Below are 144,179 nucleotides of genomic sequence, written 5' to 3'. Positions count from 1 at the left end.
GCTTGACGAACCTTATTGAATTCTTTGAAGAAGTAACAGAAATGATTAGCAAGGGTAATGCAGTAGATGTAATATATTTGGATTTTCAAAAGGCTGTCAGTAAGGTACTGTATAGTAGACTCATGACTAAGGTCAGAACATGTGGGGTCAGAGGACAAGCAGCAGAATGGATAGCAAGCTGACTAAAAAACAGAAAACAGAGAGTAGGGGTTAAAGGTAGTTACTTAGACTGGCAAATGGTGGGAAGTGGTGTTCCACAAGGATCGGTGCGTGGACCACTGTTGTTCACCATTTACATAAACGATTTAGACTCAGGAATTGGAAATACAATTAAACATTTCTCGGACGACACCAAATTGGGGGTTATAGTATAGAGGAGGACTGTGACAAAATATAGGTAGACATGAATAAACTTGCAGAATGGGCGTGTAATTGGCAAATGAAATTCAATATAGATAAGTTGAGGTGGTACATTTTGGTAGGAAGAATAAGGAGGCCACAGGCCTTGGAAAATAAGTGTCTAAATAGGGTAGAGGAGCAGAGGGATCGGGGGGGGGTACAGTTACACAACTCACTAAAAGTAACGTCGCAGGTTAATAAGGCCATTAAAAAAAGCAAACAAAGCACTGGGGCTCATTTCTTGAGGTATAAAACTGAAAAGCAAGGAAGTTATGTTAAACTTGTATAGAATCTTGGTTAGAGAACACTTAGAGTACTGTGAACAGTTCTGGTCTCCATAGTATTAAAAGGATATAGAGGCACTGTTAGATTATGAAAGGGTTTGATAGGATAGACGTAGAGAAAATGTTTCCACTTGTGGGGGTGACCAGAACTAGGAGCTATAAATATAAGATAGTCACCAATAAATCCAATAGGGAATTCAAGAGAAACTTCTTTACCCAGAGAGTGGTTAAAATGTGGAACTCGCTACCATAAGGAATAGTTGAGGCGACGAGCATAGATGCATTTAAGGGGAAGTGACATAAACACATGAGGGAGAAAAGAATAGAAGGATATGTTGTGGTTAGATGAAGAAGGGTGGGAGGAGGCTCGTGTGGAGCATGAACACTGGCATGGACCTTTTGGGATGAATGGTCTGTTTCTGTGCTGTAAATGCTATGTACCTATGTAATACAATGTAATTCTTAAGTGGTCGCTAGGCAGCCACCACTGAACGGTAAGAGTTTAAAAAAAATACAAAATAAACATTGCTGTGGAGCCAGGAAGTGCGGGAGTGCTCCCCAACTCCACAGTATATCGATCGACCTCACGCACCCCACCCCACCACCCCTCCCCCCCCCCCCCCCCAGGGATTTACGGGGCACTAGGACTAGTTTTGGAATAAAAACAGTGAATGCTGGAAATACTCAGCAGATTGGGCAGCACCTGTGGAGAAAGGAAAGTAGGCGTTAATGTTGCCAGTCTATGACACTTTGTGGATTCTTCCAGCGAAGAGCCAGCACAAGCATAATGGGTCGAATGGCCTTGTTCTGTGCTGTAATCTTCTATGGTTCTATTAAATACTTAGTGGGGTAGAGGAAGTAAACACAAAACAATACTTTAGGTTCACCAAGCAGCAGGATAAGATAGCAGAAGTTCAGGGTTGTGAAAGGCAAATTTGGTACAGATGTTAAGAAGCATTTCTTTACACAGAAAGTAATTCATAACTAGAATGGGCTACCAGGAGTGGTAATTGAGGCTAGGCCACTGGACTTGTTTGAGAACCAGCTAGATCCTATAACGGGAGGATGGTAAGGCTAATTTCAGAAGGATAAAATCAATTGGGCTGAAGGGTCTCCTTCAACTGAATTGATCTTGTATGTCAGATGAATTCTTGAGAGTAAGGGAATTCAAGGGTCTTATCTTGAATTATTCCATTAATCAGAAACCACATAGTTACACAAAATGTGCCACATAATTGGTATAGATTTCAAGTCTGCCAACTATGAAGACATCTTCAGCTGAAAGGGAAAGTTTTGAAAATGTTTTGATAACGATTTTCAGAGCATGGTATATGTTTTTATGTATTCTTCTTAGGCAGTCCCTTGGGACTGAGGATGACTTGCTTCCACATTAAAAATGAGTTCTCAGGTGACTGATGAGTCTAATGTGGGACCTACAGTCTCGGACACAGGTGGGGCAGACGGTGGTTGAGCAGTATGGCGTTCTGGTCTGTCACTAATTTTATGTTTTAGGCAGTCTAACACAGTACAGTTGGAGACAACAGCAATAAAAATCAAAGTCACACAAAGTTGGCCTGGGTGGTACTTGTTGCAAGAACAAAATTGGAAAAATTGCACTAGGGTATTAAAGGTTAGCAGAGTTATTGACTAATGCATGCTCCAGCTTCTTGTTCATTAATTGATGGTTAACTCTCTGCTTAAATTTCTACATACAGAAAGCTGATGTTGCTGGCAGTGTGTTGGGAGAGAGTTCTACAGCTAAGACTAGTGGGTTGTGAAGCTTCATAGCTGGAATTATGCAAATGTTTTGGCTTGATACAGAATGTTAAGGTACAGCTGCAATAATTCTTGTGCTCGTGGCACAAATGTGGTGACCTGGCATAAGTACTTAGCAAATGTTGTAGCACTGTTTTATTTTAAAAATGACATATGGGCTAGCCACATTGTTGATGTTGTAGAGGGTAGCCTCTGAACTGAAACAGGCCAACATATCCCAGCCTACTGCTCTGCAGAACTAAATTTACTACAACTAACTATATAGAGGCCTTGTAAAACAGTGAAAATGTTGGTAATAAATAAGGTTAGATTTTCTTGAGAGTTGCTACTCTTCTGCAAATTTTGCAGACATCTCTATCTTCAGTGTGTACCAGAGTAGATCAGATATAATTACTAAGCCAATGAGCTGAATATTTGTAACTGGAGGGAGTTTTCAATCCTTATAGAAGTGGTTGGCAATGTCACAGTCAAATCAAACAGATGCTTTGGTTTTCTCCACAACACACAACTTGTCTGCTTATATTCTATTAGATCATTTTTGTTAGTAGGGCTTTACAATGCTTTTAGAGATATCTGTGCTAAGTATAAATAGCTCATTAATGAATGTTCTACTTGTAAAAAAAACTTCCTTCTAAGTCACTTACTGGTAAAAGAACGTTCATAATATGCTGTACAATATCTTCCATTAAATAGTGTACAGCTTCTAATATAGTATAACTTCAATATTCTGAGAGTAGATAGCAAAAAGAGAGTTTCATGTCTATTAATTAATCAATATATATTGAATGTTTTCAACACCAGCAATTAATGCAATGATGTTGATACGATGAAAAGTCTTCCTTCAGGTACTGTCAATGGCACAGATGGAAGACAGCTTCGCAAGTCTGCAAATTTATGTAAATGGTAGGTTACCATTAAAAAAAACACTTACCTGACTGAGCCAACATACAGACTGAGTCAGAGTCTAACATCTCTGCCTCCAGAAAGAATGAGACTGGGATTTCGTATCTGCCACCCAAGACTGTGAGGAGCTGTCAGACACAGGAAACCACAGCCATTGGCTTACCTCCAGCCCCATTCTACATTCACTGCAGCAGCCCCATGGAAGTGAACAATTGCCTCAATAAGGTGGCTTTTGTCACAAGGGTGCAGGAATGAGCAGATGGGATCTACAAATGTGTAGTCCAATCAACTACTGGAAGCTCCTTCCACAGAGAGGCCACACATAGCCTGCAGACTTCCTGCATAACTAAATAAATAATAGCAAAATGATGGTCTCCAGGAAATATCATATTGCAATTTTATGTAACCAGAGGAAAAAAAGTGCCGCAGTAGTTCACACTGATAAGTTACATAAAATTATCTTTACATAATATATTAAGAGATAAAAGCAGTAGTAAAAATAGTCTGGAATTGTTTTACACAGGCATGTGATTTGAACAATTTCAGCTAGTTTTTGTTAAAGTTTGAAAAATAATCCACCCCAATTTGGTGTTTCCTTCTGAGTAGAGCCCTGATGTCATTAAAAAAGCAAAAGAAAATCGCCTACTTTCAAATTTAAGTACTTGAATGCATAGCTACATGAAGAATATTGCTGAGATTTACTGATTCTATATAAAGATCAAAGATCAGTCTTTGAACAATGGCTGCATAAAAAGGCTTAAGCTTTGTAACCAGCACAAGATGGAACTACGCATTAGTTGAAACTTCAAACAAAAGAAACACAAGGCATTGTGGGACTATCTATGCTCAGGCAGCATTCACCTAAGTAGGATATGTCTTAACAGCCATTGTCCCCTCAAACCTGAAATCTGTCAAACATTTCTCATTAGCAGACTGGTATTTCACATTTATTACAATCAATCTCCTTCATGAAAGGTGTACCAAAAACGGTGCTTCAAAGTAGAAAACTTGAAATGATTAATGTACATTAATAGAACCTATTAAACAGATTTTGTTTTCATAAATTAAGTGATGTATATCATAATCTGGCAATGATACTAATTCTGGGCAATCCTATTTGTAAATAATTTATTCACATAGGTTTGATTGCATATCAGTGGGATTGGAACTGCATTTTCACTGCAATTGCTTTCAGCTAACATCTGGGTTCTTCAGTCTCTTGCCATCACACAAACATGCCAGGTTTTATTTTATTTTGCACATTAGCGTTAGATACTCAAGGCGCAGTTACATTTGGTGGTCACAAGCCAAGTGACAGAGTTGCATTGTTTTATTAGCTCTCGATGGTAATGTTTCAGTCCAATTCATACTATACCATTACAGCATTTTTTATTTTACAAACCATGCAAATCACTTGCTTCTGTGGCAACACACATTTATATGTAAAAGATAACAAGGCTGATCTAGTTAATATTTATAGTTTAGCAAATGTACACATTATCCTTAGCAATGGGGAAAACAATCTAGTAATATCTCTTGGATGTTTGAATGCAATGAGGAAGAACATGGTATGTTCTTTGTCTCATATTATAAACGTATAAAACTATAGAGTTGATTGCTTAAATAGCTACCAGTGATGTTATGGTATCGGTATGCTGGATCTTAAGATTCCAAGTTGTGCCAATGGTGAATAATTTTGTTTTTTTTAAATGTATATTTCTCCTCCCCCTGCGCAGCATCACTTACACTGATATTGTTATGCTACCCTTTCTACTGAGATAGAGCACTGTACATAATGAACCAGCTGGATCAAGTCATGGCTTTTTAAGCTTGGAGTCTTGGCAGACCTACCAAGCCACATCAATTTAGTATTTTTACTGGAAACCACAACGCAACAATATTCATGCACCTATATCTTTGACAATCCCTTTCACCAACATATACATGTCATCATCAATAACACTCATATCATAAAGTAGCATCTCCTCCCCCAGATGTTGTTTTGTCATTAATTTCTTTCTGCACTGTGTGCAGTGCCACCAAGGATATCAATATTTAATATCTCACATATCTCAGAACATTATTTCCAACCTTTGTAGAAAAGCATCTGACCGATTCTGTATATATGTCGAGGAAAGCTGGATATGCTGTCATTTATTAATACACAAGGAACTTAGTGGCCAGAATTTCTATTATTTCAAACACTAGGCAAAAGGTGTTTTTATTGTCATTAACAAACTGTTAACAAATCATGGGAATGCACCATTTAGAGATATGTGTTTTCGAGGAATACAATTTCGTTGGCAGTGGATTAGCAGCCAATCACAATGCACCTGCAATTATGATCCTCAAATGTTTTTTCAAACAGCTAATAATCAGTATTACTGACCCAAACTTTATTAATCCAAGTGTGAAAAACCACATTTTGTGATAGATGGCTCAAAGGAACTTGAAAAAATCCCAATTTGCAAAAGTTCCTGCATGTGCTGAGGTCCATAATGGTAGCTCTGGCTTTCCTCCGAATGAATAGTTGAAGTAGACCCTCCAAGCATCTTGAAACAGCTGTAATGTACTTAATGTAAATAATAACAAAATGAATAGGATGTAATAGGACTGGGACTGTGAGGAAGCCAAGTGGAGAGAGGAGTGTGAAAGGATTCGCAAATTTCATGTCTCCCCCGAGGATTTACTTTTGGTTTATTAAAGAAACCCTGATTGGACTGAGTTTAAAATCCAGGGCACAACAAGATGGCTGCGGTCAGCCTCATGGCTAAAGCCTGTAAGTTTCAGTTTGGACTGACAGCTTGTATTCTGATGACTGTGAGAAGGAACTTTCCAGAACTTGAATGCAGACAGACCTTCTGCATTTATGCATTAGAAGCAAACCCAGTGGCATTCAGGCCTCTGATTAAAAGCCATCAAGGTTGTTTGCACAAACAATCAAGAGCAGACAGGGCCTATTGAATATGTAGTGGGACAAGCTCAGCTGCATTCAGGCCTTCATTTAGAGAACGTCAACGTTGTTTACCTAAGTACTTCAAAACGATCAACGGGGCATTCAGACTGGAATGGCCCCATCACGAAACCAGTTGGACAAAGGGGAACACTTATGAGACCAGTAAAACCGATTACCGGCCATCCAGGTCGATGGGCCCAGATCGGTACCTTTTTTATGAGTATCAATACGTCCAGATTAGACAAAAGAAATGAGCTGATCTGGCGGGAGATAAGGGCTACCGGGAAGGGTATAACTAGTCCCTCGGGAGGCCATTTCTCTCTCTCTCTCTCCCACCCCGCCTCCGGTGCCCTGCCTTACCATCAACCCAGCAAGAGGATCGTCGACGAAGAGCCCATCCAGGGAAGTAGAATACCCGCAGTTACGTTTAAATTACTGGGGTATCTCTGCTTTGGGTGGTGAAAACCTAAGACATCGGCAGGCAACAAGGCATGGAGCAGGCGTTTCAACATCCTAGACTGGTGAGCATCAATTTTCTGGCCCATCACAAGATAATCTAGATAGGTGCAAAGGGTGGGAGTTAAGGGGAATTGCTAAAGTGTCATTTTAGTCATTTTCCCTCGATGTGTCCGTTTCTCCTCCCCCGTTAAGTGTAATTGTGCTGCATCCATAGTGATTTTCTCTGTATAGGAATTGTTCTCTATTTTAATAAACATTGGTTTTCTTTGCACCGACCCACTGGTCTCATTTGTCTATATCACTACTTGTAAATAAGTCCGGTGGTCAGAACCAAAGGGGAAGCGATTTGAACCGCATGGGGCTGGAGCAGCTCAGGCACACGACTGACTGACCAGACGCAAACCCCAAACCAAAACTCCCTACAGAAATGGCGACCGCGGTAGGACCATCGGCGACAGTATGCGATATGACAGACAGTGGTGCGGAGGGAGAAACCACAATGGAAGAGAGGTTGTCCACTTATGTGTGCAGAAAGGTCAATATCGCCAAGAAATGGGTGGGCGCTATGTTAAAAGGCCGAGCGTCCCATAGACGCCGCTGCCCAGTGGACGGCGAGTAAACAGCATAAGAGGGCAATTGAAAAGGCAGTCTGGTTAATATGTTACAAGAAACAAGTCCTAGTGCTGGACAGTGTTGTACCAGCACAGGCTGCCAAGTTCAAGAAATTGGCCCTAGAAATGCAGGATAAGGTTTTAGCGGAAGAGAAAGTGCTAGTGGCGCTTCAGGCATTAAGCCAAGAAAGAGCGCAGATGGCAAAGGAACACCAGGCAAAGGTAGAGCGCCTGGAGGCCCGGGCCGTCGAAGTGCAATGGGAACATCAGGCAAGGGTAGAGCGCCTGGAATACCAGGCCGCTGAAATTAAAGCCAGCGCTAGGCGCAAGATGGAGCCCTTGGAATACCAGGTCAGAGAGGCGAGGGGCAGCGAGATAAGGCTGCAGGACACAATTTGCGACCTCACCCAAGAATTAAAAGAGCAGGAGGAGAAAGTAAGGGAGTTAAAGGCAGCATACAAGCTAGCCTGCGACCGGGGGTTCGAGGAGGCAGATCACGGGCCCTGTAGGGAGGAGATAGAAAGTTTGGGCATGGCCTTATCGAGGGCGAAGGGCATGGTATGCCTCATCAGCCCGAAGGCGGGCCAGTCAGACTTTACCGGCAACCCAAACAGAACCGTCCCACAGGCAGCACCCAGAACAAAGCTGGCTAGGGAATCAGAGGTTCCACGGCCGCCACCCATAGCTCCGAGCTTTCAGGAGTTCTGGCAGCAAGGGGGGGTGGAGGATGAAGTGGTAGGGGAAGCACAGCGGGCCCCGCTAGATAGGCCGGGACCAGGACCGGTGTACCCCCTCCGACAATGGTGGTACGGCCCGCCCGTAGATGACGAGGACCCAGGGACCATCCAAAATCAGTTTGTGGTGCCGCATGGCACCCAACAGCTCAGGGCCATGGTTAGTCACATCCCCAAGCTCACCGAAAAGGGAGACCCCTCTCTGCACTTCAGGGAGATAGAACAGGCAGCGTGCGTTAATGACTGCGATGACGCAGAGCAAGCTGAGATGCTGCTGTTTTCTCTGGGGAGTGATCTCCTCCAGACCCAATCTGATGAATGTAAAAAGGGGCAGAAAGATTGAGGAACGAGATATTGGAGGCCATGGGACTCAATGACGGTAGTCCGTTCGCCCAGGCGGAAAAAACGGTACAGCTCCCAGGGGAGTCCCCACAGGCATTCTCAGACAGGCTGTGGCCAGTCTACCGGAGCGCATGCCCGGGAATGCCAGCGCGGACATTACTGAACCAAGTCCAATTGACCCACTGGCTCTGTTGATGACAAACTGCCTGCCCCAAATTCGAACTCAAGCTGCGGCCTGGTTTGACCCCCGAAGCCCCCAGACCACCGAAGAAACGGTGATCCGCCAGCTCACGGCAGCGTTTAGGAATATGAGGGGTATCGAGACGCCCCAACCCAAGGGAAAAGTCCATGAGGTTAAACCTGGGGGCCAGAATAAGAAAGAGTGGCACCAGGAGGGGAACCGTCCCTCCCAGACTAAGTTAAACTGTTACGGGTGCGGGAAGGATGGCCACTGGCGCAAGGATTGTAAAAATCCATGGAAAGACAATCAAGTAAAGAACTCCACAGCCCCAGCCCAGAAGGCAGAGATGGAAATTGCTCCCGCTGCGATCGAGTCATTTTTAGAGACCATGTGATCTCTTATGACCAGCCAGGGGAGAATAGCAGCCACCACCGGTGTGGTGGTTCCCTCGGCCCCCTCTGACGCCCCACAATGACTGGAGCCCGCACAGCCTGTCTACCTGTGTGCTCTCCGGTATGACGGATGGAAGAGACCGCTTGTGCAGATGGAGGTAGAGAAGGTTAAAGGGACTTATCTGCTGGATACGGGAGCATCATGCACCGTGATCCACGCAGCTAATCCCACCACCTCGCCTCTGTCTAGCGGGGTTCCATACGTTCTATTGGGGTTCACCAGTAAGGAACAGGCGGGAGCATTCTCCAAGCCGCTCTCAATCCGCCTGGGCACGCTCCGGACCAAGTGGACGTGCATTCTGGTGAGGTGGGAAGCGGAAGGAGGAAAGGGGATCCTAGGGGCCGACTTCATCGTGGGCCGCGGGATCCTCGTGGGTCTCCGCAATCATTGCCTTTGGGGAGCCAACATGGGTAAAGAGGGAGGTGTAGTAGTCATCCCGAGCAAGGAAGGGAAGGGGACCCTGTGTACTGTGAAGCCGAAAGAAGGTTACAACCTCGGGCTCATGGTCGACGGTGTCCCGGGGGAATTTCAGGCATTCATGCAGGCTAATCTAGCTGCGTTTGCCAAGCACAAACACGACTGCGGGAGGGTCACCGGGTTTGAGGTCAGAGTGGACGGGGACCCCATGGCCCGGCCCCAGAAGCAGTATAACTTCCCCAGAGAAGCAGAGCCCGACATGGAGGCAGCCATGTCCTCTTTAGTACAGCAGGGAGTGTTGAGGCCCATAGCCACCCATGTTAATTCTCCGCTTTGGCCGTCAGAAAACCGGACAATTCATGGAGAGCCACGGTGGACTATCGGGTGTTCAACAGCAATATCCCCGCGTGTGCCCCCACAGTGGCAGCAGTCGCCGACCTCATCGGGAGTATTCCAGCATCCGCGACCACGTTCACGGTGCTGGATATTTCAAATGGGTTTTGGTCCATCCCCTTGAGGAGGGAGGACCAGTATAAGTTCGCTTTTACTTTTAAAGGGCAACAGTACACTTGGAACTGCTTGCCACAAGGCTTTGATAACAGCCCCAGCATCTTCCACCAGTGTATGGCGGATAGCTTAAAGGAATTTAGTCAGCCCACCCAGTTGCTGCAGTATGTGTAGACCTGCTCTTGTTTACCGACTCAGTCGGGGAGCATGGCCCGCTACTGGCCGAACTGCTGGAGCTGCTACAGAGTAAGGGGTTCAAAGTCAACCCGAGAAAGGCGCAGATCGGCCAGCGGGAAGTTAAATTCCTGGGCCTAACCGTCCGCACAGGAGAGAGAGCCATGGACAAGGCTAGGAGGGAAGCGGTCCAAGAGTTGCCGGTCCCCAACACAGTGAGAGGTGTGAGGTCGTTCCTAGGGTTAACGGGGTACTGCAGGGACTTCATTGAAGACTATGCAGCCAGAGCAGCCCCTTTGCTCCGACTCCTACACAGAGGAGTGGAGTGGTCTTGGGATGAGGGTTGCCAGGCAGCATTTGTCAAACCCAAGGGAGACTTGCAGACCGCACCAGCCATAGGAGCTATAGATGGGGGGAAAGAGTTCTTTCTGGAGGCAGCGGCTAGTGGGGATAGCCTGAGTGCTGTGCTGCTCCAAGAGCGGCATGGTAGGATAAGGCCCGTGGTCTACTCCTCCAGAGTACTCACTGATGTGGAGAAGAGCTACTCAATTTGTGAACTGCACCTTTTGGCCACGTATTGGGCTGTGAAAAGATCCTTGATCTTCACAGGCACCTCTCCCGTCACCCTCCTCACACACCACACACCCACCCAGATGCTTCTGGACGGGAGGATTAAAGATGGGACAGTCAGCAGTATACGCATTGCGTGCTGGACCCTCCTCCTCTCGCAGATGGATCTGAAGCTGAGGGGCCTTTGCGAGCCAAAGCTCGCGGCCAATATGGTATATCCTGGAACAGCCCATCGGTGTTCCATAGAAGGGGTATGGGAGGTGAATGTAGGTTTACGGGCCGGGATACATCCCTCAGGCCGCGAAATCTATGTAGACAGTTCCAGCATGGTATCTGCTGGCGAACGACTCACGGGTTGTGGAGTTTATGACCCAATGGCAAACATTGCCCTGGCGATCAAGCTCCCCAGCACCATGAGCGCCCAACAGGCTGAACTGCCCGCGGTGGTGTATGTGGTTACCCACCCCGAAATCTTCCCCACCCCATACACAATTTGCTCGGACAGCATATTCACTTGCAACTCGTGTACGGAATACCTGGCCATCTGGTCCCGTCGCGGATATACCTCCGCTGACGGGAGGCCTTTAACAGTAAAGCCCCTGCTGGAGAAAATCCTGGCAGCCGTGGGGGAGGAAGGCGAGGTCTTCATCCATTAAGTGAAGGCCCATTCCTCCACAGAACACCACAGCCAGGGTAACCAGCAAGCCGACATGCTGGCCAAGGAGGGTGCATGCGCAGGCACTTTCTGGGACCCGTATGAGTCCGGGCCCGTGGCAGCAGTTAGAGGCAGGGATGGGACACAAGGGAGCATAGGAGTAGTGTTAGCCCCGGACCTTAAAATGGTCCAAGCCCAGGACCCTGTCCTGAAAACCGTCATTAGTGCAGTAGTGGAGGGCAGGAAGGTAGAAGGCCCTTATGGCGCAGCGGCCCTCTCCATAAGGGAAGGCACGCTGTTCAAAGAAGAACAGTGGGTAGTACCCCAGCAACACCGGAGGGAGTTCCTTCAACTGGCCCATGAGGGTCCGGGAGTGGGACACCCCGGGCCTGAGACCACCTGGCAACGGGTAGAACAGGCGGGATGGTGGCCAGGACTCCAGGAAGACGTCCGCGAGTTCTGTGCTAGCTGTCTTGTGTGTGCTGCAAACAACCCCGACCCCCACAGAAGGAAGGTACCCATGGGACACGTTAGGAGGGTAGAGGGACCATGGCAGTTGATCCAGATCGACTACATCGGGCCCCTGCCCACCGCCCAGGGAGGCTACAAATACTGTCTCGTCCTGGTAGACATGTTTTCCAAGTGGTGGAAGCCTTCCCCTGCAAAACGGCCACAGCATTGGGGACTGCAAGGACCTTGGTGCGAGAGGTGTTCTCGCGGTGGGGACTACCCCAGTTTGTGGAGTCCGACCAGGGAAGCCATTTCACCGACCAGGTCATGCAGAACACCCTTACGCTGCTCGGTATTCAGGGGAAGTGGCACGTAGCCCACAATCCACAGTCCTCAGGGATTGTGGAGCGCATGAACTGCACCGTTAAAGAAAAGTTGAGGAAGGAGACAGTGGGCTCGCCCCAAAAATGGGCGGAGGTCCTGCTTCTAGTCCTCATGGGGATCCGGGCCAGCCAGTCCAAGAGTACAGGGTATTCCCCGCACGAACTCATGACCGGTAGGGTTATGAGGACCCCCACCCATGTCCTAGCCCCAGTTCTTACTGAAGGGCAGCTTCGGGAGGTAAATCGGGATAAATTCGTCCGAACACTCCTCGAGCGCCTGAAACAGATTTACGAACAGGCAGCAGGTAGCATGGGGAAGCAGCATCAGAATAAGTGGTTGCTGCTCGAGCCTAGCAAGAGTCACCAGTGGGAGATAGGGGACCAAGTGATGGTTAGGAACTACGCCCGAGTGGGGTGTTTAGAGCCACTGTACATGGGACCCTATAACATAGTCGATAAAGCCAGCCCCATGGTTTACGCAGTAAAAATGCCCCGGTGCACAAAATGGTTCCATGTGAATCAATGTAAGTTGTTTAAGCCGGAAGCAGGGAAACAGGCAGCTGGGATTCAACCCAAGGTTAGAAATCCTCAGCCCGCAGCGGGTACGCGCACGCAGGCTGCACACGCAGGCGCAGTCGCGTGTGTCAAGGGAGAAATTCCCCAGCACTTTGTCCAGACCACTCCCCCTCTCTTATGGGATTCCGAGGAGGAGGAGCCCCAACCAGATGCCCCCGCCCCTGAACCGGGTTTTGAACCTGGAGGGGAAGGCCCTCAGCCACCGGCAGCCGGTGGCGAGGGATTGCCCGTCCCCAGTTCAGGTTTGGGAGGGGAGGTACCCGAGGGAGAAGGCCCCCAGCCAGCGAGGACTGTGACCCAAGCCAAGGGTCCGCTCGCCAGGGTAGCCCCACCAGTAGCACTCCCTAGGAGGTCTCCTCGGCCACCCCAGCCCAGAAAAGTATGGTCACCGGCTCTTCAGTTCAAAAGGGCGGCCTCCCGAGTCAGGGAGAAGCCGAAAGACAGAGGTCCCCAGCCAGCAGCCATAAGCTGCCAGGGACCAGAAGTGGAGATCAGTCCAGCTTCGCCGCAGGTAGTAGCCTGCAACAGTCCTAACAGAGATTAGGCTGGTCGCTCGGAGACGGGCAGCAGATGTAGATAGCTTTGTTTAAGTTTAGTAATGTGTGTAAGGTTAAGTTAGGGTGTTTTAATTTAATTCTATGTAAGGAACCGGTAGTCTATAAATTTTAAGTATGGAACCGTTCCAGAGTGCTGTCTACGTGAGCCAAGGTCGCGGGACCCGATCACACTTCCCCCGAGCCAGGGAGCCTCCAGGGAACCTAGCTAGATGCTTTTATGTCTTTTTCAGAATTTCGAAATGTGTGGAGGCATAATCCTGCTCGCCCTGTTCGGGCTGAGCCTTACAAGAAGGGGCGATGTCGAGGACCATCATATCTTCGGATGCTCGGGGAAGAGAGCGCCCCTAGCACACAATGGAAGTGGTCTACGGGAGGCGGATGAAATCACCTCGTATGTGCACGAGGGGAGCTGGCCAGGATGTCTGGGATCCAATTCGACCCAGTATTCTAGTGAGACCGGCTTCACGTATGGGGAGGCCTCCCTCCAGTGCCTGAGGATATGAATCGTCACCCCAAGGATTAGCGTCACCTTGGGCAAAAGAATATGTTTGATGTGTAAAGGGAATGTTCCCCTGGATAGGTGGTGGTGGCTCAGAAAGTTAAGCCATGACATGGGGAACCCCAGAGTGGGAAAGGTTAGGGAATGACACTCACAGGACCATTACAGGGACCCAGGGAGGGTTAAGTGTGTGCTGGGATAAATGGTGGGAACCGGATCAGGGGATCTACATCTGTATGTGGGGATCAGAGAAAGTCTGCCCCACAGGCATTTCCATCATTTTCCGCAGCCAGTGACAAAATAACGGGAGGGGGATGGACTGGGAGTCCCGCCTGGATGCATGCGCGATCCCGTACTCCCCAATCTCGGTTAATGCCACTGTACTAGTGACCCGCCCCGATGGCCCCTGCCCATGACCCCAACGTCATGGACAGTAGCAGAGGGATGCCCCGCCACCACCAAGGGACCAGGGAACGGCCTGGTGCTAGTACCCACAGACCAGGTGCTGTACCAAGGGGTGCATTACGCAGTGGCCTCGGTGATTTTAAACCTCACTGAGGTACACTTACCCACGTGGTGCCCCGCAGAGACTGCCAAATTGTATCAAGCCCTATTAACAGAGATGTTTCAAAAATTCCGTGAATTTGACTTTTCGGAGGTCGATAAGACCGAATTGTATACTCACCACGAGATTTGAGACAGGATTGGGAGGCAAAGAAGGGGTGTTTTTAATGATATTTTAACTGGTTTTAACATGGGGTCCTTGGTCATCAACAGTTTAGATGACATCGAGCTGCAGACCCAGATTAATGGTCTAAAAATGCAATTAAAGGGTATTTTAACTGATGAGAATAAGGTGGTAAGTTCTGAGTTGCATGAAGACCAGGCCATGACTCTCCATTTGAAGGAGATCATCGCGGAACTGGAAAAACATGCAAAGATGGTAAATGCTCTCATCAGGGAGGACAGAAACGCTTCTGACCAGGCTGCGCAGAACGAGGTGTGCGTGCTGTACAGGGCATGGTTGCTGGGCGAGGGCTGCAGTAATCTGGAGGATTTAAAACAAGGTTTAGTCCCCTCCTGGATTAGCAACAAACACCTCGCAGCCCTCCATCCTTTTGAGAATGCATTAAGCCCGTGCCAGCTCCGGCTAGCTTCTGAGGCCTACCCAGTCCCAGTGGACTGTGGGCGGTCCAACCACACCATCATGGGGATAGTTGTAAGAATGCTGGTCATGGGTGGGATGGCCTGACCCGCACGGGTATACAGGGTGGAGAACATTGGGGGTGCACACATTCATTTTACAGCGGTCCTGCCCTATGTCATAAAGTGGGAGCACGCGATGATGGGTACTGACCTCTCAGGGTGCTGTAGCCGGGGAGCACACATAATCCTGTGTCCCCAGCACTTGAATGCCTATTCAAAACCACACTGCGGGTTCAGAGCTGCTGACGCGAAACCTATAAATTGTACCATGGAAGCCATGGCACAAGGCCATGTTCCCCCACAGGTAGCACATATAGGAGGTGGGACATATTGCGTCACCACAGGAGCGTCTCACTACCAGCACGGACAGCACAGCTGGTGTGCGGTGAGTGACAGCAGTTTCTGCTTCAAACCCGAGGCAGAAGTTCAAGTGGCACAGATACAAATTGTCCCCATTCCTGAACTGTCCACTGTTCACCTCACTTTGGAGGATAGTTTTACCCACCTCCAGAAATATGTCGCCCACTTTGGTTACCCGATTCCCCCTCTCCCAGAGCACCTTACCAAATTATTAAAAGCCGTTCTAGTATCACAAAAGCACTTCTACACTTTGGAACAGAAGACTGTACAGATAGGGACTGACATTTTAGATATTCATACCCTGCCCTGGTGGGATGTTTTTGAAAGTATAGAGGTCCCCTCCTGGATTTGTATGGCATCCCACATCTTAGTAGTCCGTCAGCTAGGGATCGTCCTCTACCTGGTTTGTGTCCAGTGTAGGAGAAAGGGTCCCGGGGTAGAATTTAAAGCGAAAAGGTTGTGGAAGGACCGGTATGCCCGGGTGGAAGAAGAAACACCCATGTGAGCTTTGTGTCGTATCACTACCGAGGGATGGCAGATACATTTGTTATTTTTAATAAAGCTCGTTCCTTCCATTTGTTATTTTTAATAAATATGGTTTTGGCCTGATGTTAATTTTATTAAAGATTGTGTGTTGTAATAAAGTTTTATGATGTCCCAAGTAGTGCAGGGGTATTGGACCCCCTCCGTGCTTGGATTATTGTAACAGATCATATTTTCTTTAGCCTGCCGTGCACTGTGGTTTTCTCTAAGTAAGGGGAATGTATGTGTCGGGGGATCGTGGATAGATAAATATAGGGGAAGGTTGTTTGTGGGGGGTCAGAAATTTTGCTCACCTTGATTGGACACTTCAAGCAAGTTTCAGTATCCTAGGGGGGACTGAAAGGATTTGCAAATTTCATGTCTCCCCCGAGGATTTACTTTTGGTTTATTAAAGAAACCCTGGTTGGACTGAGTTTAAAATCCAGGGCACAACAAGATGGCTGCGGTCAGCCTCATGGCTAAAGCCTGTAAGTTTCAGTTTGGACTGACAGCTTGATGACTGTGAGAAGGAACTTTCCAGAACTTGAATGCAGACAGACCTTCTGCATTTATGCATTAGAAGCAAACCCAGTGGCAATCGGGCCTCTGATTAAAAGCCATCAAGGTTGTTTGCACAAACAATCAAGAGCAGACAGGGCCTATTGAATATGTAGTGGGACAAGCTCAGCTGCATTCAGGCCTTCATTTAGAGAACGTCAACATTGTTTACCTAAGTACTTCAAAACGATCAACGGGACATTCAGACTGGAATGGCCCCATCACAAAACCAGTTGGACAAAGGGGAACACTTATGAGACCAGTAAAACCAATTACTGGCCATCCAGGTCGATGGGCCAAGATTGGTACCTTTTGTATGAGTTTCAATACGTCCAGATTAGACAAAAGAAATGAGCTGATCTGGCGGGAGATAAGGGCGACTGGGAAGGGTATAACTAGTCCCTCGGAAGGCCATTTCTCTCTCTCTCTCCCGCCCCACCTCCGGTGCCCTGCCTTACCATCAACCCAGCAAGAGGATCGTCGATGAAGAGCCCATCCAGGGAAGTAGAATACCCGCAGTTACGTTTAAATTACTGGGGTATCTCTGCTTTGGACGGAGAAAACCTAAGACATCGGCAGGCAACAGGGCACGGAGCAGGTGTTTCAACATCCTAGACTGGTGAGCATCAATTTTCTGGCCCATCACAAGATAATCTAGATAGGTGTAAAGGGTGGGAATTAAGGGGAATTGCTAAAGTGTCATTTTAGTCATTTTCCCTCGATGTGTCCGTTTCTCCTCCCCCGTTATGTGTAATTGTGCTGCATCCATAGTGATTTTCTCTGTATAGTAATTGTTCTCTATTTTAATAAACATTGGTTTTCTTTGCACCGAACCACTGGTCTCGTTTGTCTATATCGCTACTTGTAAATAAGTCCGGTGGTCAGAACCAAAGGGGAAGCGATTCAAACCGCACGGGGCTGGAGCAGCTCAGACACACGACTGACTGACCAGGCACAAACCCCAAACCAAAACCCCCTACAAGTGTGAGACTGAGAAAGTGAGATAAAAAATTTAAAAACATAGTATGATAGTGATTGAACCTAACACAGTGACATGTAATTGTCTGTACATTAAACAGTATAACATGTTGACTGCAATAATGAGTTATTCAGCAAGAGTAAATAATTAACAATATAGTGCAATCTTCTTCTTAGGCAGTCCCTCGGAACCGAGGATGACTTGCTTCCACATTTAAAATGAGTTTGCATGTGACTGATGAGTCCAACGTGGGACCTACAGTCTCTGTCACAGGTGGGGCAGACGGTGGTTGAAGGGGCGGGTGGGTGGGGTGCTTGGATTGACGTGCGCTTCTTGCGCTGCCTGCACTTGGCTTCCGCTTGCTCCCGGCGAAGAGACGCGAGGTGTTCAGCGCTTTCCCGGATGCTTCTCCTCCACTTTGTGCGGTCTTGGGCCAGGGATTTCTAGGTGTCAGTGGGGATGTTACACTTTTTCAAGGAGGCTTTGAAGTGTTTCCTCTGCCCACCTGGGGCTCTCTTGCCGTGCTGGAGCTTGTTTTGGAATAGTGCAATAATGATAATTTGATCAGTGTAAATAATTACAAGAAAAAAATGTAAGAGACTATTATAAAGTGCAAGATAGGAGTGTAACATGGTAGTGTTGCACGTTGTATAATATAACTGTACAAATGTGATTATGCTAATAACCCAATACCATCAGACATACTAAAGTAATAAAACATTGTCGACCAGCCCATAGCTCCTCCAGTCCCAGTGGCTCTGTTTGGGTGTGGATCCTCTATCAGTACATGGCCAGTGAGGTGGTCCACACCCCTGGGGTCTACCTGCCTTTCTCCTGCCACATTCCTGGGCCACATGAGCATTCTCTGCTTTGTCAGATTTTCCATGCTTCCCTCTCCCTTTGCTATGCTACTGTCAGCTGTGGCTCAGTGGGTAGCACTCTCTAGGTGGGAGGGGCTAGGAGTGAGCCAGGTGTGACTGGTTGCCTAATTGCAGCTGGGTGTTGGAGGAAGTTTTGTAAAAAGTTGGTGGTGGGTTTTGGGGTGTTGTTTTCAGGTTTTAGAGCCTTTTTGGCCCACAAAAAACAGCCAGATGGCTGCTGAGGGGTCCGGAGTGCCGGGCCCCTCAGAGGACATTATTCCCGAGAGGAATTTTATTAGGGAAGAAACTGTGGTGGGAAGGGGGAAAAAAAGGCCCAAAGATTTGGGCCGGGACCTCAGGAGGTTTGGTAAAGAAAATACGGTGGTGGTGTAGTGTGAAGATAAGAAGATGCGAGCCTGGGATATAATCCAGCTGGTTCATGAGGACTGTGGTGAGGGAAGCTGTTTTGCCTGCCGACCAAAACCAAATGTGGGGTTTGAGGTGACGGTCAGTGGCCGTGAGGAGGTGGAAAAACTGCTGCTCAGTCTGAAAGTTGGGGAGAAATTTTTGGAGGTGATTCTGCTATATTCAGTGGAGGTGGTGGTTTCATTTTTGAACTTGCCTGTGTACATCGAGGACGAAGTGCTGAGCAAAAAGTTGGAGTCGTGGGACATTAAAATCTGTTCCGAAATAAAGAGGAGGTACTATCCGGGAACATGGGTAGCAGACGGAACCCGGTATGTAAAGGTGCGGTTCCCAGAGGGGGTGAGGTCTTTGCCGTACAGTATGAAGTTCGAGACATTGGAAAGAATACAGTACTTTTGTGTGCTGCACGATAACCAAGTAAAGGTGTGTTACTATTGTCTGGGACATGACCATCTCGTAAGAAACTGTCCTGATTTGTATTGTTACAATTGCGGTGAGTCGGGACATATCGCTCAGAGCTGCAAGGCGGAGAGCTGTGGGGTGTGTCGTAAAGGCCCCACCCGCTGTGAGTGTGTGGCAGAAGGGAGCGAAATGAGTGATGAGGAGATGGGAGAAGGAGCAGGAGAGGAGTGTGGAACGGCCGGAGGTGCGGTGCAGTCGGAGGACACAGCCGGTAAAATGAAGGAAAAAGGAGCACAGGAAGAGGCAGAGGTTGGCGGAGCGGAGACCGAGATGGAGATGGCGGAAAACACGGCGAGTGCTACGGAGGAGAATAAAGACAGCAGCGGGCAGCAAGGGTCGAGTGCAGACTCGAGCCTTAGTGCAGTTCGGCTCCCCCTGGGGAGTCTGGTGTCTGCGGGGGGAGAGGAGGCGGGAGCGGGGTGTGTGGTGGAAGTGAGTGCTCCAGGGAGAGGCGGGGAGTCGGATATTTTGGTGAGCGGGAGGGGGCAGGGCGGGGAGAGGGTGCAAGAGGCAGGAGCCTTAAAGGGACAGCAGAATGGGATCGGTGAGATAGAGGCATCAGAAGGGAACAATTTAGGTGCGCCATTGTCCCATGGAGTGAGGGAACAAGGTGCAAGGGTCAGAGGTAGAGACGTGGTCGAAGGGGGCGGCACAGTGGGAGAAACTGCAATAGCAGGAAGACTCTCTATGGGAGATGGAGTATCTGACGAGGAGCAGGATTATGTATCTGACGGGGAGCAGGCACAGGGGGTTGCAGAAGAGCTTGAGTGTGAGGAATTAGAGGGGGACAGAGACATGGAAGTCGGGGATGGGGTGGCATCATGTGGAAAGGGAAAGGTTAGTGAAGGGCAGGAGGAGGGAGAAAGGGCAGCTCATGGGTCCAAACTTAAGGCAAGGAAGAGGCTGAAACAGCAGGGAGGGGTCAAACAGGAGGGGAAAAAGAGCCGGAGGCTGCAGGAAAAAGCAACAGCTGCCCGAAAAGTTGAGAAGGAGCATGAGAGGAGGGAAGAGCCAGAGATTAAATGATGGGGAGATTATTGGGCATACTTCCCTTCTTTGGAGCCATGATTACATTGGTCTCGATCAATGTGAACGGACTGAGGGGTGAGAAGAAATTGCAGCAGTTGTTGCAGGGTTTTAAAGGCACGGACTTGTTGTGTCTGCAAGAAACCTTTTGGGATGAGGATATTCTAGAAAGAGTTCAGAAGGTTTGGAAGGGAGAGGTGTTTGCAAGTTGTGCAAACAATAACCGTAGAGGGGTGGCTGTTTTGGTGAGTCCGTCCATAGAAGAGAACGTTGCCTTGGTGGACAAGGACACTGAGGGGAGATTTTTATGGCTAAGGGTAAAATTGGAGGGATTTAATTGCGATCTTTTTAATATCTATGCACCGAACGACCATTGCAAGCGTCGTGAGTTTTTTCGGGGGTTATTCACTGAAGTGACAGAGGTGGAAAATCCTTGTATAGTGGGGGATTTTAATGTATTTTTATCTTGGATGGACATTTCAGCCCAGATGACCTTTAAAAAGGATAACTCCAGAGGGATGATTATAAAAATGATGGCAAATTTAAATTTGAGAGACTTATGGAGGGACTGGAACCTCATAAAAAGGGAGTTCTCCAGAGCAGGTTGGGTGGGTGATGTTTTAAAACAGAGCCGAATAGATTTTGTGCCTCAATAATTCCGAGACTCGATGTTAGCGAAACAAAACAAGGCTTTTATTAACTTAGAAGGTAACACGCAGTGGAGAGAGGTATCTTCCATCTGGAGGTCTGCAGTACTGGATATGAGGCCAGACTGAGCTTGCTTACATAGGGGCCAGGTATGGGCGAAGCCCTACACATAATACATTACAATATACAATACAATGGTGAGGAGGTGGAACTGAGGTAAGGGAACTGAAACCTGAAACCAACCACAGTCACAGGCAGTGATGAATGGGATATTTCATCACATTCACCCCTCCTATAGATTTAGTCTGCTCGGGGGTTTGATAGACCTCTGCGACCGACGTGGCTGTTGTGGTGTCGCGGGTGTCGGCTGGGTGTCCCCGGTGGCCTCCTGGGTCTCTGCCGGGGGTGCCGCCAGGGTTGTTGAAGGGGTAGTTGGTGGGGGTGCCGTTGGTCGATGTTCTTCCGGGGGTGATGAAAGAGTAGTGGGTGGGTAAGAGTTGCTGTGATCGTTGTTGTTGCTATTGCCGTGGTTGTTGTCGTTACCGGCTGGGGCGACGTCTTTTATGGACACGGTGTCCTCCCTTCCGTCGGCGTGCCGGACATACGCGTATTGGGGGTTGGCGTGGAGTAGGTGCACTGGCTCCATGAGATGGTCCGTCTTGTGGCCCCTCACATGCCTTCGCACGAATACCGGACCTGGGGTGGAGAGCCATGACGGCATGGATACGCCTGAGGTGGATTTCCGGGGAAAGACAAACATTCGTTCATGAGGCGTGGCATTAGTGGCAGTACACAATAGCAACCGTATCGAATGGAGCACACCTGAGAGGACTTCCTGCCAGCGGGAGATAGGGAGGCCCTTGGTCCTTAGAGCTAGAGTGACTGCTTTCCATACTGTCCCGTTCTCTCGCTCCACTTGACAGTTACCCCGGGGGTTGTAGCTGGTGGTACGGCTCGTGGCGATCCCCCTGGACAGCATGTACTGGCGTAGCTCTTCACTCATGAAGGACGCCCCCCTATCCGTATGGATGTAGCTCGACATACCGAACAGGCAGAACAGGCTGTTGAGGCATTTAATGACCGTGGCGCTGGTCATGTCTGGGCAGGGGAAGGCGAATGGGAAACGGGAGTATTCGTCCACAATGTTCAGGAAGTAAACATTGCGGTCGACTGACGGGAGGGGGCCCTTGAAATCTAAGCTGAGCCGCTCAAAGGGCCGTGTAGCTTTGATTAAGTGGGCTCTATCTGGGCGGTAGAACCGAGGCTTGCACTCAGCGCAAGTGCGGCAGTTCCTGGTCAGAGACCGAACTTCCTCAATCGAGTAGGGTAAGTTACGGGACTTTATGAAGTGGAACAGCCGCGTGACCCCTGGGTGGCAGAGGTCGTTGTGGAGGGTCTGTAGCCGATCCCCGGTGGCGCTGGCACACATCCCTCATGAGAGGGCGTCAGGGGATTCGTTAAGGGCCCCTGGCCGGTAAATGATGTCATACTCGAAGGTGGAGAGCTCGATCCGCCACCTAAGAATCTTATCATTTTTAATCTTCCCCCTCTGTTTATTATTGAACATAAACGCTACCGACCGCTGGTCGGTAAGTAGGGTGAAGCGTTTGCCGGCTAGGTAGTGGTGCCAGTGGTGCACTGCCTCCACGATGGCTTGGGCCTCCTTTTCTACGGAGGAGTGTCTGATCTCGGGCCCTTGGAGGGTCCTCGAGAAGAAAGCTACGGGCCGCCCCGCCTGGTTGAGGGTGGCCGCCAAGGCAAAGTCAGACGCATCACTTTCCACTTGAAAGGGAGTGTTCTCGTCCACTGCCTATAGCGTGGCCCGCTCAATATCCTGCTTAATGCTTTTGAAGACGGCATGGGCCTCAGCAGAGAGCGGAAAAGAGGATGCTTTCAAGAGGGGGCGGGCTTTGTCGGAGTAGTTGGGGACCCATTGGGAATAATAAGAAAATAACCCCAGGCACCTTTTCAGGGCTTTGGGAGTGTTGGGCAGGGGCAGCTCCCGTAGGGGGCGCAATCGGTCGGGGTCTGGTCCGATTTCCCCATTCTCCACCACGCTGCCTAGTATGCAGAGACGCGTGGTGTTGAAAACGCACTTGTCCTCGTTGTAGGTGAGGTTGAGTTTTTGTGCGGTTTTCAGGAACCTCTCGAGGTTCGAGTCGTGATCCTGCTGGTTGTGACCGCAGATGGTGACGTTGTCGAGGTAGGGGAAGGTTGCCTGCAAGTGGTGGTCATCGACCATGCGGTCCATCTCCCTCTGGAAGACCGAGACCCCATTCGTCACCCCAAAGGGGACTCTGAGGAATTGGTAGAGGCGTCCGTTCGCCTCGAAGGCGGTGTACGGGCGGTCCTCTGGTCTGATAGGGAGCTGGTGGTACGCTGACTTGAGGTCGATGGTGGAGAACACCCGGTATTGGGCGATTTGGTTCACCATTTCTGATATGCGGGGCAGCGGGTAGGCGTCTAGTAGGGTGTACCTGTTGATCGTTTGGCTATAGTCGATCACCATCCGTTTCTTCTCGCTACCCCTTACCACTACCACTTGGGCGCGCCACGGGCTGTTGCTGCGTTCAATAATGCGCTCTTTCAGGAGCCTGTCTACCTCGGTCGCGATAAACCGCCTGTCCTCCCAGCTGTACCTCCTGCTTTTGGTCGCTATTGGCCGGCAGTTAGGGGTAAGGTTCGCGAATAGCGAAGGCGGCTTTACCTTCAGGGTAGCCAGACTGCACACTGTGAGGGGCGGCTGGGACCCACCGTACTTGAGCGTGATGCTTTGGTGGTTGCACTGGAAATCCAGGCCCAAGATCACGCTCGCACATAGATTCTTCATGATTAATACTTTAAAATTATCGTATACAGTTCCGTTAACGGACAATTGTACCGTGCAGTAACCCAGAATGGTCGATGTCTGGGTTTTATCAGCCATAGAGATGGTACCCTGAGTAGGGACCACCTTTAGGGAGAGTTGTTGTGCCAGTTCAGGGTGGATAAAACTCTCCGTGCTTCCACTGTCAATTAAACATTTAACCCGGCACCCGTTTACCTCGATGTCCACCATTGATTTGGATAGCGGGTGCGGTCTGGTCCACTGTGACCGATGCCACTGTAGGGCCCTGATCGAGACAAGATGGCGTCCACGCTGTCTGCTCATGAGATGGCGGACCCCACGAGGTCGGGCAAGATGGCGTCCAAGATGGCCGCTCCCACGGCGCACACGCGGCGGTGGCGGGTTTTCCGGCGGGGTTCCCTCTGCACACCTTCCCGAAGTGCCCCTTCTTACCGCACTTAAAGCAGGTGGTGCCTTTCGCTGGGCACAGGTTTCTGGTGTGCTTTGGCTGCCCGCAGAAGTAGCAGTTGGGTCCCCGACGCGTCGCGGCTGTCGTAGGGCTTCTGGGGGGAGAGCGGTGCCCCGACGGTGTCGGGCTGCCGGGCGGGGAAGATGCCTTCCAAGATGGCGGCGCCCTTGGTGCACACGTGGCGGCGTGGACGGCGCGGGCTGAAGAGTAGGCGTCCGAGTTTCTCTGGGCCACATCCAGGGATCGCGCGGTGTCCGCAGCCTGTTTCAGGTCCAATCCCGTTTTTTCCAGCAGTCTCTGCCGGATGTAAGTGGAGCTGAGGCCTGTGATAAAGGCATCGCGAACAAGCTCGTCAGTGTACACTGCGGCTTTTACATCTTGGCACTTGCAGTCTTTGCCAAGCATTTTCAGGGTGCCTAGGAACTCCTCCACCGATTCCCCGGGTCGCTGTGCGTGAGTAGCGAGCAGATGCCTAGCATACACCTCATTCGTAGGCTGCTGGTAATGCACCTTTAAGATGTCGCAGGCGGCCAGGTACGTGTCGGTGTCTTGGATGAGGGGGTAAACCCGGTGGCTTACCCAATTCCGCAGAATTCCGAGTTTCATACTCGCAGCGTCCGTAGCGTCTTTGACGGCTGCGGAATTGTCCAGGAAGAATTCCATACACATAAACCAGTGTCCGAAGCGTGCCGATGCGTCCGAAGCATGCTGGTCCAAATCCAAACGTTCGGGTTTTAGGAGTTGATCCATTGTGTTGAAAAATAAGTTAATAAAATTGATGTGCCTCAATAATTCCGAGACTCGATGTTAGCGAAACAAAACAAGGCTTTTATTAACTTAGAAGGTAACATGCAGTGGAGAGAGGTATCTTCCATCTGGAGGTCTGCAGTACTGGATATGAGGCCAGACTGAGCTTGCTTACATAGGGGCCAGGTATGGGCGGAGCCCTACACACAATACATTACAATATACAATACAATGGTGAGGAGACGGAACTGAGGTAAGGGAACTGAAACCTGAAACCAACCACAGTCACAGGCAGTGATGAATGGAATATTTCATCACATTAATGCGGGAAGGGTTAAGTTCGGAGGTGATGGAGATTTATTATAAAAAAGTATTTTTTAGTGATCACTCGGCTTTGGTTCTTAGAATTAGGAACAGCAGAGTTAACATCGGTTCAGGGGTGTGGATTTTAAACAATCAATACCTGAAGGAAAGTGCTTATAAAGAAGGGATTATAAATATAATAAAGAATGCTCGGAAGGAACTTTTGTTCTTGAAAGAAAGAAGAGTTTGGTGGGACAATTTCAAATATGAGGTAAAAGTTTTTTCGGTACGTTATGGGAAAAAGAGGACGGCAGCTAACCGGCATCGAGAAGAGAATATAAACAAAAAGTTTACGGATGTCTGTAAAGCAGTTGACGGAGGGGATAAGGGAGCTGAGACTAAGTTCCGGGTGCTAAAGGAAGAGTGGGAATTATTGCAAGCTGAAAAATGCAAGGGGGCCATTCTCCGTGCAAAGGCTAGAGATGCATTGGAGGGCGAAAGATGCACTAGATATTTTCTAGAGCAAGAGAAGCTGCGACAGAGGTTATCGTTAATTGAGGAGTTGAAGGTTGGGGAGAAGATCATTCATGAAAGTGAGGAGATTTTGGAGGCGCTAGCAGCTTTTATCAAGAGCTATATACAAAAGAAGACATTTCCAATTTGGAGATGGAGAAGGTTACTGCTTTTATTGAAAAGGGTTTAAAGGAGGATGAGAGAAGCATGTGTGATAAAGAAGTAGGATTAGCGGAAATAAAAATAGCAATAAGTAGAATAAAGGGGGGGGAAAAGCCCAGGGTCCGATGGACTAAGTGCAGAATTTTATAAGGAATTTTTCGAGATTTTAAGTCCATTGCTCCTAGAAGTTTTTAAGGAAATTAAAATTGAGGGAAGCCTGGCCCCATCTATGAGGAGAGGGATCATAAGCTTAGCTTATATAAAAATAAAGGGGATAGGCGGGATCTGAAGAATTGGAGGCCCATCACATTATTAAATGTGGATTATAAGATCTTGGTGAGGGTTATGGCAAATCGTTTGAAGGAGGTGTTACCGCAGATAGTTTGGCCCTCTCAGTCCTATGGAGTCATAGGCCGGGACATCGCAGACTCTGTGGTCTCAATCCGAAATGCGATAGAGCTCATGGAAGAGAGTGGGAGGGAGGCTTATGTATTAAAGATAGATCAAGAGAAAGCCTTTGATAGGGTCTCTCATGAGTTTTTATTGAAGGTTTTGGAAGCATTTGGTTTCAAGGAAAATTTCATTCAGTGGATAAGCATTTTTTATTCAAACATATTTAGCTGTGTTAAATGTAATGGTTTTTTATCTAAGTATTTTCCAATACAGAGATCAGTGAGACAGGGTTGTCCCCTGTCCCCACTGCTGTACATATTGGTAGCAGAACCATTAGGTTACATGATGCGAAAGAAACAAGATGTAGTTGGGATTGTGGTACCCAGTTCCAGGCTGGTGTCGGTGATACATCAATATGCAGATGACACAACCTTAACATTGAGAAATGGGGAGTCAGTGAGGAAAGCTATGGAGGTAGTGGAGGAATATTGTAGAGCTTCAGGTGCCAGAGTGAATTATAGTAAGTCCCAATGCCTGGTTGCAGGGAGGGGTAGGGGGGAATGGTTGGGGGAATGTCCCTTTAAGGTGGTGGAGGTTTTGGAAGTTCTGGGGGTGCATATGGGGTGCAAGAAAGACAGGGAAGAAGTGGATCAATTAAATTGGGAACCGAAGGTTATGAAAATTTAAAAGATTTTGGGAAGATGGGAAAGAAGGTGGTTGAAAGTGCAAGGAAGAGCGACAGTGGTGTCTGCTCTCCTGCTATCTAAGCTATGGTACTTATTGACGGTGGAGGATATTCCTGAGTGGGCAGAAAAGTCCATCCGAGAGGCTTGTGTGAGGTTTTTATGGGAAGGGAAACCAGCCTTGGTGGCTTACAATACCATCATTGGACGGAGAAATCAGGGAGGACTCAACTTCCCAGATATTGATTTGAAGAAAAAATCCTTTAGAATCAAATAGGTGAAGAGATTTCTTCAGAAGTCAAATTCCAGTTTTTGGAAGAGTTGTTTTGAGCATTTTTTAAAACAAAGTGGGCTAGGAGGGCAGGGGATATTGTATATGGAATACAATAATATGTTTTTGAAATCGATCAAGCTTCTCCCTAGGTTTTATAAGGGGGTTGTAGAGACTTGGGCTCAATTTTTAAAAAGTGTGCAGTTTGTGCCCAAGGGGGCTGAGGAATTTTTAGAACAGCCTTTATTTTTGAACAGGTGGGTCAACATCGAAGGAGAGGTTTTATTTAATCAAGCTTTTATAAAAGCTGGGATTATATTGGTGAAAGATGTATTATACGAGGTGATTCCAGGTTGGTTGCCGGAAGCGATAGTGAGGGACATGGTGTGGGAGGAGGATCAGGAGGTAGAAGGAAAAGCAATAGGAATCATGTATGAGAAGATTGTGAGGGCAATGCCACAGGATTGGATGGAAGAAATAAATGCAGAACTCTCCAAAGGAAGTAAAATGCGTCCTGCTTTTCCAAGCTTTGTACTGGAAAAAGGGGGAGAGTTAGTCCAATTTGACAACTGTAATACTCGAGATTTCTATGAGGTATTCAGAGAATGGAGATTCAAGACACCTGCTGGTCAGGAGTTTTGGCAGAGTATACACCCACAGCTGGACTTCAACAGGATTTGGAAGGGAGTGTGGGCGAATTTTAAATGCCCAGAATGGATTGAACTGGATTTCAAATTGGCTCATAACTGGATTTTTACCATGACGGTCTTGTGTAAGATTAGACGAGTGGAAGCGGCAACTTGCCCAATGTGTAGGACACAGGATGAGACTCTGTCCCATTTACTGGTGTTATGTCCGCAGTTAAATGACTTTAAGTACTATGTTCGACAGTTGTGTGAAGCTTTTTTGCTGGGTGGGGACCGAACAGCGAGAATGGGAATCCCGTGGGACTCAATTTTGAGATGGGGATTGCAGGAGAGTCTGCCAGAGTCTAGCGGAGCGGCAATTAATTTAATGTTCAGTTTGGCTAGATTCGTGATTGTGCAAAGAAGGAATGCTCTGTTTTTTAAGGGGAGGAGAATCAATCTAAAAGAGTATTTTAAATATAAGCTAAAAGACCATTATAAGGCTCTGTGGATGTTTTATTCAGAAAGGAATTTAAGGACAGTATTTTACAACCAATTTTTAAAGTACAATCGATTAATATATGTTACAGGTGACAAATTAAACTTCAGGTTTTGATGTTAAAATGTGGTGGCGGAATGGCTGTGCAGGGCGGTGGAATTGATTTGTATCATACAATGAAATGATCTTGATGTTGTAAATGTTCTTAATGTTCAATAAAGTATTATAAAAAATTTAAAAAAAAAGTTGGTAGCACTCTCATCTCTGGATCAGAAGGATGTGGGTTCAAGTCCCACCCCAGGGACTTCAGCACAAAAATCTAGGCTGACACACCAGTGCAGTGCAGAGGGAGTGCTGCACATTTGGAGGTGCATCCTTTGAATGAGACATTAAACCGAGGCCCTGTCTGCCCTCTCAGATCCCATGGCACTATTTTGAAGAAGAACAGGGGAGTTATCCCTGGTGTCCTGGCCAATAATTATCCCTCAATCAACATCACTAAAACAAATTACCTGGTCATAATCACATTGCTGTTTGTGGGAGCTTGCTGTGCGCAAAATTGGCTGCTGCGTTTCCCACATTACAACAGTGATTACACTTCAAAAGTACTTAATTGGCTGTAAAGTGCTTTCAGATGTCCGGTGGTTGTGAATGGTGCTATATAAATGCAAGTCTTTCTTTTGTAACCAATTATGGAAAATTGCCCAGTTATGCCCTACCCACAAGAAACAGGACAAATCTAACCTAACCAATTACTGACCTTTAGGCTTGCTGCCAATCAACAGCAAATTGATGGAAGTCAATAGTCATCAAATGGCACTTGCTCGCCTGACACTGTTCAGGTGCCATCAGAACTATTTGGTTCCAGACCTTCTCACAGCCTTGATCCAGACACTGGCACAAGAGCTGAATGCTGGAGGAAAGGTGGAAGTTTCTGCCCTTAACATCAAGGCAACATTCCATTGAGTGCAGCACTAAGGATCCTTAGCAAAGCAGAGATCAATTGGGGTCAGGGGAAAGCTCTCTGGTGGTTGGAGTCATACCTGAAAATAGTCTTGGTTGTTACAGGCCGTGACATCACTGTAAGAGTTCTACAAGGAAAGTGTCTTTGCCCCATCCACCTTCAACTACTTTAATCAATTTCTGTGTCATAAGGTCAGGAGTGGGGCTGTTTGTTTAAAAATGGTGTTCAGCTTCATTCACAACACCAAAAAAGCAGGACGTGCCAGCCTATAGCAGACCCAGAAAACATGCAGGCTTGGATGGACAAGTGGCCAGTAATATTCTTGTCACACAAGAAGTGCCACGCATGATCATCTCCAACAAAAAACCACCACCTCGACCTTCAATGACACCATTGCCGAGTCTCCCACTATCAACTTCTTGTGAGGCCACCAGAAACTTACCTGGACCAGCTATAGCAATACACTGTGACTACAACGGGGCAGAAGGTAGGTACTCTGCAACAAATGATTCACCACACAACCCTAAAAACCTCTTTACCTTCTACAGGAGTGTGATGAGATACTCAGCATTCACCTGAATGCTGACACCATCCAGGACAGAGCAGTCTGCCTGATCAACACCCCTGTCTCTGGACTCAATATCTACCCCTTAATCACTGGCACATTGCAATATATACTATCGATAGGGTGCAATGCAACAACTCACCAAGCTTACTTTGACATCAGCTCCGAGCCCTGAGACCTCTACCACCCCGAGAAGCTCAAGAACAGTAAGATCATGAGAACGGCATCAACTGAAAGTTTCCCTCCAAGTCACTTACCATTCTGACTGGGGTAAAAATCCTGGAATTCCTCCCCCAACACTATCATGGAAGTAACCATGGCAGTGGGTGAATAAGGCGGTCCACTGCCCCTGCTCAGGGCAACTAGCGATGGGCAATATATACGGCCTATTCAGCGCCGCCATTCTCAAGAACCAATTAAAAAGCATCCTTAAACCTCTGGAGAAACTGAAGCATCAAACTTGGGTTGTAAACACTCAAAGCCAGCTCCTCTGTGGTAGAACTCAAGGAACAGAGGCAAGCAACAAAGATTATTGAATATCAAAAACTAGGTTATGAGGAAAAGTTTGAAAGTTGGATTTAATATAATCCCATGGCAGGTTCAGGCAACTATTTTGGAGCAGCTTTCTTGGTAAAATAGACTTCAAGATAACCTAATTGAAGTTTTTAAGATTGTGAAGCTGTTGATTCAACAAACTGCTTACTATGGCAAAGGCCTCAACTACCAGGGAACACAAGTTTAAAAATTAGGGTGTCAGGTAAAAACTTAACTAGAATGGAGTGGTGGAATGTTACCAAGGTAAGTGATTGCACCAGTGTACACTGGTTTGGAACAATTAAATGTGTTTCTGGAGTGCAGGAATTATAGAACGTGGGTGAGTTGAGGTTGATCTATCAAAAACTAGTCCAATGGCCTTCTGTGACAGCTCGTTATATGCATTACTCCTAGTCATGAGTGAGGGTAAACGCCTTGTGCATACTGTACAGTGCTGTAGGCTTAGGAGTGGAAAATGTTTTATATTAGCCTTATTTTATTGCTGAACCTCTGCAGTGATGGACACACAATGCAGAGCAGTAAGCAATTCACACATCAGACCACAAAGAAAATATACTTAAATCGTCTTTTGGTGCCTAAAACATGCTCATTTCAACCTATAAAGACAATTTACTCAATTGAATCTATATCGTTAGATCCAGTTGAAAACATCTAGAAGTTAATTGTATATTTGGACATATCTCAACAGCTTCCATTTGTTCAGCAATGTGATGTATGCAGCATCGAACATATAATGCAGCAGTTTCTTTAATAACTGAAATTTAAGAATATTTTTTAGTCTTAGCCTTTCCATATGCAACTTTAAAACTCAAATGCATTAATCCTGCTGTAGATTCAAATCCAAAAGCAAATGCAACATGTTAACTGTGATATCAACTTCACTAACAGTAGAGAATAAAACCCTTTCCTCTTCTGTATACATCTGCTAAAGAAGTCTTGTTGCTCCATACGCCAAGGGATAGAGCTGAGTTGGCCTGGTGGAACCCAAACTAAGCATGGGTGATTCGGTTATTGGTGAGTAAGTGCTGCTTGATAGCACTGTTGATGACTCCCATCACCACTTGACTGATGATTGGAAGTAGGCTGATGGGGTAATTGGCCAGGTTGGATTTGCGAAAGGTAAATTCACAGTTAAAGATACAAGAATTGAGACTGACAAAGCTCAGATTGCAGCAAATATTATGTCAAAGTTATGTTTAATTAACAAATCCCAGAAGCTTTCTCACAGCCTAGATTGCTACCATCATGGCCGTGGCGATTTGACGGATTTGTCTCTCCTTTTTTCTGACAAATTTCTTCCCTTGTCTTGTGAATACATTGCCTCCAGGCTGGGGTACCATTTCATCGATGTCCATTGTTGTTGTAATCATTCATATGTGAGGAACGAATCGGCAATCATTCTGGTCTGTAAGGCTCAGCTATTTGTACCGTAACCAGCTGAGCACTGGTAAATCTGTTTCTTTTGGTGTCAGCCTTGGCTCAGTGGTAGCTCTCCAGAGACTTAAAGAAAGACTTGCATTTATGTAGCATCTTTCATGACCACCGGACGACTCAAAGCGCTTTATGTTGTGTATGTACCTTTAAGAGAGAACTGATTTTATACTGTAGTACCGGCAGTGACCACACCTGTATATAAAGCTGTAGCAGGCTTCTGCACTCAGTTTCAGCATACCCTCTGTTCAGTAAACACCTGTTATTATTGTTCTCCTGCAGTCCGTGTGTTATTGATACGCGGACACTACACTTTACAGCCAATGAAGTACTTTTGGAGTGTAGACACTGTTGTAATGCACGGGCTCGATGGTCCGAATGGTCTTCTTCCATGCTGTAACCATTCTATGATTCGACATGGCAGCCAATTTGCACACAGCAAGCTCCCACAAACAGCAATGTGATAATGACCAGATAATGTTTTTGTTATGTTGACTGAGGGATAAATATTGGCCAGGACACCGTGGATAACTCCCCTGCTCTTCTTCAAAATAGTGCCATGGGATTTTTTACGTCCATCTGAAATAGCCCACATTCCAGGCTGCCACTCCAGTGTAGTACTAAAGGAGTTCTGTACTGTCGGAGGTGCCGTCTTTCAGATGAGATGTTAAACTGGGGTCCCGCCTGCCCTCTCAGATGGAAGTAAAAGATCCCATGGCACTATGTGAAGAAGAGCAAGGAAATTCTACAGGTGTCCTGACCAATATTTATCCCTCAATCAACATAACAAAAACAGATTATCTGCTAATGTATCACATTACTGTATGAGCTACCTTGCAGTATGCAAATCTTCTGCTGTGTTTCTCTACATTACAACAGTGACTACAAATGTGAATCTTTTCCTTTCCTTTGATATAGTATTGTATGTTTGATAGGTCATGGCAGGTCATTGGTGCATGCTGCCAGGGTTACTCTGTAAAGTACTGGTGGAATCTGCTCTTTAAAAAAAGACACACACAATGTGGAGGAGCGTGAAGCCAAACTTAAACATGGCACACCTCTTTGCTCCTCCCCCACATAAATTGGAAACCGAATATAACCTCCTCCAACCTACAACCCTCCGAGAACTTTGCGATCCTCAAACTCTGGCCTCTCCTGCATCCCCCACTCCCTTCGCCCCACTTTTGGCGGCCGTGCCTTCAGACATCTAGGCCATAAGCTCTGGAATTTCCTCTCTAAACTTTGTTGTCTCTCCACCTCCTTTAAGACCCTCCTTAAAATCTACCTATTTGACCAAGATTTTAGTCACCCTTCCTAATATCTCCTTTTTTGGCTTGGCGTCAATTTTTGTCCAATTCCCCCTCTCTGAAGCGCACTGGGACATTTGCCGAAATTAAAGGCACTATATAAATGCAAGTTGTTGTTGTAAAGCATAAATCTCCATTTTCTATTTGAAACTTTACAATAAATGATATGGATTAAAAATAATCCCATGGTAACTTCGTACAACAATTTATTAGAATTAGATACAAAGAACACAGTTTTAGCTCCAATAGTCCTGGATTTGGCACACAATGGCTCCACCTGCTGGTATTAAATGGATTTTAGTGTACTACATCCCATCTAAACATAACATTCCAATTATTAAATCAGGGAAAAATGTTCTTTTGTTGGATGACTTGCTGGATGCCCCTAGAGGCAGATCGATGAAATTCTAATTTCAAAGCTTCTGTTTAAAAATTGACAATCTTTGGAACTTTAGATTTTGCTTTATGAGTATTTGAAGTCACTGGGATTTCTTCGTAATCAGCACTCATTCCTTTTGTCCATCGGCCAACAGTTAAAACACAATTGCCTGAAGAATGAGAAACAGTACAGTTAAAAACACTATCTATCAATTAAAAAAATTAAATATTTCAATACTTGGATTAAAAAAGTACTACATTCTGTGTGTTGACAAGGGGTAGCTTGTGGAATAAAGTATATGGACGGAGCGCAATCCTATGACAGGGTCTGTTGTATTCAGGATTGAGAACGGTACAGAAGCAGAGTTTTTTTTTTGGTTTACTGGAATTAAATAGTTTAGTCTTCTCTGGTAGAGTGTTTGTGTGATTTACAAGACGACACTTTGGGACTGAAATCACCTGTGTGATATTAACTATGAACCTGTTGTATGAAATTCCTGACCACTATTTTAATAAATGTGTTAACTCATTTAGCCTTTGTTAAAGTATTGGATTTCTTTTTATTACTTCCATAGCATAATGCAATTTCAACTGTTAGTGCTGTCACTGCACTTCCTATGGGCTCTGTCAGTAAGTTTTTTTTTTAGCTACTGCAGCAATTGTCCAAGATAACCGGCATGACAGACAGCACTGAGCATAGAGATTTGGGGTTCTAATACATCGGGCTATACAACGTTGGGATGGTAGCTCAGTCCTCTCCATTCCACCTTTCGATCTCAGCCATGCTGATGTGGAAAGGCTCTGAGGAAAACTGAAGGGACATTTTTCTCCAGGCTGTCTCTTGCACTTTCCAGCAAACAGATCAAAAAACAGCATTGATAGGGGCCCGGAGGCAGTTGCTTTCTTGTCTTCTTGACTCCAATCAGTGTGTAGCTAGAGGAGACGAGGAGATATTTCATACTCTCAAAAAAACAGCAAACAGCCACAATACTGCAACCTTACTTGTGATTATCACTGGAGTGCTGTGCACAATAGCTGATATTTTTGTAGAATAGAATTTTTCTCTGTACTCTTGTTCCCAGATTCTATGCGCCTTCACAAGCCAGGACAATTAGGTGATGTCCACCAGTCACAGTCCTGCACTGGAATTTTCTTCCAGAATCCCTCTAACTTGTTACATCTGATGCACTTTCAAAGCCTTCACAAAATCTATTACTTCCCCTACTTTTGCTGTGTCCAATTAGCCCCTCTGTGAAGTCCCTTGGGACATTTTGCTGTATTGAAATGCAAGTAAATGTTGTTGCTGTTGATAATTGTCAACTTCAGAGATGCCATAAAGATAGCTGATATATGAAATGAAAAGAACAACATTGGTGCAGCACAGAATTCTCCTTTTCAGGTTGGAGCTAAGGTACAATGCTGAGAGCTTAACTTATCTTAGGGCAAGTGACTAGGTGGAGTAAATTATTTATCACTCAGATATCAGCTTTTTAACTGCCTCCGGGATATTGTAATGCAAAATTGTGGTACTCAGGTGAAAATCTCCCCATGAAGATGTGACTGGAAATCAGGCAGGGGGATTGTGATATACTTGAACAAATTAGTATTGAGAGGGAGGAAGTACTAGCGGTTTTAGCGGGCTTAAAAGTGGATAAATCCCCAGGCCCTGATGGGGTGTATCCCAGGCTGTTGTGTGAGGCAAGGGAGGAGATTGCAGGGGCTCGAACACAAATTTTCAGAACCTCTCTGGCCACAGGGGAGGTGCCAGAGGACTGGAGGACAGCTAACGTAGTACCATTATTCAAGAAGGGTAGTAGGGATAAACCAGGAAATTACAGGCCAGTGAGTCTAACATCAGTGGTAGGGAAATTATTGGAAAAAATTCTGAGGGACAGAATTAGTCTCCACTTGGAGAGGCAGGGATTAATCAGGGATAGTCAGCATGGCTTTGTCAGGGGGAGATCATGTTTGACTAATTTGATTGAATTTTTTGAGGGGGTGACTAGGTGTGTGGATGAGGGTAGTGCAGTTAATGTAGGCTACATGGACTTCAGTAAGGCTTTTGACAAAGTCCCACATGGGAGACTGGTCAAGAAAGTAAGAGCCCATGGGATCCAGGGTAATTTGGCACATTGGATCCAAAATTGGCTTAGTGGCAGGAGGCAGAGGGTGATGGTCGAAGGTTGTTTTTCTGACTGGACGCCTGTGTCCAGTGGTGTACCGCAGGGATTGGTGCTGGGTCCTTTGCTGTTTGTAGTGTACGTTAATGACTTAGATATGAATGTAGGAGGTATGATCAGTAAGTTCGATGGCACGAAAATTTGTGGAGTGGTAAATAGCGAGGAGGGTATTTTCTCAGGCTACAGGACGATATAGACGGGTTGGTTAGATGGGCAGAACAGTGGCAAATGGAATTTAACCCTGAAAAGTGTGAGGTGATGCATTTTGGGAGGACAAACAAGGCAAGGGAATACACAATAAATGGTGGGATCCTAGGAAGGACAGAGGATCAGAGGGACCTTGGTGTGCATATACATAGATCCCTGAAGACAGCAGGACAGGTAGATAAGATGGTTAAAAAGGCATATGGGATACTTATATTCTATGCCTCGGCTAATGAAGGTAAGAGCAGGGAGGTTATGATGGAGCTGTACAAAACGTTAGTTAGGCCACAGCTGGAATACTGTGTGCAGTTCTGGTCGCCACACTATAGGAGGGATGTGATTGCATTGGAGAGGGTGCAGAGGAGATTCACCAGGATGTTACCTGGGCTGGAGCGCTTCAGCTATGAAGAGAGACTGGACAGGCTGGGGTTGTTTTCCTTAGAGCAGAGAAGGCTGAGGGGGGACCTGATTGAGGTGTACAAAATTATGACGGGCATAGATAGGGTAGATAGAGAGGAACTTTTCCCCTTAGTAAAGGGGTCAATAACCAGGGGGCATAGTTTCAAGGTAAGGGGCAGGAGGTTTAGAGGGTATTTGAGGAAAAACTTTTTCACCCAGAGGGTGATTGGAATCTGGAACTCACTGCCTGAAAGGGTGGTAGAGGCAGGAACCCTCACAACATTCAAGAAGCATTTAGATGAGCACTTGAAACACCATAGCATACAAGGCTATGGACCAAGTGCTGGAGAATGGGATTAGAATAGACAGGGCTTGATGGCCGGTGCCGACACGATGGGCATAAGGGCCTCTTTCTGTGCTGCATAACTCTATACTAAGAAATTTACGGGCTGTTATGCCATGCAAATGACTTGCCCTAATCATGTTAATTGTAAGTATTCAGCTTGATACTCTATGCCAAACATGAAAGGGTGCTTCATTCTCCAGCAGTCATATCAAGTGATGAGCATGAAATTTCACTGAAAAAAGGCATTTGCAGTTTAATATTTTAGGAGCTGTTCTTGCAGTTCCACAAAGAGATAAGGAAAAGAACTACATCTCCCAAAATGCTTTACACAATGTCAGCAATGGGGTCCTCATTTCATGAAGGGCAGTTGTTTTTTTAATGTGCTAGTGACTGTGAAAGTTGCTTGAAGAATCATGTTTTTAATTACCATTTAAGGTACATACTATAATTGCATGTTATAAGAAAAATAACTTTTTCCAAGACCATCTGAACATAGTGTAGTAATGAAAAAGAATCACGAATTAGATGATTGTGCCTAGTTATACCATGCCCAATAAATCCCAAAATATGTAATCAAAAACTAAAATGATTACATAAATTCCATGAACTGTATTGCACAGTTCATGAGATAATTATTAAGGACTCCCATATACTCATTAAAAAAACACAGCATGCTCACTGCTCAAACTCTATGTTCTCTGAGTGCTATAGAAAACCACACACTGCACAAACCTTATCCCAGCAACCACACAGCCCCCAATTTAAACGACACTTAAACTCATTAAATCAAACCTTGCACTAATACCTAGAACAAATATCATTGTGTTGATGCTTTGAAAAGATGTGTCTTCTAGGTCACTGTGCACGATATACAGAAATAAGAATCTTAATGTCTTTGTTTTATTGTTAACAGCTGCAATTTCCTCCATGAGTTAGGCTACAAGGGTAATTTTTTTACATCGTGCTTTCGGCAGGGAAACCTCACCCACCTGCAACACAGACTGGAAATTTGGGAACACACTGCACACAATTTCCTAATGATTCACTTAAATGGCCAGAAAATCATACACAGCGCTGGGCTGAATTTCTGATATGCATTCTGGTGGCTGAGACCCATCGGCAGGAGCCCAAACGAGGAAAGTTATCCATTACATCCCATTCTTAGGGAGTTGGCTCTAGTGTGAGGTCATCAGATGCTGAGAGCTTGCAGAGATCCTAATTGGACAACGTATAAAAACAAACTTACTTTGCAATATCTGGCTACAACAGTTCATTTGGGTTCAAAGCTGAAAATGGCAATTCCACTTTCATTCTTTCCCATCTGATCCTGATCCTGTTTCCTTTATTCACAATGGTAACTAGTGCCTCAAAAATGTTACACATGGTCAGACAATACGCAGAATTATTTGTACAATTACCAACAAAAAAAGGTAAAATTAATAGTGTGTATTTGTGCTGTTACTTAACAATTATAGTTTATCAGTTCTGTAGAATCTATACATTGGGATTGTGCCCTTGTGGATTTTCTAGGCCATAGAATTTCTGAAAACCAAATGTAATTCATGCTGTATCATACTTACTCATGTGCTGATGGTCTGGGCAGTCCTTCTGAAAATGCTCCACTGAGCCACATAGCTTGCAACAACGTCCTGTAAAACAGAGCCGTTTAGTAGAGGAATTCTCAAGGGTAACTGAATGTCTTTTGCATTTGCAAAATATGAATGTTATATATAAATTAACTACAAATTTAATTTTTGCAGGTTTATAATTTTGAGACTCCACAGCAGAACTGGAAAACTGTAACTCGCTGTATTATTTCAACAAATAAAAATTGTAGATTTTAATGACCATCAATGATACTTTTCCACAAAGTCTAACTGGGAAAGAAAAGTGAAAATGGGATGAACTAAGCCAAGTCTCAATTCCCCTTCACTTTTCCTGGTCAAACAGTTTTACACCACCATATTTCAGTGGTCGATCAGAAAACAAACAAAACTCAACCAACCACATTAAATGGGCATGATCAACTTCATGATTCAGACACTAATGCTCAGCTAACAATTCAACTTCTTCAGCTATTCTTGCTTTTTAATTTTTCTTGCTTCATTCTTTAATAGTTCAAATTATATTTTACACTGAGATATCAGTAAACTGTTACAATGTCAAAACAAAGTACCAGATAACTTATCCTTGTATTACTGTCTTCATTAAATAATGATGTGGAGATGCTGGTGTTGGACTGGGGTGGACAAATGTGGGAAGTCACACAACACCAGGTTATAGTCCAACAGCTTTATTTGAAATCACAAGCTTTCGGAGCGCTGCTCCTTCTTCAGGTGAAGTGAAGAGATGCATATAGGCACAGCATATATAGTCAAAGAACACTGCCAGATGTTTACAGGTAATCTTTCTAACTGCCCTTTATCACACCTCGGCAGAGAAATAATCACAGGTGTGAATGGTGTCCAAACAGGTCAGTCAGGAAAACATTACATCAAAGAACAATGAGGTGGGGTCACAAGGGGTCAAATGTTGCAGATGCTGGGGTCTGTATGAAAAACAGAAAAAAACCCAAAATTTTTGCTGGAAATCACAGCAGGTCCGGCCGCATCTGTGCAGAGAACAAGCCAACGACGACTCGAGTCTGGATGACTCTACGTCAGGTGGGGTTACATGTAGCGTGACGTGAACCCAAGATCCCGGTTGAGGCCGTCCTCATGAGTGCGGAACTTAGCTATCAATTTCTGCTCGACGATTTTGCGTTGTCGTGTGTCTCGAAGGCCGCCTTGGAGAATGCTTACCCGAAGATCGGCGGCTGAATGTCCTTGACTGCTGAAGTGTTCCCCGACTGGGAGGGAACACTCCTGCCTGGCGATTGTTGTGCAGTGTCCGTTCATCCATTGTCGCAGTGTCTGCATGGTCTTGCCGATGTACCATGCTCCGGGGCATCCTTTCCTGCAACGTATGAGGCAGACAACGTTGGCCGAGTCACATGAGTATGTACCATGTACCTAGTGGGTGGTGTCCTCACGTGTGATGATGGTATCTGTGTTGATGATCACGCATGTCTTGCAGAGGTTGCCGTGGCAGGGTTGTGTGGTGGCGTGGTCGCTGTTCTCCTGAAAGCTGGGTAATTTGCTGCGATCGATGGTCTGTTTGAGGTTCGGCGGCTGTTTGAAGGCGAGTAGTGGAGGCGTGGGGATGGCCTTAGCTAAGGCCATCCCCATGCCTCCACTACTCGCCTTCAAACAGCCGCCGAACCTCAAACAGACCATCGATCGCAGCAAATTACCCAGCTTTCAGGAGAACAGCGACCACGCCACCACACAACCGTGCCACGGCAACCTCTGCAAGACATGCCAGATCATCAACACAGATACCATCATCACACGTGAGGACACCACCCACTAGGTACATGGTACATACTCATGTGACTCGGCCAACGTTGTCTGCCTCATACGTTGCAGGAAAGGATGCCCCGGAGCATGGTACATCGGCAAGACCATGCAGACACTGCGACAACGGATGAACGGACACTGCACAACAATCGCCAGGCAGGAGTGTTCCCTCCCAGTCGGGGAACACTTCAGCAGTCAAGGACATTCAGCCTCCGATCTTCGGGTAAGCATTCTCCAAGGCGGCCTTCGAGACACACGACAACGCAAAATCGTCGAGCAGAAACTGATAGCCAAGTTCCACACTCACGAGGACGGCCTCAACCGGCATCTTGGGTTCACGTCACGCTACATGTAACCCCACCTGACGTAGAGTCATCCAGACTCGAGTCGTCGTTGGCTTGTTCTCTGCACAGATGCGGCCGGACCTGCTGTGATTTCCAGCAACATTTTTTGTTTTTTTTCTGTTTTTCATACAGACCCCAGCATCTGCAACATTTGACCCCTTGTGACCCCACCTCGTTGTTCTTTGATGTAATGTTTTCCTGACTGACCTGTTTGGACACCATTCACACCTGTGATTGCTGTGATTATCTCTCTGCTGAGGTGTGATAAAGGGCAGTTAGAAAGATTACCTGTAAACATCTGGCAGTGTTCTCTGACTATATATGCTGTGCCTATATGCATCTCTCCACTTCACCTGACGAAGGAGCAGTGCTCCGAAAGCTTGTGATTTCAAATAAAGCTGTTGGACTATAACCTGGTGTTGTGTGACTTCCCACATTCATTAAATAAGTATTATTATGGTGTCTAACTGCCACCTCCAACATCAGAGACTTAAAGCTGGATTTAACTTGCAGTCATGCGCATTTACATTCTTGGTTTAAAAGCATCACAACCATAGGTTATACTATATGTGTTGCTGAACGATACTGATCAGGTAGGTCCCAGACCTGATCCTTGGTCTATGTCAGGTAAGCTTATCATGATTACAATAGCTATAATTGGCTACAGGCAGAGGAGGATGCAAAATCAATTGGCATAGGTTCCTGTTTCTCTGACTATTGTGTCAGTAACACATCAGGACAGAACTGGGCTCAGTTGTGATGGTGCTCACAGGGGAGGGTCTAAATTAATGTAGCAGGGTGCAAAGGTGAAACAGTAGACTACTTGGAAGGGAAAGTAACCTTTAGGTGCATAGGTTATAAGGTAGTAGGAAGGTTGAAAGAGGTCAAACAAGACAAGACAGTAAAAAATAAATCAGGATATGGAAAGTAAAAAAGAAACATTGCAGAGGTTTCAGTTATGAGGAGAGACTAGAGAAACTGGGGCCCATTTCATTAGAACAAAGGAGGTCAAGAGAAGATCAAATAGAGGAGTTCAAAGTATGAGGTTTTGAATTGGATATTCATGTCTTTCATATGTGCTTCAATCTCCCCAAAGGCAGAACGAGCAAAAGATTTGGTGAGATATGAATTGTTACGCTGTTGTATTTCACAATAAAGTGAATATGCAGAATAGGTGTTAAGATAGGACAACAACAACTTGCATTTATATTGCACCTTTAACGTAGTGTTATCCAAGGAGCATATCAAAGAAAATTTGACACTGAACAACATGAGATATTAGGACAGGTGACCAAAAGCTTGGTGAAAGACGTATATTTTAAAGGAGCATCTTAACATTGAGGTAATGAGGAGAGAGAAGTAGAGAGGACTTACTTAATTCAATACATACAACTTAACTTCACATACTAATGTAAATTAAGAACTTGCTACATTATTGCACATCAGTGTGTGATCTTACTTGTCTAAAACAAAATCGTTTCTAACTATTTCAACCTCTTTGCTTCAGCAAAGTCTTTGCAGCTTTCTGTTTAATAAACCTGACCACCTTTGTAGCATTCTTGTTTCAAAAATCCTCGCTGTCGATGTCTGTCTCTGTGTTTTATCTCTTGCTGTTCACAGCCAGAATGGGAAGGCTTACTAGACTCTCTGCCGAATGCCAGGGACCAGCGACTCTCCAACACAATGCATGTGAGTCAATTATCGATTACCAAGATAAGCTAACGAACTGCTCATTATCCAGTCCATGGAGAAACAATATCAAAGCTTGTTCATTAGCATCCTAACTAGCTACTGTCTGAGCCTTTTTTTTAAAACTTGCATGAATACACTATGCTTTAAAACACAACATTTAAAAGTAACTCTTTTCCCAAATCCTTTTGATGCAAAAATGGTCAAACAATCCAGAAATATGACAGCAGTATTTTTTTTTTTTAGAACTTTGGCACCAGCCAGTTGGATTACAATGGTCTTTTCCAGTCCTGTGCATTTCCATGTTCCTAAGTCTGGGCGTGCTCATGAAGAATAACCACATGGCTCCAGTACCAGAGGGCTGCTGGCGCCAAAGAACTCTATCCCAGCAATAGTCAATACCTTGGGAAGAGGCAAAGAAAATTGGGGGAAAAAAAGGCGTACTTAATTAGGCCACAGAACCATAGATGTATACAGCACAGTACAAGGCCATTTGGCCCATGATATCTGTGCCGACTCTTTAATTGAAGCTTTATGACCTTACTTATTCCAGTCGTCAAGGTTCAAGCAAAACCTACTGATACAGTTGTAACTTAATCTTGATTTCTATTTTTTTTTACAATAATAAGCTCCTCAACACAATTCTGTACAATTTTTAAGATATATGTCATTTTAAAGTCATAAAACATGAATGCCCTTTATTTAATTGGCTAATTGTCCCAGCCTTGGCTACATGCAAGAAAGATTAACTTTATACTGGGGAGGTAGGTAAGAGAGTTGATTAAGGAAATGAAGTGCTTGCATTAAAGGGTGATTTCGGACAGCTGAAATATCTGGATTGCTCAATGAGGTATCTTATCTATTCAACACAGATCAGTCAGGCTCCCTTTTGTGTAGCCCTAGCGAGCTCCTTTGAACCATACGTAAAACAGAATTGAGCTTGTGTTCTGAAACCTCACATGTTCAAATCCACTTATAGTGAAACTGCATTGAAAAGAGAAAACACCAATCTCCCAATTCATAGTACAGTACCACATGACTAAACAGAATCGTACTCCCATTACAAAATTACTTTAAGCTTATCCTGAAAATAAGCAGTAATCTTCCATTGTTGAGTCCATAAGGAGCAGTGGAATGGATCTCGTGGATCAATGCAAATCACTGCCCAATCGTGAAACATCTAATCTGATTATGTGGAATGACTGAATCTCTTAATCGCACTCTTTAAAAGTGTTCATTCCAGTTCACCTACTGCAAACAGTCAATCCTAGGATCATACTCTTTCTTTGCAAAGTTTATGGTCAGATTTAGATAAAGCTGAAAAACAGAGCACCTTCTTTAGAACTGTCTCTTTGAATGTGTGTGAAGAATCAGCAACTTCAAATAGAGCAAAGTGTTTACTATAATTAAACTTGCCCGGTCTCCATTTCATCAAACTGAACAGTATGACCATCAACTGACTCTTGATAGAGTGACACTTTTCAAAGATTTGCATCTTTGAAAACTATCATTTTCTTCATTTGTTTTTCAGGAGTTTCACAATTTTAAATGACTTAAAGGAAAACAAAGCAGATAAAAAATTTGAGCTCTGTAACTTTAAATCGAAGACTCGCTGGTGCTAAAAGTACAATTTGATATCTTCAGAACAGGGGATTCTGATTGTTCTTGCATGTCTAGTGAGTTGTAAGTGTTAAATCTACTGAATATATGGTTAGAATGCAGGTAGTGAAATTGCACTATTTTTGTATTAATATGTGCTGATAGTAGACCGACATAACCTTTTCCCAATACTTAGCAATAAGAAATCAAAAGTCTTCACATATCTGAAGTTTCACATAAGAGAATTACAGCTCTTAAAAGAAGTTAATATTGCTGCATGTAACTCCCACAAGCATATGAATAGGGAATGAAGGGCTGTTTTAATTGGTGTCTTTTGAACTCTCTTGAACCTAAAGATGGAAATTTTTCAATTACATGTAAATCATATTAAAAGATAATAGCAATAAAGCTTAAAACTGTTATATATTAAAACACATATTACCTTCATATAACTATTTAAGGCATTAATATCAATACAACTACTATAGTTGGAAGTGGTGGATCGAGGTCAGTGCTAGCTTCACTTTTCTTTTCAGTATACAGTACATAGATGATTTGGACTTGGATAGAGGGAACACAATCTCTAAATTTGTTTACAACACAAAAGTAGGGAATTTGGCACACAGCAAGGTGGGCTGTAAAATACTTCAGGAAGGCAGAGACAGGTTAGCAAATTGGGCACGGGTATCATAGGTAAGCTATATAGAGCATACAGGTTGATGTTAGGAATGGGAAAACTACAGTTATGAAGAAAGACTTGAGGTACTGGGACAATTTGCACTGGAACAGAGAATGTTAAGAGCAGATTGAATAGAGGTTTTTAACAAATAAAAGTCTTCACTTTATCAAAACCTATTGCCTCTGGTTGGGGACTTAGTGACAAAGGGTCATCAATGTAAATTATCTCTGAGGAGCAAAATTGGAAGAAATGTCTTTATGCAGAGGACTGATGGAGCATGAAATGCTTTGCTTCTGCTCCACTGTTGTCCACTATGAGGTGATTCAGAACAGCTCAGGGTGATTATCTCTCAGATTTTTCCTCTCTTCCTGTGACAAAGTGTTTAGTTTTTGCTCAGTAGTACATTTGAAATGAAGATTATACCATGTGTATAAATCTCAGGCACAAACCCCATGCTACTATTCTATGTACTTGAATTACATTCTTTTTATTTTTATCTTTATTATGTATTCCACAGCCACGAGCCAACTCCCTTGTTTAGCTTGGGTGGTGAATTATTCTGGGCTGTCAGTGCTGATTTTTTATTTATTTATTTTTTATAAAGAATTGTTAGCACTGCAAACCATAATTTTAGTCATTAGGAGGAACTGAGTATCTCAGAGGGTTACAACTTCATCCTTTCACTCTTGGGAGCTGACCTTAAATGTAATCCAGACTGATGGGATACAATCTCCTCTCACTTCGAGCTGTAACGGCCCCAAGTGAAATGAGTTTGGCTAACCTCGCCATAGCCCCTAGAGAAATTTCTCACAGCAGGCAGGACCTTTCTTTCTTTGATTTAACATCTCATCTTGTCCACGAGAGCCACCTCCTGCTCCCTCGACTCTATTCCCTCCAAGCTACTGACCACCCACCTTCCCTTCCTGGCTGATGTTGTTAACGGTTCCCTCTCCTCAGGTACTGTTCCCCTCCCATTCAAATCTGCTGTCATTACCCCACCACCTCAAAAAAAACACCTTGACCCTTCTCTCCGTGCAAACTACTGCCCCATCTCCAACCTCCCTTTCCTCTCAAGTCCTTGAATGTGTTGTCATCTCCCAAATCCGTGCCCATTTTGAAGCCTTCCAATCTGGGTTTCTGCCCCTGCCACAGCACTGAAACAGCCCTCATCAAAGTCAGAAATAATATTCTATGTGACTGTGGTAAACTATCCCTCCTTGTGCTTCTCGACCTGGCTACAGCCTTTGACACGAATTACCACAACATCCGTCTTCCAGCTGGGTGGGACTGCACTCGTCTGGTTCCATTCTTATCTATCCTGTCATAGCCAGGATGGCTTCACTCCCCACTCCCGCACCGTTACCTCTGGAGTTCCCCAAGGATCTACCCTTGGACCCGCCTCCCATTTCTCATCTACATGCTGCCCCTCGACATCATCCGAAAACATGACGCCAGGTTGCACATGTACACCAACGACACCCAGATCTACTTCACCATCACTGCTCTCGACCCCACCAATGCCTCCGATTTGTCAAACTGCTCGTCAGACATCCAGTATTGGTTGAGCAGAAATTTCCTCCAATTAAATATTGGGATGACCGAAGGCATTGGCCAGGATTTTGCTCACCTCGGCGGGTCCAGTGTGGGTGATGTCGGTGGCGGGTCGCAGCCCCACTGCTGGCTCCATCCTGCTGCCTAAAATTAATTTATGTTGATAGGGCTTGTTAAGCCTGTCCAGCTTGTTTCCTGGCCCAATTAGAGTAAGCGGGTCTGGTGACATCATTAATGACACGTCATCAGCTGGTTCCATTTCCTGCTTTTTTCCAGTTCTGACAAAAGGTCATCGACCTGAAACGTTAACTCTGTTTCTCTCTTCACAGATGCTGCCTGACCTGCTGAGTTTCTCCAGCATTTCCTGTTTTTATTTCAGATTTCCAGCATCTGCAGTATTTTCTTTTCACTGCCACTTCTCTTCTAGGAATGCCTGCCTTGAAGAAGTTCTGCTCTTCTTTCCGATGGGAGTTCCGTTAGTCTCTTTTACCTTGTTCATCTACATTGCTTTCTGTCTCCCTTCTCATGTTTGATCAGGTATCTGCCAAAACTCGCTTTCACAGCCACATATCTTTCCTCAGCGACTGTCTCTGGCTCCGGCTTACTCCACGTGGATTCCAACTGAAATTCCACCCTTCGTGTTTTGGATCCACCCAGGACTACAGATATCTCCAAGATATTCAGCGTTCCTCGAACCACTGCTTGCACCGTATCCTGAGATCCACGCTGAATGCCATGCAACGCCACATGCACACCCTCGACCTCTCTCTTCAGCAGCACCGACTCATTCTATCTCAAAGCTGTCCTGGTCCACAGTTCCATTTCATCCTTCACCTCATCCGGTGCTTTAACAAAAAACTTTTTTTCTTCCTTTCAGGTGTCAAGGATCGCAAGCTTCAACAACTCTTGGACACCAACGCCCCTCCGTAACCTTCTTCCCCTTCACTTTCCTCTGACCCCATCCCTTCGCCCAATCTCACCCTCTGCCGCGTTTTCACTATCCCCTCTGACCCCGAACAATCAGTCCTTAGCAAAGGCCTGAGCGTCATCCCCTTATGTCCCCACCTCAATGAATTTCGAGCTCGGCACGATGCTGAGCTCTTTTTCTGCTGCCTTCGTCTCCGTGCCCACTTCTTTGGCCAGGAGTCTTCCCCCCCGCACGACTAACCCTTTCTCCCGCTTTCAGAATTCTCGTTCCACCTGGACCCCTCCCTCTGGCCTTTTACCCCCTCTAGATCTTTTCATTGCAAACTGCCGCCGTGACATTGGCCGTCTCCATTTCTCTGCTCCCCTCACTCACTCCAACCTACCTCCCTCTGAACTTGCAGCACTCCATTCTCTCAGATTCAACCCCGACATTGTCATTAAACCCGCTGACAAGGGTGGTGCTGTTGTTATTTGGCGAACCAACCTCTACCTAGCGGAAGCTGAATGCCAGCTTTCCGACACCACCTCCTACCTCCGCCTGGACCATGACCCCACCACAGAACATCAAGCCACCATTTCCAAGACTGTCACTGACCTCATCTCCTCTGGAGATCTTCCCCCCACGGCCGCCAACCTCATAGTTCCCCAACCCCGCACAGCCCGCTTTTACCTCCTTCCCAAGATCCACAAAGTTCCCTGCCCTGGTAGACCCATCGTTTCAGCCTGTTCTTGCCCCGCGGAACTTATCTCTTCCTATCTCATAGAGTCATAGAGTTATACAGCACAGAAAGAGGCCCTTCGGCCCATCGTGTCTGCGCCGTCCATCAAGCCCTGTCCAATCTAATCCCATTTTCCAGCATTTGGTCCATAGCCTTGTATGCAATGGCATTTCAAGTGCTCATCCAAATGCTTCTTGAATGTTGTGAGGGTTCCTGCCTCTACCACCCTTTCAGGCAGTGAGTTCCAGACTCCAACCACCCTCTGGGTGAAAAAGTTCCTCCTCAAATCCCCTTTAAACCTCCTGCCCCTTACCTTGAATCTATGCCCCCTTGTTATTGACCCCCCTACTAAGGGGAAAAGTTCCTCTTTATCTACCCTATCTATGCCCCTCATCATAGAAACATAGAAACTAGGAGCAGGAGTAGGCCATTCGGCCCTTCGAGCCTGCTCCGCCATTCAACGAGATCATGGCTGATCATCCAAACCCTAGCACCCGGTCCCTACACCGACAGCCATCCCACCCAAGCCCTATCCCCATAACCCCACATATTTAATCCCCCCTAACACTAAGGGCCAATTTTTATCATGGCCAATCAACCTAACCCGCACATCTTTGGACTGTGGGAGGAAACCGGAGCAACCGGAGGAAACCCACGCAAACACGGGGAGAATGTGCAAACTCCACACAGACAGTCACCCGAGGCCGGATTTGAACTCGGGTCCCTGGCGCTGTGAGGCAACATTTTGTGTTGGCACTGTGAGGCCAGTGCCTCATTTTGTACACCTCAATCAGGTCCCCCCTCAGCCTTCTTTGCTCCAAGGAAAACAACCCCAGCCTGTTTTTTTCTCTATTGGTCCCCTCTACAGTGGTTGACACGGCCCTTGACCGTATCTGTTCTATCTCCCGCACTTCTGCCGTCACCCCCACCCCTCCCTCCTGGAACCACGATAGGGTTCCCCTTGTCCTCACCTTTCACTCCACCAGCCTCCACATTCAATGGATCATCCTCCGCCATTTCCTACAGCTCCAGCGTGATCCCACCACCAATTTTTTCTCCCCTTGTCCAGTCTCTTCCCACCTACATCCGCGACTCTTCCGACGCCCTCCGTCACTTTAACAGTTTTCAGTTTCCTGGCCCCAACCGCCTCCTTTTCACTATGGACGTCCAAGCCCTCTAAAACTCCATCCCCCACCAGGATGGCCTGAGGGCACTCCGCTTCTTCCTTGAACAGAGGCCCAACCAGTCCCCATCCACCACCACCCTCTTCCGCCTGGCTGAACTTGTTCTCACATTGAACAACTTCTCCTTTGACTCCACTCACCTCCTCCAAATCAAAGGTGTTGCTATGGGAACCCGCATGGGTCCTAGCTATGCCTGCCTTTTCGTGGGATATGTGGAACACTCTTTGTTCCAGTCCTACTCAGGTCCCCTCCCTCACCTCTTTTTCTGGTACATTGATGACTATCGGTGCCGCTTCCTGCTCTCGCCCTGAACTAGATAATTTAATTCACTTTACTTCCAATTTCCACTCTTCCCTCACCTTCACATGGTCCATCTCCGACTCTTCCCTTCCCTTCCTCGACTTCTCCGTCTCCATCTCTGGGGATAGGTTATTGACAAACATTCCCTGCAAGCCCACTGACTCCCACAGCTACCTGGACTACATTTCCTCCCACCCCACCTCCTGTAAGGACTGTATTCCATTCTTCCAGTTTCTCCGTCTCCGCTGCATCTGCTCCGATGATGCCACCTTCCATACCAGTGCTTCTGACATGTCTTCCTTTTTCCTCAACCGAGGAATCCCCTCTACAGTGGTTGACATGGCCCTTGACCGTATCTGTTCTATCTCCCGCACTTCTGCCGTCACCCCCACCCCTCCCTCCTGGAACCACGATAGGGTTCCCCTTGTCCTCACCTTTCACTCCACCAGCCTCCACATTCAACGGATCATCCTCCGCCATTTCCTACACCTCCAGCGTGATCCCACCACCAAACGCATCTTCCCCTCACCTCCCCTTTCAGCATTCCGTAGGGGCCGCTCCCTCCGCGACACCCTTGTCCACTCCGCTATCACCCCCAACACCCCTTCCCCTTCGCCCGACACCTTTCCGTGCAAGCGCAGGAGATACAACGCATGCCCTTATACCTTCCCCCTTCCCACTGTCCAGGGCCCCAAATACCCCTTCGAGGTGAAACACTGATTTACTTGTACTTCTCACAAATTAGTATGCTGTATTTGCTACTCACGGTGTGGTCTCCTCTACATTGGGGAGACCAAACGCAGATTGGGTGATCGCTTTGCGGAACACCTCCGTTCAGTCCGTAAAGGGGACCCCGAGCTTCCGGTCGCCTGTCATTTTAATTCACTGCTTCACTCCCACTCAGACCTCACCATCCTCGGCCTCTTGCATTGTTCCACGGAAGCTCAGCGTAAGCTCGAGGAGCAGCACCTCATCTTTCGATCAGGCGCTTTACAGCCTTCCGGACTCAACATAGAGTTCAAGAATTTCAGATCATAACCTCGGCCCCTACCAAGAAAAAAAGACAGACAAAAGGCGTGGATAAAAAAAAAAAAAATATATATATATTTTTATCCACACCTTTTGTCTGTCTTTTTTTCTTCTCCCCCACATGGCAGCTGTCTTTCATTCTGCCAGTGCAGTTTACACTTCATCTAGAGCCATCCTTTGTTTCTTAACCTGTCTCATTACCATCTCCTTTTGCCTTGAATATCTCTTAATGTCTCTTAACCTCTTCTGCCTTCTATCCTATCACAGACCTTCCCTTTTGTTCTTTCATCCCCTCCCCTCTTTCCCAGCCTCTTCACTTGCTTAAAAATCTGTTCCATTTCCTGCTTTTTTCCAGTTCTGACGAAAGGTCATTGACCTGAAACGTTAACTCAGTTTCTCTCTTCACAGATGCTGCCTGACCTGCTGAGTTTCTCCAGCATTTTCTGTTTTTATTCCTTAAAGGGACCATGGCCACTTTACTTTTGACATTTGTGCTATCAGTGTTCAACAGCATTGAGGTGCTGCAAACACTGACAAGCACTGCACAGAGGTGCAGGGCTGCACCCAGGATCTCCCATGACTCCCTAAGTGTGAAAGGATGGCTTGGACATTGTAGGGATGCTTTATGGTGTTGGTGTGGGCTGGTGCCAACTTGGCACATCATGTGGCAGCCAGGGTGTACAGCGTCAAGTGAAATAAATTTGGCCATGATGAGTCCATCCCTGGCAGCAATGTCCTCGGGTGCTGATGCCCTCTGTCCTGTGCAGCATCAGGTGATTGCAGAGAAGGTCGGTGTTGTTGTTGCTGCTGCTGCTGGTGTGCCTGGTGCTGCTAGTGTTGGAGTTGATCGTGGTGGGATTCTGAGGAACAAGGTGAGAGAGTTTCAAGGGCACCCATGCTGATGGAATAGATGGCAGGTGAAGTAGCGATGACAGAAGCATTCTGTCAATGGTGAGAGTGTGGATGGAGAGCGTAAAGTGAAAAGTCTGCAGAATCTGTGCTGGAAATAGACTGAGAAACAGCTTGTAGCTGAGGAAAGAGCTGATCTGTCAGATGGGAGCTTTTACTATACATCTGAAGCTGTCAAGTAATCAGCTGGAGCAATGGCCACTGAACTCTCGCCTCAGGTTGACAGACGTGGTCCCCGAGGCCATGATGATAAAGTTAAAAAGTAAGTTAAAAAAGCCTGTTAAAGGTCTTTTCAAGTACATTATGAGTTTAATTGGGTCACCCGCCGCTGCTCGTCGGGTCTGTCCGCGCTGACAGACCCGACATTGGGAAAGGTGCGTGGTGGCAGGTTGACAGTGGGTTCTCGACCTGCTGTATAAAAAAAAAAAAAACACACTTTCCCACCCGACCCGCCACTGATACCCCGGCAAGTTCCGGCCACTGTCTACGGTCCCCATCACAAACTCTGTTCCCTCGCCATCGACTCTGTCCCTCTCCCTGTCCGTTGTCTAAAGCTGAACAAGACTGTTCACAACCTTGGTGTTCTATTTGACCCTGAGCTGGGCTTCCGACATGATATTGTCTCCATCGTCTACTTCCACCTCCATATCATCACCCGTCTCTGCCCATCTGCTGCTGAAACCCTCATCCATTCCTTTGTTACCTCTAGACTCAACTATTCCACTGCTCTCCCGGCTGACCTCCCACCTTGCACCCTCCATAAACTTGAGCTCATCAAAAACTCTCGTACCCTAACTCGCACCAAGTCCCATTCACCCATCATCCCTGTGCTGCCTGACCTACATTGGCTCTTGGTCCGGCAGTGCCTCGATTTAAAAATTCTTGTCCTCGTTTTCAAATCCCTCCATGGGCTCACCCCTCCCTATCTCTGTAAACTTCTCCAGCCCTACAACCCTCCAAGATCTCTGCTCTCCTCCAGTTCTGGCCTCTTGCTCATCTCCGATTTTCTTCTCTCCACTATTGGTGGTCGTGCTTTCAGCTGCCTGGGCCCTAAACTCTGGAATTCCCTCCCTAAACCTCTCTAACTCTCTCTCCTCCTTTGACCAAGCTTTTGGTCACCTGTCCTTATATTTCTATACTAGCTGGGGGGGCCCAGCGTTGCCAGGGCAGTTTAGAGGGCCACGCGGTTGACGGCCGGCCGCTGCCTCTCCCCCGCTCTGTGTGTCGGGCCACACGGTTGACGGCCGCCCACTGCTGCTCCCCCGCTCTGTGTCTCGGGCCGAGCGGTTGTGAGGCCCGGCCCGAGTGACCCCAACTCACCTCGCGCTCCGGCGGGCCGACGCAGCTGCCCCGCTCGCTGTTGAGGAAAAGCAGGGGAAAAAAATGACAGCGATAATTTCGGGAGGCTGCAAGATTAGGTCCCGCCCATGACGCACCGATTGGTCAACCATCAGGTCACTGAACTGTAGGATTGGTCAACCATCACATCACTCAACGCTAATGAGCGGTAGGATTGGTCAACCGCTAATGAGTGGATTTTTGAACGTTTTTTGTATACTGTCCGAACAATTTTTGTCCAACCAAAAAGTAAATACGCCTATGACACTCCCCTGATCATAACCTTTCTTTTGATATAACATATGTGTAGGTACGCTCTATAACTTTTGAGTGTATAGCAGACAGACCAACTGCTTTATATATATTTAAATATATATTAGATAGATAGATAGATGTGGCTCGGTGCCAAATTTTGTTTGATAATTGCTCCTGTGAAGTGCCTTGGGACATTTTACTATGTTAAAGGCTCTATATAAATACAAGTTGTTGTTGTACCATAAACAGTGGTGGAAGCAGAATCCATAAAAGTTTTTAAAAGGGAAGTGGATACATATTTGAAAAAGAAAAAAAATTAAGGTGATGGGTAAAGAGCAGAGGAATGGGAATAAGGGGATAGTAGCTCTCTCTCAGAGTTGGCACAGGCATGATGGGCCAAATAGCCTCCTTCTGTGCTGTAAAATTCTGCTTCTGTGGCACTCTTTTTAGGTAACTTCTGTTCATCTTTTGTTGTGTATTTTGGCAACATGTGCCTCAAATTCTGTTTTTGCTTGATGCTGTCAAGTAATGTCAAGCTGTAAGGCATAATAACAAAGCAACCATGGAGAATGATGTGTAATCTTGTGTCATTAATGTATCTTTCTGATCTACAGATGGAGATCTCTGCTTTAAATACAAAGTATGGTCAGTTATAATTTTAATATCAGTCTATTTGATTGTTTGCTGTTAAGTTCCTATACTGCAGTGGAGCCTCTGATTGTTGTTTTCACTGAGAATGTCGCAGTTGCTGTTAAGCATGAAAATTGATTATACAATCAGTGAGTCCCCTCTCTCTGCCACCTGCTCTCCCCTTTCTGGCTCCATCTCCTACTCCCCCCTTTCTGGCTCCCATCACGCAGTCACTAATTGTGTTGCTGCACAGAGGCAGCAGTGCATGGTATAGTCAACTCACGTATTAAAATAACATTTCCCGCTTTCCAGAGAGTCGTTCCATTAGTCACTGCCGAGGCGCTGCAGCGAGTGAGAAATTTGATTTTAATGAGTGCGTTGATTGTTTTACACTCTGTCAACACTCTTCATCTATACAATTGGTGAATGGGAAACCAGCCAGGAAAGACCAGGACTGCCAGACCAAACCAGAAGCAGGTATGTGCATTTGACCCCCATTTAGAATGAGCTACCAGTAACATGCATCACAATGAATCAATTATAAGGTAAGCCCTCAACCAGAAACAGTGAACTAAATTTGCCATCTTAATAGCAAGTATATACAACTGCAAGGTAAAACTGCATTTTGAGAGTTGCTTTGAGTAAGTCCAGCCCTTAAAAGAAATGTTACATGCTGTATGAGCCTAGCATAGCAAAAAACCGCTGTAAAGAGAGCGAGAGCAGCGGTGTTGTAAAGAGCGTGAGCGCAGCGACGAGAGGAGCAGCGAGAGGAGCGGGAGCAGCGACGAGAGGAGCAGCGGCGCTGTACAGAGAGCGAGAGCAGCGGCGAGAGGAGCGGGAGCAGCGGCGCTGTATAGAGCGTGAGCGCAGCGACGAGAGGAGCAGCGATAGGAGCAGGAGCAGCGGCGCTGTATAGAGCGAGAGCAGCAACGAGAGGAGCAGCGGCGCTGTATAGAGCGCGAGAGCAGCGGCGCTGTATAGAGAGCGAGAGCAGCAACGAGAGGAGCAGTGAGGAGTGGGAGCAGCGGCGCTGTATAGAGCGCGAGAGCAGCGGCGCTGTACAGAGAGCGAGAGCAGCGACGAGAGGAGCAGGAGCAGTGGCGCTGTAAAGAGCGTGACAGGAGCAGCGACAAGAGGAGCGGGAGCAGCGGCGCTGTAAAGAGCGCGAGAGGAGCGGCGAGAGGAGCAGGAGCAACGGCACTGTAAAGCGCGCGAGAGGAGCAGTGTTAGGAGCAGTGGCGGGAGCAGCAGCGCTGTAAAGAGCGCGAGAGGAGCAGCGTTAGGAGCAGTGGCGGGAGCAGCGGCGCTGTAAAGAGCGCAAGGGGAGCAGCGTTAGGAGCGGTGAGAGGAGCAGCGGCGCTGTAATGAGAGCGAGAGGAGTGGGAGCAGCGGTGCTGTAAAGAGCGTCACTGTAAAGAGAGCGAGAGGAGTGGGAGCAGCGGACCTGGGCGCGGCCAGAGCGAGAGAGGCAGCGGTTCAACAGAGGCAGAATCCGAAAGAGTGATGTCAGAGTAGAAAAAGTGACGTCGGCACAAGGGAAGGAGCTGATTGGTGAGTAGCTGGCGAGTGTTTTTTTTAAGTTTTAAATTTATTTCTGCAATGTTAGATCTTAGTCTTAGGCAGTCCCTCGGAACCAAGGATGACTTGCTTCCACATTAAAAATTAGGTCTCAGGTGACTGAGTCCAATGCGGGACCTACAGTCTCTGTCACAGGTGGGGCAGACACAGGTTGAAGGGGCGGGTGGGTGGGGTGGTTGGGTTAACGTGCGCTCCTTGCGCTTGGCTTCTGGCGAAGAGACTCGAGGTGTTCGGCGCCTTCCCGGATGCTTCTCCTCCACTTTGTGCGGTCTTGGGCCAGGGATTCCCAGGTGTCAGTGGGGATGTTGCACCTTTTCAAGGAGGCTTTGAGGGTGTCCTTGAAGCGTTTTCTCTGCCCACCTGGGGCTCTCTTGCCATGTCGGAGCTCCGAGTAGAGCGCTTGTTTTGGGAGCCTTGTATCGGGCAAGCGGACGATGTGATCCGTCCATTGGAGCTGATCGAGCGTGGTCAAAGCTTCGATGCTGGGGATGTTGTCCTGAGCGAGAACACCGACGTTGGTTTGCCTATCCTGCCAATGGATTTGCAGGATCTTGCGGAGGCAGCGTTGGTGGTACCTCTCCCGTGCTTTGAGGTGCCTGCTGTACATGGTCCATGTCTCTGAGGCATACAGCAGGGCGGGTATCACTGCTGCTCTGTAGACCATGAGTTTAATGCCGGGTTTGAGGTCCTGGTCTTCAAACCTTCTCTTCCTCAGGCGACCGAAGGCTGTACTGGCACACTGAAGGCGGTGTTGGACTTTGTCATCGACTTCTGCCCTTGTTGACAGTAGGCTCCTGAGGTATGGAAAGTTCTCTTATCTGGAAGGAGGAGAGCATGCCAGGGGATCTCAGATGCCCTAATTGTGACCATCTTCAAGAAAGGTGACAAGTCCGATTGCTGTAATAACAGAGGCATTTCCCTGCTGTCTGCCACAGGGAAAGTCATCGCAAGAATCCTCCTCAATCGCCTTCTCCCAGCGGCCGAAGAACTCCTCCCAGAGTCGCAATGTGGATACTGCCCACTAAGGGGCACAATGGACATGATCTTCACCGTGCGTCAATTACAAGAGAAATGCAGGGAACAGCACCAACCGCTGTACATGGCCTTCTTTGATCTCAAAGGCCTTCGACACTGTCAACCGTGAGATCTTAGTCTATTAAATAGAGGAATGGCAGGGCAGCTCAGTCCCATGGAGTGCACATCCTGTGCCATGTGGGATGTCCTGGATGCTTCGCGTAGCCTGGACGACCACAAGTGTAGGAAGTGTCGCCAGCTACAGCAACTCAAGCTCCGGGTTTCAGAACCTGAGCGGCAGCTGGAGTCACTGCGGTGCATCCGCGAGGTTGAGAGTTATGTGGATAGCACGTTTTTGGAGGTGGTCAGCCTGCAGCTTGAGTATAGAGAGGGAATGGGTGACCGCCAGACAGAAGAGGGCCACCAGACAGGTAGTGCAGGAGTCCCCAGAGTGCATCTCACTCTCCAACCAGTATTCTGTTCTGAGTACTGGTGGCGGCGATGGTTCCTCTGGGGAGTGTAGCCAGAGACAAGTCCAAGGCACTGGTGGCTCAGCTGCACAGGGGGGTAGGAAAAAGAGTGAAAGAGCAATAGTTGTAGGGGATTCTATAGTTAGGGGAGCAGACAGGCATTTCTGCAGCCGCAGACATGACTCTAGGATTGTATGTTGCCTCCCTGGTGCCAGGGTCAAGGATGTTACTGAGTGGCTGCAGTTCACCCTCCTCTGAGGGAGGAGGGTGAACAGCCAGAGGTTGTGGTCCATATCGGTACCAACGACATAGGCAGAAAGAGGGAGGAGGTCCTGCAGGCAGATTTTGGGGAGCTAGGAGAGAGATTAAAAAGCAGGACCTCCAAGGTAGTAATCTCCAGATTACTCCCGGTGCCACATGCTAGTGAGTACAGGAATAGGAGGATAGAGCAGATGAATGCGTGGCTGGAGAGATGGTGCAGAAGGGAGGGCTTTAGATTCCTGAGATATTGCGACTGTTTCTGGGGAAGGTGGGACCTGTGCAGGCCAGACGGGTTACACTGCAACAGAGCCAGGACCAATATTCTCGCGGGGAGGTTTGTTAGTGCTGTTGGGGAGGGTTTAAACTAGCTTGGCAGGGGGATAGGCTCCAGCATATAGGAGTAGAAATGAATTTTTTGCATCTGTGTTCACTATGGAGAAGGACGATGTGGACATAGAAATCGGGCAGGGGGACTGTGATATACTTGGACATATTAGCATCGAGAGGGAGGAGGTACTAGCGGTTTTAGCAGGCTTAAAAGTGGATAAATCCCCAGGCCCGGATGAGATGTATCCCAGGCTACTATGTGAGGCAAAGGAGGAGATTGCAGGGGCTCTGACACAAATTTTCAGAACCTCTCTGGCCACAGGGGATGTGCCAGAGGACTGGAGAACAGCTAACGTAGTACCATTATTCAAGAAGGGTAGTAGGGATAAACCAGGGAATTACAGGCCAGTGAACCTAACATCAGTGGTAGGGAAATTATTAGAAAAAATTCTGAGGGACAGAATTGGTCTCCACTTGGAGAGGCAGGGATTAATTAGGGATAGCCAGCATGGCTTTGTCAAGGGAAGATCATGTCTGACCAATTTGATTGAATTTTGAGAGGGGGTGACTAGGTGTGTGGATGAGGGTAATGCAGTGGATGTGGTTTACATGGATTTCAGTAAGGCTTTTGATAAAGTCCCGCATAGGAGACTGGTCAGGAAGGTAAGAGCCCATGGGATCCAGGGTGCCTTACCACATTGGATCCAAAACTGGCTTAGTGGCAGAAGGCAGAGGGTGATGGTGGAAGGTTGTTTTTGTGACTGGAAGCCTGTGTCCAGTGGGGTACCGCAGGGATCGGTGCTGGGTCCCTTGCTGTTTGTGGTCTACATTAATGATTTGGATGTGAATGTAAAAGGTATGATCAGTAAGTTCGCAGATGACATGAAAATTGGTGGGGTGGTAAATAGCGAGGAGGGAAGCCTCAGGCTACAGGACGATATAGATGGGTTGGTCAGATGGGCGGAACAGTGGCAAATGGAATTTAACCCTGAAAAGTGTGAGGTGATGCATTTTGGACGGACTAACAAGGCAAGGGAATACACAATGAATGGTAAGACCCTAGGAAAGACAGAGGATCAGAGGGACCTTGGTGTGCATGTACATAGATCCCTGAAGGCAGCAGAACAGGTGGATAAGGTGGTTAAAAAGGCATATGGGATACTTGCCTTCATTAGCCGAGGCATAGAATATAAGAGCAGGGAGGTTATGATGGAGCTGTACAAAACGCTGGTAAGGCCACAGCTGGAGTACTGTGTGCAGTTCTGGTCGCCTCACTATAGGAAGGATGTGATTGCTTTGGAGAGGGTGCAGAGGAGATTTACCAGGATGTTACCTGGGCTGGAGCGCTTCAGCTATGAAGAAAGACTGGACAGGCTGGGGTTGTTTTCCTTGGAGCAGAGAAGGCTGAGGGGGGACCTGATTGAGGTATACAAAATTATGAGGGGCATAGATAGGGTGGATAGAAAGGAACTTTTCCCCTTAGTAGAGGGGTCAATAACAAGAGGGCATAGATTCAAGGTAAGGGGCAGGAGGTTTAGAGGGGATTTGAGGAAAAACTTTTTCACCCAGAGGGTGGTTGGAATCTGGAACTCACTGCCTGAAAGGGTGGTAGAGGCAGGAACCCTCACAACATTCTAGAAGCATTTGGATGAGCACTTGAAATGCCATAGCATACAAGGCTACGGACCAAATGCTGGAAAATGGGATTAGATTAGATAGGGCTTGATGGCCGGCGCGGACGCGATGGGCCGAAGGGCCTCTTTCTGTGCTGTATAACTCTAAAAGAGGAATAAGGTGCATGAAAGAGTGAGTGTGTTGGATATTACTAGAGAAGAAAGTAGTACTAGAGGCGGAAGTAGTACCATATTAGATAGGAGCAGACTAAAAGACTACAAAAAATTCAAAAATGGGTTTAGAATGCAAGTACGTAAATGCACAAAGTGTAGTGAATAAGGTTGGTGAGCTACATGCACAATTAGCCACGTGGCAATATAATGTTGTGGCAATAATGGAAACATGGCTTAAAAACGGTGAGGACTGGGCACTTAATATTCAAGGGTACAAGGTGTTTAGAAAAGATAGGGAAGGAAAAAAGGGAGGTGGGGTGGCAGTGCTGATTAAGGAAGACATTGTAGTGTTGGAAAGGGAGGATGTTCTTGAGGGGACAAGGACAGAATCCATTTGGTTAGAGTTGAGGAGTAAAAAGGGAATGATCACGCTATTGGGGGTATTCTATATATAGTATAAAAGTAGGGAAGTCCTGTTACAACTGTACAGGGCGTTGGTGAGATCACACCTGGAGTACTGCGTACAGTTTTGGTCTCCTTATTTAAGGAAGGATATATTTGCATTGGAGGCCGTTCAGAGAAGGTTCACGAGGTTGATTCCGGAGATGAAGGGGTTGTCTTATGAAGAGAGGTTGAGCAGGTTGGGCCTATACTCATTGGAGTTTAGAAGAATGAGAGGGGATCTTATTGAAACATATAAGATTCTGAAGGGGCTTGACAGGGTAGATGCAGAGAGGATGTTTCCCCTCGTGGAGGAATCTAGAACTAGGGGGCATAATTTCAGAATAAGGGGGCACCCATTTAAAACAGAAATGAGGAGGAATTTCTTCTCTGAGGGTTGTGATTTTTGGAATTCTATTCCCCAGAGAGCTGTGGAGGCTGGGTCATTGAATATATTTAAGGTGGAGATAGACAGATTTTTGAATGGTAAGGGAGTCAAGGGTTCTGGGGAGCGGGCAGGGAAGTGGAGTTGAGGCCAAGATCAGATCAGTTCAGCCATGATCTTATTGAATGGCGGAGCAGGCTCGAGGAGCCAAATGATCTACTCCTGCTCTTCTGTCTTATGTTCTTCTGTTCTATACGCCTCCAAATAGTGAGAGGGAGGTAGAGGAGCAAATCTGCAGGGAATCGCATAGATATGCAAGAGCTACAGAGTGGTGATATTGGGGGACTTTAATTACGTAGAAACATAGAAGATAGGAGGAGTAGGCCATTCGGCCTCTCGAGCCTGCTCTGCCATTCAATGAGATCATGGCTGATCATCCAAACTCAGTACCCTGTCCCTGCCTTCTCCCCATATCCCTTGATCCCTTCAGCCTTAAGAAATATATCTGACTCCTTCTTGAATATATTTAATGAATATATTACCAAAATATCGATTGGGATAATGCTAGGGTAAAGGGAAAGGAGGGGGAGGAATTTCTGAAATGTGTTCAGAAGAATTTCCTTCACTAGTATGTTATTGGCCCAACTAGGAAGGAGGCATTGCTGGATCTGATGCTGGGGAATGAGCTGGGCCAGGTCGACCCCAGGTGTCTGTGGGAGAACACTTGGGTATGAGTGATCATTGTATTATACAATTTAGATTATCAATGGAGAGGAGTAGGGAACAATCTAGAGTGGAACTTCTAAACTTGAATAGGGCTAACTTCAATGGGATGCGAAAGGCTCCAGCCAGGGTAAAATGGAACCAAAGACTGACAGGAAAAACTGTAACTGAACAATGGGTGATCTTTAAGGAGGAGATGTTCCAAAAACAGGCTAGGTACATTCCAACAAGAGGGAAGGGTAAGGGAACCAAAGCAAGGACTCCTTGAATGACGAGGGAGATAGAGAAGATGATGAAACAAAAAGAGAGGGTGTATGCTCTGATGATGTGGAATCTGTATGGGTAGAATTGAGAAATACTAAGGGGAAAAAAAACATTAGTGGTATATAGACCTCCAAACAGTAAGGCGGAGGTTGGGGATAGCATTAAAAGGGAAATTAAAGAAGCGTGCAATAAGGGCACAGCAGTCATCATGGGTGACGTTAATCTACATATAGATTGGGCCAACCAAATTAGTAACAATACTGAGGAGGAATTCCTGGAGTGTTTACGGGATGGTTTCCTGGACCAATATGTCGAGGAACCAACCAGAGATCAGGCCATCTTAGACTGGGTATTATGTAACGAGAAAGGATTAATTAGCAATCTTGTTGTACGAGGCCCCTTGGGTCGGAGCGATCATAATATGATCGATTTCTTCATTAAGATGGAGAATGAAGTAGTTGACTCAGAGACTCGGGTCCTCAATTTAAATAAAGGAAACTACGAGGGTCTGAGGCGCGAGTTGGGTAGGATTGATTGGGGAATGGCACTCAAAGGGTTGATGGTGGATAGGCAATGGCAAACATTCAAAGACCAAATGGGTGAGCTACAGAATTTGTTCATCCCAGTTTGGCACAAAAATAAAACAAAAAAGGTGACTCAACCGTGGCTAACAAGGGAAATTAGGGATAGCATAAGATCCAAGGAGAGGACATATAAATTGGCCAGAAAAAGCAATAATCCTGAGGATTGGGAGCAGTTTAGGATTCAACAAAGGAGGACAAAGGGATTAATTAAGAAAGGGAAAATAGAATATGAGAGTAAGCTAGCAAGGAACATAAAAACTGGCTGTAAAAGCTTTTATAGATATGTGAAGAGAAAAAGATTGGTGAAGTCAAGCGTAGGTCCCTTGCAGTCAGAATCAGGGGAATTTATAGTGGGAAACAAAGAAATGGCAGACCAACTAAATACATACTTTGGTTCTGTCTTCACAAAGGAGGACATAAATAACCTCCCCGAGATGCCGGGGAACATAGCGTCTGATGAAAGGGTGGAACTGAAAGAAATCAGTATTTGTAGGGAAATGGTGTTAGGAAAATTGATGGGACTGAAGGCCGATAAATCCCCAGGGCCTGAAAATCTACATCCCAGGGTACTTAAGGAAGTAGCCCTAGAAATAGCAGATGCATTGCTGGTCATCTTCCAGAACGCGATAGACTCTGGAACAGTACCCATGGATTGGAGGGTAGCTAATGTCACCCCACTATTCAAAAAAGGTGGTAGAGAAAAAGCGGGGAATTATAGACCGGTAAGCCTGACATCGGTAGTGGGGAAAATGCTAGAGTCCATTATAAAAGATGTAATAGCAGAGCACTTGGAAAGCAGTGACAGGATCGGACAAAGTCAGCATGGATTTACAAAAGGTAAATCATGCTTGACTAATCTACTGGAATTTTTTGAGGATGTAACTGGTAAAATAGATAAGGGAGAACCAGTGGATGTGGTGTATTTGGACTTTCAGAAGGCCTTTGATAAGGTCCCATATAAGAGATTAGCGTGCAAAATTAAGGCACATGGGATTGGGGGCAAGGTATTGACTTGGATAGAGAACTGGTTGGCGGACAGAAAGCAAAGAGTTGGAATAAACGGGTCGTTTTCCGAGTGGCAGGCAGTGACTAGTGGGGTACCGCAAGGATCGGTCCTAGGACCCCAGCTGTTCACAATATATATTAATGATCTGGACGAGGGAATTGGATGTACTATCTCCAAATTTGCAGATGACACAAAGCTGGGTGGGAGGGTAAGATGTGAGGAAGATGTCGTGAAACTCCAGTACGATTTGGACAGGTTGGGTGATTGGGCAGAAACGTGGCAAATGCACTATAATGTGGATAAATGTGAGGTTATCCACTTTGGTGGCAAAAACAGGAAAGCAGATTATTTGAATGGCAATAGATTGGGAGAAGGGGAAGTGCAAAGAGACCTGGGTGTTCTTGTGCACCAGTCGTTGAAGGTAAGCATGCAGGTGCAGCAGGCGGTTAAGAAGGCAAATGGTATGTTGGCCTTCGTAGCAAGAGGGTTCGAGTACAGGAACAAGGATGTCTTGCTACAGTTGTACAGGGCCTTGGTGAGACCACACCTTGAGTAGTGTGTGCAGTTTTGGTCGCCTTACCTGAGGAAGGACGTTCTTGCCATGGAAGGAGCGCAGCGAAGATTCACCAGGCTGATACCTGGGATGGCAGGAATGACGTATGAGGAGAGATTGTGTCGATTGGGCTTATACTCACTGGAGTTTAGAAGATTGAGGGGGGATCTCATCGAAACCTATAAAATTCTGTCAGGCCTGGACAGACTAGATGCAGGAAGGATGTTTCTGATGGCCGGGGAGTCCAGAACCAGGGGTCATAGTCTAAGGATAAGGGGTAAGCCATTTAGGACTGAAATGAGGAGGAATTTCTTCACCCAGAGAGTGGTGAACCTGTGGAATTCTCTGCCACAGAGGGCGGTGGAGGCCAGTTCATTAAATATATTCAAGACAAGAAAGAGTTGGATATATTTCTTAAGGCTAAAGGGATCAAGGGATATGGGGAGAAGGCAGGGACAGGGTACTGAATTTGGATGATCAGCCATGATCTCATTGAATGGCAGAGCAGGCTCGAAGGGCCGAATGGCCTACTCCTGCTCCTATCTTCTATGTTTCTATGTATGATGCATGTCAGGTGAATTATTCAAGGGAGAACTAGACCAAATACAATAAGTTGAGAGGGGAAGTGAAGATGAAAATAAGAATGGCAAAGAGAGAATATGAGAGTATAATGGCGGTTAACATAAAAGGCAACCCAAAAATCTTCTACCGGCATGTTAACAGTAAGCGGGTAGTAAGAGGCGGGGTGGGGCCTATTAGCGACAAAAGTGTTATATGCTTAGAGGCGCAGGGCAAGGCTAGAATACGCAATGAGTACTTTGTATCGGTGTTTACTAAGGAGGTGGATGCTGACAAAATATCGGTAGCAGTGGAAAAGGTAGAAGCAATGGAAGGGGTGAAAATTGATAGACAGGATGTACTAGAAAGGTTGGGTATGCTTAGAGTGGATGAGTCGCCTGGACCAGATGGCTTGCATCCCAGATTGCTAAAGGAATTGGGGGAGGAGATAGCGGAAGGGCTTGCCATAATTTTCCAATCTTCCCTAGATGCGGGGGAGGTGCCTGAGGATTGGAAAGTGGCAAATGTGACACCATTGTTCAAGGGTGTAAGGACAATCCTAGTAACTACAGGCCAGTCAGTTTAACATCAGTGGTGGGTAAAGTTTTAGAAATAATAATCAAAGAAAAAACTAAGTCACCTGGAGAGGTTTAAGCTAATTAAGGAGAGCCAACACAGATTTGTAAAAGGCAGATCGTGTTTGACTAATCTAATTGAATTTTTTGATAAAGTAACAGAGGATTGATGAAAGGAATGCAATGGATGTTGTCTACATAGATTTTCGGAAGGCGTATGACAAAGTACCACATAGATGGCTGGTTAACAAAATTGAGGCTCATGGAATAGGTGGGTCAGTGGCAGCTTGGATAAGGAATTGGCTTAACGACAGAAAAAAGCAAGTTGTGGTAGATTGCTGTTTTTGAGACTGGGGGATGGTAGACAGTGGTGTTACCCAAGAGTCAGTGCTGGGGCCACTTTTTTTTATATATATAAATGACCTGGATATTGGAATACAAAGTAGAATTTCTAAATTTGCTGATGACACCAAACCTGGGGGTGTGGCAAACAGTGAGGATGATACCAATCGACTGCAACAGGACATAGAAAGGCCATCAATGGGCAGACAAGTGGCAGATGGAATTTAATAGAGAAGTGTGAGGTGATGCATTTTGGCAGAAGGAACAGGGAGAAGCAATATACACTTAATGGCACCGTTTTAAAGAGTGTGCAGGGACAGAGGGACCTGGGAATTAATGTACGTAGGTCCCTGAAGGTGGCAGGACATATTGAGAGTGGTTAGCAAAGCATATGGGATCTTGGGTTTCATAAATAGAGGTATTGAGTCCAAGAGTAGAGAAGTTATGCTGAACCTTTATAAACGCTGGTTAGGCCACAACTGGAGTATTGCGTCCAGTTCTGGTCACCACACTTTAGCTAGGATGTGAAGGCCCTTGAGAGGGTGCAGAGGAGATTTAAGAACATAAGTACATAAGAAATAGGGGCAGGAGTAGGCCAATCGGCCCCTCGAGCCTGCTCCGCCATTCAATAAGATCATGGCTGATCTGATCCTAACCGCCAATCCACTATCACAGAACCATCTCCTGAATCTAACAGAATTAGACACACGAAATAGGAGCAGGATCAGGCTACACGGCACCTGGGCCAGCTCCGCTACCCACAGGGCCATGACCGATCCGAACCTAGACTCATGTCCAAATTCCTGCCCGCTCCCCGTAACCCTTAATTCCCTTTACTTCTAGGAAACTGTCTGTTTCTGTTTTAAATTTATGTAATGATGTAGCTTCTACAGCTTTTTGGGGCAGCATATTCCATGGACCTACCACCCTCTGAGTGAAGTAGTTCCTCCTCATCTCAGTTTTGAAAGAGCAGCCCCTTATTCTAAGACTATGCCCCCTAGTTCTAGTTTCACCCATCATCGGGAACATCTTCCCTGCATCCACCCGATCCAACCCCTTCACAATCTTATATGTTTCAATAAGATCGCCTCTCATTCTTCTGAACTCCAATGAGTAGAGTCCCAGTCTACTCAACCTCTCCTCATATGTCCATCCCCTCATCCCCGGGATTAACCAAGTGAACCTTCTTTGTACTGACTCGAGAGCAAGTATGTCCTTTCTTAAGTATGGACACCAAAACTGTACACAGTATTCCAGGTGCGGTCTCACCAATACCTTGTACAACTGAAGCAATACCTCCCTATTTTTATATTCTATCCCCCTAGCAATGAAAGCCAACATTCCATTGGCCTTCTTAATCACTTGCTGCACCTGCATACTAACCTTTTGAGTTTCGTGCACCAGGACCCCCAGATCCCTTTGTACTTCAGTACTTTCCAGTTTCTTGCCATTAAGATAATAACTTGCTCTACGATTTTTCCTGCCAAAGTGCATAACCTCACACTTTCCAGTATTGTATTCCATCTGCCAAATCTCTGCCCACTTACTTAGCCTGTCTATGTCCCCTTGCAGGTTTTTTATGTCCTCCTCACTCACTACTTTCCCTCCCATCTTAGTATCATCTGCAAACTTTGATATGTTACACTCGGTCCCCTCCTCCAAATCGTTAATATAGATTGTAAAGAGTTGGGGACCCAGCACTGACCCCTGCGGAACACCACTAGTTACTGATTGCCAGTCTGAGAATGAACCATTTATCCCAACTCTCTGCCTTCTGTTAGATAGCCAATCCTCTATCCATGCCAGAATATTACCCCCAATCCCGTGATTTTTTATCTTAAGCAATAATCTTTTGTGTGGCACCTTGTCAAATGCCTTTTGGAAGTCTAAATACACTACGTCCACTGGTTCCCCTTTATCCACCCTATACGTTACTTCCTCAAAGAACTCCAGCAAATTTGTCAAACATGACTTCCCTTTCATAAAACCATGCTGACTTTGTCTTATTAAATTATGATTATCCAAATGTCCTGTTACTGTCTCCTTAATAATGGACTCCAAAATTTTACCTACCACAGGCGTTAGGCTAACCGGTCTATAGTTTCCAGCCTTCTGTCTACTGCCCTTTTTAAATAAGGGTGTTACATTAGCAGTTTTCCAGTCTGCCGGGACCATTGCCGAGTCCAGGGAGTTTTGGAAAATTATTACCAATGCATCCACAATCCCTACCGCCACTTCCCTCAAGACCCTAGGATGTAAGCCATCAGGTCCAGGTGATTTATCCGCCTTGAGTCCCATTATTTTACCGAGTACCACTTCCTTAGTGATTTTGATCGTGTTTAGCTCCTCCCCCCCCCTTTAGCCCCCTCCTTGTCCAGTGTTGGGATATTCTTAATGTCTTCTACTGTAAAGACTGATGTAAAATATTCATTCAGTGTTTTGCCATCTCCATATTTCCCACCATTAATTTCCCGGTCTCATCCTCTAAGGGACCAACATTTACTTTAGCCACCCTTTTTCTTTTTATATAACTATAAAAACTCTTACTATCTGTTTTTATATTTTTTGCTAATTTACTTTCTTAATCAATCTTTTTGTTATTTTTTGCTGTCTTTTAAAGTTTTCCCAATCCTCTATCCTCCCACTAGATTTGGCTACCTTATATGCCCTTGTTTTTAGTCGCATACTATCCTTAATTTCTTTACTTAGCCACGGATGGCTGTCTTTTCTTTTACACCCTTTTCTTCTCAGTGGAATATATATTTTTTGGAAGTTGTAAAATAACTCCTGAAATGTACACCACTGATCATGTATCGTCTTACCCTTTAATCTATTTTCCCAATCCACTCTACTCAATTCCGCTCTCATACCTTCATAGTCTCCTTTATTCAAGCTTACCAGAATAGTTCCGGGAATGGGGGATCTGAGCTACAAGGACAGATTGGAGAAGCTGGATTTGTTTTCATTAGAGCAAAGGAGGTTGAGGGGCGATTTGATAGAGGTGTACAAGATTATGACGGGTTTGGATAGGCTAGATCGGGAAAGGCTGTTCCCACTAGTTGATGGTACAAGGACTAGGCGACACAGATTTAAGGTTTTGGGCAAGAGATGCGGCGGCAGGGGGATGTGAGGGAAAACTTTTTTACGCAGCAAGTGGTGATGACCTGGAACTCACTGCCGACAGAAGTGGTGGAAGCGGAGAGAATCAATGTTTTCAAGGGGAGACTGGATAGGCACTTGAGGGAAATAAACTTGCAGGGCTACGGGGATAGAGCGGGGGAATGGGACTGACTGGATTGCTCTGCAGAGAGCCGGCACGGACTTGATGGGCCGAATGGCCTCCTTCTGTGCCTTTATGACTCTATGAAAGTTGATCATCAGATCTCTGCTAGTAAAGGCTTTTAAAAAAATTATAAATGACAAGATATGCAAACACATTTTATAGTTAAAAATTATTAATATTTACAGAAAGAGATTTATAGAGAATCATGAGAAATTAAGTCAGTTCATACATGTGCAATATATAAATGAAACAGCCACATTAATGTAGAACAATGTTATTTGTGATCCTGGGGCGGGGTGGGGGGGGGGGCATTTGTTGCCTGTTTTCTCTTCACCAGTGGTCCTGGACAGATCTCCTACTTTGTATATTTACGGACCTACACATCTGCAGAGCTGGAATTCAGCGCTGTTCCCAGCTTAGAGTCTAGAGTATTAATACAAGTATCAATCCTGTAGTCTTTCGCTCCTTTTGTGGATAAATGCCTTTACTTGGCATCAGTGTATCACAGGGACAGATTCATGTTCCAACTCTCTTTATGGTGCAGTGTCTTCCAGCATTCCTGAGTGGCCCTTGAGGCAGACACTGCTCGAAATTGCTGTTCTTGACAAAGAGTTAAGTGAACATCCACATGGTAGAACAAGGAGGATGCTTCAGCATGGGAAGGCATTCTAAAAGTATGGTCCATTTCACCAAGAGAAAGAATACAAGTGTTTGCTTTGTCAGAACCTACATTTATCACTTACTAAAGCACTCAACAAACAAGAATTTATATGAAAACCTTCACTTTTACAATGTACAGTATCAGTTAAATGGAACTATACATGTGGTGTGAGTAACAAAGAGCAGCTTTTAAAAATATTCTTACCGTCTGCATATAGGCCCTTTGGGTTGTCTGGGCAGGATCTTGAGAGATGTCCCGTTTCGCCACAAATAAAACATTTGGCAAATGGAAATTCTCCTGCAAAATTGAAGCAGTGGTATTTTTTGAGAAACTTTGAGAAATTATTTCAGAAATGTACTAAAACAGGGAAGATGGTAGTTAATGAGTTAGCAATCTATCCATTCACCTCTGGCTTGAGTACAGCATAGGTTAATAAGAAAGTTTCCCTTCTCTGTTAATTGGAAGCAATGTGAAGACAGTTTGAACTCATTTCCTATGGATCATGGGCCCACAGTGCAACACTGCCCACAAACTGGCTCATTCTCATGTAGAGAAGCCATGGATTGGCTGTGGTGGGGAGTAAAAAAATGTCAGTGGTGAAGTTGGGGACACTCTGCTGAGGTTTGGGATTAAGGCTTTTTGTTTAGGTAAAGTAAAGAGACGTTAATTTTGCATCTGGATGCACTATACCTGTATTTGATGCAAACATTGGAAGACAAAAATAGAAAAAGTGTTTAATTCTTCAGCACTGACATCCCTCACCTTGATAAGCACAAAATATTAAAATAGAAAATAAACATACTATATACATATGGAACTGAAAGAAACAGCAATGATGTTAAATCAATGTTTGGAACATGGCCCAGAAATTCAGGTCCCAACACGTGAGTACGCACAGGGTACTCATGCGTAGGCCCAACGAAAGTGCCGGTTTCGTGCAAGCACTGCGCATGCGCGGGAAACCGGCACTTCCTTTCCCCTGAAAGAAGGGGTTGACAGGTGGAACGCGTGCGCCGGAGAGGCAGCACGTGTGCATCGAACTTACGTTTTTTTTTGCAGGTTTCTCCGAGAGGGTAAGTCTCCAGCAGTTACACTTTAAAAAGCAGGCGCAAGGCCTGCTTTTAACAAGGTAAGTGGTGAATTAATTAAAATTAAAAAAAATTCCCACAGGTTTATTATTTTTAAATACTTTAAAGAAAGGTAAGTTTATTTTTAGCCCCGTTAGAAAATTTAATTAATTTTTTCAAAAATTTAAATTATTGTTTAAAATAGTTATTTCATGTAATTTATAGTTATTTTAAAAATGTGATTTAAAAATAAAATTTATTTGAAGTTTTAGTGATGTTTTGGGGCTTATAGTATTTATAGGTTTGACAGCTCTTCCCGTCAAACTTATGAATGATGCATTCCCTGCTACCATTGGCTCTCCATGGCCCACGTGATCCCAGGGGACGCATCAAACTAACTGTGCCCCTGGGATACGCAAGCACTGCGCGCCGGCAGTTGGAGGAGGCCCAGGATCGGAATCCCACGTGGCCCACAGCTCAACGGCCGGCGCGCTAGGTAAGTGCAGGTCGGGGGCTTGCACCCACGGGAAGCCCCTGACCCGAATTTCTGGACCATTAAGTTTTAAAAAAATATCAGCATTGCATTTGTTGTGCTTACACAGGGTGAATTCACCTCACATCAACAATTAGCAACTGAAGAAATTGTCACAGTTCTATTTGGTTTCTATTTGTACATATCAAGGTGGAGAATGGGACCATTTGCTTCTTGCTTGCAGGATTAAGTATTCTCAAGTCAGTTATACCAGAGTCAGGAGCAATAAACAGCTCTCTCTGCATTACTCCGACAATATTCTAAAACACAAAAAGTCAGTAAAGCACCTCCTACTGCACCAGAATGACATTCCATTTCACACAGTATCTAACTTTACAGGCTTTTTGATTAAAAGTTACAAATTAGTGTCAGTGAACCACTTTCTGCCAATTTGTTTCCTAGAAGTTGACAGACTTTGGCCTGCACTGCTCTTCTGAAGGATTCAAGATTATCATCAATAATCTTAAACTCTTGTAATTGCACAGTTGACATGATGGCTCAGTTGGTAACAGAAGCCTGTGACTAACAATACAACCCAGAATGTCTCAGGTTCAGCACCCATTCTCTGTTAAATTAGCTGACTTCATCATGCGTAGCAGTTGGGGTTCTACAATTGACCTCAGTGCCTGTTGCACAGGGTGGGAAATATCAGCCAGGGTTTCCAACTCCTGGTCACTATCCACGGGAGTCGCTGGAAAGTACTCACATGGCAACATTGGATGAGGACAGGTTTGGTTTGGCTGTGATGTTCCTATTGGCCTGCAATATTCACTGCCTAGGCTCACAAGTGAAAATTAACTTCTGAGGCAAAATGCAGGATAGTGACTGGTCCCCATGGAGCCATACCCCAGCATGAGTCAGTGCTTCCAGGAGAGGAGGGGAAAAAATTGAAGGCGAAATAAAACCTATTGAAAATATGCTGTTTTACATTTATTTTTAATCTTCCAGCAGTATTAAATCTTTGTTTCAATCTAATTATTCATAGGTGTTTGTATGCTGTCTATGTTTAGATAAGGGTACAAAATAATCAAAGACGTGTTAAACCACATTGATCAGCATAAAGATTAATATACAATACTTGTCTTGGCTCTGACAGGGGCAATGAGTAGAAACCATTTAATCAGGGTACCTCAATGGAAACAGATTCACCCGGATTTAGTGATTTCCGACCTAACAGAAGCCACACAAACATGTCTGTGATCTCCTCAGCTTACCGCTATTTCATTCAGCAATGTGGCTCAACTGTTCTATTGGCTCACAAACAAGAGTTGTCGCACAGCTACTGAACTGTCAACTGACGAAACAGCAGTTGTCCTACCTAACCAGATCGACAGGATTTGGTTATCCTGTTAAAGCAGTGCACCAGATCCCAAGAAATAATTCAGGGAAACTGGTTCCGAATGGGTTGTCCCTTTAAAGTGGACATATCACTTATCACAGAAGAAAGTCAGATGCATATACGAGGCTCTTTGCACAGATTTACCTAGAGCAGGGTCAACTTTTGCTCTGCATTTCTGGATCTCATGTTCTGTGGAACCACATCGGTAACAGATACCACTTCCCATCTCTTCTTCATCTTGGTCCATTTCTGGGCAATGTTCCATTCTATGCCCTGCTTTTCTGCAGTGGAAACATACCTTAGAAGAGGAGGAGGAAAATAAAAATGTTAAGATGTTTCATTCAATTGTGCATACAATTATTAACCCACTCAGCACTGAATGTTCTCTGCAACACAGAAGAAGCGTAGCTGCCCTCTTCTCCCACTTCAAATTATGTTTTATTGAGCAGTAATTCTTACACTTTTGTCACAACTCAAAAATATAGTTTGACTTCACCTCCAGGGTATCCATAATGTCCAAAACTGAGATAAATTTGTTTTTATGCTAGTTGGATGAGCAACTGTCAAGTCAGCTGTATCTTGAGGATTTTTTTTTTGCTGGAATAAGATTAGACTTAGTGTGATTAAGGAGAAACACTTTGTATAACGTTGGAATAAAAGAAATAGAAAATAACAAAAGATGTCCATTTTCAAAAAAATAAATTATAATGCAAACAGTGCAGAGAAGGTTAATCAGACTGGCTTGAGGTGTGCTAATATAATACAATTATTATTGATTTGTCGTTATATTGTAGTAATGTTTGTCGTTCCGCATTAGTTAAATGGAGAATTATAAGAACATAAGAGATAGGAGCAGGAGTAGGCCATTTGTCCTCTCGAGCCTGCATTTCTGGATCTCATTCAGTAAGATCATGGCTGATCTTCTACCTCAACTCCACCTTCCTGCACTATCCCCATATCCCTTGATTCCCTTAATGTCCCATTCTGCCAGCGCATTTCACACCTAATCTAGAGCTGTCTTTTGTCTCCACTAGTCCTATCACCATCTCGTCTCATTTTGAATACCTCTTAATGTCTCTTCACTTCTCTTTTGTTCTCTCCCAGCCCCCACTGGCCTTTTAATCTATTTCATTTCCTGTGCTTCTTCAGTCTTGACAAAGGGTTTTCACCCGAAATGTTGACCCTATTTTCTCTCCACGGATGTTGCCTGGCCTGCTGAGTTGTTCCAGCATTTTCTGTTGTTATTTTGGATTTCCAGTATTTTACTATCGTATCAGCATATGTAGCCTTTTAACGACATGATAATTGTTAATGACTGCCAATCAACCTTTTTATGCACAGAAAGTGAACAATTGTAAGTGTGGAGTCTCATTCTTTCAGGTTGTGAATTGTTAGATTTTAAAAATGTAAATAAAAAAGTGTTACTTTTCCTTTGTGTCTTTTTTATCTCTCAATGCAATCTTTCTTTCCCTCTCTTTCTGTACCTGATTTGACATTGAATTCACCCACTCTAATTCACCCTCCTCAGTCCTTCCTGTTTATTTCACAATTCTTAATCTCATTGGTTAAGGAGATACACTATTTGTCCCGCTGTTCACCAAGGTCCCCGATGTTCTGTTGCCCTCGCTGTGCCATTATCAGCTCGCACTTCCAGCAACTTTGTGGGCAAAATTCTTTTCAACCTAAACATGCACGAACAAGTCTGTCTAACGTTGCGAGATGCCCCGCTCCAGCAAAATCTGGCCTAATATCTTAACATCTAAAATTAAATCAGTGGATTAATACATAATCAAAGACAGAATTATAACAGGAAAGGAATGTGATAACAGAAATTAAGAGTTAGACTGATTTCTTTAATTGAATTAAATAAAACTTATTAATGGAGTATTCATACTTTTTGATGTAACTATGTAATCCTGAGGGTCACGTAGTACGGGTAAGAGAATTGTATAAAAAGTGGCAATTTGTAAGGAGGATTTGGATTTGGAGGGTTTGATCAAGCTGAATACTGAGCTCAAAAATGTACATTCTCGAGTCCCCAACCATAAGGTGTGGTTGTAAGTACTATATTTAAGTGTATGCCTAAGCAGAGCTAAGCGATCCGACAATCAACGGATCAGATCAAAGCTCTGCAGTCCTGCCACATCCAGTCGTGAATGGTGGTGGACCACTAAACAAATAACGGGAGCAGGAGGCTCCATAAATATCCCCATCCTCAATGATGGTGGAGCCCAGTGCAAAAGACAAAGCTGAAGCATTTGCAACCATCTTCAGACAGAGGTGCTGAGTGGATGATCCATATCGGCCTCCTCCTGAGGTCCTCACCACCACAGAAGCCAGGCTTCAGCCAATTCGATTCACTCCACGTGATATCAAGAAATGGCTGAGCGCACTGGATACAGCAAAGGCTATGGGCCCCGACAACATCCCGGCTATCATGCTGAAGGCTTGTGCTCCAAAACTAGCAGCGACTCTAGCCAAGCTGTTCCAGTACAGCTACAACACTGGCATCAATCCGACAATGTGGAAAACTGCCCAGGTATGTCCTGTCCACAAAAAGCAGGACAAATCCAATCTGGCCAATTACTGCCCATCGGTCTACTCTCAATCATCAGCAAAGTGATGGAAGGTGTCATCGACAGTGCTATCAAGCGGCACTTACTCACCAGTAACCTGCTCACTGATGCGCAGTTTTAGTTCCGCCAGGACCACTCGGCTCCAGACCTCATTACAGCCTTGTCCAAACATGGACAAAAGAGCAGAATTCCAGAGGTGAGGTGAGAGTGACTGACCTCGACATCAAGGCAGCATTTGACCGAGTGTGGCATCAAGGAGCCCTAATAAAACAGAAGTCAATGAGAATCGGGGGAAACTCGCCACTGGCTGGAGTCATACCTAGCACAAAGGAAGATGGTTGTGATGGTTGGAGGTCAATCATCATAGCCCCAGGACATCGCTGCAGGAGTTCCTCAGGACAGTGTCCTAGGCCCAACCATCTTTACCTACTTCATCAATGACCTTCCCTCCATCAGAAGGTCAGAAGTGGGGATGTTCACTGATGACTGCACAGTGTTCTGTGCCATTTGCAACTCCTCAGATAATGAAGCAGTCCATGCCCGCATGCAGCAAGACCTGGACGACATGCAGGCTTGGGCTGATAAGTGGCAGGTAACATTTGCGCCACGCAAGTGCCAGGCAATGACTATCTCCAACAAGAGAGAGTCTAACCACCGCCCCATGACATTCAATGGCATTACCATCGCCAAATTCCCCCACCATCAATATCCTGGGGGTGTCACCATTGACCAGAAACTTAACTGGATCAGCCACATAAATACTGTGGCAACAAGAGCAGGTCAGAGGCTGGGTATTCTGCGGCGAGTGTCTCACCTCCTGACTCCCCAAAGCCTTTTCACCATCTACAAGGCACAAGTCAGGAGTGTGATGGAATACTCTCCACTTGCCTGGATGAGTTCAGCTGCAACAACACTCAAGAAGCTCGACACCATCCAAGACAAAGCAGCCTGCTTGACTGGCACCCCATCCACCACCTTAAACATTCACTCCCTCCACCACCGGCGTACCGTGGCTGCAGTGTGTACCATCTACAAGATGCACTGCAGCAATTCGCCAAGGTTTCTTCTGCAGCACCTCCCAAACCTGCGACCTCTTCCACCTAGAAGGACAAGGGCAGCAAGTGCATGGGAACACCACCACCTCCAAGTTCCCCTCCAAGTCACACACCATCCTGACTTGGAAGTATATCGCAGTTCCTTCATCATCGCTGGGTCAAAATCCTGGAACTCCCTCCCTAACAGCACTGTGGGAGTATCTTCACCTCACGGACTGCAGTGGTTCAAGAAGGCGGCTCACCACCACCTTCTCAAGGGCAACTAGGGATGGGCAATAAATGCTGGCCTTGCCAGCAACGCCTACATCCCATGAATGATTTTTTTTTTTTTTTTTTTTTTAATTACTGGATGTTTAATAAAAGTATGAACGCTTAACTTAAACGCTTTAAGAACATTATGGATTTTGAGGAAAAGATAGAACATCTCATCATAAATAAAACCATCTTCTAACAAGAGGACAAAATGTAAAATTCACTTTTATGAAGATCTATACTTCAACAGTTTAAATTGGCACAGTACTCCATTTACTGCATTTAAACTGAATTTAAACTGAATTTATTTGTGCAGAATCAGATTAAATGCATTACTTTTTTCAATCGCCCTATATCCTGTGGGAATGTAAATCAATTATTTATTTTTTAAATGCATCTGTGCTGCAAGAAGACAGGTATTTTATAAGCCTAGCCTTGTGTGTCTAGGGAACAGCCCAAGGTAAACCAAGTAAACAGTGCATTGGGTTAAATCTTACTCATTACAAAAGTTCAAACGTAAAAGAATGCTTCAGCATTTAACCTTGAGATCTAACTACCCCGTACTGAACTCAATGGAGACTCTCAGCCACTGGGAGACACTCAGAGACACAGATTTTAAAGCTTACTTCATCTAGTTTTAAAAACCTGCCAGAAGCATGTATTTAAAGGAATCTCCAAGATATGTTTTTCCCTTGACCTTACAATATTTTTGAATCATGATAACCACATTCTAATAACTAAAAATTAATTGAGAACAATGAACAAAAGCCACTTGTGGAAGGTCTTTTAAAAAGTAGATAAAATCTAATATAAAAGCATTGCTTCGCTTAACACTTCTGAAGATGCTTTCAATGAGAAGCAACGTATACCAGCAGGCTGCGCCACAAACACAATCGTGGCCATCCAGTAGCATATCCAGACTTTAAAGACTGCTGGCACTCTGTATTTCCTAAATTGTAAATACACTATCCTACCATTTCTTCCTGCTCCTTCTATCCTCACAGAAATTAAGACTCATTACACTTTCTCTTACTGTAACCCATTCTTTCCCAGGTTCGCTAAACTGTAGAACTCCTTACATCCCATCAGTCAGCCATTCCTCTTATAAGCCGTGTTTATTTTTAAATCCACCAGTTTTGCGTCACCTACCCATGACTGCGTCAGGGGGGTTTGCTAGTGCTGTTGGGAAGGATTTAAACTAGTTTGTCAAGGGGCTGGGAACCTAAGTGTGGGCCCAGAATGGAGAGAAACAAAGCTGGAAGTGCAAGTTAGAAAAGTAGTCAGCAAAACTAGTAGGGAGCAGAAACAAAGGCCAACAGTAAAGAGGGTCAAAGTGCAGAAAAATATTAAGCAGGCAAAGTTGAAGGCACTTTATCTAAATGCACGTAGCATTTGCAACAAGGTGGATGAATTAATGGCACAAATAGAAGTAAATGGGTATGATGCAATTGCCATTACAGAGACATGGTGGCAGGGTAACCAAAGCTGGGAACTGAATGTTCCTGGGTACTCAACATTTAGGAAGGACAGACAAAAAGGAAAAGGAGGTGGCATAGCGCTGTTGATAAGGAATGAGAGCGGTATGGTAGAGATAAAAGATCTTGGCTCGGCAGATTGTGATGTAGAACTGGAATCAGTTTGGGTGGAGCTAAGAAACAGCAAAGGGCAGAAAACATTGGTGGGAGTTGTGTATAGGCCACCAAACAGTAATGGTAATGTAAGGCACAGTATCAATCAAGAGATTAGAAGTGCAAGTAACAAGGGCAATATGGTAATCATGGGGGGACTTTAATCTACATATTGACTGGGCAAATCAAATTACCACTAATGGTGTGGAGGGCAAATTCTTGGAATGCATGCAAGATGGTTTCCTGGATCAGTATGTGGAGGAACCAACCAGGGAACAGGCTATTCTGGATCTGGTACTGTGTAATGAGAAAGGGCTAATCAATAATCTTGTGGTGAAGAGGCCTTTAGGGACAAGTGACCATAATATGATTGAATTTTACATTAAGTTTGAGAGTGATGTAGTCCAATCTGAAACTAAGGTCTTCAATCTAAACAGAGGAAACTACAAGGGTATGAGGGACAAGTTGGCCATGGTAGATTGGGAGACTACACTAAAAGGTATGAAGGTGGACATACAATGGCTAACATTCAAGGAAATAATGCATAATTTGCAACAAACATATATTCCTCTAGGGCATAAAAACCCAAAAAGAAAAGTGATCCAACCATGGCTAACAAAAGAAATTAAAGCTAGTATTAAGTCAAAGGAGGAAGCTTATAAAGTTGCCAGGTATGTGAAAAGGAAAAGACTGGCTAAGGTAAATGTAGGTCCTTTACAGTCAGAGACAGGAAAATTTATAATGGGAAATGAGGAATGAGGAAATGGCAGAGAAATTAAATAAATACTTTGTTTCTGTCTTCATGGAGGAAGACACAAAAAACCTCTCAGAAATACGACATAACCAAGGGTGTGGCGAGAACGAGGAACTTAAAGAAATTATTAGAAAAAAAAACACAATACTAGCAAAATTAATGGGACTAAAAGTCGATAAATCCCAAGGACCAGATGACCTACATCCTAGGGTTTTGAAAGAGGTGGCCATTGAGATAGTGGACGCATTGGTTGTCATCTTCCAAAATTCTATAGATTCTGAATGGTTCCTGCAGATTGGAGGATAGCAAATGTGACCCCGCTATATAAGAAAAAGGAGGGAGAGAGAAAACGGGGAACTACAGACCTGTTAGCCTCACATCAGTAGTTGGGAAAATGCTGGAATCTATTATAAAGGATGCAATAACTGGGCACTTAGAAACTAATAGTAAGATTGGGCAGAGTCAACATGAACTTATGAAAGGGAAATCCTGTTTGACAAACCTATTGGAGTTCTTTGAGGCTGTAACTAGTGGAGTAGACAAAGGGGAACTGGTAGATGTGGTGTATTTGGATTTTCAGAAGGCCTTCGATAAGGTCCCACACGAGGTTGGTGAATAAAATTAGGGCACATGGAATTGGGGGTAATATACTAGCATGGATTGAGAATTGGTTAACAGACAGAAAACAAAGAGTAGGGATAAATGGGTCTTTTTCAGGATGGCAGGCTGTGACTAGTGGGGTACCGCAAGGATCGGTGCTTGGGCCCCAGCTGTTCACAATCTATATCAATGATTTGGATGAGGGGACTAAATGTAACATTTCCACATTTGCTGATGATACAAAGCTAGGTGGCAGTGTCAGTTGTGAAGAGGATGTGAAGAGGCTTCAAGGGAATCTCGACAGGCTCAGTGAGTGGGCGAGAACATGGCAGATGGAATATAATGTGGATAAATGTGAAGTTATCCACTTTGGTAGAAAAAACAGAAAGGCAGAGTATTTCCTAAATGGTGAAAGATTGGGGAATGCAGATGCTCAAAGGGACCTGGGTGTCCTTGTACATGAGTCACTGAAAGTAAATGTGCAGGTGCAGCAAGCCATTAGGAAGGCAAATGGTATGGCCTTCATTACAAGAGGATTTGAGTACAGGAGTAAAGAAGTCTTACTCCAATTATATAGGGCCTTGGTGAGACCACACCTGGAGTACTGTGTACAATTTTGGTCTCCTTACCTAAGGAAGGGTATACTTACCATAGGGGGAGTGCAACGAAGGTTCACGAGATTGATTCCTGGGATGGCGGGACTGTCGTATGAGAAGAGATTGAGTAAACTAGCCCTGTATTCTCTTGAATTCAGAAGAATGAGAGGGGATCTCATTGAAGCATACAAAATTATTACAGGGCTCGATAGGGTGGTTGCTGGGAGAATGTTTCCATTGGCTGGGGAGTCTAGAACCAGGGGCCACAGCCTCAGGATAAAAGGTAGGTCATTCAGGACTGAGATGAGCAGAAATTTCTTCACACACAGGGTGGTGAATCTTTGGAATTCTCTACCCCAGAGGACTATGGAGGCTCAGTCATTGGGTATATTCAAAACAGAAGTCGATAGATTTCTGACTAGTAAGGGCATCAAGGGATATGGTGATAGGGCCGGTGAATGGAGTTGAGGCAGAAGATCAGCCATGATCTCATTGAATGGCGGAGCAGGCTCGAAGGGCCGGATGGCCTACTCCTGCTCCTATTTCTTATGTTCTTATTTACCCCGCCACCTCCTCTCCTACTTTATTTCAGTCTTGGTTGTGTCCTGCATTACAGGCTTGGTCATTCGTCTAGGTTTGCTGAGGAAAATTGCCCAGAAATTTGATGATTTTGTACGGGTTTTTTTTACAGTCAATTTCACTATTTTCCACACTGCACAAATAATTCTATTTACAACTGTACTAACTTTCAAGCTTAGTTCGAGGGCTGCTATATAGTTCACTACTACTAAATGATTATCGGCATGTTCAGTGGTGGAGTCGCCTGCAGGACGTCAGTATTGTTTCGACAGTGTAATTTGTTGGATTTAAATGATTATTTGCGTCTTGGGAGGTCTAATCATGTTATTACAGACTACAAGATGTACTGAATTTCACTCACACAACTGATAAAAGGTGACTAACTTAAATTATTAACGTTAGAAGTCATGAACTATTTGGGTTTGTTTACAGCCTCTCATACATTCAGTGTTCACGTGGTCTTTTCTGATTCCTTCTGAAACCTTGGCTGTCAATTTTCAACACATTATGTGCTTTAAAGGTTACATCAGAGATTTTTTTCTTCTGCTTCACTGACTGGTAAGATACGGGTTTGTATTTATAACTCTCCAAGAGTTCCTGATCTCAGTTTGATAATTTGGAGAGGTGCTGAGTGGACTCAATAGAACACACTGATAACTTGTGGATTATTCAGACCATTGGATGTTTATGTTTTATCATACGCAACAAGTATTTTGCATTTAAATAAGCTTTCCTGGTTAGAGATTTCCAACTTTTGAAAACTGGTGAAAAGGGTCTACACAAAATTTGGGGGAAAAAAGGTAATCTTTTAAAACTCTTGAAAGGAAATTCTTAAGGGGTAAGAGTAAGATACCACTTTTTTATGATTTGTGGGGAACACTTCATAAGTTGGTGAATTCTGCATTTATACGCTGTGTGCAGAAGTTACGATTAAAAATGGCCTACGTGAGAACTTCTATTGGATGAAGGACAGCCGAAAAGGTCAGGTCAAACTATATTTTTGAGTTGTCACAATTCTCTACCCTAAATACTAGTCTGGGTAAAGCTTTAGAGAAACGTGTATACCCACTCAACACTTCACTTGGTAAGAATATAACTCCATTACAATGATGCTCCCGTGGTCTCTGAACAAATGTTAACAAAATTTACAGGAAAATTAATTCCATTGCCATCTCGATCGAACTGGTAATTGATATTGATATTGTCTTGAAACCGACGTCTACCAAAAACCCGCTTGGCTTATGTCAGTTCATTTCAGCATTTCGTTGCTGAAATATGTCAAATGGGTTCCATGAGAGCCCAGTAAATGGGAACATCTTGATATTCTTTTAACAAAAATGTTAAATAATCTGGAACACAATTAGAATAACTATTGAGATGTTACCTTTTGATTCTATAGAATGTATAAATTGGTTAAATACGTGATTAGGAAAATTTTGCAGAGCTGTGGGAAAAGAGCAGGGGAGTGGGACTAATTGGATAGCCCCTTCAAAGAGCAGGCACAATGGAGCCAAATGGCCTCCTATGCCATATCATTCTATGATATAGAAAATAGTGAATCTTCCTGTAATCCATTATTGAAAACTATTGTGTTTTGTGAGGTCCTATGCCACAGTACATTATAAAAGATGTAATAGCAGAGCATTTGGAAAACAGTGACAGGATCGGACAAAGTCAACATGGATTTACAAAAGGTAAATCGTGCTCGACTAATCTACTGGAATTTTTTGAGGATGTAACTGGTAGAATAGATAAGGGAGAACCAGTGGATGTGGTGTATTTGGACTTTCAGAAGGCTTTCGATAAGGTCCCGCATAAGAGATTAGCGTGTAAAGTTAAGGCACATGGGATTGGGGGCAAGGTACTGACTTGGATATAAAACTGGTTGGCAGACAGGAAGCAAAGAGTTGGAATAAACGGCTCTTTTTCCGAGTGGCAGGCAGTGACTAGTGGGGTACCGCAGGGATCAGTGCTAGGACCCCAGCTATTCACAATATATATAAATGATCTAGACGAGGGAACTAGATGTAATATCTCCAAGTTTGCAGATGACACAAAGCTGGGTGGGCATGTGTGCTGTGAGGAGGATGCCAAGAAATTCCAGTATGATTTGGACAGGTTGGGTGATTGGGCAGATGCAGTATACTGTAGATAAATGCGAGGTTATCCACTTTGGTGGCAAAAAGAGAAAGGCAGATTATTATCTGAACAGCAATAGATTGGGAGAAGGGGAAGTGCAACGAGACCTGGGTGTCCTTGTGCACCAGTCGCTGAAGGTAAGCATGCAGGTGCAGCAGGCGGTTAAGGCGGCAAATGGTATGCTGGCCTTCATAGCGAGAGGGTTTGAGTACAGGAACAAGGATGTCTTGCTGCAGTTGTACAGGGCCTTGGTGGGACCGCAGCTTGAGTATTGTGTGCAGTTTTGGTCGCCTTATCTGAGGAAGGATGTTCTTGCCATGGAGGGAGTGCAGCGAAGATTCACCAGACTGATACCTGGGATGGCAGGAATGACGTATGAGGAGAGATTGGGTCGATTGGGCTTATACTCGCTGGAGTTTAGAAGAATGAGGGGATCTCGTGGAAATTATAAAATTCTAACAGGACTGGACAGACTGGATGCAGGAAGGATGTTCCCGATGACCGGGGAGTCCAGAACCAGGGGTCACAGTCTAAGGATAAGGGGTAAGCCATTTAGGACAGAGATGAGGAGGAATTTCTTCACCCAGAGAGTGGTGAACCTGTGGAATTCTCTACCATAGAAGGCAGTGGAGGCCAATTCATTAAATATATTCAAGAAGGAGTTGGATATATTTCTTAAGGCTAAATGGATCAAGGGATATGGGGAGAGGGCAGGGACAGGGTACTGAATTTGGATGATCAGCCATGATCTCATTGAATGGCGGAGCAGGCTCGAGGGGCCGAATGGCCTACTCCTGCTCCTATCTTCTATGATGTACATTTAAGGAGTTATTTTACAACTTCCAAAAAAAATATATTCCACTGAGGAAAAAAGGGTGTAAAAGAAAAGATAGCCATCCGTGGCTAAGTAAAGTAATTAAGGATAGTATCCGACTAAAACAAGGGCATATAAGGTAGCCAAATCTAGTGGGAGGATGGAAGATTGGGAAGTCTTTAAAAGACAGCAAAAAATAACAAAAAGATTGATTAAGAAAGGGAAGATAGATTATGAAAGTAAATTAGCAAAATATATAAAAACAGACAGTAAAAGTTTCTATAGTTATATAAAAAGAAAAAGGGTGGCTAAAGTAAATGTTGGTCCCTTAGAGGATGAGACCGGGAAATTAATGGTGGGAAACATGGAGATGGCAAAAGCACTGAACAATTATTTTGTATCAGTCTTTACAGTAGAGGACACTAAGAATATCCCAACACTGGACAAACAGGGGGCTCTAGGGGGGGAGGAACTAAATACAATTAAAATCACTAAGGAAGTGGTACTTGGTAAAATAATGGGACTCAAGGCGGATAAATCCCCTGGACCTGATGGCTTGCATCCCAGGGTCTTGAGGGAAGTAGCGGTAGGGATTGTGGATGCATTGGTAATAATTTTCCAAAACTCACTGGACTCAGCAAAGGTCCCGGCAGATTGGAAAACTGCTAATGTAACACCATTATTTAAAAAGGGTAGTAGGCAGAAGGCTGGAAACTATAGACCTGTTAGCCTAACATCTGTGGTTGGTAAAATGTTAGAGTCCATTATTAAGGAGACAGTAACGGGACATTTGGATAAACACAATTTAATAGGGCAAACTCAGCATGGTTTCATGAAGGGGAAGTCATGTTTAACAAATTTGCTTGAGTTTTTTGAGGAAGTAACGTACAGGGTGGATAAAGGGGAACCAGTGGACGTAGTGTATTTAGACTTCCAAAAGGCATTTGATAAGGTGCCACACAAAAGATTATTGCTCAAGATAAAAAATCACGGGATTGGGGGTAATATTCTGGCATGGGTGGAGGATTGGCTCTCTAACAGAAAGCAGAGAGTTGGGATAAATGGTTCGTTCTCAGATTGGCAACCAGTAACTAGTGGTGTTCCGCAGGGGTCAGTGCTGGGTCCCCAACTCTTTACAATCTATATTAACGATTTGGAGGAAGGGACCGAGTGTAACATATCAAAGTTTGCAGATGATACAAAGATGGGACGGAAAGTAGTGAGTGAGGAGGACATAAAAAACCTGCAAAGGGACATAGACAGGCTAAGTAAGTGGGCAGAGATTTGGCAGATGGAATACAATACTGGAAAGTGTGAAGTTATGCACTTTGGCAGGAAAAATCAGAGAGCAAGTTATTATCTTAATGGCAAGAAACTGGAAAGTACTGTAGTACAAAGGGATCTGGGGGTCCTGGTGCACGAAACTCAAAAAGTTAGTATGCAGGTGCAGCAAGTGATCAAGAAGGCCAATGGAATGTTGGCTTTTATTGCTAGGGGGTTGGAATATAAAAACAGGGAGGTATTGCTGCAGTTGTACAAGGTATTGGTGAGGCCGCACCTGGAATACTGCATACAGTTTTGGTGTCCATACTTAAGAAAAGACATACTTGCTCTCGAGTCAGTACAAAGAAGGTTCACTCGGTTAATCCCGGGGATGAGGGGGTGGTCATATGAGGAGAGGTTGAGTAGATTGGGACTCTACTCATTGGAGTTCAGAAGAATGAGAGGCGATCTTATTGAAACATATAAGATTGTGAAGGGGCTTGATCGGGTGGATGCGGTGAGGATGTTCCCAATGATGGGTGAAACTAGAACTAGGGGGCATAATCTTAAAATAAGGGGCTGCTCTTTCAAAACAGAGATGAGGAGAAACTTCTTCACTCAGAGGGTGGTAGGTTTGTGGAATTTGCTGCCCCAGAAAGCTGTGGAAGCTACATCATTAAATAAATTTAAAACAGAAATAGATAGTTTCCTAGAAGTAAAGGGAATAAAGGGTTACGGGGAGCGGGCAGGAAATTGGACATGAGTCTGGGTTCGGAATGGTCATGGCCCTGTGGGTAGTGGAGCGGGCCCAGGGGCCGTGTAGCCTTGTTCTGCTCCTACCGTGTTCTAATTCTGTTAGATTTCAGGAGATGGTTTTATTCCTGTTCCTGGCTGGGGTGGAGATCGCCTTTACAGAAGGTAAGTACTGTAGAAAATATAGGGACAGAGTGATCTCCTGGAAGAATTTCGATCGCCTAGATGGGTCGGAGAGGAATTTCCCAGATTTTTTTCTCCCAAATTGGCCATTGGGTCTTTATCTGGTTTTTCGCCTCTCCCGGGAGATCACATGGGTTCGGGTGGATGCAGAGTGATAGAAGATTTGAGGTTAGGATCAGATCAGCCATGATCTTATTGAATGGTGGAGCAGGCTCGAGGGGCCGATTGGCCTACTCCTGCTCCTATTTCTTATGTTCTTATGTTCTTATGTTTCTATGATGCACGAATGACAGCCCAATTATGACATTGTTCTTACTACAATCTTTAAGCCTATTTCAAGTTGGATGAACGTTTACACTTGAAAATTACCATGGTATTTTTCTTCTGAACTTGCCTCTTCAACCTCCTGTTCTCCCGTCTCTGGTCCTTCTTCAGAGCTAGTGTTGCATCAACCTTTACCTTTTCACTCTCCACTGACACCACTGTTCCTTTGTGGAGAACCTGACCTGTTTCTTTCAGGTAATCCATGAACCCATTAACGTCTTCACTCTGATACTCTTCTTTCTTGTGGTACCATTCGCTTTCCTTGCGTTTAAATTTTTCCGGCATGTTCTCATCCCTGGCTGGCTGTTTTTTACCCCATCGTTGTTTTGCTTTTGTCTTACTTGGGCCATTGTCACCATTCTGTTTCATCTGACTCCATGGTGTAGCTTCCGGGAGCTTCTTTTTGTGGATGTTATTGGCACGAGCCCAACGTGTCATTGCTTTCTTTCTATGATAATGCAGAGTAAGAGAATGCTTAATGAAAATGAGCACCATAAAGTTTTAGCGCAACAATCACACTGTGCAAGAGAATAATAAAAACAGAATTTGACTTATTCAGTTACCATTAAAAAAATGGCATTGATTTATGGGTTTCTCGTAAAGTCTAATGATCATCTTGCAGGATTGTCATTAAATGCCGGTCAGAAATTATTTTGGCAATAACTGGAGATATCTGGCAATCCAGCAGTGATGTAAACATCTACAGGGTCAAGTGTTCCTTTGATGCCCCCATGATTCATTTGTTAGCTGCTACTGCCTAGGCTCATACAGTGGCCATTTGGATGAGATAGTGTTATTCGTGCCCATGAATCACTGATTTCAGGGGAGCTGGGGAGAAAACTGGAGGGATACCATTCCAACCACCCATAACATTAGAATAGGCACAAATCGGCTACAAGTACAAATTATAGCTACCTTTCACCCATGAAAGGGTTTTTCTACTAATGCCCGTCAGCCAGTGACAAGAAATTTCAGTTCCACTTACCAAAACACAGAATTATCCAGATTTGAGAACTGAGAACTTAAGGAAACATTTGCAGGACCGTGGGGAAAGAGCAGGGGAATGGGACTTATTGGATAGCTCTTTCAAAGAGCCGACACAGACACAATGGCTAGTATGGCCTCCTACTGTGCTGCATGATTCTATGACATCTGGACAACCTGGAAAACACATCCTCAAAAACAGTCTTGGACAGAGCCTGTGACATATATACTGAAAGTGCAATGGGGCATAGCTGACAAACCTGTGCCATCATTTGTATTGGGGATGATTGTGACAAAAATTATGGGGGGTTTACCTCATTTCTTGCAGAGAAATTGCAGGATGTTATAGTTTTATATTGGTACTCTGTTGTTAAATCTATTGTAAAATTATTTATATGATTGCCAGTGATATGGAGGCACTTTCCTCCCTTCCCAGGCTCAAGTCCTTTCTCTGGGTCAGGAGGCTGAGAGAGCAAAACTCACTTTAGGACTTCACAATCTCAGCTGACACTTCAGTGCTGTATTGATGGAACACTGCATTGTTGTAGACACTGGCGATTAGATGAGATGTTAAACTGAGGCACATCTGCTTATTCCCCTGGAAGCTCAACCAACATCACCAAAGAAAGATTAAGTGATAATTCTTCTCAATGTCATTTGTGGAAGCATGCAGTTTGCAAACTGACTGCCACTTTTGCCTACAAAATACTGACTAAACATCAAACCAATTTTGTGCGAGGAGTTTTGGGACATTTCTGAGAGATGTATTAAAATGCAATCTTATGCTACTTTCTTCCCCTCTCAGTTCATGCCGACACTTTTCAACCCCTCCCATCAAATTTAAACTGGCACTCTTCTTCCCCTGCCCAAGTTCATGCTGGCACTCTTCCCATCAATTACATGCTAACATTCTCCCTCTACAATGTTTCAGCCATGACTCAGTGGGTAGCACTCTCGCCTCTGATTCAGAAGATTGTGCGTTCAAGTCCCACTCCAGAGACTTGAACACATAATCCAGGCCGACACTTCAGTGTAGGTGTAGTAACCTGGGAGGTTATGAGTAACCTGATCCACCAGGTGGTGCTGTGGCAATTGGTCTCCTGCGTTAAGTCTGGTCGGTACTGGTTGTACTCTCTGTTTTTGCTGCCTCATGGCAGAAGCTTTTATGTGCAAGTGTTGATTAAACCATGTTACGGAGTTAACCTGTGTCCGTCTCCATCTATGGCCACCTCAAGATACCACATATGGCGACGAGAATAAAGGACGGAAAAGTTTTGGTGGATCAGTCATAGTTATGGAGAATTCGGAAGAGGTGCTCGGGTTGGTTAGCAAACTAGTCAGAAAAGCACGAGGCTAGGCCGCGGGAGTCGAAGCGAAGTTTGATTTTTTGGGCTGAAGTGACCGGACTCCAAGGATGGCAGGAACGGTAGGCTCCGTGGCACCTTTTGACAGCAAGTCGCAGTCTTGGGAGGAGTATTGTGAAATACTGAGCCATTTCTTTATGGCAAACGAGGTGGACCGTGCTGAAAAGAAAAGGGCCATTTTACTGAATTGTGTGGGAGCGCAAACCTATACACGGATGAGAAATCTGCTGAGCCTGGAGCGGCCAGGAGAAAAATCTTTTGACAAGTTGGTGAGTCTACTAAAGAATCATTTCAATCCGAAACCTAGTGAAATAGTACAGAGATGGAAATTCAATTTGAGGATTAGGAGGCCGGAAGAAAGCGTTACTGAGTATGTGGAGGAGCTTCGGAAGCTCGCACAGGACTGTAATTTTGGAAATACGCTCAGTCATGTTAAGGGACAGACTAGTATGCGGAGTTAACGACGACAGTATACAGCAAAGGTTGCTGTCAGAAGAAGGATTAACGTTTGAGACGGCACTTAAAAAAGCACAAGCCATGGAGACGGCTAACAAGGACATTAAGGACTTAAACAGTACGAGCAACCAGTGGGAGGAGCTGTTTTCAAGATGGAAGCTGGCGCGAAAAGTCCACCAGTCGGGGTTGGGGATTGCTACCAATGTGGCGGGATGAGCCATTATGCAAAGGACTGCAGGTTTGCAAAGGCAAAGTGCCACAATTGTGGAAAAATAGGGCACTTACAGAAAGTCTGTAAAAGGGCAGTGAGAGAAGCAGTGCTAAAGGGGCAAAGCATGCTAAAGGGGGGGGAGGGAGAAGTACACAAAGCGGGCAAATTACATACAAGAGGAGGAAGAGTCTAGTGAGTCGGTTTTCACTATATACAGTATAGACACTTCAAGGCCCAATGTACCCCCTCTCACTCAGTATTTGATAGTGAACGGAGGTCAAGTAAAGTTTGAGATTGACACCGGATGTAGTGTAACCATAATGTCGCAGGCTGAGTACGCCAAGCTATGGGGGGAAGCAAAAGTACCAGAGCTAGGTACACGCCCCATTAGTCTCAAAACCTACACAGGACAGAAGGTGGACATTTTGGGGGCGGCCGAAGTACAAGTGGAACACAAAAGAGTCACCAAAGAGCTTACGGTGGTAGTAGGGTCAGGGCCAAACCTGTTAGGGCGAGGGTGGATCAGTGAGTTGAGTGTGGACTGGCAGGCAATGAATAAAATGGAGGACAATACAGAGGCACTGCAAGAAGTGCTGATGAAGCATGAGTTAGTGTTCAAGGACGAACTGGGCACCTTAAGGGGAGCCACAGCCAAGATTCATGTAGCCAGTGATGCCACGCCTCGTTTCTTTAAACCAAGGTCGGTACCTTTTGCAATGAAAACCAAGGTTGAGGCGGAACTAGATCGCCTGCTAAAGGACAAAGTAATAGAACCAGTGAAATTTTCAGACTGGGCGGCACCAATAGTCCCGGTATTGAAGCCCGACGGTAACGTAAGGGTGTGTGGCGACTATAAGTTAACAGTGAACAGAGTATCATCACTGGAACAGTACCCCATTCCGCGAATGGAGGACATGTTAACATCGCTCGCTGGGGGAGAAAGATTCAGCAAACTGGACATGAGTCATGCGTATCAGCAGATATTGCTAGATGAAGAATCAAAAAAGTTTGCCACGGTGAACACGCACAAGGGGCTGTTCACGTATGCCAGGTTACCATTTGGTGTCAGTTCTAGCCCAGCATATTCCAACGGACTATGGAGGGCATTCTGCAGGGCATTCCAAAGGCGGCCGTGTACTTGGATGATATTCTGCTAACAGGAAGTGACGATCAGGATCACGTAAAAACACTGGACAAAGTGCTACAGCGGCTGGAAGAGGCGGGGCTACGCCTGAAACGGAGTAAGTGTAGTTTCATGGAGAAGGAAGTTACATTCCTGGGACATCGGGTGGATGCCACAGGCCTCCATCCATCACCAGGGAAAGTGCGGGCAGTGCAGGATGCACCTGCACCCACCTCAGTGACTGAACTGAAAGCCTATCTAGGGCTCCTGAATTATTATAACCGGTTTCTTCCAAACTTACCGATGCTGCTGGCACCCCTGCACAAACTGCTGAGAAAGGAGGAGCCATGGCGTTGGGGGCCAGAGCAAGCGAAAGCGTTTCAGCAGTCAAAGGAGCTACTTCAGTCCAGCAGGGTGTTAGTGCATTACGACGAGAAGGAGGAGCTGATAATGTCCTGTGACGCATCAACCTATGGAGTGGGGGCAGTGTTGGCCCACCGCATGCCTGATGGAGCAGAAAGGCCCATCGGGTTTGTTTCACGCACGCTCACAGCTGCGGAAAATAACTATTTACAGCTTGATAAAAAGGGGTTAGCCATTATATTTGGAGTAAAGAAATTCCATAAGTACATATATGGGAGGAAGTTTGTAATCAGTACTGACCACAAGTCTCTTATTAGCTTACTGAATGAGATGAAAGCGGTGCCTCAAATGGCATCACAGAGAATAATGAGATGGGCAGTAATACTAAGAGCCTATGAATATGTGATCACGTACAGAGCCGGCAAGGAAAACGGGAACGCTGATGCTCTCAGCCGCCCGCCCCTCTCAAAATCTCCTTGCAGTACTTCCCCTGAGGAGCACCTCCTGATGCTGGATCAGGAGATCAGTCCCCTGATGACTTCAGCGCAAATCCAGGGCTGGACAGCCAAGGACCCCGTTCTGTCAAGGGTCCGTGAGTATGTGTTGAAAGGATGGCCAGATCACCGTGAGGGACCGGAGTTCGCACCGTACAGACAGAGACAGCACGAGCTCAGTGTCCAAGATGGATGTGTGCTATGGGAAGCACGTATCATAGTCCCAGAGCGGGGACGCTCTACTTTGATGGAACAGTTGCATCAATCGCACCCAGGAATGACTAGAATGAAAGGACTGGCTAGGAGCTACCTGTGGTGGCCTAACTTGGATGCTGAAATTGAGTCAAAGGTAAAATTGTAGTGTATGTACCTTTAAGAGAGAACTGCTTTTACAGCTCCTGTATACTGTAGTACCGGCAGTGACCACACCTGTATATAAGCCTTGAGTATGCCTCTGTACCCCAGTCTTGAGACTACCCTACTCCAGTAAATACCTGTTGATTGTTAAGTTACAGTATCCGTGTGGTTATTGAAAAACATCATACTCTCAGAATCACGGATTCGAGTGTCGATTCAAATCTACCTGCAACTCTGCATTTCCCTTCGAGGATTCGCTCCGGGAGGGCGGTGGAAAAAAGTCGAGGCCAGAAACACGGGCGTCGACCACGAGCAACCGCCCAGTCGTCTGGCAGAGAGTGAACATCGCAGGGGAGGCTGTGGAGAGCCGGGCTTGGTTCCCCAGCCACGACGATCAGCAATAGACTGACGACAGGTACAGCGCAGACCCTTCCCGGACAGCGGCGGCTGGAGCCGACCGACGGCCGAGAGAAAGCCGAGCAGCATCGACGGGGTAAGACAGAGGGTGAAGCGCACAGGGCGCAGCCGGGGGTTGAAAACCGAGCGGCGTCGAGGAAAAACAAAACGGAGAGAGGGTAAAGCAACAGCCGGGTTCAGGACCGAGCGGCGGAAACGGGAAAGGCGCACACGACCAGAAGGATTGTTGGTTCAAGGACCAAGTGTGCAGACAGTGTGGAAAAGCAGGACACATAGCAAGAGTCTGCAGGTCTGGGAAGAAAACCAACAGTAAGAAATTTCCACAGGAGAAGTACAAAAGGTACACAAGGTGATGGTCAGTAGTTCAGACGAACAGAAAAGTGACACAGACTCCGGAAGCAAGGAGCTGGGTTGTCTGAAACTACACAAGGTAACCAAAATGGAGGATCACCAGACTATCTGGCTTACACTCAAGATAGACGGAGTCCAAGTGGAAATGGAATTGGACACAAGATCAGCCATAACAGTCATAAAGCAAAGGGACTACAAGCGGCTATTTTCACATATACCCTTGAAAGCTACAGAGGTTCTCTTGAAGACGTACACAGGGCAAAAAGTCTACCCCAAAGGAAAAATAAGGGTGAAAGTGATATATAAAGGCCAGGAAATACCTAAAATGGATATATATGTATTGCCAGATGGAGGACCACCACTGCTAGGACGTGAATGGATCCAGAAGATACAATTAGATTGGCATTCCATACAGACACTGAAGGTTGAGGCCAAAAAGGATGACGATGTCACACCTGGACGACTGTCAAAAATGCTAACTGACGCAAAAGAAGTGTTCCAGGAGGGACTCGGAACACTAAAAGGCATAACAGCAACGATTAAAATAGAGGAAAATGCAAGCCCAAAGTTTCTTAAGACCAGACCAGTGCCTTATGCGATCAGACCAGCTGTCGAAGCAGAGCTGGAAGGGTTGGAACGTTCAGGAGTACTGTCCAAAGTAGACTGGAGCGAGTGGGCTACACCCATCGTTCCTGTAATGAAGAGGTCGTTGAGTAATACGCCTGGGGAATCAAAGGTGGTCCATATCTGTGGGGATTTTAAGGTGACAGTGAACCCAGTCCTTCACACGGTACAATATCCACTTCCACGAATTGAGGATATTTTCGCCTCGCTATCTGGAGGTAAACGCTTCACCAAAATTGATCTAGCCCAGGCGTACTTGCAAATGGAGGTAGAAGAAGCCTCGAAACAATACCTTACGATTAACACTCATAAAGGTCTCTATCAATACAACCGGCTGGTGTTCGGGGTAGCATCGGCTCTGGCTATTTGGCAAAGGGCAATGGATCAAGTCCTGCAAGGGATTCCAGGGACCCAGTGTTATTTGGACGACATCCTGGTCACGGGCGAAAATGAGTGATCACCTCGCCAACTTGGAGAAGGTGCTCACCAGATTAAAGGAATATGGGCTACGAGCTAATCGCCACAAGTGCGAGTTTTTCCAGAAGCAGATCTCGTATTGTGGCCACGTCATCGATGAAGAGGGGTTACATAAGTCCCCTGAAAAGATTGAGGCAGTAGTCAAGGCTCCAGCACCGGAAAATGTGTCACAACTGAGGTCGTTCCTCGGGCTGGTAAACTACTACCATAAGTTCTTACCAAATTTGTCCACGGTATTACACCCACTGAACACCCTACTGCAAACAGGGGTACCATGGAAGTGGAATGACAAACGTAGACGAGCTTTCCAGAAGTGTAAAGAATTGATCACATCAAAAGAGGTGTTGGCCCATTTCAACCCAGCACTACCAATTCATTTGGCATGTGATGCATCATCCTATGGTATAGGAGCGGTGCTGTCGCACAAATTCCCAGACGGGTTGGAGAGGCCAGTAGCCTTTGCATCTCGGTCACTAACCTCAGCCGAGCGCAACTATGCCCAGATTGACAGGGAGGCCCTCAGCCTAGTACGGGGAGTAAAAAAATTCAACCACTATCTGCATGGGCAGAAGTTCACCTTGCTGACTGACCACCAACCACTTGTCTCCATCTTTAATCCTAAGAAGGGCGTTCCAGTAATGACGGCACAACGGTTACAAAGATGGTCCCTGTTTCTAGGGGCGAATCAATATGAAATAGAATATAAAGGCACGAAACAGCATGGAAACGCTGATGGGCTATCGCGCCTGCCACTGCCTACTGTGGAGGAAGCACCAGCAGTGGACCCTATCGAGATATTTTATTCGTCAATAATTGAAGGATTGCCAGTAACGAACGCGGATATAGAGAAGGAGACCCGCAATGATCCGACGCTGTCTCGGGTATATGATTTGACAGTGAGGGGATGGCCAACACATGGCGACTCACTGTTGCCAGCATTCTCATCCAGAAGAGAACAGCTGTCAGTATGCCAGGGGACAGTGATGTGTGGATCCAGAGTGGTGATTCCACCCAAGTTAAGGGAGAGAGTGCTAAAATGAGCTACATGAAGGTCATCTGGGGGGAGTGAAAATGAATAGCCTTGCTAGGGCTTATGTGTGGTGGCCGGGAATCGATCAACAAATCAAAGACCTAACCAAGAGCTGCTCAGGATGCCAGAAGGTCCAAAATGCACCACCACATGCCCCTCTACACCCATGGGAGTGGCCCTCCTCTCCATGGCAACGGGTGCATATTCATTTTTCTGGTCCATTTATGGACTCAGTGTTCTTAATAGCAGTGGATGCTCATTCGAAGTGGCCTGAGGTGATAAAAATGTCCTCAACCACTACAGAGAGAAAGATTGCAGTCCTATGGACCATATTTGCCAGGAACAGCTTGCCAGAGCAGATTTGCTCTGATAATGGACCACAGTTTGTGTCCGAAGAGTTTCGAAAATTTATGAGAAGGAATGGGGTAAGGCATTACACATCCGCCCCGTATCATCCAGCCACAAATGGATTGGCTGAGAGGTTCGTACAAACCTTTAAGAAGGCGATAAAGGCCATGTGCGACGATGAAATTCCACTACAGCATAAGGTGGACAATTTCTTATTAGTCTACCGAAACGCGACACATGCAGTTACCAACCAGACCCCGGCCATGATGTTCTTCAACCGAAGGTTGCGATCTCGTCTGGACTTGCTTAGACCAAATGTGCGAAGAAATGTTGAGGATAAACAATTCCAGCACATCAATGAGAAGCCGACAAGCAGCTTCAATGTAGGACAACCAGTCTTGGCCCGTGACTACTGTAACGTCCGTGTGTAATTGAGACACGGACTGCAGAAGTTGGTTATAACAGGTGTTTACTGAATGGAGACAAAACTGGAACTACTATACAAACTTATATACAGGGGTGGTCACTACTGGTACTGCAGTATACAGGGGCTGCAGAATATAGTTCCTTCTTCAAGGTACATACACTACAATTCCTCCCCTTTTAGCTAAACAGTACATAACATTCGATTAATAATTAAATAACATATTTACAATTAAAGTTGCTATATACATTAGCTGAAGTTAATCAATTATAAATTCAGTCTTTGAGGAGGCTTCCTGATTCTGTCCGGATAACGCCTCTTTGGGGTATCAGGTTCTTCTGGCAAAGTTGATTCGGGATCAACGTCGTTGTTTGGTTCGTCTGCTTCCAATATCACCGATTCTGAGGTAGATGCAATTGATACTTCGGTTTCATCACCAGGTGTATAGGATCGTGCTGTAGATTTGACGTTTTCCAGTGACTCTAGAATCTGGTCAGCATGGCGTCTTATAATGCTCTCTCCAACGTCCACGGTATACATTAGAGGTCCTTGCCGTGTGCAGATCGTTCCTCGCTGCCATTTCTCTGTGCGGTAGTCCCGGGCCAAAACTGGTTGACCTATCTTGAAACTCTTGGTTGGCCTTTCATTCATATTCTGAAACTGCCTGTTCTCCACATCTCTTCTGATGTTTGGCTTAACCAAATACAAGTGGCATCTTAGTCTTCGATTGAAGAACATCATGGCTGGAGTTTGGTTGGTAACCGCATGTGTCGCATTCCGGTAGGCAAACAAGAAGTTATCCACCTTGTGTTGTAGGGGTATATCTTCATTACACATGGCCTTGTTAGCCTTCTTGAATGTTTGAACAAACCTCTCAGCCAATCCATTGGTGGCTGGATGATATGGGGCGGATGTATAATGCTTAACACCATTGTTCTTTAAGAACCTCCGGAACTCTTCAGACACAAACTGTGGTCCATTGTCAGAGCAAATCTGTTCAGGCAGCCCATTTCTGGCGAATATGGTTCGTAAGACTGTGATAGTTTTTTCTGTGGTGGTTGAGGACATTTTTATTACCTCTGGCCACTTTGAATGTGCATCCACCGCAATTAAAAACATCGAGTCCATAAATGGACCAGCAAAATCAATGTGTACCCTTTGCCATGGAGATGAGGGCCACTCCCATGGATGTAGAGGGGCTTGTGGTGGGGCGTTTTGGACCTTCTGGCATCCTGTACAGCTCTTGGTCATCTCTTCGATTTCTCTGTCGATTCCCGGCCACCACACAAACGCTCTGGCTAAGTTCTTCATTTTTACCCCTCCCAGATGACCCTCATGAAGCTCATTGAGCACTCTATCCTTCAATTTGGGTGGAATTACTACTCTGAATCCACACATCAAGGTTCCTCGGCACACTGATAGCTGTTCTCTTCTCGGCGAGAATGCTGGCAACAGTGGTTCACCGTGTGCTGGCCATCCCTTCACCGTTAAATCATAGACCCTGGAGTGCGTTGGGTCATTTCGTGTTTCCTTTTCTATGTTTGCATTCGTCACAGGTAGACATTCGACTATGGTCGAGTGGAATATCTCCACAGGATCCACTGCAGGTGCTTCTTCCACCGTCGGCAACGGTAGGCGCGACAATCCATCAGCATTCCCATGCTGTTTAGTTCCTTTGTACTCGATGTCATATTGGTGTGCCCCTAGGAAAAGGGACCACCTCTATAGCCGTTGTGCTGTCATTATCGGGACGCCCTTCTTAGGGTTGAAAATGGAGACAAGAGGTTGATGATCAGTTAGTAGAGTAAATTTCTGTCCGTGCAGGTAGTGATTGAACTTCTTCATCCCCCACACCAGCCTGAGGGCCTCTCTGTCAATCTGGGCGTAGTTACGCTCGGCTGCAGTTAACGAGCGTGACGCAAAAGCTATCGGCCTCTCTGAACCATCAAGGGATTTATGTGACAGTACCGCTCCAATGCCGTAGGGAGACGCATCACAAGGCAGTCTTATCGGTAGTGATGGGTTGTAGTGAGCCAATACTTCTCTTGAAGTGATTAGGTCCTTACTCTTCTGAAAGGCCCGCTTACATTCATCGCTCCATTTCCATGCTACTCCAGTTTGTAACAGGGCGTTCAGTGGGTGCAGAATTGTGGACAAATTCGGCAAAAACTTATGGTAGTAATTCACCAATCCGAGGAATGACCTCAGTTGCGACACATTTTCAGGCGCTGGAGCCTTAACTACCGCTTCAATTTTGTCAGGGGACTTATGCAACCCCTCTTCATCAATCACGTGGCCACAATACGATATTTGTTTCTTAAAAAACTCATACTTGGGGCGATTGGCTCATAGCCCATGTTCTCTTAGTCTAGTGAGCACCTGCTCTAGGTTGGCAAGGTGTTCACTGTCATTTTCACCTGTCACTAGGATGTCGTCCAAGTAACACTGAGTCCCCGGAATCCCTTGCAGGACTTGTTCCATCGCTCTTTGCCATATAGCCGGAGCTGATGCAACTCCGAATACCAGTCGATTATACTGGTAAAGACCTTTGTGAGTGTTTATCGCGAGATATTTCCCAGAGGATTCTTCAACCTCCATCTGCAAATATGCTTGCGCTAGGTCAATTTTTGTAAAACATTTCCCTCCAGATAGTGAGGCGAAAATATCTTCTATCCTCGGAAGAGGATACTGTACTGTGTGAAGGACTGGGTTCACAGTCATCTTGAAGTCCCCACAGATGCGAACCTTCCTTGGCTCCTCAGAACTATTGTTTAACGTTTTCTTCATGACAGGAACGATGGGTGTCGCCCACTCGCTCCAGTCTACCTTAGATAACACGCCTGCATTCTCCAGATTCTCCAGCTCTGCCTCGATGGCTGGGCGAATTGCATACGGTACCGGTCTGGCTTTGAAAAACTTGGGAATTGCATTCTCTTCTATTTTTATCGAGGCGGTTATGCCTTTAAGAGTTCCCAGTTCTTGTTGAAATACCTCTTTAGCGTTAGCCAAGATTTTTTGACAATCGTCGAGGTGTGACATCGTCATCCTTTTTACCAGCCACAGTCAGTGCCTGAATGGAGTGCCAGTCTGAACTTATCTTTCTGGTCCATTCACGTCCCAATAACGGTGGTCCACCATCTTGCAGTATGTACAGATACAATTTCTGTATTTCCTTGCCGTTGTATTCGACAGGCACCCTTATTTTCCCTCTGGGGTATACTTTCTGCCCCGTATATGTCTTCAAGACAATGGATGTGTCTTTCAAGGGTATGTGTGAGAATAGCCGCTCGTAGTCTCGTCGATTCATGACGGTCAGGGCTGATCCTGTATCCAATTCCATTTTGACTTGGGACCCTGCTATCGTGAGGGTGACCCAAATGGTTCGGTGATCCTCTTTTGTGATTACGTTGTGTATTGAGACAGCTTAGTCTCTTGTTCCTGGATTCACTATCGCTCTTCTGGTCTTCGGAACGACTGTCCGTCATCTTTTGTACTTTCCTGTACTTTTCCTTAGTAGTCTTTTTGTTGTCATTAGTCTTCTTGCCGGACCTACAAACTCGTGCAATGTGTCCCATCTTTCCGCATTGCCTGCATGTTTTGTCCTTGGACCATCAGTCCTTCTGGTCATGGGTTGTTCTGCTGCAGCGATAACATTTTTCAAATCCCCGTGTCATTTCATGGGTGCCGTATTCCTGTGGCTTTTGCTGTATTTCCGCAGCTCCCCTTGCTGCTGCTTCGTACGATACTGCCACGCTGAAAGCCTTATCTAGCGTCAGCTCTTTCTCTGAGAGTAACCTCTTCTGGGTTCCTTCACTCAGGAGTCCACAGACAAATTTGTCCCGTAGGGTATCTGCCAGTCCTGCTCCAAATTGGCAGTGCTTTGATAGCTTGCGTAGTTCCGTAAGGTAATCAGCATTGCTCTCATCTTTATGCTGATTTCTCTTGTGGAATTTAAATCTTTCTGCTATCAGCAGCGGTGTAGGATTTAGGTGTTCCTGTAGGATATCAACAATTTTGTTAAAACTCTTCTCCATCGGTTTGACTGGAGTGATCAGGTTCCGCAATAGGCCGTACGTTCTTGCGCCCATTAAGTTTAGTAGTACCGATGCCTTTTTCTCATCGGCTACTTCATTTGCCTTGCAATATACTTCGACTCTTTCCACATACGTGGTCCAGTCTTCTATTGCATTATCGAAGGCAGTGATATTGCCAGTCTTCGGCATCTTGGAGATCTAAGATGGCGCCTCCCGCACTTTGCCTTCTTCCCCGATTGAACAAAATGGCACCTCCCGCGCTTTGCCTTCTTCCCCGCTGGATTAAGATGGCGCCTCCCGCGCTTTCTGTCTTTTCCGCTGCTGCCAGGGCTGTTGCAAGCGTTTTTATGCCTTGATGGAGACGCCCTATGGTCTTCGCGCACTTACCCCCGCGCTGCTGCCAGCACCGCTCTCCGCGGTCCCCGTGGCAAACTGCAGCTCCTCGCGGCTTTCTGCGCTTCTAATTTATTTTATTTTAATTACTGTTCCCGTCGTCAGAGCAGACCCTATGGGACACTTTCCTCCCTCTTCTCGGGTCTGTACGCTGCCCGGCTTCGTAGCACCAGCTGCGCCCTGTGTGCTCCACCCTCTCTCTCCTCGTCCCGACAACGCTGCTCAGCCCCGTTGAAAAGCCACCCAATCGAGCTCTAGCCCGCCGCAGCCCAGGAAGGATCAGTGCACTACCTGCCACCAGCCCGATTAGCTGGAACACCATAGACTGGATAACCAAGCCCCGCTCTCGACAGCCTCTCCTGCAAATCTTCGAATTCGATGAATCAGACGGCGGTTGCCCACGGTCGACGCCCGTTTCTTCTGTTTGTTTTTTTCTTTTCTTTTTGGATTTCTTCCTTCTGGCCTCGACCTCGAACAACTTCGCTTCAGGGATGGATCCCCGTGAGGTGGTGCAGAACTGTAGGTAAGTTCGGATCTGTTCGTCGCCAATGTAACGTCCGTGTGTAATTGAGACACGGACTGCAGAAGTTGGTTATAACAGGTGTTTACTGAATGGAGACAAAACTGGAACTACTATACAAAGTTACTACACAGGCTTATATACAGGGGTGGTCACTACTGGTACTGCAGTATACAGGGGCTGCAGAAAATAGTTCCTTCTTCAAGGTACATACACTACAACTACCGAACAGAGAAATGGCAACCCGGAACGACATGCACACGGCAGGGGCCATTAATGTACACAGTGGATGTCGGGGAGAACATTGTGAGATGCCACGTTGATCAGATCTTAGCGTCACAGGAACAAGTCAACCCCATGTCTTGCGTACCTGGGGATGAACCCAACATACCGGTAGCATCTACCTCCGAACCAGTAGCAGTGGAACCCGATGAACTAACCGATAAAAAGGGGCCAGAATCGCCTCCGCACCAAGAACAAGAACCTCAGGAAAGGCGCTATCCCGAAAGGATCAGGAAGCCGCCCCAAAGACTGAATCTATAAATGGACTATTGTTGTTTAATGTACATGTTAAAGTGTTAATTGTTATTTGAATATTATGGGTACTACTAATCTAAAAAGGGGAGGAATTGTAGTGTATGTACCTTTAAGAGAGAACTACTTTTACAGCTCCTGTATACTGTAGTACCGGCAGTGACCACACCTGTATATAAGCCTTGAGCATGCCTCTGTACCCCAGTCTTGAGACTACCCTACTCCAGTAAATACCTGTTGATTAAGTTACAGCATCCGTGTGGTTATTGAAAAACATCATACTCTCAGAATCACAGATCTAACAAAAGTCATGCACTGTATGTCAGGAACAGAGGAAAGCACCTGCCGGGGCATCACTCCATCCCTGGGAGTGGCCCAGCAAACCCTGGAGGAGAATTTACACAGACTATGCGGGACCTTTTATGGGCAAAATGTTTTTGGTCCTGGTTGACGCTCACTCAAAGTGGATCGACGTTTATCCAGTGAGCTCTGCAACGACTGATGCCACACTGAATTGTCTCAGGAACAGCTTCAGCACGCATGGTATTCCAGAAATGATTGTATCCGACAATGCACAGTGTTTTGTTAGTGAAGGGAGCAAAGAATTCATGGTAAGGAATGGAATCACACATGTCACCTCGGCTCCATATCACCCAGCCTCAAATGAGTTAGCCGAGCGAGCCATGCAGACTTTTAAGGAGCTCATGAGGAAGAGTTCAGGTGACACCCTGGAGACCAAGCTCAATAGAGCCTTGTTTAGTTATCGTATAACACCCCAAGCTACCACGGGGCTTTCTCCGGCTGAGTTGATGATGGGGAGAAAATTGCGGTGCACGTTAGACCTGATACACCCAGATCTCAAAAGCAAGGTTGAGACAAAACAAACAAACCAAAAAGCGTACCATGACAAACATACTAAAGCGCGCCATTTCGCCATAGGGGACTCTGTGTACACCCGGAACTTCGGCTATGGACCTAAATGGATACCAGGACTAATCCAGGACATTACAGGACCTGTGTCGTACTCCGTGTTACTAGGGGATGGTCGAGGGGTTTGTCGGCATGTGGATCAGCTTTTCAGCCGGCAGCAGGGGGAACTGCCTCAGATGGAACAAAGGGCAGTAGAGGAGGCTGTTCCAGGACCCAGCACGGCTTATAAGGTGCCAGTGGACACTGGTACTGCCAGGCCACAGCGGGACAGAGTAAAACCAACATTAGAGACTACTCCAATCTCAAGTGCGAGTGAATCTGAGAATCCACAAGTGGAATTAAGACATTCACAAAGGATTCGCAAGCAACCAGAAAGACTTATACAAACCTGTTAAATTAGTCAGGGGTTAACCATGGTTAGAGCATACTGGTTAATTAAAATGTAGTACCTAGTAAGGGTTATTGTTTAAGAATTGCATACAGCAATCTTAAGGGGGGAGGAGTGTAGTAACCTGGGAGGTTATGAGTAACCTGATCCACCAGGTGGTGCTGTGGCAATTGGTCGCCTGAGTTAAGTCTGGTCGGTACTGGTTGTACTCTCTGTTTTTGCTGCCTCATGGCAGAAGCTTTTATGTGCAAGTGTTGATTAAACCATGTTACGGCGTTAACCTGTGTCCGTCTCCATCTATGGCCACCTCAAGATACCACAGTAGGATTGAGGGATTGCTGCACTATAGGAGGTACTGTCAATCGGATGAGATGTTAAAGCAAAGTCCCACCTGCCCTCTCGGTGACATAAAAGATCTGAAGGCACTATTTCAAAGAGCAAGGGAGTTCTCCACAGTGTCCTGGCCAATATTTAACTCTTAACCAACATCAGCAAGACAGAGAATCTGGTCATTGTCACATTTATGTTTGTGGGACCTTGCTTTGTGCAAATTGGCTGCTACGTTTCCTACATTACAACAGTGACTACACTTCAAAAGTACTTTATTGCTGTAAAGCACTTTGGGAAGTCTTGGGGTTGTGAAAGGCGCTATGTAAATGCAAGTCTTTCTTTATTCAATCACACTTATGACTAGTCTTTTTGATGATGCATGCAGAGACCTTGAGGTGATAGCCGCTCATCGCAAAGCACCCAGTCTTGCTACTGTAGCCGCAATGTTGATACGGCTGGCCGAGTTAAGCTTCAGGTCAATGGCGTTCCCCAAGATATTGATAGTGGGGGAGACGGCGCTGACGGTGCCACTGAAGGTTGCGGGGGGACGGGGAGGTTTTCTCTTGTTCGAGGTGGTCATTACCCTGGCACCAATGTTACCTGTCCCGTCAGTCCAGAGCCTGCTGCAGGATGATGAGGGCTGCTCCTTCCAGCAGTTGTGGATGGAGCTGACTCTGTGGAATGGTCAGTGAAGAAGCCGCTTCCCGAGCTGAGGGCGGAGTCAATACCCGGGGTGTAAGTGTGGACCCGGACTGTCTCTGCAGTAAGAGGGGCCCGGGTCAAACTCGGTTTATTTGTTTTACCTGATTTAACGCGTGTTCCAGCCGAGTCCTCACTTCCGGTGTCGCAGTCAAACCGATCCGTCCGGTCCCAAAAGCAGCGCAACTGTTCCGGGGCCTAAAACTGGAGGAGCGCAGCAGAGAACAGGGAACAACCCCAGAGCAAATCACTGAGTGTACTGGGAACAGGGAATAACCCAGAGCAAATCACTGAGTGTACTGGGAACAGGGAATAACCCAGAGCAAATCACTGAGTGTACTGGGAACAGGGAATAACCCAGAGCAAATCACTAAGTGTACTGGGAACAGGGAATAACCCAGAGCAAATCACTGACTGTACTGGGAACAGGGAACAACCCACAGCAAATCACTGAGTGTACCGGGAACAGGGAACAACCCAGAGCAAATCACTAAGTGTACTGGGAACGGAATAACCCAGCGCAAATCACTGACTATATTGGGAACAGGGAATAACCCAGAGCAAATCACTGCCTGTACTGGGAACAGGGAACAACCCAGAAACATAGAAACATAGAAGATAGGAGCAGGAGTAGGCCATTCGGCCCCTCGAGCCTGCTCCGCCATTCAATGCGATCATGGCTGATCATCCAAATTCAGTACCCTGTCCCTGCCTTCTCCCCATAGCCCTTGATCCCTTTAGCCTTAAGAAATATATCCAACTCCTTCTTGAATATATTTAATGAATTGGCCTCTACTGCCTTCTTTGGTAGAAAATTCCACAGGTTCACCACTCTGGGTGAAGAAATTCCTCCTCATCTCTGTCCTAAATGGCTTACCCCTTATCCTTAGACTGTGACCCCTGGTTCTGGACTCCCCGACCATCGGGAACATCCTTCCTGCATCTAGTCCAGTCCTGTCAGAATTTTATAAGTTTCAATGAGATCCCCTCTCATTCTTCTAAACTCCAGCGAGTACAAGCCTAATCGACCCAATCTCTCCTCATACATCATTCCTGCCATCCCAGGTATCAGCCTGGTGAATCTTCGCTGAACTCCTTCCATGGCAAGAACATCCTTCCTCAGATAAGGCAACCAAAACTGCACACAATACTCAAGGTGTGGTCTCACCAAGGCCCTGTACAACTGCAGCAAGACATCCTTGTTCCTGTACTCGAAACCTCTCGCTACGAAGGCCAACATACCATTTGCTTTCTTAACCGCCTGCTGCACCTGCATGCTTATCTTCAGCGACTGGTGCACAAGGACACCCAGGTCTCGTTGCACTTCCACTTCTCCCAATCTATTGCCATTCAGATAATAATCTGCCTTCCTGTTTTTGCTACCACAGTGGATAACCTCACATTTATCCATGTTATATTGCATCTGCCATGCTTCTGCCCAATCACCCAACCTGTCCAAATCAGGTATAGGTAAAGATCCGGATGAGGTCCTAAAAGCTGAATATAGGGAGTTAGGAGGTAAATTAAAAAATAGGACCTCAAAGGTAGTAATCTCAGGATTGCTACCAGTGCCACGTGCTAGTCAGAGTAGAAATAGAAGGATACTTCAAATGAATACGTGGCTAGAGGAATGGTGCAAGGGGGAGGGATTCAAATTCCTGAGACATTGGAACCGATTCTGGGGGAGGTGGGACCAGTACAAACCGGATGGTCTGCACCTGGGCAGGACCGGGACCGATGTCCTTGGGGGGGGGGGGGGTTTGCTAGTGCTGTGGGGGAGGGTTTAAACTAAAATGGCAGGGGGTTGGGAACCTGAGCAGGGAGACAAATGAAAGGGAAACAAGGATAGAAGCAAAAGACAGGAAGGAGAAAACAAAGGTGGCAATCAGAGAAATCAAGGGTTTAAAACAAACATGGCCACAGTAAATAATAATTCTAAAAGGTCTAAGAGCGTTAAAAAAACAAGCCTGAAGGCTTTGTGTCTTAATGCAAGGAGCATTCGTAATAATGTGGATGAATCAGCAGCGCAAATAGTGGTAAATGAATATGATATGATTGGCATTACGGAAACATGGCTCCAGGGGGACCAAGGCTGGGAACTCAACATCCAGGGGTATTCAATATTCAGGAAAGATAGGCAAAAAGGAAAAGGAGGTGGGGTAGCATTGCTGGTTAAAGAGGGGATTAACACAATTGTGGAGGAGGAATTCCTGGAGTGTATACGGGATGGTTTCCTGGACCAATATGTCGAGGAACCAACTAGGGATCAGGCCATCTTAGACTGGGTATTATGCAATGAGAAAGGATTAATTAGCAATCTTGTTGTGCGAGGCCCCTTGGGTCGGAGCGATCATAATATGATAGAATTCTTCATTAAGATGGAGAGTGAAGTAGTTGACTCAGAGACTAAATCCTGAATTTAAATAAAGGGAACTATGATGGTATGAGACGCGAGTTGGGTAGGATTGATTGGGGAATGTCACTCAAAGGGTTGATGGTGGATAGGCAATGGCAAACATTCAAAGATCGCATGGATGAACTACAGAATTTGTTTATCTCAGTTTGGCAAAAAATAAATCAAAAAAGGTGACTCAACCGTGGCTAACAAGGGAAATTTCTACTCTGACTAGCACGTGGCACTGGTAGCAATCCTGAGATTACTACCTTTGAGGTCCTATTTTTTAATTTACCTCCTAACTCCCTATATTCAACTTTTAGGACCTCATCCCGTTCTTTACCTATACCTGATTTGGACAGTTTGGGTGACTAGTGGGGTACCGCAGGAATCGGTCCTAGGACCCCAGCTGTTCACAATATATATTAATGATCTGATTGGGGAATTGGATGTAGTATCTCCAAATTTGCAGACGACACAAAGCTGGGTGGGAGGGTATGCTGTGAGGAGGATGTCGTGAAACTCCAGAACGATTTGGACAGGTTGGGTGATTGGGCAGAAACATGGCAAATGCACTATAATGTGGATAAATGTGAGGTTATCCACTTTGGTGGCAAAAACAGGAAAGCAGATTATTATTTGAATGGCAATAGATTGGGAGGAGGGAAAGTGCAAAGAGACCTGGGTGTTCTTGTGCACCAGTCACTGAAGGTAAGCATGCAGGTGCAGCAGGTGGTTAAGAAGGCAAATGGTATGTTGGCCTTCGTAGCAAGAGGGTTCGAGTACAGGAACAAGGATGTCTTGCTGCAGTTGTACAGGGCCTTGGTGAGACCGCACCTTGAGTATTGTGTGCAGTTTTGGTCGCCTTATCTGAGGAAGGATGTTCTTGCCATGGAAGGAGTGCAGTGAAGGTTCACCAGGCTGATACCTGGGATGGCAGGAATGACGTATGAGGAGAGATTGTGTCGATTGGGCTTATACTCACTGGAGTTTAGAAGATTGAGAGGGGATCTCATCGAAACCTATAAAATTCTGTCAGGCCTGGACAGACTAGATGCAGGAGGGATGTTCCCGATGGCCGGGGAGTCCAGAACCAGGGGTCATAGTCTAAGGATAAGGGGTAAGCCATTTAGGACTGAGATGAGGAGGAATTTCTTCACCCAGAGAGTGGTGAACCTATGGAATTCTCTGCCACAGAGGACGGTGGAGGCCAGTTCATTAAATATATTCAAGAAGGAGTTGGATATATTTCTTAAGGCTAAAGGGATCAAGGGATATGGGGAGAAGGCAGGGACAGGGTACTGAATTTGGATGATCAGCCATGATCTCATTGAATGGCGGAGCAGGCTCGAGGGGCCGAATGGCCTACTCCTGCTCCTATCTTCTATGTTTCTATCCTGCAGTTTCTCAGCATCCTCCTCACAGCACACACGCACACCCAGCTTTGTGTCGTCTGCAAACTTGGAGATATTACATCTAGTTCCCTTGTCTAGATCATTAATATATATTGTGAATAGCTGGGGTCCTAGGACCGATCCCTGCGGTACCCAACTAGTCACTGCCTGCCACTCGGAAAAAGACCCGTTTATTCCAACTCTCCTTTCTGTCTGCCAACCAGTTCTCTATCCAAGTCAATACCTTGCCCCCAATCCCATGTGCCTTAACTTTACATGCTAATCGCTTATGCGGGACCTTATCAAAAGCCTTCTGAAAGTCCAAATACACCACATCCACTGGTTCTCCCTTATCTATTTTACCAGTTACATCCTCAAAAAATTCCAGCAGATTAGTCAAGCACGATTTACCTTTTGTAAATCCATGTTGACTTTGTCCGATCCTGTCACTGTTTTCCAAGTGCTCTGCTATTACATCTTTTATAATGGACTCTAGCATTTTCCCCACTACTGATGTCAGGCTTACCGGTCTGTACTTCCCCATTTTCTCTCTACCACCTTTTTTGAATAGTGGGGTTACATTAGCTACCCTCCAATCCATGGGTACTGTTCCAGAGTCTATCGAATTTTGGAAGATGACCAGCAATGCATCTACTATTTCTAGGGCCACTTCCTTAAGTACCCTAGGATGTAGATTATCAGGCCCTGGGGATTTATCGGCCTTCAATCCCATCAATTTCCCTAACACCATTTCCCTACAAATACTGATTTCTTTCAGTTCCTCCCTTTCATCAGACCCTATGTTCCCCGACATCTCTGGGAGGTTATTTGTGTCCTCCTTTGTGAAGACAGAACCAAAATATGTATTTAATTGGTCTGCCATTTCTTTGTTCCCCATTATAAATTCCCCTGATTCTGACTGTGTAGGGAGTTTGCAAAATTCCCCCACCTCGCCTGCTTTCCGAATCAAACAAAGTTGGTCACTTTTTAAACGTACAAAATGGAGTTCTGGGACACGTGACCAGAAAGCTGCTGGAAACGAGTCATTTTTCTCCCCAGCAACAAGACTGGAGACAGGGCCTGGAATTCCACAGTCCCTATGTGGACGCCGCAGCTCAGTGGACGCAGGGGAGGGAACACAAGAGGTCTCTTGAAAAGGCTGTGTGGCTGTGCTGCTACAAAAAGCAGGTACAGCTCCTGGATGGGCTCGTCGCAGCCCAGGCAGCCAGGTTAAAGGAGCTGGAACTGGAAGTCCAGGAGAAGGCTCAGGCAGGAGAGAAGTTAGTTGTGGTGCTGCAGGCTCTCGCACAGGAGAGGGTGCAGCTCTTAGGGGATTATAATTCCCAGTTGGAATACCTGCGGTGTCAAGTCACCGAGGCCAAGGGGAATGAGTTTAGGCTGCGGGACAAAAGTGCCCGCTTGGTAAAGGAAGTAAAAGAACAGGAGGAGAAAGTCAGGGAAGTGAAGGCAGCCTATAAGCTGGCCAGTGAACAGGGGTTCGGGGAAGCTGACCACAGCCCCTGTCAGGAGAAGATAGAGAGTCTTAGCCGAGCCCTCCGGAAGGCCAAGGGCATGGTATGCCTGATGAATCCGAAGGTGGGTCAGGCGGATTTTCTGGGGAACGAGGGTAGGACCATTTCACCATCCCAAGTGGTACCTAGGGAAGCAATAGAGGAAAGAGAGGAAACCACGCATCCACCACCCACTACTCCGAGTTTCGGGGAAGTGTGGCACCAAGGGGAGGTGAAGGCGGAGGTGGTCCAGGCCCCGGCTAGGACGGGAGCGGGGCCCATGTGCCCGGCCCGGCAGCTGAGGTTAGGTCCGCCCGCCGAAGGGGACAGGGAAGGGCCTCTCCAGAACCAGTTTGTGGTCCCTTTTAATACCCAACAGCTTAGGAGTATGGTGAGCCATATTCCAAAGCTCTCCCAGAAGGGAGATCCCTCGGTTCATTTTAGAGAGGTAGAGCAGGCAGCCAGCGTCAACGACTGTAATGACGCTGAGCAGGCCAAAATGCTGCTATTTTCCCTAGAAAGCAGCCTCCTCCAGTCCCTCTCTGATGGGGATAAAAGAGGTCAGAGTGGGTACGAGGAGCTCAAGGACACAGTCTTAGAGGCATTGGGCATGGATGAGGGTAGTCCGTTCTCCTGTGTGGAGAAAACGGTCCAATTGGTGGAAGGGACTCCGCAAGCTTTCGCGAACCGGCTGTGGCCGGTGTACCGGAGAGCTTGCCCAGGGACACCCAACCGGGCGTTCCTGAATGGAGATCTCCTGACCCATTGGCTCCGTTGCTTGGTGGCGAACAGCCTGCCGCAAGTTAGAGCAAAAGCGGAAGTTTGGTTCGACCCCAAGGACCCCAGGGCCACAGAAGCCGAGGTGATCCGGCAGCTCACCCTAGCCTACAAGAATGGTCGGACAGCCGAAGCGCTCCCAGCGAAAGGGAAGCTGCATGAGGCAAAACCCGGGCCGGGTAGGAAGGAGTGGCGCCAGGAAGGGACTACCCCAACACACCCCAAACTTAATTGTTACGGGTGTGGTAAAGATGGCCACTGGCGGAAGGAGTGTAGAAACCCTTGGAAAGAGACCAGGGGGAAGGTGCCCACTGCCCCAGCCCAACCGGCGGGGGCAGGACCCAGCCAGGTCGAGATAATACTGGACGCCGTACGGTCTGTATTGTCTGGCCAGGGGAAGGTAGCAATGGCCACCGGCGCTCTTACTCCGGCAGCCCCAGCCAATTCCCAACCCTGACTAGCAAGAACGCAACCAGTCCACCTGTGCTCTGTCCGCTATGATGAGTGGGGGAGACCCCTCGTGGAGATGGAGGTGGAGAGGCTGAAGGGGACCTATCTGCTGGATACGGGAGCATCAAGCACCGTAATCTATGCAGATAACCCCGCCGCCTCGCCCCTCTCCAGCGGGGTCCCCTACAGTCTATCGGGATTTACAGGGAAGGAACAGGCTGGGTCGGTGTCCATCCCGCTTTCCATCAAGTTGGGACCACTCCACACCACATGGAAGTGCATCCTGATGAGGTGGGAGGTGGAGGGTGGAAGGGGAGTCCTGGGGGCCGACTTCATTGTAGGTCACGGGATTCTGGTGGATCTAAGGAACCACTGCTTGTGGGGAGCAGGTGGAATAAAGGATGGTGAGGTAGTAGTGATCCCGGGAAAGGAATGGAAGGGGACTCTCTGCACCATGAAGCCAAAGGGAGGCTACGACCTCGGGCTTATGGTCAGTGGTGTCCCCGAGGAGTTTCGGGCATTCGTGAAGGCGCACCTGGCCACGTTTGCCACTCACCAGCACGACTGTGGTGGGGTCACGGGGTTTGAGGTCACGGTAGATGGGGATCCCATGGCCAGACCACAGAAACAGTATAATTTCCCCAGGGAAGCTGAGCCAGACATGGAAGCAGCCATGTCCTCCCTAGTGCAGCAGGGAGTTCTGAGACCTATAGCAACCCACGTGAACTCTCCATTGTGGCCGGTGAGGAAACCGGACAGTGCCTGGAGAGCCACGGTGGACTATCGGGTCCTCAATAGTAACATTCCTGCCTGCGCCCCCACCATGGCAGCAGTCGCTGACCTAATTGGGAGTATCCCAGCATCCGCGACCACGTTCATGGTACTGGATATTTCAAACGGGTTTTGGTCCATCCCTGTACGGAGGGAGGACCAGTACACGTTTGCCTTTACGTTTAGGGGGCAACAGTACACTTGGAACTGCTTGCCACAGGGCTTTCACAACAGCCCCAGCATCTTCCATCAGTGCATGGCAGGTAGCATCAAGGAGTTTAGCCAGCCCAGACAACTAGTCCAATATGTGGACGACCTACTCCTCTTCACCGATTCAAAGGAGGAGCATGGCCCACTATTGGCCGAGTTGCTGGAGCTGTTAGGGCAGAAGGGGTTTAAAGTTAACCCCAAGAAAGCGCAGATCGGCCGGCAGGAGGTAAAATTCCTGGGCCTGACCGTGCGCGCTGGAGAAAGGGCCATAGATAAGGCCAGGAGGGAGGCGGTGCAAGAGCTACCGATCCCAAAAACAGTATCGGGTGTGAGGTCGTTTCTAGGACTGACCGGTTGCTGTTGAGATTTTATTGAGGACTATGCAGCCTCGGCAGCTCCTCTGCTCCGACTCCTGCACAAGGGAGTGGAGTGGCGTTGGGATGAGGAGTGCCAGGCAGCGTTTGTCGGGCTCAAAGAGAATCTGCAGACCGCACCAGCCCTGGGAGTCATAGATGAGGGAAAGGAGTTTTTTCTGGAGGTAGCAGCCAGCGGGGACAGCCTGAGCTCAGTGCTGCTTCAAGAGCAGCACGGCCGGCTGCGGCCCGTGGTATACTCCTCCAGGGTGCTCACTGATGTTGAGAGGAGCTACTCCAATTGTGAGAGGCATCTGTTAGCCACGCATTGGGCTGTGAAGAGGTCCCTAATCTTCACAGGCACCTCTCCCATCACCCTCCTCACGCATCACATGCCGACTCAGATGCTACTGGATGGGAGAATTAAGGATGGGACAGTGAGCAGTGCCCGCATTGCTCGCTGGACCTTGCTCCTCTCCCAGATGGATCTGAGGGTGAAGGGTCTCTGCGAGCCAAAGCTCGCGGCCAATTTGGTCTACCCGGGAACAGCCCATCGGTGTTCCGTAGAAGGGGTTTGGGAGGTGAACATAGGTTTACGGGCCGGGATACATCCCACAGGCCGCGAAATCTATGTTGATGGTTCCAGCACGGTGTCCACTGGCAAGCGTCTCATGGGATGTGGGATTTATGACCCTACGGCAAGCATTGCCCGAGCAATTAAACTCCCCAGCACCATGAGTGCCCAGCAGGCTGAACTGTCCGCGGTGGTGTATGTCGTTACACACCCCGAAATCTTCCCTACCCCCTACACGATTTGCTCGGACAGCATGTTCACGTGCAACTCGTGTACGGAATATTTGGCCATCTGGTCCCGCCGCGGATACACCTCCGCTGACGGGAGACCCCTCACAGTGAAGCCCTTGCTGGAAAAGATTCTGGCAGCCGTGGGGGAGGAAGGGGACGTGTTCATCCATAAGGTGAAAGCTCATTCCTCCACAGAACCCCGCGGTCAGGGTAACCAGCAGGCTGACCTGCTTGCCAAGGAGGGTGCCCGCACCGGCATTTTCTGGGATCCATTCGGGTCCGGACCTGTGGCAGCGGTCAGAGGTAGGGACGGGACACAAAGGAGGGTAGGGGTAGCATTAGCCCCGGACCTTAAGTCCGTCCAGGCTCAGGACCGGCCCTGAAGGCTGTCCTCAGCGCAGTCATTGAGGGCAGGAGGGTAGAGGGGTCGTATGGGACAGCGACCCCCTCCGTTAAAGAGGGCATGCTATTCAGGGGGGACCAGTGGATTGTGCCGCAACAGCACCGGAGGGAGTTCCTGCAACTGGCCCATGAGGGACCAGGAGCGGGACACCCCGGGCCCGAGGCCACCTGGCAGCGGGTGGAACAGGCGGGACGGTGGCCAGGACTCAAGGAGGACGTCCGCGAGTTCTGTGCAGATTGTCTCATGTGCGCTGCAAACAACCCTGACCCCCGGAAAAGGAAGGTGCCCATCGGACACATCAGGCGGGTAGAGGGACCATGGCAGTCGATCTAGGTCGACTACATCGGGCCCCTGCCCACCGCCCAGGGAGGCTTTAAGTACTGCCTAGTCCTGGTGGATGTGTTCACCAAGTGGGTGGAAGCCTTCCCCTGTAGAAATGCCACAGCTCTGGGAACTGCAAGGATCCTAGTCCGAGAGGTGTTCTCGCGGTGGGGACTACCACAGTATGTGGAGTCCGACCAGGGGAGTCACTTCACCGGACAGGTGATGCAGACGGCCCTTATGCTGTTGGGCATTGAGGGAAAGTGGCATGTAGCTCACAATCCACAGTCATCCGGGATTGTGGAGCGCATGAACCGGACCCTCAAGGAACAGTTGAGAAAGGAGACGGTGGACTCGCCCCGCAAATGGGCCGAGATCCTGCCGTTAGTGTTGATGGGGATCCGGGCCAGCCAGTCAAAAAGCACGGGGTACTCCCCGTACGAGCTGATGACAGGCAGGGTCATGCGGACCCCCACCCATGTGTTAGCGCTGCTGCTTACGGAGGGGCAACTCCGGGAGGTGAATCGGGACAAGTTCGCCCGAACCCTCTATGAGCACCTGAAGCAGGTCCATGGGCAGGCAGCGGGGAACATGGGGAGGCAGCATCAGAGTAACCGATTGCTGCTGGAACCGAAAGGGCACCAAGAATGGGAAGTGGGAGACCAGGTCATGGTCAGGAATTATGCCAGAGTAGGAAGTTTGGAGCCTTTGTACATGGGGCCCTTTAGTGTGGTAGACAAAGCCAGCCCCATGGTGTACGCCGTGAAAATGCCCCGGCGTACAAAGTGGTTTCATATCAACCAGTGCACGCTGTTTAAGCCAAGCAGGGCTGGACAGCTGGCTGGTCAGGGGTTGGGGAATAGAAATCCCCAGCCCGATATGGGAACCAGGTCACAGACCGCAGTGACGTGTCTGAAGGGAGGAGCCACCGGCGAGTGGGGCGTTCCTCCACTTAGAGTCATAGAGTCATAGAGTCATAGAGTTTTACAGCACAGAAAGAGGCCCTTCGGCCCATCGTGTCTGCGCCGCCCATCCATCCCTGTCCAGTCTAATCCCATTTTCCAGCATTTGGTCCATAGCCTTGTATGCAATGGCATTTCAAGTGCTCATCCAAATGCTTCTTGAATGTTGTGAGGGTTCCTGCCTCTACCACCCTTTCAGGCATTGAGTTCCACATTCCAACCACCCTCTGGGTGAAAAAATTCCTCCTCAAATCCCCTCTAAATCTCCTGCCCCTTACCCTGAATCTATGCCCCCTTGTTATTGACCCCCCCACTAAGGGGAAAAGTTCCTCTTTATCTACCCTATCTATGCCCCTCATCATTTTGTACACCTCAATCAGGTCCCCCCTCAGCCTTCTCTGCTCCAAGGAAAACAACTCCAGCCTGTCCAGCCTCTCTTCATAGCTGAGGCGCTCCATCCCAGGTAACATCCTGGTGAATCTTCTCTGCACCCTCTCCAAAGCAATCACATCCTTCCTATAGTGAGGCGACCAGAACTGCACACAGTACTCCAGCTGTGGCCTCACCAGCGTTTTGCACAGCTCCATCATAACCTCCCTGCTCTTATATTCTATGCCTCGGCTAATGAAGGCAAGTATCCCATATGCCTTTTTAACCACCTTATCTACCTGCTCCGCTGCCTTCAGGGATCTATGTACATGTACACCAAGGTCCCTCTGACCCTCTGTACTTCCTAGGGTCCTACCACTCATTGTGTATTCCCTTGCCTTATTTGTCCGTCCAAAATGCATCACCTCGCACTTTTCAGGGTTAAATTCCATTTGCCACTTTTCCGCCCATCTGACCAACCCGTTTATATCATCCTGTAGCCTGAGGCTTTCCTCCTCGCAATTTACCACCCCACCAATTTTCGTGTCATCTGCGAACTTACTGATCATACCTTTTACATTCTCATCCAAATCATTTATGTAGATCACGAACAACAAGGGACCCAGCACCGATCCCTGAGGTACCCCACTGGACACAGGCTTCCAGTCACAAAAGCAACCTTCAACCATCACCCTCTGCCTCCTGCCACTCAGCCAGTTTAGGATCCAACGCGCCAAGGCACCCTGGATCCCATGGGCTCTTACCTTCTTGACCAGTCTCCTATGCGGGACTTTGTCAAAAGCTTTACTGAAGTCCATGTAAACCACATCCACAGCATTTCCCTCATCCACCCCACTAGTCACTCCCTTGAAAAATTCGATCAGATTTGTCAGACATGATTTACCCTTGACAAAGCCATGCTGACTATCCCCGATTAATCCTTGCCTCTCCAAGTGGAGATTAATTTTGTCCCTCAGAATTTTTTCCAATAATTTCCCCACCACAGATGTTAGACTCACTGGCCTGTAATTCCCTGGTTTATCTCTGCTACCCTTCTTGAATAATGGTACTACGTTAGCTGTTCTCCAGTCCTCTGGTACATCCCCTGTGGCCAGAGAGGTTCTGAAAATTAGTGTCAGAGCCCCTGCAATCTCCTCCTTTGCCTCCCACAGCAGCCTGGGATACATCTCGTCCGGGCCTGGGGATTTATCCACTTTTTGGCCTGCTAAAACCGCTAGCACCTCCTCCCTCTCGATGCTAATATGTTCAAGTATGTCACAGTCCCCTTGCCCGATTTCTATGTCTGCATCGTCTTTCTCCATAGTGAACACAGATGCAAAAAATTCATTTAAAACCCCGCCTACATCCTCTGGCTCTACACACAGATTGCCACTTTGGTCCCTAATGGGCCCTACCCTTTCCCTGGTTATCCTCTTGCCCTTAATATACTTATAAAACATCTTAGGATTTTCCTTTATTTTGCTCGCCAGTGTTATTTCATGGCCCCTCCTCGCCCTCCTAATTTCTTTTTTAAGTATGCCCCTGCACTTTTTATACTCCTCTAGGGCTTCCTCCGTCTTTAGTCTTTTGTAACTGCCAAAAGCCCCCCTTTTATTTCTAATGCATTTTTGTATATCCCTTGTCATCCAAGGTTCCCTTTGCTTGTTGGTCCCACCCTTGACCTTTACAGGAGCATGTTGGCGTTGTACTCTCTCAATTTCCCTTCTGAAAGTCTCCCATTGTTTTGATGTGGATTTTCCTATAAGCAGCTGCTCCCAGTCCACTTTGGCCAGATCCTGCCTTATCATATTAAAATCGGCCTTCCCCCAATTTAGAACCCTTATTTCCGGGCCGTCTTTGTCTTTTTCCATGACCACCTTAAATCTCACCGAATTATGGTCACTGTCGCCAAAATGCTCCCCTACTGACACTTCCACCACTTGCCCGGCTACATTCCCTAGAATTAGGTCCAGTACCACCCCCTCTCTTGTAGGACTTTCTACATGTTGGCTCAAAAAGCTCTCCTGGATGCACTTTAAGAATTCTGCACCCTCTAAGCTTTTCACACTCTGACTGTCCCAATTTATATTGGGGAAGTTGAAATCCCCCACTATTATTACCCTATTATTTTCGCACTTTTCTGAGATTTGCCTACATATCTGTTCCTCTATCTCCCCCTGACTGTTTGGGGGCCTATAGTACACTCCCAGCTAAGTGCTTGCCCCCTTTTTGTTTTTAAGTTCTACCCATATGGCCTCATTAGAGGAACCCGCTAATATATCATCCCTCCTTACAGCAGTAATTGACTCCTTAATTAATATTGCAACACCCCCTCCCCTTTTACACCCCCCTCTGTCTCGCCTGAAGATTCTATACCCCGGAATATTGAGCTGCCAGTCCTGACCCTCCCTCAACCATGTCTCCGTGATAGCAACAACATCGTACTCCCATGTGTTCAACAACAACTTCAGTTCATCCACCTTATTTGCAAGACTCCTTGCATTAAAATAAATGCCTTCCAGCCCTGCCATATTCTCTTTTGCCTTCACATATTTGCTCTGCCTTCCCAGCTGACTTGTTTTTCCCTCTGTATTTGGCCATAAATCACCCCCTACTATAGCTCCACTCTGTACCCCAACCCCCTGCCAAGTTAGTTTAAACCCTCCCCAGCAGTGCTAGCAAACCTCCCCGCAAGGATATTGGTTCCCCTCTGGTTCAGGTGTAAACCGTCCGACTTGTACAAGTCCCACCTTTCCCAGAAGCAGACCCAGTGATCCAGGAAACTAAAGCCCTCCCCCCCTGCACCACCCCTTCTGTGGGATGTGGCTGAGGGGGAGGAACCCGAGAGCGGCGTCTCCAGCCTCAGCTCGGGTATAGAGGGGGAGGAGCCCGAGGGCAGCGCCTCCGCTCTCAGTTCGGATGAGGAGGGGGGGGAGACCGAGGAGAGTAGCCCCGCCCCTAGCTCAGGTGTAGGGAAGGAGGGACCTGAGGTCAGGAACCCCGCCCCGGACCCTGTCGTGGGAACAGGGGGCGGAGACCTGCGGGTCGCAGCAGTAGGCTGCAGCGGGGCGTTTGTCCCAACGGTAGGAGGGGGGATGGATGCAAGGGAGCGGCGGCCCGAGTCAGGGGACCACCGGCCAGGAAAGCTCCACCCGCCCTCAGGAGGTCTTCCCGCACACCCCAGCCCAAGGAGACGTGGTCACCCGTCTTCCATTTGCCCAGAACCGTCCCGAGGATTAGGAAAGCTGAGGACAGGGGTCCCCAGCGGCCAGCCACAGACCGCAAAGGGGCCATAGGTAGGGACACCGCCGGCCCGCCAGAAGCAATGGCAAGCCGGGGCCCTACCAGGGACTGACTTAGCCGTCCGGAGACGGGCGGCGGATGTATATAGTATATTATAAGTTAAGTTAGGTTTATAAGTTTAGTGGTTAAGTAAGTCTTGTTGCTCACAGTGTATGTGTTTGGGTTCGAGGTCGAGGGACCCAACCACCGCTTAACCCAGGCCAGAGCATCTCCGGAGAGACCTGGCTGCATGTTCCTTTTTGTTTTACAGAGAGGCGTTTGCGCATGGCAGCTGGCCATCCTGCTCGCCCTAATCGAGGGGAGCAGAGGACTCCGGGGAGACGTAGAAGACTCCCATGTTTTTGGGTGCTCCGGACCGAGAGCTCCGGTCGTCACTGCAGGGAGCTGTGAGAGAGACTCCGAGGGACCCGCCACCTACACGCACCAGGGGCGCTGGCCTGGATGGGTCGGGTCCAATTCCACCTGGTATTCTGACCAGCCCGATTTCACCTACGGCGAGGCATCCCTAATGTGTCCCACGGTGGAAATAGTGGCTGCGCATGTGGGAGTCATCGTTGGCAAGAAGATCTGCCTGACCTGCACCGGAAGGATCCCGGCCGCGCGATGGTGGTGGATCCGCAAGTTAAAGAATGACTTAAAAGATGCTTCATCCACGTGGGTGCGAATGGACAATGACACCCACCGAACTGTCACTGCTACGGCAGAAAGGACAAGTGTCTGTTGGGACAAATGGTGGGAATCCGAGCAAGGGATTTATGTGTGTATGTGGGGATCGAAGGAGGCCTGCCCCGCAGGAATCTCAGTTGTCTTCTCTGCCGCCTGGCAGGACCAGGGGAAGGGGATAAGGTGGGGCTCTCACATATGTTCATGCGTGGTTTTTCAAGGGGCAGCCCCAGTTAAAGCCACGGAACTGGTGACGCGCACCCGCAAGCCGTTACCCACCAATCCACCTAATAGGACACCCCGGGAAGGGTGCCCTACCACCACTAAGGGACCTGGGAATGGACTGGTACTAGTGCCTACCGATCAGGTGCTGTACCAGGGGGTACACTACGCGGTGGCCTCGGTGATCTTAAATCTCACCGAGGTACATCTACCCGAGTGGTGCCCCAAGGAAACAGAACAGTTATACCAGGCCCTCTTAAAGGACATGTTCGGGAGGTTTTACGAATTTGATTTTTCTAGTGGGGATAGGACTGAACTCTACACTACACCACGCGAGTTTTTGGGCGACACGGGGAGACAGAGAAGGGGTATTTTGGGTGATACTTTCACCGCGTTTAATACTGGGACTTCTGTCATCAACTCTTTAGACGACATTGAGTTACAGACCCAGATAAATGAGCTGAAAACACAGCTAAAGGGGATTCTCATGGATGAGAACAAAGTAGTGAGCTCGGAGTTGCATGAGGACCAGGCTATGACGGTCCATTTGAAGGAAATCATAGCAGAGTTGGAGAAGCATGCGAAAACGGTAAATGCTCTCATACGGGAGGACAGGAATGCATTTGACCAAGCAGCGCAGAGCGCGGTGTGCGTACTGTATGGGGCATGGTTACTGGGCGAGGGCCGCAGTAATCTGGAGGACCTGAAACAGGGTTTGGTCCCCTCCTGGATCAGTAACAAACACCTCGCCGCCCTCCACCCGTATGAGAACGCATTGAGCCCGTGCCAACTCCGGCTAGCCTCCGAGGCTTATCCAGTTCCCGTGGACTGTGGTCGGTCTAACCACACAGTCATGGGGGTGGTTGTTAGGATGCCGGTTATGGGTAGGACAGCCCGACCCGCACCGGTGTACAGGGTGGAGAATATTGGCGTGATCCAAGGGGGTGCGCACATTCATTTCGCCGTGGTCCCGCCTTACGTCATCAAGTGGGAGCACGAAATGACAGGCACGGACCTTTCAGGGTGCCGGAGCCGGGGAGCACACATAATCCTGTGTCCCCAGCACTTGAATGCCTTTTTAAGACCGCAGTGTGGGTTCAGAGCTGCTGGCGCGAAGCCTATAAATTGCACCATGGAGGCGATGGCACAAGGCCACGTTCCCCCCCAGGTGGCATATATAGGAAGTGGGGCCTACTGTGTCACCACCGGCGCGTCCCACTACCGGCACGGACAGCACAGCTGGTGTGCGGTGAGTGATAGCAGTTTCTGTTTCAAACCCGAGGCAGAAGTTCAAGCGGCCCAGGAACGAATTGTCCCCATCCCGGAGCCCTCCACCGTTCACCTCACTGTTAAAGAGAATGTAACCAACTTGTTACAGTATGTAGCACACTTCGGCTACGAGATTCCCCCTCTCCCTGAACACCTCGCAAAGCTACTGAAGGCCGTAGTGGTTTCCCAAAAACACTTTTACACCCTAGAGCAAAAGACGATAGATATGGGGTCCAAGATTTTGGATATAGCGGTTCCACCGTGGTGGGACATTTTTGAGAGTATAGAGGTCCCCTCGTGGATCCGTCTGGCCTCCCACATCCTGGTGGTGTGTCAGATAGGGATCGTACTGTACCTAGTCTGCGTGCAGTGTAGAGGGAAGGGTCGGCTGACACAGTTCCGCAACCAAAGAACTTGGCAGGAACACTACGTGGGAATCAACGGGGATTCGTCTGCGTAAACCCTCACAAGGGACTCTCCGTACTATGAGAATTCTTGCGGCGCGGTTGTTAATAAAGATTGTGAATGATGAATGTACCGAACTGAGCAGGGACATCGGAGCCCCTCCATGTTTGGATGTAAGTAATGTAATGTACTTGGTTGATTTTTCCTTTTCTAGCTGCTTGTGTACACCACGGTCTCGCGTTATGGGAAGTGCGATGTATCGCGGGTATCTGTAGAGGGGAGAGATTAATCTAAGGGGAAGGTCGACTAAGGAGGGCCAGAATTATGATACGTAATGGAATTTTCAAGAAAAATTATTATGTATCACAGGGGGGTGTAGGGAGTTTGCAAAATTCCCCCACCTCGCCTGCTTTCCGAATCAAACAAAGTTGGCCACTTTTTAAACGTACAAAATGGAGTTCTGGGACACGTGACCAGAAAGCTGCTGGAAGCGAGTCATTTTTCTCCCCAGCAACAAGACTGGAGACAGGGCCTGGAATTCCACAGTCCCTATGTGGATTCCAGGCCAGACATGGAATTGAATATGTAATAGCAAGTCGCCAGTAGGCCGGTAAGAACAATGAACCTGGTTGCACTGCAATCAGGGTTAAGCTAGTTAAAACTATCATCGGGCCCATCCTAACAGATCCAATCATATCAGAAACCGTTTTAGAGGACTAGGCACCAGAGACACCATTGTGTGACAAACCAAAAACAATGAGGGCCGGTGATAAGGCCATTAGTGGGAAATCGGCCGTTTTGCAGCCATTTACAGTTAACGAAGTAACCTGGGACACCTCTCGATCTGGAGGAGGCAAGGCAGATCGAGAGAGTATAACTGTATTTAGTAAGCAGACAGAAAGAGCAGTTCGAGACACTTCGACTTGGAACACACTTCGGGAGAGACAGCTTCTACACTTCACTTCGATTTCATCCTGGGACTTCGCTGCAAAAGGGAAACTTCAAGGACTCTACTGGGAGAAGCAGTCTCCAAGACGGGGAAGGCTATGCGCAGCAGGCCCATGCTTTGGTAAGCAGGCGAAGCTCCCGGTCCGTACTGCCTCCCGATTTAAACCTGACTGTTCCCCCCCGCCCCCGTGCCCACCACCTCAGGCAGGGATTCAGAGTGGAACCAGGAAGACACGGGATGGAGTGCACCATCCCAGTACGGACCGGAGCCCAGAGCGGGCCTCGCTAAACGGCGCAGCCCGACCCAGGAGGGAAGCCTTTTCGCCCAGCCAAGGAGGAAGATCCACTACCTGACTGACGGGAGAGTGTGTGGCCAGTGCACACTGAACTTTACCAGGCCAGACCAACTAAAGCTGCAGTCCCAGGACAACCTAAAGGCCTTTGTTCCAATGCGTTGGGTGAGCATGAGAGTCTGACCCCCCCTTTAGTTCGACCTAGGTTAGGGATAGTGTAGGAGGTGGGGATAAGGCTAAGGGGAGTGTTAATGTGTGATACCCCTCGATGTGTCGTACTCCTTCCCGCACTTGCGTGCCCTCTGTTTTGAATATATAGTATTCCTTTTTTTTTTCTTTTTAAAGTGTATAGAGCTGTAGCCTTGGTTTAGTATCGTTGAACCAATTAATTTCTCTGCTTGCTTGTTTTGTTTTATTTTTCTCTCAATAAAACCGTTATTATTTTAACCTTTCCCCTGCTTGTCTGTCTTGAGCTTGTTATTCTGCGCATCAGCTGCCTGGTTGGATCCCAGTGTCAGAACTAAGTGGGAGTGTGGGGATGCCTCGAAAACGTCCACTGGGTCAGGCCCGGGCCAAACCGACCACCCAACCAACAACCCCTACAACTGCAAGGGACCTACACTTGACTTCACCAACCTTTTTCTCTTCACATATCTATATAAGCTTTTACAGTCAGTTTTTATGTTCGCTGCAAGCTTACTCTCATATTCTATTTTCCCCTTCTTAATTAATCCCTTTGTCTTCCTTTGTTGAATCCTAAACTGCTCCCAATCCTCAGGTTTACTGCTTTTTCTGGCCAATTTATATGTCCTCTCCTTGGATCTTATGCTATCCCTAATTTCCCTTGTTAGCCATGGTTGAGTCACCTTTTTAATTTTATTTTTATGCCAAACTGGGATGAACCAATTCTGTAGTTCATCCATGCGGTCTTTGAATGTTTGCCATTGCCTATCCACCGTCAACCCTTTGAGTGACATTCCCCAATCAATCCTACCCAACTCGCACCTCAGACCATCGTAGTTTCCTTTATTTAAATTTAGGACCCTAGTCTCTGAGTCAACTATTTCATTCTCCATCTTAATGAAGATTTCGATCATATTATGATCGCTCCGACCCAAGGGGCCTCGTCCAACAAGATTGCTAATTAATCCTTTCTCGTTACAAAGTAATGGCCTGATCTCTGGTTGGTTCCTCGACATATTGGTCGAGGAAACCATCTCGTAAACACTCCAGGAATTCCTCCTCCTCAGTATTGTTACTAATTTGGTTAGCCCAATCTATATGTAGATTAAAGTCACCCATGATGACTGCTGTGCCCTTATTGCATGCTTCTCTAAATTCCCTTTTAATGCCATCCCCAACCTCCGCATTACTGTTTGGAGGTCTATATACCACTCCCACTAACGTTTTCTGCCCCTTGGTATTTCTCAATTCTACCCATACAGATTCCACATCATCAGAGCTAATATCCTTCCTTACAATTGTGTTAATCCCCTCTTTAACCGGCAATGCTACCCCACCTCCCTTTCCTTTTTGCCTATCTTTCCTGAATATTGAATACCCCTGGATGTTGAGTTCCCAGCCTTGGCCACCCTGGAGACATGTTTCCTTAATCCCAATCAAATCATATTCGTTTACCTCTATTTGCGCAGCTAATTCATCCACCTTATTACGAATGCTCCTCGCATTAAGACACAAAGCCTTCAGGCTTGTTTTTTTAACACTCTTAGACCTTTTAGAATTATTAGTTACTGTGGCCACGTTTGATTTAAACCGTTGATTTCTCTGACTGCCACTTTTGTTTTTCTCCTTCCTATCTTTTGTTTTTATCCTTGTTTCCGTTTCCTCTGTCCCCCTGCTCAGGTTCCCAACCCCCTGCCATTTTAGTTTAAACCCTCCCCCAGAGCACTAGCAAACACTCCCCCTAGGACATCGGTCCCGGCCCTGCCCAGGTGCAAACCGTCCAGTTTGAACTGGTTCCACCTCCCCCAGAACCAGTTCCAATGTCCCAGGAATTTGAATCCCTCCCCCTCGCACCATTGCTCTAGCCACGTATTCAGCTGAAATATCCTTCTATTTCTACTCTGACTAGCACGTGGCACTGGTAGCAATCCTGAGATTACTACCTTTGAGGTCTTATTTTTTAATTTACCTCCTAACTCCCTATATTCAGCTTTTAGGACCTCATCCCGTTTTTTTACCTATATCGTTGGTACCTATATGCACCACGACAACTGGCTGTTCACCCTCCCCTTCCAAAATGTTCTGCAGTCTCTCTGAGACATCCTTGACCCTTGCACCAGGGAGGCAACACACCATCCGTGACTAGTGGTGTTCCGCAAGGGTCAGTGCTGGGACCCCAACTCTTTACAATCTATATTAACGACTTGGAGGAAGGGACCGAGTGCAACGTATCCAAGTTTGCCGACGATACAAAGATGGGAGGGAAAGCAGTGAGTGAGGAGGACATAAAAAACCTGCAAAAGGACAGAGACAGGCTAAGTGAGTGGGCAGAAATTTGGCAGATGGAATATAATGTTGGAAAGTGTGAGGTTATGCACTTTGGCAGAAAAAATCAAAGAGCAAGTTATTATCTAAATGGAGAGAAACTGCAAAGTGCTACAGTACAAAGGGATCTGGGGGTCCTGGTGCATGAAACACAGAAGGTTAGTATGCAGGTACAGCAGGCGATCAGGAAGGCCAATGGAATCTTGGCTTTTATTGCAAGGGGGATGGAGTATAAAAGCAGGGAAGTCTTGCTGCAGTTATACAGGGTACTGGTGAGGCCACACCTGGAATACTGCGTACAGTTTTGGTTTCCATATTTAAGAAAAGATATACTTGCTCTCGAAGCAGTTCAGAGAAGGTTCACTCGGTTGATTCCGGAGATGAGGGGGTTGACTTCTGAGGAAAGGTTGAGTAGGTTGGGCCTCTACTCACTGGAATTCAGAAGAATGAGAGGCGATCTTATCGAAACATAAGATTGTGAGGGGGCTTGATCGGGTGGATGCGGTGAGGATGTTTCCACTGATGGGTGAGACTAGAACTAGGGGGCATAATCTTAGAATAAGGGGCTGCCCTTTCAAAACTGAGATGAGGAGAAACTTCTTCACTCAGAGGGTAGTAAATCTATGGAATTTGCTACCTCAGAGAGCTGTGGAAGCTGCGACATTAAATCAATTTAAAACGGAGATAGACAGTTTCCTAGCTGATAAGGGAATTAAGGGTTACGGGGAGCGGGCAGGGAAGTGGAGGTGAGTCTAGGTTCGGATCAGCCATGATCCTATTGAATGGCAGAGCAGGCCCGAGGGGCCGTATGGCCTACTCCTGCTCCTACTTCTTATGTTCTTATGTTCTTATCCTGGAGTCTCGTTTGCGGCCGCAGAAACGCCTATCTTTTCCCCTTACAATAGAATCCCCTATTACTATAGCTCTACCCCTCTTTTCTTCCCGTCCTGTGCAGCAGAGCTACCCCTGGTGCCAGGAAGTTGGCTGCTGCTGCCTTCCACTGATAAGCCATCCCCCCCAACAGTACTCAAAGTGGTGTATCTGTTTGAGAGGGGGATGTCCACAGGGTACCCCTGCACTACCTGCCTGCGCCAAGTACTCTGTCTGTTGGTCACCCCTTCCCTTTCTGCCTGTCCAACCTTTGCCTGCGGTGTGACCAACTGCTCAAACGTGATATCCACGACGTCCTCAGCATTGCGAATGGTCCAGTATGTATCCAATCGCAGCTCCAGTGCCGCAATGCGGTCTGCCAGTACCTGCAGTTGGACACACTTCCTGCACACATGGTCGTCAGGGACACAGGAAGTGTCCCTGAGTTCCCACATAGCGCAGGAGGAGCATACCACGGGGCCGGGCTCTCCTGTCATGACTTACCGTTTAATTAATTGAAATTAAATTAAATCAAATCAATCCCACCAATTACACTACAGTTAAATGGTATATTTAAGGGCCCTGGTTTACCAACAGTCCCCGCTACACCACAGAGAGCTTAAAAACTATAAACCACAGAGTTAAAGTTAAAAAGAGAGAAATACTCGCCAACCAATCACTTACCTGCTTTCTGGTGACGTCACATTCGATTACTTTTAGCTTCTCTCCCTCCCTCTGAGCTCGGAGATTGGAGATTAGTACGCTCTGAGGACTACCTGGTCTCTGCCGCGCATTTTATCACCGCCGCTCCTCTGCCGCCGCCGCCTCACCCAGGTCCGCTCTGGCCGCTCTGAGGACTACCTGGTCCCTGCTGCACTTTTTATCACCGCCGCTCCTCTGCCGCCACCGCCTCACCCAGGTCCGCTCTCGCCGCTCTGAGGCAATACGAGACTCCCAAATCACTGACTGTATCGGGAACAGGGAATAACCCAGAGCAAATTACTGACTGTACTGGGAACAGGGAATAACCCAGAGCAAATTACTGAGTGTACTGGGAACAGGGAATAACCCAGAGCAAATCACTGAGTGTACTGGGAACAGGGAATAACCCAGAGCAAATCACTGACTATATTGGGAACAGGGAATAACCCAGGGCAAATCACTGAGTGTACCGGGAACAGGGAACAACCCAGAGCAAATCACTGACTGTACCGGGAACAGGGAACAACCCAAAGAAAATCACTGACTGTACTGGGAACAGGGAATAACCCAAAGCAAATCACTGTACTGGGAACAGGGAATAACCCAGAGCAAATCACTGACTGTACCGGGAACAGGGAATAACCCAGCGCAAATCACTGACTGTACCGGGAACAGGGAATAACCCAGAGCAAATCACTGACTGTACCGGGAACAGGGAATAACCCAGAGCAAATTACTGACTGTACTGGGAACAGGGAATAACCCAGAGCAAATCACTGACTGTACTGGGAACAGGGAATAACCCAGCGCAAAGTACTGTACCGGGAACAGGGAATAACTCAGAGCAAATCACTGACTGTACCGGGAACAGGGACTAACCCAGCGCAAATTACTGTACCGGGAACAGGGAATAACCCAAAGCAAATCACTGACTGGACCAAACCCCAGAGCAAATCACGGTACCAAACCTTCTTCTCTTCTCAGGCAGTCCCTTGGAACCGAGGATGACTTGCTTCCACACTAGCAATGAGTTCTCAGGTGACTGATGAGTCCAATGTGGGACCTACAGTCTCTGTCACAGGTGGGGCAGATGGTGGGTGGGGTGCTTGGGTTGATGTGCACTCCTTCCGCCGTTTGCGCTTGGCTTCCGCTTGCTCCCGACACAGAGACTCGAGGTATTCCGTACCTTCCCGGATGCTTCTCCTCCACTTTGTGTGGTCTTGGGCCAGGGATTCCCAGGTGTCAGTGGGGATGTTGCACTTTTTCAAGGAGGCTTCGCGGGTGTCCTTGAAGCGTTTCCTCTGCCCACCTGGGGCTCTCCTGCCGTGTCGGAGCTCCGAGTAAAGCACTTGTTTTGGGAGTCTCGTATTGGGCATGCGGACTGTTGAAATGGAAGCTATGTAAGAAAACTGAAATAAAATGTGTAAGGGATAATGGATAAATAATGCAGAGGTTCAGGAATGTTCTAAACAGAGGGCTCATAGATAACCTCGTCAGACACGAGTGAGGTCACTACAGAAGCCAGTTAGCAAACAATGGGTCAATTAGAGAAAATGGATGAAGTAAGACGTAAACTAATCAAGGAGATGAGACAGGATGTGGAATAGGGTAAACTAATCATCAGGATGCAGGAACAGTAACAAATGTGTAACCAAAGAGATGGGACAGATTATAGGATAGTATAAACCAGGAGGAAAAACCCGAGATAGAGAGCGACAACCTGGGAGCGACAGCCTGGCACCAAGAGACCTAGGAGCAACACTCGACAGCAGGGACATGGGGACAAAACCCTACGTAAAGGGTTGGGCAGAGATTCATCACCTCGGACCAAATCAGAGTAATATCTATATAAGTTGTGTGTCTTATATTTTGGAATTGTACTTTAAACTATGAACGGTGTTTGTTAAGCATTTATTAAAGATAAATCTTTATACGCGAAATCTGTTGCCTGTGTGTTTGTTCAGACCAAACTTATATTTGAACCCTAAAAGGAAAATTGCGAACCTATTTGTTCGATCTTTTAAACATCTAGCGAAATCTGAGCAGCACGGACGATGTGGCCCGTCCATCAGAGCTGATAGAGCGTGGTCAAAGCTTCGATGCTGGGGATGTTGGCCTTTGCGAGAACATTGACGTTGGTACGCCTATCCTGCCAATGGATTTGCAGGATCTTGTGGAGGCAGCGTTGGTGGTACCTCTCCAGTGCTTTGAGGTGCCTGCTGTACATGGTTCATGTCTCTGAAGCATACAGGAGGGCGGCTATTACTACTACTCTGTAGACCATGAGCTTGGTGCTGGGTTTGAGGTCCTGGTCTTCAAACACTCTCTTCCTCAGGCGACCGAAGGCTGCACTGGCACACTGAAGGCGGTGTTGGACTTCGTCATCCAATGTCTGCCCTTGTTGACAGTAGGCTCCCGAGGAATGGAAAGTGGTCCACATTGTCCAAGACCTCGTCATGGATTTTCCTATTCAGGGAGCAGTACTGTGTGGCAGGGGCAGGTTGGTAGAGGACCTTTGTCTTACGGATGTTTAGTGTAAAGCTTGTGTTCTTGTACGCTTTGGTGAAGGTGTTGACGATGGTTTGGACTTCGACCTCAGAGTGTGCGCAGATGCAAGCGTCGTCTGCATACTGTAATTTGATGACAGAGGATGGGACGACCTTGGATCTGGACTGGAGGTGATGGAGGTTGAACAGTTTCTCCTTTGTTCTGTAGATTAGCTCCACTCCAGCGGGGAGCTTACTGAGGCTGAGATGGAGCATTGCAGCCAGGAAGATCGAGGAGAGCGTTGGTGTGATGACACAGCCTTGCTTGACCCAGGTCCGTACATGAATTGGGTCTGTGGTGGATCCGTTGGTCAGGATCACGGCTTGCATGTCGTCGTGAAGCAGGCGGAGGATAGTGACAAACTTTTGAGAGCAGCTGAATTTGAGGAGGACACTCCATAATCTCTCACGGTTGACGGTGTCAAAGGCCTTTGTGAGATCAAAGAAGGCTATGTACAGCGGTTAGTGCTGTTCCCTGCATTTCTCTTGTACCAAACCCCAGAGCAAATCACTGACTGGACCAAACCCCAGAGCAAATCACTGAGTGTACTGGGAACAGGGAATAACCCAGAGCAAATCACTGAGTGTACTGGGAACAGGGAATAACCCAGAGCAAATCACTGAGTGTACTGGGAACAGGGAACAACCCAGAGCAAATCACTGAGTGTACTGGGAACAGGGAATAACCCAGAGCAAATCACTGAGTGTACCAGGAACAGGGAATAACCCAGAGCAAATCACTGACTGTACTGGGAACAGGGAATAACCCAGAGCAAATCACTGAGTGTACCGGGAACAGGGAACAACCCAGAGCAAATCACTGAGTGTACCGGGAACAGGGAATAACCCAGAGCAAATCACTGAGTGTGCTGGGAACAGGGAATAACCCAGAGCAAATCACTGAGTGTACTGGGAACAGGGAATGACCCAGAGCAAATCACTGAGTGTACTGGGAACAGGGAATAACCCAGAGCAAATCACTGAGTGTACTGGGAACAGGGAATGACCCAGAGCAAATCACTGAGTGTACTGGGTGTAATGTTATCTTAATAACGTAATTACGAGTCTCCCAAGCAGTTGTAGTGGAGTGCCATTTATTCAGTCCTGACTCTGTGTCCCCTAGTACAGTACCTCAAGCATGGCCAACATGGCGTCGGATCCCGCCCCCGGATATGACATCAGCCGTCAACCAGCTGTCTATCAAACCCCGCTGTCTTTACGACAGCTACGGTTATCCGTACATCTTCCCCCTTCAATGAAGACATAACACAGTAACAACATAACATAACATAACACATAGAACACTTGTTAACATCATATAGAAACAGTCAGTGTACTTACACCATTGAACTAATTGCAGGTAGGTATAAACCTTACCCACACCCTGTGGTGTGTGTAACCGTTCCACCTTTAAGAGAACTATTTTAAGAGATGCACTACTTTATCTTGGCTGCTGTATACTGTAATACCGGTGGTGACCACACCGGTATATAAGTGCTGTGTAATGATTTATTGGGCAGTTCAGCCTGACCTTTGACTAGTAAAGACCTGTTGAATTTATTCTTGTGGTCTGTGTGCAGTGATTCTTATTAACAATAACTAGAACACACAGACTTAACAGTGGCGACGATGACGATCTTACCCTGCGGCAGAGATATATCCAAGGCAGTTTAACGGGCGTCGAGAAGAGGCATCCGCCCTCATCATCCTGCTGAGAAAAGACTCGGGTCTGAAGAGCAAGGAAGAATTCTGACACGAAGCCTTCCATCAGCAACAGGCAGTGATCATCCCTTCTACCACGGTGGTGGGTAAGCCGATCAGCGACGAGCAGCAAGTCGGCCACGTTGGCTGTGAAGTAGGGGAGGGAAAAACGGAGGATATAAGGGCGGAGAACTCGACCACGGCCGGGGAAAAGAGCCGGGCAGAAGTCGGGGCCAGAAGCGCTGAGACTGGGGCAGCGTAAGGCACGGGAGCCGCGGTGAATGCAAACGCAGCCGGTGTAAAAGACCGGGCTGCAAGCGGGCTGGGAGACGCAACAGCGTCGAGAGAGAGCTCGACCGCGACCGGGGAAAAAGGCCGAGCAGCTACCGAGGCCGCGAGGCGCGGGAGAAAATAAAAATTAAAAAAAACCGCGGAGAACTCAGCCGCAGCCGGGGGAAAGGACCGGACTGCAAGAGGGGCTGGGAGGCACGATTTGAGAACCGCTGGGGAGGGCGAACGCAGCAATACGGCAATTGCCATTACAGCCAGCGGGGGAGAAAGGCAAATGCGGGAAGCCGCCATTTTCGTAGGCGGGGGAAGAAGACAAGCGCGGGAAACCGCCATTTTGAAAAAAAAATAAAAGAAAAATTTCTTTTTGCTTCTCAAGAAGATTGCGAGGATGCCTAAGCGTGGTAACATCAACGATTTCGATGCCGATGTTGAAGATTGGGCCACGTATGTAGAACGCATAGAGATTTATTGTAAGGCAAATAAAATATCAGATAGAATTCAAAGGTACAAAGCAGCATGGTAATGCTGATGGGCTGTCGCGCCTGCCACTACCTACAGAGGAGGAGGCACCGACGGTTGACCCGGTGGAGTTATTTCACTCGACCATCATCGAATGTTTACCTGTCACCAATGCAAATATTGAAAGGGAGACTAGGAATGACCCGACACTGTCCCGGGTCTACGAATTGACAGTAAAGGGATGGCCAGCCCATGGTGATCCACTGTTACCGGCATTCTCAGCAAGACGAGAACAGCTGTCCATCTGTCAGGGAACATTGATGTATGGAACAAGGGTGATTATCCCTCCTAAGTTAAGAGAGAGAGTTCTAAAAGAACTACATGAAGGTTATCTGGGGGGAGTCAAGATGAAAAGCCTTGCTAGGGCTTATGTGTGGTGGCCGGGTATCGACCAACAGATAGAGGATCTGACGAAAAGCTGCTCAGGGTGCCAAAAAGTCCAAAATGCACCTCCAATTGCACCGCTGCATCCATGGGAATGGCCTTCAACCCCATGGCAACGTGTACATATTGACTTTGCTGGTCCATTCATGGACTCCATGTTTTTAATTGCGGTGGACGCACATTCTAAATGGCCAGAAGTGATTAAAATGACTACCACTACCTCGGAGAAGACGATCGCGGTGCTAAGAACGATATTTGCAAGAAATGGATTGCCAGAGCAAATATGTTCAGACAACGGACCACAGTTCGTGTCAGAGGAATTCCAGAAATTCCTGAAGAAGAATGGGGTGAAACATTATACCTCTGCCCCATATCATCCAGCTACGAATGGGCTGGCCGAGAGGTTTGTACAGATGTTCAAAAAGGCAATAAAGGCCATGAGCGAAGATCAGATTCCACTGCAACACAAGGTGGACAATTTCCTACTGGCATATCGAAACGCCACCCATGCAACAACAAACCAAAGTCCTGCCATGATGTTCTATAACAGGAGGTTGCGGTCCAGGTTGGACTTGTTAAAACCAAATGTGCGGAGGGAAGTCGAAAACAAACAGTTCCAGCATATCAATAACAAGCCCACTCGGAGTTTTGAAATAGGACAACCGGTGTTAGCCAGGGACTATAAAAACAAGAAATGGCAATCTGGAACAATTCGGGCCAGACAAGGACCCCTGATGTACACGGTAGATGTTGGTGAAAATGTAATGCGACATCATGCTGACCAACTGGTGGGATCGAGAACAAGGGTCGAGCCCATGGTTACGACAGAGACAACCATGGAGGAAGTTAGTGAACCTGAAGCATCTACCTCAGAAGTGAATATACCTGATGATGATGTCCTATCCATAGGGGATCAACTAGATGAGTCACCCCAGCAACGAGAACCAGAGACCCCTGAAAGGCGCTATCCGTCTCGGATCAGGAGGCCTCCTCAGAGACTGAATCTGTGAACTGTTTTTACATGAAGTTGTGTATATATGTTATTATGTTATGTTAAATGGGGAATATATACTGTTAAGCTAAAAAGGGAGGATTGTGGTGTATGTAACCGTTCTACCTTTAAGAGAACTATTTTAAGAGATGCACTACTTTATCTTGGCTGCTGTATACTGTAATACCGGTGGTGACCACACCGGTATATAAGTGCTGTGTAATGATTTATTGGGCAGTTCAGCCTGACCTTCGACTAGTAAAGACCTGTTGAATTTATTCTTGTGGTCTGTGTGCAGTGATTCTTATTAACAATAACTAGAACACACAGACTTAACACACCCAGGAGTCCATTAACTGTTTACAGTCTTATCAATCCCTGTCTACAGGTCAAGTTTAACTACAGGCTTTCTGGTGCGCTGTGACCTGCGTGGCTGAACGGGTGTTTGCTGAACCACCCCAGTTGTATCCCTTAAGTTCATGTCTGTACCACACAGGTCCCTTGTCACATTATCACTACTGTGTCCTTCGTCACTTTGTGGCATTTCCCTCATCTCGTCATCCTCTCTGTGCTCCTGAGGCTGAAAGTTCTCTGTGGTTTTCAGTAGGTGCCTCCTGTTTCTGCTAAACACATTGCCGTTCTCTGTCATGACACTGTATGACCTGGGGGTGACCTGTTGTAGAACTGTGGCTCTTGTAGGCCATGACTCAAGCCCTTCAATGCGAACTATATCCTTCTCCTGTAGAGGCACCAGTGTAGTGGCTGTGCGGTCATGAAGTGTTTTTTGTTTCTGTTGTAGTTTCCGAGCCTTGTCTGCCCACACCTCATCTCTGTGGTCAGGTGCGACATAACTGGGAAGTCGTGTACGGATTTTCCGACCCAGTAAGAGCTCAGCTGGAGACTTGCCACTTGTTAGCGGGCCCGCCCTGTACGACATCAGGGCCAGACATGGGTCAGTGTTGCTGTGTGCTGCTTTCTTTAATAGTCTTTTCACAATCTGTACCCCCTTCTCTGCTTTTCCATTAGCCTGAGGATAGAGCAGACTGGAGGTTACATGATTAAACTCATACTCTGAAGCAAATGACTGAAACTCATGACTGGCATAGGGAGGGCCATTATCAGAGACCAGGGTTAGAGGGATGCCCTGCCTGGCAAAGATTGACTTCAGGTGAGTTGTCACAGCTCTTGATGTGGTACTGGACAAGAGAGCCATCTCTAGATAATTGGAATAATAATCAATAACTAACAAATAGTCTTTTCCTTCATAGTGAAATATATCAGTTCCGACCTTTTCCCAAGGTTGTGATGGGAGCTCTGTGGTAATGAGGGGCTCTTTTGTTTGCTTGTAGTGATACTCCTGACATGTAGCACACTCGCTGATCAACTGGTCAATATCAGAGTTCATGTTTGGCCAGTAGAGTGCCTCACGTGCTCTCCTTTTTGACTTTTCTGCACCCAAGGTGCCCTTCATGTATCCTGTTGAGCATTTCTTGTTGCATAGAGGTGGGCACTACTATCCTGTCACACTTAAGCAGTAGTCCATTGACCACAGAGAGCTCAGACTGAATGTGATAATATTGTTTACATGACCCTTTCTTCCAGCCCTCTTGAAGATTTCTCATTACTTTACTCAGGACTGGGTCCTTTGATGTCTCTGTGACTATTACTGATAGTTGTTCCTGTGTGGCGGGCAATGCTGCGTAGACCATATCCACATGAAGAGCCACATCCTCTTCTGATTCACTGTTTTGTGTGGCGTAAGGCGCAGCCCTGGATAGTGTGTCTGCAATGAACATTTGTGTCCCTGGCACATATGTTAGCTCAAAATTGTAACATTGAAGTCTCATCATTAGGCGTTGTATCCGTGGTGACATGTCACACAGATTCTTCTTTGCGATCCCTAGCAGTGGCTTATGGTCTGTTTCTAGGATAACCTTGGGAAGACCTTTATTATGGTCATATTTATGCTAATATATATGTACAAATGTATGTTGAAATGTTTAAGTGTCCTAATCCAAATTGTACACTCTCGGGAGCCGCAAGCCTACATTTCGTTGTACTGCACTTGTGCACTAACAATGACAATAAAAGTTGATTTGATTTGATTTGATTTGAGATGTAGGTATGACATTTTTCACACCCAAATGCCAAGCCAAGGCACTCCTTCTCAATTTGCGCGTACCGGCACTCTGTAGCCGTCATGGAGCGTGACGCATACGTCACTGGTCGCCATTCTCCTTCATCTTCCTGTAGAAGGACAGCCCCATATCCATTCTTAGAGGCATCTGTGGACACTTTTGTCCTCTTTTTAGGGCAGAAGAACTTCAGTAGGGGTTCACTTGCTAGAATGTGTAGCAGCCCCTTCCATTCTCTCTCATGTTCATGTCCCCATTGGAACTCTGTCTCTTGGTGCAGCAGTTTTCTCAGATGAACAGTTTTCACTGCTAGATTTGGAATGAATTTTCCTAGGTAGTTAACCATGCCAAGGGCCCGCTGAACCCCTTTCTTGTCCGATAGCAAAATACTGCAGATGTTGGAAATCCGAAATAACAACAGAAAATGCTGGAAAAACTCAGCAGGTCAGGCAACATCCGTGGAGAGAAATTTGAGTTGACGTTTCGGGTCGAACCCTTCTTCAAAACTGGAAAGAAAATGAAATAGATCAAAGGCAGGGCTGCGATAGGACAAAAGAAGTGAAAGAGACAAAAGTAGTAGAAGAGACAATAAAAGGTATTCGAAGCCAGACGAGATGGTAATAGGCTGAGATTAGGTGTGAAGTGTACTGGCAGGGCAAGAGATAGCTGCCAAGTGGGAGAGTGAAGCAAAAGGAAAGGGGGGGGGCGGAAAGGAGTGGAAAAATTACAAGTAAAAAGTAATAGGGGCCGAGGTTATGATCTGAAATTGTTGAACTCGATATTGACTTGTCTGGCTGAATCCCCTCTGTAGAGATCTTGTCTCCGAGGAATGTGATTTAATTGACACTGAACTGACATTTGTCTTTATTTAGTTTGAGTCCATACTGCTGTATTCTCTGAAGTGTTTTCTCCAGTCTGGTGTCGTGCTCCCCCTGAGTGGAGCCCCATACTACCAGATCATCCACGTACACCCGCACTCCCTCCAGGCCCTCGATGATTTGCTCCATTGCTCTGTGAAAGATTTCTGGGGTGGAGCCAATACCAAAGGGCAGACGCTGGTAGGAGTATCAACCAAACGGGGTGTTAAAAGTGCACAGCTTAGCACTTTCTTCATCAAGTTTCAACTGCCAGAAACCATGCGAGGCGTCCATTTTGGAGAAAACTTTCGCTTTTGTCATTTCGCTGACTATTTCCTCTCTCTTTGGAATTTGGTAGTGCTCTCTTTTGATATTGGCGTTAAGGTCCTTGGGATCCATGCAGACATGCAATTTATCAGTTTTCTTTGAATTGACGCAGACCATGGAATTTACCCAGTCAGTCAGTTCCTCAATCTTCTTTATGACAGCTAGTCCCTCCATGCGGTCTAGCTCTTTCTTCAGTTTTTCACAGAGAGCCACTGGAACTCTCCTGGGTGCATGAATCACAGGTTGTGCATCCTCTCTCAGTTTGATGGAGTATGTAAAGGGCAGTGCTCAGAAACCCTGAAATACATCTGCATATTTGTGTGCTATAGTCTCATGAGTCAGATTTGTACTATCTTTGGGGGCACTCTGCACACAGTTCAGTTCATTGATAGTATAGACTCGTTTTACCAAGCCCAAATCCACACAGGCCTTATCCCCCAACAGTGACTCATGTCCTTCAGGCACTATAACAAAGGTCAAAGGGTGAATGTGATTTTTTACCTTAACATTCAGCCTACACATTCCTTTTGTTTCAATGTTTTGTCCATTGTATTCCTTCAAAGACACTGTCTTGTTCAGTATTTTAGGTCGCACTTTGAGATTCCGTGCATCACTCCAACTTATGAGGTTTGCCTTAGCACCTGCATCTAGCTTAAAGGGAACAATGGTGCCATTTACCAGCAAGGGAGCTATCCAAACTTCAGTCTTTGGTCCTACAGAGTGCACTTCATTAGCATTTTTGCCCTGTTTTGACTGATTTTGCACCATTCCAACAAACAAAGTCTCTGCTCCTGTCTCTTTAGTCTCAATAGCATGCACTGTCTTTTTACCTTCAGTTTTCTCTTCCCAAAATCACATCTTGGCAAAGTGATTCCTGCCTTTACATTTTGCACAGTTCTTCCCATAAGCAGGACACTGTCTGGCTATGTGTTTATTACCGCACCGTCTGCATTTGTAAGGCATCATCATCTTGAACTCCGTGGGCCTTCTTGTGTCCCTTTTGTATACCACATCCATCGGCAGGTTTTTCAGCCCCAGGGCGCTCCCGCCCGCTGCTGTGCTGCTCCCTTCGAAAGTTTTCGTGTGCATGGCTGAGAGTTCACTAGCATGACATATTTTCACTGCTGCATCCAAATTTAGGTCATTGTCTCTAAGCATTCTCTCCCTCACCTTCTTGTCGAGTATTCCAAAAACGACTTGATCGCGTATCATCGATTCCTTCAGGTCCCTAAAGTTGCATGTTTGTGCATTTATTTTCAAGTCCATCAAAAAAACATCAAAGGATTCTCCTTGCTTTTGCACGCGGGAGCGAAACACGAATCTCTCATACGTTTCATTCTTTTTTGGAGTGCAGTATTCGTCGAACCGTTCTATCACCTTGTCCAGATCATTTTTATCATCTTTGGCTGTAAACGTAAATGTATTAAACAGCTCGATTTCCTGCGAGCCAGCCACTGTTAGCAACAAAGCTACTTTACGTGTTCCAGAGCTAGTCGACGCGTCAATCGCTGTGAGGTAGAGAAGAAAGCGTTGCTTGAAGACATGCCAATTTTCATCCACATTTCCTTCTAGTTGCAGGCTAGCCGGAGGTTTTATTCCTTCCATTGTTGTAGTATGTCCTTATCGTGAGTTCTATAAATCCTGGTACCATGTAATGTTATCTTAATAATGTAATTACGAGTCTCCCAAGCAGTTGTAGTGGAGTGCTATTTATTCAGTCCTGACTCTGTGTCCCCTAGTACAGTACCTCAAGCATGGCCAACATGGCGTCGGATCCCGCCCCCAGATATGACATCAGCTGTCAACCAGCTGTCAATCAAACCCCGCTGTCTTTATGACAGATACGGTTATCCGTACACTGGGAACAGGGAATAACCCAGAGCAAATCACTGAGTGTACTGGGAACAGGGGATAACCCAGAGCAAATCACTGAGTGTACTGGGAACAGGGAATAACCCAGAGCAAATCACTGAGTGTACTGGGAACAGGGAATAACCCAGGGCAAATCACTGACTGGACCAAACCCCAGAGCAAATCATTGTACCAAACCTCAGAGCAAATCACTGACTGTACCAAACCCCAGAGCAAATCACTGTACCAAACCCCAGAGCAAATCACTGACTGGACCAAACCCCAGAGCAAATCACTGTACCAAACCCCAGAGCAAATCACTGACTGGACCAAACCCCAGAGCAAATCACTGTACCAAACCCCAGAGCAAATCACTGACTGTACCAAACCCCAGAGCAAATCACTGACTGGACCAAACCCCAGAGCAAATCACTGACTGGACCAAACCCCAGAGCAAATCACTGTACCAAACCCCAGAGCAAATCACTGACTGGACCAAACCCCAGAGCAAATCACTGACTGGACCAAACCCCAGAGCAAATCACTGACTGTACCAGGAACAGGGAATAACCCGGAGCACAAACAAAAGTGTTGTGAGAAATCCTGAATCATAATAAGGTAACTTAAATCTGTTAGCTAAAAATCAATTAATTTATTTAGCTTTGAATATAGATTCTACAGTAACCCCATCCTTGATAGAAAACATATCTTGTGCGTAAAAAATGGAGGTTCCCTTTCTTGGTTCCTTACAATGACCTTCCGTTCAACGGTTCTTGGAGCTGCATTTTGAAAAACATGGGGAAAACAACAGCTCAGCCAAACCCTTTGCCCTGACTGAAGGATTCTGTGCAAAGCCAAAGGAAAAGAAGAATTAGGGAGTAATATAAACCAAACTTAGATTTATAAGATCTGCATTGTTGACAGTCTAGTGATTTATTACATCAAAGTGCTGGAGAAATGTTACTTCTCTACATCAGTAAACATGCTATTTAATACAAAAATACTGGTAGCTAATCTTTAGGCAGTGGCTGACTCATGCTTTTAACCTAGTCAGTATTGTGTAGAGAATAGCAAAATATAACTTTAATGTAGATGGAGCGTTTTTCCACTTATGCATTTCCACAGCTCCATCTACTGGTTATTCTTTTTGCGGGATTGGTCTCTCACCTACAGTTGAATCCTGATTAGCACACAAGTAATTTCTCAAGAAATGTTGTGCTGGAATCAGCAACCTCCTTGCATTAAGAAAATAGGTAGAGTAACATAGTGGTTATGATACTGGACTAACAGAGTGACGATGGGAAGTTCAAATTACCCCCATCACAAGTTGCAAAATTAAATTCAATAAATCTGGCAATTTGTTGACTGGTGCCAAAAAAAAATAGGCCATGAAAGAAATGTTGTAAAAACCCACCTGGTTTGCTCCCTGGTTTGGTCTACACATGACTCCTAATACTGTCAGAAGTGGCCTAGGAGTCACTCATTTGTAAAAACAATTGGCCATCACCAACCTCTCCTTTTCAGGGCAATTGAAATAAAGAGTTCATATTTTTGCTGGAACTCAATACCAAGTAATAACAGAAAAAATGAAAGAAATATTTAGCATACTCTTTGTTAATTATAAAAAAATTGATAAAAAGTGATGATACCGAACTCGCTACCTCTCCATTACCTCTCACCTCCCTTCATTGCCCTGTGCCATCAGACTGCTTGTCCAACATCCCATTCAACCCCAAGTTAAGCTTCCGAACCCAAATCCTCTCCATTCACAAAAACTGCCTAATTCCACCTCCAAACATTGCCCACTTCCCCCCACCTTAGCCCATCTGCCACCAAAACCCGCATTGATTTCTTTATCACCTCCAGACTCGAATATTTCAATGCTCTTCTGACCGGCCTCCTAGCCTTAAGCCTCTGAAAACTTCAGCTCATCCAAAACTCAGCTGTCTATATCTGATCCCACACCAAGTCCCACTTGCCCATAACTCCTGTGCTCACCGATTTACGATGGCTCTTGGTCCTCAATGCTTCAAATCTAAAATTCACATCCTTGTGCTTAAAACCCTCATAGCCTTGCCCCTCCCTATTTCTGTAACTTCCTCCACTACAACACCCCCTCCAAACTCTCTGTCCCTCTGACTCTGGGTCTTTGTGCATCCCTTTGCCCCACCACTGGCAGCTGTGCCTTTAGTTGCCTAGACCTCACGTTCTGGAATTCCCTCCTTACACCCACTCCACCTCTCCACTTCCTTTTCCTCCTTTAAGACCCATCTTAAAACCTACTTGTTTAACCAAATGTTTGGTCACTCTGTCTAATATCTCATTCTTTAGCTTAGTGAGTATTTTTTGACTCATGCCCCTGTGAAGCACCATAAGACATTTTATTATGTTAAAGGCACCATATAAATGCAAGTTGTTTTTGTTGTTGATAAGAATTTAACTTAAACTACTAAATGTTGTAAGTAGAAAAGAAATTAGGCAAGAGAGATGATTTGGAACTTTTAGTGGCTATGGTTAACTAGGGAACAGATAAAATTCTGGGTGTAAACCTGGGTGTAAACAGTGTTTCTGCCACACTTCCGTGAACTTATGGTGGCAAAGCAGGAGCAGCGCCAAGGAAATTCCTGACCATGGAGCGCTGCTCAAAAAGATAGCATATGAAGATTGTGTGTGGAAGGTGGATAGGATAATTGAGAGAAAAATTAGTTAGTTCTCATTGTGTTGGTTGCCTTATATTCCTCTTATTCAGTACTGAATTACTCTTAACAGTAGAGAGCTATCAAAATGAAGCAGCTACAAATGTGAGTTTTTAAAAAATGGCATGAACTCCCTGTAGTGTGTGTACCTTTAAGGGGAGAACTACTTTTTACAGCTCCTGTATACTGTAGTACCGGCAGTGACCACACCTGTATATAAACCCTGAGTAGGGATCTGTACATTTAGTTTTAGAGTAACCCTCATCCAGTAAATACCTGTTGATTGTTCCTGCTGTCTCGTGTCAAGTTATTGAAGGACACACAACATCAAAAATACACGGATCTAACAGTGGCGACGAGGCAGACTCGAACCTACCTGCAACTCTGCATTACCTCCAGGGATTTGCTCCTGGAGAACAGTGGAAGAAAGTTGAGGCCAGAAGCACGGGCGTCGACCACGAGCAACCGCCCAGTCATCCAGCAGAGATTGAGCATCGCAGGGGAGGCTGTTGAGAGCTGGGCTTGGTTCTCCAGTCACGGTGGTCCAGCGAAATGGGCTGGCAACAGGTACGGCGCAGACCCTTCCCGGACAGCGGCGGCTAGAGCCGACCGACGGCACAGAAAAGGCTGAGCAGCGTCGACGGGAGAAGAGAGAGGGTAGAGCGCACACGGCGCAGCCGGTGTTCAGGACCGAACGGCGTCGACGGGAGAAGAGAGAGAGGCGTGAAGGAAAACGCGCAGAGCGCAGCCGGTGTTCAAAGGACAAGTTTGTGTGTGGGCTTCAAAGTGTAGGAACCCAGAAACAGCTTCTATCAGAAAAGGATCTTACGCTGGACAAGGCTTTCAGCATGGCAGTATCACACGAAGCAGCCGCACGGGGTGCTGCAGAGATACAATGGAGACCGCAAGAATATGGCACAAATGAAATGTCATATGGAACAGTGAAGTGCTATCGCTGCGGCAGAACAACACATGACCATAATGATTGCTGGTTTAAGGACAAAGTGTGCAGACAGTGTGGAAAAGTAGGACACATAGCAAGAGTCTGCAGGTTGGGAAAGAAAACCAGCAGCAAGAAATCTCCACAGGAGAAGTACAAAAAGGTACATAAGGTGACGGAGAGTAGTTCAGACGAACAGAAAAGTGATACAGACTCCGGAAGCAAGGAGCTGGGTTGTCTGAAACTACATAAGGTGATCCAAACGGAGGATCATCAAACTATCTGGGTCACGCTCAAGATAGCTGGAGTCCAAGTGAAAATGGAATTGGACACAGGATCAGCCCTAACAGTCATAAACCGAAGGGACTACAAGCGGCTATTCTCATATATACTATTGAGAGATACAGAGATTGTCTTGAAGACGTACACGGGGCAAAAAGTCTACCCCAAAGGAAAAATAAGGGTGAACCTTGTATATAACGGTAAGGAAACACCAAAAATGGACCTATATGTATTGCCAGATGGAGGGCCACCACTACTAGGACGTGAATGGATCTGGAAGATACAGCTAGATTGGCATTCCATACAAGCACTGACTGTAGATGCCAAAAAGGATGACGACGTCACACCTGGACGACTGTCAAAAATGCTAACTGATGCACAAGAAGTGTTCCAGGAGGGACTTGGAACACTAAAAGGCATAACAGCGACGATCAAAATAGAGGAAAATGCAAGCCCAAAGTTTTTAAGGCCAGACCGGTGCCTTATGCGATGCGCCCAGCCGTCGAAGCAGAGCTGGAAGGTTTGGAACATTCAGGAGTATTGTCCAAAGTGGACTGGAGTGAGTGGGCCACACCCATCATTCCTGTAATGAAGAGGTCGTTGAGTAATACGCCTGGGGAATCAAAGAAAGTTCGCATCTGTGGGGATTTTAAGGTGACAGTGAACCCAGTCCTTCACACGGTACAATATCCGCTTCCGCGGATTGAAGATATTTTCGCCTCGCTATCTGGAGGGAAACGCTTCACTAAGATTGATCTGGCCCAGGCGTACCTGCAAATGGAGGTAGAAGAAGCCTCGAAACAGTACCTCACGATCAACACTCATAAAGGTCTCTACCAATACAACCGGCTGGTGTTCGGGGTAGCATCAGCTCCGGTTATTTGGCAAAGGGCAATGGATCAAGTCCTGCAAGGGATTCCTCAGGATGCCAGAAGGTCCAAAATGCACCACCACATGCCCCTTTACACCCATGGGAGTGGCCCTCATCTCCATGGCAATGGGTGCATATTGATTTTGCTGGTCCATTCATGGACTCAATGTTTCTAATAGCCGTGGATGCGCACTCGAAATGGCCTGAGGTGATCAAAATGTCGTCCACCACCACGGAGAAAACTATTGCAGTCCTACGGACCATATTTGCCAGGAACGGCTCGCCAGAGCAGACTTGCTCTGATAACGGACCACAGTTTGTGTCCGAAGAGTTTCGAAGATTCATGAAAAGGAATGGGGTAAGGCATTACACATCCGCCCCGTATCATCCAGCCACAAATGGATTAGCTGAGAGGTTCGTACAAACCTTTAAGAAAGCAGTAAGGGCCATGTGCGATGACGACATTCCACTGCAGCATAAGGTGGATAATTTCCTGTTAGCCTACAGAAATGCGACACATGCAGTCACCAACCAGGCCCCGGCCATGATGTTCTTTAACCGAAGGTTGAGATCTCGTCTGGATTTGCTCAGACCAAATGTACGAAGAGATGTTGAGAATAAGCAATTCCAGCACATCAATGAGAAGCCGACAAGAAGCTTCAATGTAGGGCAACCAGTCTTGTCCCGCGACTACCGAACAGAGAAATGGCAACCAGGAACGATATGCACACGGCAGGGGCCACTAATGTAAACAGTGGATGTTGGGGAGAACATTGTGAGACGCCATGTCGACCAGATCCTAGAGTCACAGGAACGAGTCAACCCCATGTCTCACGCACCTGGTGATGAACCCGACATACAGGTAGCATCTACCCCAGAAACAGTAGCATCGGAAGCTGATGAACCAACTGACGACAGGGGGCCTCCGCACCAAGAACAAGACACTCAGGAAAGGCGCTATCCAGAAAGGATCAGGAAGCCGCCCCAAAGACTGAATTTATAAATGGACTATTTTCAGTTAATGTGCATGTTAAAAGTGTTAATTGTTAAATTAATGTTATGGTACTGTCAATCTAAAAGGGGAGGAATTGTAGTGTATGTACCTTTAAGGGGAGAACTACTTTTTACAGCTCCTGTACCGGCAGTGACCACACCTGTATATAAACCCTGAGTAGGGATCTGTATATTTAGTTTTAGAGTAACCCTCATCCAGTAAATACATGTTGATTGTTCCTGCAGTCTCGTGTCTAGTTATTGAAGGACACACAACATCAAAAATACACGGATCTAACACTCCCAGTATAAGAAGAGGCCAGGATGATCTGTCTTTAGCACTAGCAATGGTGTATAAGAAATCACTGTAAGTTTGCATTGGGGATAACAGTAGTGCTACATAAGTGCAAAATTTTATCTCTCACTTTGGTTGGGATAAACCAAAGTTTACCTAATCAGAATTTAGCAGTCAATCATTAAAAAGAATGGGGGGGGGGGCATAAATGTTTCTTCAAAAATGTGTCAGTATAGATTATCGGAAGTTGTAAAAAAGTTCTTTTCATTTTGGAAGATTCTTATATATATTTATGATAAAGAATTAATTGAAAGTTTCCTTTATGATATAACAGTTATTGTAACCCATCTTCCTCCGCACACAGGAGGTCTTTCTGAAAGGGAATTGTAGTGGCTAGCAGATTTGTCTCCTTTTGATCTATATTAATGTAGCCAAAATAATTAGTAAAACTACCTTTTCACTGAATTTATGTCTTATTCAGCTAGCGGTTACAGCACATCACTTGTTTATGTTTGTTTAATTATTAATAAATATTGACTAATGTGTAGGTAATAGAAAAGAAATCGAAGTAATTTAGGAGATTGCAACAAGGAACATGGTATGAAGAACAGCGAAATTAGATTTCTATTTTCATAAACAAGGCAAATTTGATAGCAAGCAACAAAGCCAAAAGTGCGTTGTGGTCTAGCTCATGAGTAACAATAATGCCATACTTGTAACACTTGTGTGGTTTTATAGTTCTATAATTTGAGTTTTCACCTTTTTATCTGGTCTTAACAAAGAAAATTAAAAGCACAAAAAACTGTTTATATTCCATACAAAGCTATGTGAAATCCTGCCAATTCTATGACGACCCCACCTGGACATGAGCCTGCTAATCCCTAAGTAAGGATTAAATGTTCATACTGTGGGCCTGTTTTTGTCGCAGATACAATTTGTTTCTCTGGTGAATGAGAGAACTCGGATTATTATTTTTTGCTTAATGACATAAATACAAAGAATTAAAACAATTTTTCAAATTTATCCTCAGCTGCAGACACTACAGAGAGACACTTTTACCATTCATAAAGCAGGCCAGTCCTACAGCAGTGAAGTACCTGAAAACTGACACAAGAGTAGATGCATGCATTTTCAACTATTGGACAAACAGTCTCATGAAGAAATAGTGCCACCGTAATAGTGACAATTTGGGAATGTACGAGCCAAAAATTCCGTAGGCTGGGGAGGATGGAAATGCAGCACAATCTTGGTGGGAAGGCTATACAGTAATTTGAAATTGAACCTGGATCTGATGGTTTCCACCCTGATAATTCTTGCTGGAAATTGTGCACACTTCTTAGACCTGCTCCTGTTGCAAAGATGGACCACTTTGGAGGCATCTCTGGGTGTTCCAACGATAGCAAAATACTGCAGATGCTGGATGTTCTGGATTTCTGGGTGTTCCAATGCTACTCCAGGAATTTCAGCCATTTCACTACCTGGTAAGTCCAATGGAGCTCAAGCCCGCTGAAGGTCCCACCATTAAAAGGAGTCTGCTGCTCAGACGTTCCTTGCGGGGATAATGATTTTGTAAAACCCATGACAGATTTTGATGTGTTTTTTTGGGACACTTTGAGTAATGATGGCCATAATATCAAGAGTTGCTAGTTCTTGGATTTCTGCCAGTTTGTGTTTGGCTTTTAACAAGTTCTACAGGTCAGTTTGGCACAGCTGGTAGTACTTATGGTTTTATGCCATAATATGGTGGATTCAAGCCTCACTTCAGGACTCAAGCACATAATCTAGGCCGTCACTTCACTGAGATAGTTAAATGAAGCTTCTTCTGCCTGTTCAGGTAGATGTAAAAGATCCTACGGTACAATTCAATGAAGAGAATGGGGTTTCCCCAGTGTCTTGGCCAATATTTGTTCTTCAACGAACATCACCAAAACAGATAAACTGATCATTTAAAGTCAGTTACTATTTGCAGGGCCTTTGCTGTGTGCAAATTGGCTACTGCATTTGCTACATAATAGCAGTGATTGCATTTTTAAAAAAGTAATTAATTGGATGTGAAATGTTTAAGAATGTCCTGAGGATGTGAAAGGCGCAATATAAATGCAAGTTATTTCTTTCTTTTTTAATTCCAGTGCTGAAAGAGTGCGCCAATTCCTGATGTAGTTAACTTTCTGGTCTGAAGATGGAGGTAGTGTATTGTTTCACACAGTATACAATACACCGGGGAAGATTTCCTTTGTTCACTATTATATTTGTACAATACATAAACCTGTTCTTTATACATGCATTCTGCTACAAATAGCAAGCAGAGGAACTATCCCGGATTTTCCGTACCAGTTTAAAAATCAATTATTTAAATTTATAACGTTTTTTTCATTTTATTTTTGTTTTCTTTTAGTGGTCATAAATGCTATTGCTTTATTATCTATACAATAGAAAATGTCTGGTCCAGATATTATAGTTATACTGGCCATCCCTGTTAATTGTAGAATTGATTTACCACAATCTTTATATATGCAGTTGTAAGAGCCATAAAAGCTTAAGAAAATACTTTAAAATAGTGGCTAAATGGCATAATACGGTTAATTTACCTGAACGACTTATTGTATTAAGAAACCCCCTATTTTCTTGCTCCAGTAGTATAGTCCGACACCCCCTTCATTCTTGCCACAATGGAACAGTCCCTAAGCCACACATGGGTGCAGCCATCTTACAGTTTTAAACTGCACGTGGTGAAAGAGGCAGAAGCTGTGAGGTTTGGAGCAGTACAGTTTTTGACCGTGTTCGTTTATACGTGTTTGCTTTGTAATTCTGTTTGTTAAGTGTTATAGTAAACTGTTTAAAAGACAAAGCTACGTTTGGGAACGTTTTATTTCGACACGCGTCTACTCGATGTTAAAAGCCCCACAGCCCAGTGGCCTGCCTGTTTGGAAACTAAGAAGCGCCACTACAGCAGTAAATAAATACACTCAGGAGCAGTCGGTACCAAGTAATACATTGCTTACATACCAACAGTGAAAGCGCTTGAAACTCATTTTTGCATGTGGGACATCCAGAGAAATGTGGTAATGCACCAAATGCAAGTTCTTTTTTAAAATATATTGCAGCTTAAAAAAAATTATTTCCAAAAATGTTTTATGTCAGTAGTAATCTCAATTTAAATGCTCAGAATAAGAT

The 144,179-nt window shown here is 46.4% G+C and overlaps 1 protein-coding gene across 3 annotated transcripts; it reads right to left on the bottom strand.

Annotated features, from left to right (window-relative positions):
- Positions 1–33,437: 33,437 nt before the first annotated feature.
- Positions 33,438–101,634, bottom strand: zcchc9 (zinc finger, CCHC domain containing 9). Of its 3 annotated transcripts, none has more exons than XM_085989400.1 (6): positions 101,528–101,634; positions 84,618–85,020; positions 71,201–71,354; positions 68,323–68,415; positions 38,336–38,404; positions 33,438–33,796 (listed from the first exon to the last, which is right to left on the bottom strand). In XM_085989400.1, the coding sequence occupies exons 2-6, from the start codon at positions 85,008–85,010 to the stop codon at positions 33,675–33,677; spliced, it is 831 nt and encodes a 276-aa protein (XP_085845526.1). In that variant the 5' UTR covers positions 85,011–85,020; positions 101,528–101,634; the 3' UTR covers positions 33,438–33,674. The 3 variants fall into 3 exon arrangements, with proteins under 3 accessions (XP_085845526.1, XP_085845527.1, XP_085845533.1); XM_085989401.1 differs by lacking the exon at positions 101,528–101,634 and adding an exon at positions 101,325–101,521; XM_085989407.1 differs by lacking the exon at positions 101,528–101,634 and adding an exon at positions 101,114–101,300.
- Between the last annotated feature and the right edge of the window lie 42,545 nt (positions 101,635–144,179).

The sequence above is a fragment of the Somniosus microcephalus genome, chromosome 1, assembly GCF_052327205.1.
Source record: "Somniosus microcephalus isolate GS21.2 chromosome 1, FLI_Smic_1.0, whole genome shotgun sequence".
In the NCBI taxonomy this organism is placed as follows: domain Eukaryota; kingdom Metazoa; phylum Chordata; class Chondrichthyes; order Squaliformes; family Somniosidae; genus Somniosus; species Somniosus microcephalus.
Note: the sequence above shows the minus strand (reverse complement) of the source record. Positions and strands in the feature narration are given on the sequence as shown.

Coding starts and splice junctions, on each gene's coding strand:
- zcchc9 (XM_085989400.1), bottom strand. CDS start 85,010: ATGACACGTTGGGCTCGTGCCAATAACATCCACAAAAAGAAGCTCCCG. Junction 71,355..84,617: donor TTCAGAAGAAAAATACCATG/GTAATTTTCAAG, acceptor TCCTCTTCTAAG/GTATGTTTCCACTGCAGAAA. Junction 38,405..68,322: donor AAAGGGCCTATATGCAGACG/GTAAGAATATTT, acceptor TCTGTTTTACAG/GACGTTGTTGCAAGCTATGT.